This window comes from Xiphophorus hellerii, chromosome 18, assembly GCF_003331165.1.
Source record: "Xiphophorus hellerii strain 12219 chromosome 18, Xiphophorus_hellerii-4.1, whole genome shotgun sequence".
Taxonomy (NCBI): Eukaryota; Metazoa; Chordata; class Actinopteri; order Cyprinodontiformes; family Poeciliidae; genus Xiphophorus; species Xiphophorus hellerii.
In genome coordinates, this window is record NC_045689.1 from 23,782,192 (window position 1) to 23,926,370 (window position 144,179).

The 144,179-nt window shown below is 39.8% G+C and overlaps 3 protein-coding genes and 2 long non-coding RNA genes across 8 annotated transcripts; 2 read left to right on the plus strand and 3 right to left on the minus strand.

Moving 5' to 3' along the window:
- Window positions 1–747: 747 nt before the first annotated feature.
- Window positions 748–5,477, plus strand: LOC116737338 (uncharacterized). Its single transcript, XR_004342785.1, has 2 exons — window positions 748–4,887; window positions 5,060–5,477. It is a non-coding gene; the product is annotated as an uncharacterized LOC116737338 (long non-coding RNA).
- Window positions 5,478–12,568: 7,091 nt separating this feature from the next.
- Window positions 12,569–13,184, minus strand: LOC116707776 (uncharacterized). The gene is made up of 3 exons (XR_004336568.1): window positions 13,048–13,184; window positions 12,913–12,975; window positions 12,569–12,845 (listed from the first exon to the last, which is right to left on the minus strand). It is a non-coding gene; the product is annotated as an uncharacterized LOC116707776 (long non-coding RNA).
- Window positions 13,185–18,322: 5,138 nt separating this feature from the next.
- egln2 (egl-9 family hypoxia-inducible factor 2) lies at window positions 18,323–38,053 on the minus strand. The gene is made up of 6 exons (XM_032545327.1): window positions 37,728–38,053; window positions 34,436–35,836; window positions 22,802–22,921; window positions 22,469–22,605; window positions 20,662–20,729; window positions 18,323–20,582 (listed from the first exon to the last, which is right to left on the minus strand). Exons 2-6 carry the CDS (start codon window positions 35,633–35,635, stop codon window positions 20,530–20,532), a joined length of 1,578 nt encoding a protein of 525 aa, XP_032401218.1. The 5' UTR covers window positions 35,636–35,836; window positions 37,728–38,053; the 3' UTR covers window positions 18,323–20,529.
- Window positions 38,054–47,275: 9,222 nt separating this feature from the next.
- tmem160 (transmembrane protein 160) lies at window positions 47,276–52,650 on the plus strand. Its single transcript, XM_032546034.1, has 4 exons — window positions 47,276–47,615; window positions 47,717–47,741; window positions 49,898–49,990; window positions 51,412–52,650. The coding sequence occupies exons 1-4, from the start codon at window positions 47,385–47,387 to the stop codon at window positions 51,735–51,737; spliced, it is 675 nt and encodes a 224-aa protein (XP_032401925.1). The 5' UTR covers window positions 47,276–47,384; the 3' UTR covers window positions 51,738–52,650.
- Window positions 52,651–57,682: 5,032 nt separating this feature from the next.
- Window positions 57,683–114,480, minus strand: npas1 (neuronal PAS domain protein 1). 4 transcript variants are annotated; one of them, XM_032545850.1, is made up of 12 exons: window positions 113,754–114,480; window positions 102,676–102,845; window positions 98,690–98,928; window positions 84,162–84,229; window positions 81,468–81,557; window positions 69,293–69,467; window positions 69,039–69,151; window positions 66,746–66,942; window positions 66,386–66,492; window positions 66,094–66,241; window positions 63,618–63,730; window positions 57,683–62,357 (listed from the first exon to the last, which is right to left on the minus strand). In XM_032545850.1, exons 2-12 carry the CDS (start codon window positions 102,768–102,770, stop codon window positions 61,294–61,296), a joined length of 2,409 nt encoding a protein of 802 aa, XP_032401741.1. In that variant the 5' UTR covers window positions 102,771–102,845; window positions 113,754–114,480; the 3' UTR covers window positions 57,683–61,293. The 4 variants fall into 4 exon arrangements, with proteins under 4 accessions (XP_032401741.1, XP_032401743.1, XP_032401742.1 ...); XM_032545852.1 differs by having other exon boundaries at window positions 69,308–69,467; window positions 113,754–114,479; XM_032545851.1 differs by having other exon boundaries at window positions 69,039–69,154; window positions 69,308–69,467; window positions 113,754–114,479.
- Between the last annotated feature and the right edge of the window lie 29,699 nt (window positions 114,481–144,179).

A 144,179-nucleotide genomic window follows, 5' to 3' on the forward strand; every position in this document is an offset into this window, starting at 1 on the left:
ATTCAGCCTAGCTTATTGTGTTGCTTCATGGTCAAGAAACTTGGATGACATTCAACACTTCATCCACGGTTTTGCAAACTAAACTGCATTTTTATATATAATCTCATAATAGGTATACAATTTAGGTCATAGTTCTGTCTCTCCCATCCTACGAACAGGTCAGTAGGTCTTTGTATTAAGAATTATCAGTTAATTTTGTCTTTACTTCTCATAAATACAAAATTTTTTTTTAACAGTTCCATACATTATTTTAGAAATTTCCAAAGTTTTAACAGCCCCTGAACCTTTTCCCTCTTTTTTATGCCACATTAAGACAAGCTTTAACATATTTTGTTGGAACTCTCTGTGTGTTTAACCATCACAGTAGCGCGTTGATATCAAGATGTTAAAAGATAAATGATTTTTAAGCTTTTCACAAAGAAAAATCTGCAAAGTGTGACAAAGTGACTTTAGCCCTGATAACTGTAAACAAAATCCAGTGCAATTTATTTACTTCAACGTTCACTTAATTCGTGAACAGACTCATCTGAGTGCATTTTAACCCAAATATAGAATATATTTCCTGTGAAGGTTTCAGACATTTTGTTAAAGAGCTTCAATGAGTAAACATCAAGGCCTGAGAAGGTGAGACATGTGTCACATGAAAAAAACTCTTAGAGAGTTCAAAAGACAAGAGAAACGGGCAAAGACTCATTTTCCAGCAGAGAATCTGTTCACAGACCCTTTGCTTCTAATGTGACCAAGCTATTTTGAATGAAAAACAGATTTTAGATGTGCAAAGCTGGTACACGTATCCCATGGGGCAAACAGTCCACACACAAAAAATAATGTAATGAAATGCAGTGAGTGGTGGTGAGGAAGATGCTGAGCACCCAGGTTGGAATGAAGGAGTGATGATTTAATAATGAAAATACAAATACAAAAAATCCAGGCAGCACAGATTGAGCAGGAGACTTAAAGCTCAAATACTGGTAGCAACTGGTTACAAAATAACTGACAGCAGACAAGCCGTCAGACTAGACAGCCAGACAGATAAGACAAGGACCCGACTAGGAACAATGAATACAGGTGGGATTAAATACGCAGGGAGACAATCAGGAGAAACAAGGGACAGCTGGAGACAATCAAGGGGTGGACAGGACAACACGGAGACCTAATTAACTGAAAACAACACAAAAACCTAAATTAACACAGAGAAAAAAACCAAAACCTTACAAAAAAAATAGCAATTTCAGATTTTTATTGTAAATTGTATTCAAAATTGTGTTGGTCTGCCACGTAAAAGCCCTATAAAATGTATACAAGCAGGGGACTAATGTGAGAAAAGACAAAGGGGTACAAACGCTTCTGCAAGGCGCTTTATTGTTCAATTTGAAAGCAAATTAACAAACTTTAGTGAGAGCAGAAAACCTTCTTTTGTAATGTGTAACTAAGTCTTGTTGCATCCCGTTGCCATTTAACAGTCATCTATTCTTCACTCGAAAGCTGAAAGACAAACTCTGCAACTTCCTTTGGATAGTCTTGCATTGTTAAGGGTCCTTTTTTCCATTTGCTGCTCATAAGGCAGCTGTCTAACTTAGTTAAGGACACACCCTGCACATCCACATAAGGAATTTATTTATAGGGAAAGCATGTTTACGATGCACCATGTGTCAGAAAGCAGTTTTACAAACCCTGCATCCCCCCTCAGTTTTCTCCTCTCCTTGCTGAAAGAGTAATTGTACCTGGGAATGCCGACACATAAGTGATGTATTTAACCATACGTTTCATTGAGTTAGTAATTAATCTGCAGATTGTGTCAGCACTGGAACGTTCATATTCTGTTATTGCTCCTTTTTTGTCTTTCAGTCGACTCGCTCTCACGTTAACAGAGAGCAGCGAAGGAGCTCAGCAAATGGAAATCATTTCTCCTCCTCCGCCTCTCCGGAGGGGCTTTCGTAACAAGATCCCCCCTGCATGCTGTCGCTGCAGTGGGCAGAGAGTCGGTTACCTGCTAGAGGTCAAAGCTGAAAACACATTCACAGAAGCGCCGAGACCTTCGCCCTGCTGCATTGTGGAACAGAAACGGTCCACAAACACCACATTGATGACGTGCGTGTGTCGCGGCGTTGCGTGAGTTGTACAGTACGTGAAGGTTTGTGTCACTGTGTGGATCTGAATAAACAACCTACACGAGGCCGAGGTCAATCAATGCAGAGGGGAAAACAATCTGCTGGATGTTTTTTTTTTCTTTTCTTTTCTCTGTGCTCCATAGAGCTCAGTTCAACTGGAATGTGTTACATTACTCTCATCCTTATTCATATGGTGCTAATCACAGCAGGATATGAGGCATTGTTTTCCCAAATAATCTTTGGAAAAACATTTTTTTTAATGCTTCTTATTCACCTTTTGACACTCTTTTTGTTGAGCACTGATGAAAGTCCTTTTGCTCTTTCACCCACTGTATTTTTTCCTTCTTCTTCATTTGATTTATAGTCAGACCCAGAAAAGCACACAATGGGCAGAGTGTGGTTGCGTGTCTTGCACCACTACATCATCTCTAGCAGGACTTTACATGTGCAGCTGATTATAGTGCCCCATGGTGGCCTTGCGGATCCAGAGAGAATTTCCATAAAGAATAATTGATAAGATTTGGTAGTCGAATAGATGGTGGGGGAGACCATCGTAGCTTGAACCTTAAAATATTCAACATTTTAAGCTAATTTAATAGTATGAGCAGCCTGTACTTTATCTGGGGAAACATGTTACACGCCCTGTAGCTGGTTGTGAATGACTCGGCTGGTAATAGTCAGTTTCACTCATGTTCCCTCGTGGCTAGCCTCTCAAGCAAACATGATTTTTGCGTTTTAGCTTTAAATTTTAAAAGGAAAATGATCTTTTCAAAGATAATGTCAATGCATATTTCCACAAGGTTCAAAATGTGTTTCCAGAAAGATTTCAGAATCTGAAACGAGTTTAAGCCTCTAAACGTTATCACATTTTCTCTTTGCACACTGTTCTTCTCAACTGAGATAAAGTTAAGCTTTGAATGCTTAACTTAGTCTGTCATGACTAATTAATTGTTTTAGGACTATGCAGCCTGAATTAGTGTAAAATATATATATATATTCTAAAAATATTTAGTATCTTAACTTTATTCAAAATGCAATTTCTTCATAAGTAGTGTGAATGCAATTATCAAGCAAATCCTAATATGTCTTCTAGTCATTCTAATTGTGCTAATGAATGATGCAAAAATAGTAGAGTGGGATAAGTAAGCAGGAGGTAACGCAGTTGGCTAGTGGGCTTTATTTTAGCTGAGCAGTCAAATAAAAATGTACCTGCCACCAAACATCTACAGTATTTGACCAGTGCGTGGACTTTAGCCTTCAAGGTCTCAAAGGTCTAACATTGTGCAACATTCATTAGCTTCGTGCTTGCTTCAGGCTCCAGGATGAAAATGTGCTTCAGCTGTGTCGTCATTTAATACATGTGTTTATCCTCAGTAAATGAGCCAGATCTCCCAGCACATTTATCCAGTCCAGTCAGGCCGCTTTGTTGCAGTGGTCCTGCCACACCTCAGAGCATGAATGGTTATGCAAAGTCATCGGGCAGTCATATTAGATTGGTACAGCAAGTCACCTCAAGCGCCCAGATTCATGTCTGAGCTGCATGTCTTTGTCTTTTATTTCTCGCTCGTGTTTCAAGGGAAAGCTCTTCTAGCTAGATAGACCTTTGACCTGGCCTGTTGAATTTGAGATACGTGATCTTGTACCAAAAGGTTCACTAGCAGCTGAGGTAAAAGTAGCCAAGTAAGCGTCTGGGAGAGCAGGCAGCATGTAGACTAAAAATGCAAGCCAGAACACAATCTCCCCACAGGACATTTGCAGGGAACATTCGAGGCAGAGGCAGTATAAACCAGCCTGAACAAGTAAGGACTCTGGTTTGCTGAGATCAACACACCCTTCTTGCTAGGCTCCCAGCCCACTCTCTTCCCCTGCTCCTTTGCCCGCGCTCCTGTTTTGGCAGTCATGCGATACCGTACTGCATGAAGGCGATCAGAATCTCCTCTTTTCAGTGGTCCGCCCTCGCCCTGTCTTGATTTCGACATCCCGCTCTACTCTCGTACAGTAGATGTCTTAGTTTGAGGCTCGGTCAGTTGAACAAAGGACTAAAAGTGAAAAGTTATGACCATAAAGCTCCTTTTACTGTGTTTTTTGAAAAAGTGAAAAGAGAAAGGCATAGAACCACCATTTGGTATTATGCCAATGAGTCGATCTGAAGGGATTAAGCTTTTCATTTATTAACACTGACCACCTATTTTGCTGAGTCATCATAACTTGAATATTTGCTCTTCGAACTTGCCTTGCTCAGTTTGCACAGCCAAACATCTGCGTGTCAGGGAGTGGCATTTACATTTAATGACCGTAGAACCACGTGGATCTACATTTTCTGCTTCTTTTTCTTGTTCGCAAAGGGAATCGTGTCATAAGCTTTTGACATTTTGTTGCATTGCGACCAAAAGCCTCAGTGTGGCATACCAACACAATGTTGTGCATCCAATGGAAGGAAAGGAATACATTGTTTTTACCATTTTAAGAAATAAACATCTAAAAATGAGGCGTACATTTGAATTGAGCTACTGTAACTTGCTGAACAAACCTTTTCAGTGATTACATCTGCAACTCTTTTTGGGATATGTCGCAACAAGCTTTGCACACTTGGAGGTTGGGATTGTTTTTTCTATCATATTCTTCTCGTCAGGACTTTTGCTGCCTCTGACAAGGTTTTGTCCGTTTGCTGTTCTTCTGCGATGCCATGCTGCGTCTGCGTTTGGACACTGTAATGAAGGTCTTCATTACTTAGCTGGAAACACTTAAAACGTGGGTTGAATGATAAAAGAAACAGGTACAAACAGATTGGAGTATTTTATTGATTGTGTGTTTTTATGCAGTGGCATCTGGAGCAGATGGTGTCCTGTTAAAATAAAACAAACCAATGGATACAAGTATTGTGACTGTTTGAAATGCACTGAAATGTTTTGTGTAGATGTGGCTTACCTCTGTCTCTTCCTCTGCAGGGTGTTCAGGCTAAAAGAGTCCCCAGGGGCCCGAGCACCTTTTAAAGGTTCCGGAAGAGACCAATGCAGATGGAAGAGGGGGAGCAATAGAACGATGCATTTTAGAAGTTTAATGTTGGATTTTTATTTATAGAAATGTCTTTTTAGAAATTTAATGTCTGTTTAAAAATGAATAGTATTTGCTAATATTATTCTGAAGATTTGGTTGTTTTTGTCAAGTTTGTTTGTGTGTATGTATTTTGTCCTACCCTGTTTCTTGGTGGGTTTGTTAATTGGAGCAGCCATTGACTATAAAAGGCTGCATGTTGGCCACGTTGCAGGGTGGTTGCTGCTGAGACCCTTAGGCCATTGTAAGCAGGGTTGTCTGTGTGAACCTGTTAAATGTTGGTGAATAAACACCCAGTGGGTCTGCACCGTTTCTCTGCCTCAGGACTCCTACTTAATCCAGCCACTAAGGGCCTTTCTAACAGACACAAAAGTCTTGTCATGTCCCTTTCACAATTTTATTGTCTGTAGGTGACTAGCAAAAGCAGTGAAGAGCTGAGAAATAAATTCCCTACATTTAAAACTTTCTTTCATGACATGACGCCTCTGAACTGGGGCTACTGTGGTTCAGGTCTCACTGGTTCAGGCTGAAACTTATTGCTGCCATGGCAACTATTATATAATCCCCATCCACTGGGCGATCTTTTGTTAGCATGGAGGATGCGCTATGATGGTCTGTGTTGACACAACAATCATAAATTCTTTAGGTGTGTCGATTACATTCCTTTTGAAAATGCGTTTGACTCTGTTCTGTAGGAACAGGAGGTCAGATGAGACAGGCTTTACGTACAAATATCTCCTTCCTTCCGCCCCCTGGACTTTTAATAACTGGAATACTTTCTCATTCTCGTTCATTACCTTCGTAATCTACAAATATTTTTCTTCATGAAAATCTCCAGGGTCCCAGGCCTTCAATATTAACATTAGAAGTCCATGGACTCCGCTGGATTAGTCGGTTTAATGTGATCTCAGTAGCTGAAGGCTTTGAGAAAATTAAAACACGGGCAAAGTTCTGTGTGTTTGATCTGAAATAATGAATTTAGAGTTCAGAAGGACTAAACGGAGATTGTGAAAGACATGCGTCTTAATCTCATCTGTCTACACGTCCAGATTTGCGATGCACCTCTCTCCCTGCCCCTCCCGCTCCCCCGCGGTGTGCGGATCACATGCCTGCCTATAATCCCCTTACAGTAGCCGATAATGCCCGCTGTCCTGAGCTGCGTGTTGCAGCAGATTAAAGCATGGGATGGTTGGCAAAACCGTTCCTGCACTCACTGACACCCTCCACGGCCCAACTGTGTCCTGAAAACGGACTTCTTGCAGATCTCACTGCCTGCAGTGTGAATGATACTTGCTATAGTTTCTTGCCTTATTCCGGAACTTTGGTGTTTTTACCTTTGTCCAGATCAAACTCAGTTCTGATGTGTTTGGATTCAGTTATCTGCAGGAAGACCAATTTAGGTCAAAGCATCAGCTGATCCAATCTATCACCATGTGAAAGGCAATGGATTAGGATGTTCACCAACAACCGGGGAACCAAAAAAACTCCTTCATGAAAGTTAGGCCACTGCAGCACTAGTGACCACAATGAAAACCGTTGACATGGACTGAGAAAATTCATGCCCTGTACTTTCATTCACATTAACAAACCAAATGTCAGTTGTACTGTAGTATTGCAAAAAGTGGTTGAAATGACAGAAAACCATTTCTGAACTCTTCAACCTTACTTGAAGTAAAGAGTGAGATGGTTGAAACTTGGACAATCAATATTAGTTTACAATTGTTACTTTTTCGTGCAACTCTCGTGTTATAAATGTTCTGCAGCTGCTGCCATTTTCTCATCCACTCCTTTTTCTAGAGTTTCTCGCTCTTTTTCTGAGGCAGTGTTTTGGCATTCAGGGCTGTTGCTTTCCACTGTCACCACATGCATGCTCAGAATGAGAGATTGCTGGACAATGAGAGGCTTGATTCGATCAGCTCTTAAACAGAATCCTTATTTTAACAATTGGCGTAATAAACTGAACTTGACTGCATTATTATAACGACACTTGATTTGGAATGTGTGTAATCAGATTGACTGTGCGTAAAAGACAACATCAAATTGGCTACTGTATGTATAACATTTGATTCTGTCTGTTTTTGTAAAGTGCCTTTAGATGACATTTGTAGCAAATTATATAAACAGACTAAATTGACCTGATGTGAACTGGAAGCAATTGACTTTTGAACATTGCAAACTTTGATCTTATAATGGCCGATTTCTTTATGCAGAGCAGTCCCTGTACATATAAGCTTCAGTTGGATTAAAAATATAATGAAAAAGCTTCAATGTTTTTAGTTTTGCCAGACACTTATGATTTGGATATGCCTCAAATACCACTTTTGCAGGTTTTAGCATGCAGTTATACATCTGTCTGAGATGGCGCCCATTTTCATTTAGAACGAGTCTTCCGCGAAAGCTCGACTTTATTATTGCTCGGCTTCAAAAGCGCTCTTTTTGATGTGGCATGATTGTCCCACCGTTTCTGTAAAAGCCAGACCTGAAAGAATCCTGCCGTGGGGGTCCTAAGCAAACAGTGGCCAGGAGAATGGAGGTTCACGGAGCCCGGGGCAGCATCAGCAAGAGGTCAGAACGAGAGGTCAGACAGTCTAAAGCTCCCTCTGTGTCGGAGATGGCTCTGGGGTAGGTGCTCAGACACACCCCATCCCGTGAGAACAGCCCTTCTGCATAGCTCTCTGGAATGGGGAATTAGGTGTACATGTTGGCCCAAGTCAATATACACGCACACACACCTATGAACAGGGAATCATCAGTGCACAAGAAATACAGTAAAGACACATATTGCACAAATTTTCTTTTAAGAAATTCATACACTCAAGTAAATGGCTAATACGTCTAATTCCGTACAGAAATAGTTTACTTTGTGGGGTAGGTTTGCTGTCTTAATAAGAGACTGAATTACAGTTGACCACATTAGCTAAACATTAACGACCCATTCTGGTGAGGGCTGGTCAGGAGACCAGGTGGAGATTTGACCTGGGAAGCAAAAAATGTTTTCAGTGTTTATTGTGACAAAGATGAATAGATTTGATATTTTTAGTCACATCTTCATTATTTCCTTTGCGTTGAAGGAGCTCTGTTGCAGTGTTTAAGTTTTCCACCCTCCTTTGGAACTACAATAGCTCAGTTATCTAGAGAAAGGTGAAATGCTAACAATGCTTGGCTGGGTTGAAGGAAAACAATAACCCATAATGACATGTTTTTTCTGAAAGATGCAGTACATAGTGTCTCTGCAGACCAGAAAAGAGACCTTTTCTGCTAATTGCCACTTGTGACAACACATTAAAGCAAAAAACAACTCAAGACTAAAGGACTGTGAGAAAATCATTTTGAGAAAACCAGCTGCATCTTTATACAGAAGAAGACACTCAATCGCTCAAACTTAGCACACTGGAAGTGAAAAAAAATATTAATACATTTCTATGTTTTATTTTTAGAATTAAAGTTTGAAAATCATTATGGCAAAGACCTACTTTAAGTTTTAAGTCATTTTAGTATTTGGTTGTTTCTTAAATTCACAACCAAACACCTGTTTGTTCTGTTTAAGTATTGCAACAAGCTGCTGCTGGTAAGGAAGATATGGGACCACCATCTCCTCTCAAGATAATGTCGTTTATGTAACATTTTTAACTCATCCAGCATAGCACAACTGAAATTAGATTTGTTTGTATTTCATCTTCCTTTGTTATTATTTTTTTTTCACAAGATTTATGAGTGTATTTATAGGAATTTTTACCATTCTTCCTGAGGCTCATTTATGAGGTCAAACACTGATTCATTCTAAAGGTGTTACATCAGGTTGAGCTCAGGACTCGGTGCAGGCTAGGTCTTTCACACTAAACCTGCTCAACCTTGGATTTATAGTGTCAATAAATCCAACCTTTATCCAAGGTTGTGCAAGGTGCAACCTTTAGTGCAAGGTTGTGCACTAAATCCAAATGTGGATTTAGTGCACAACTAAATCCACAAATCAAAACACGTTTGATTTGCCAAATGGTGCACAAACTGATCCCAAAAAGTTTGAGACATAAAATTCTCCAAGTTGTCTTGATGCGATAATGTTAAAAAAAGAGCCCCTTTCACTGGAACTAAAGAGCCATACCCAATTTTTTAAAAAAAAGTAGTCCCACACCATTATCTTCACAGTACCAAACTTCAAACATTTGGAGTTCTCGAGCTAATGACCGCTGATCATGATTCAGCATCCTCTGAACCTGGCTGCAATTTATATAGCCTTGGATTTTGTGACAGCTGAAATTCCACTTTGTTTTAATACCAGTAGCAATTGAGGGTGGAAAGGAAATTTCACAATTCCCATTCCAGTAATCACTCCTGCCAGTACATACGCTTCTTTTTTAATCTTCCTGTTAGCTGTACTTCCTGTTTGGTCTCACTCCCAGTTTTACAGCTTCCTGCATCTCTGGTGGTTGATGTTTACCTTCTCGGCATTTAGATTTTTTGTTTTCAGTTTTACCGCAGTTCAATGCATATTTGTTGCACCTGTCTTTTCTTTCTGCCTACCTGCCCTCTTTATGCAAAGTGGTCTTCATGCACAATGAAAAGTTTACTTCAAATCCTTCCAGTTGTACACCAATAAAAAGATAGAGAGATATACAATTTAATTATGTCTTAATCAGCAACTAAGCCAATTGTTATCCAACTAAGGCCTGAGTGTGGTACACGACAAACAACAATAGGTTAGAATATTCATGAGGGCTCACTTCCTCTTCTGTTCTCATCACTGAAGCTATAATAGTTCTGTAATCTCATAATTTGCTGCTTTAGGTCATTTCCTTACCTTCTGAAGTCATTCAGAATCCTGAATGGGCAGAATATGGTAAAGGTTCAAATGATCTTACAGCCAGATATCAATTTTCCTGAGTAAGGGGATTCTTTCATGATAATCGTGTGTTTGATCACTCAGTACAAGTCAAAGTAGCAACATCTGAGACCTTAGAAACAGCCAAAAGTCAAAACCAAAAGGTAGCTTATTGAGGTCAAGAGATGAAACATGTCAACACCTAACGAAAACACGCTGTGCAGCAATCCTTCCTCTCTATGTTAGAAAGCAAGGAACTACTTTCATTTTTAGCTAATTGGCTTTGGTATGTTCAAACTTTGTGACTTAAAGGCATCATGTCGCCCGCTTCACATGTTCTGATGCAACAGCCTGGCCTTGTTTCATTTCTTAAATACACGCAACAATGAAGTAGAAAAAAAACCATTTGACATTGATATATGAGCAGAACATACTGACCATTTCATGGCTGTGAATTTGAAACAGGAAACTTTGTAAAAAAGTTAAGAGGTTGATTAGTTTTAGCATTGATACGCTCTAAATAAAACAAAATCACTTAAACCTTCCTACGTTTTAATTTAGATGTTTGGTGGTGGTGCTCTGAGCACATTTTGGAGATTTAAGAGGTGAGATTTTGTTTTAAAATTTTGAACAAGGAAAGAGTGGGTTGAAGAAAACACTGTCGGGCACAGAGGAACCATTACATAAACCCTTCTAAACAGGACCGAGGAGCATGTGAAGGACACACACTGACTAAACAAACAACCTCTCTTTGCACGCCCTGCCGAATGAACTGTAGGCAACAAAACTATTTATGGTAACCGTAATGGCTGTGATAAATTGCATCATTTTGTCCCGATACCAAAAATAAAATCCAAACCCCAGATGACAAGTTACATTCTTTTTTTCCTTTTTTTCAACCACATATGGAAACATGGAAACTGTAAGTAAACGCGTTAAAATCAGGTTAAATAACGATATTAGGATGGGTAAAAAAAAGGATGTTATGGATGTGGTGGAGATACAGGAGGTTAGGAAAGTACAGACTGTCCTGTCATTACATGAGTGCACATAGTTTTGGCGATATGTTTACATATCGTGTGTGTGTGTACTGAACAGGTTTGTCTTTCTTATGTCTCTGGGACTTTGTTCTGTTTATATTCATTGTGAGGATACAGAGGATTTTATGGACAGACATGTTTTCATTTGAAGTCAGATTAGACTTGTGTGGGAGTTATTGTGACACCACAGTTTCTCAAAATACATGCAGACCCTCAGCTGCGGGCTGCCTGTTACCCGGATGAAGCAGGCAAATGGCCTTTGAGAAAGCTGTTGTTTTCCTGCTTATTTGATGTTGTGTGCTGCCCTCTAGTTGTCACTGGTTTTAATAGAGGACAAAAATAAATAAATACATTGCTGTGTTAAGGACGTAAAACACTAGAAGATCTCCAACCTCGACGGTAAAATGGGAACATGTTGTGTTTACGCCGTCTAGAAAATTTGTCAGGAGATGCAAAATGTTTAAATTGATTTTTATTTATGCATTTATTTTGGGTGATAACTCAAGCAGATCAGGAATGTGATGGGCTGATATTGAATCAACGTGTATTTAACTATGACGGCATGTTTTGGTTAAGAGAAGACCTTATTTCCCTTCACAGATAAGAATATTTCTAAAGAAAAGTATGCATTTTCAGATTAATCAAATATTAACTCAATAGTAAAACTGACTGAACTTTTTCACATTTCGAGACGTTACAAGAAATTGCTTTTTGTTATGATTTTATATGACAGACAACACGTAAGAGCGCAAGATTGTAAAGTGGAATGAAAATAATGTTTTCCTCTATATTTTTTTTATGAATGGGAAGGTGATGAGTGTGTTTTTATTCAACTACCTTTTGCTTTGAAACACCTGAATAAAGTCTAGAGCAGCTAATTAGAAAAGTCATGTGATCAGCTCCCACCTGTAGAGAACTGATTTCAGCTTACAGCAGGATTTTGTTATACGGCGGCTCTTCCAACAAGATAATGACAACTGAAAACATTCAGGAAAAGTACGAGCAAAACATTGGATTGCTCTGAGCCCTGAATCCCGTGGACGGAGCTGAAACATCTGGAGAAAGCACCTTTCAAGCCCGAAACAACTGGAGCAGTTTGCCCTTGAGGAGTGGGCTCCTCCCAGAATGCCCTTCTGGGAGGAGCAGAAGTCTCACTTACAGAAATCGTTTGATTGCAGGGATTTCCTCTAAAAGGTTGCACAACAAAATATTTAGTTACAGGTAGCAACCTTTTTGTCCAGGCCCGTTTGTTTTTTAAAACGATTCTGTTGAGGGACAATACAAAAGCAATGTCTTATTGTCACTGTTATTTATTATCACTTTTGTCCGTCTAACTTTACAATTATGCATTGATTTTGAAAACAAAAACTACTGTTATAGCTAAAGCGTAATAATCAACAACAGGAATTAAGTTAATTATTGATATTTATTGTTGAGTACATGAAGGATTCCCCGCTAGCTTTATCCGTTATGGGGATCACACCAAACAGGATAGAAGAATTCAGGGAAGTGCCACAAAATAAACAAAAAAACACAGCAAACAAAATGAATGAAAAAGTTGTCAGCCTGCCCTCACAAGTACTACAAGCAGAAAAATGATCCTAACTGGGCGGACTAACAAAAAAGAAAAAAAAAACCCAAACGCTAAAAGGGACAGCAGGAGGCAGTGCAAAAACTGTGAAACTAAAACACAAAAATTGCTAAATGCGCATTAAATCATTTTAATCAAATCAACCTAGAACACACTAAAACACTGCCTACCTGCATTGCATAAATCAACACTTTCAAATCAAATCTTGGTGTATCCAATGTGGTGCAACCCTAGCAAATAGAACAATATATAAACACAATTCATTCGGCTTAAAAAGGCCAATGTATAAAAACCTACCTGCGGCGTCGAACACCCACGCCCAGGTAACGCTGCCAGCCGAACACCATCAACAATGCAGTCCTGTATAAAAACACCACATCAGCACAACTTACTTAAAAGAATCACTTTAAAACGATTTCCCCCCCAACCTACCACAGCCAGCAAACAGCGTGGGCCCAACACACAGCTGGTCTGACACACGGGAAATTGACACCTGGCCACCATCCTTCCAGCTTAACCTTTATGGAGGCACAGGCTGGAGAGAGTGCGACACCTAATGGTGCCACCTGTTACACTACGTTGTTTTTTTTTTCTCTTAGAGGTCTCATTCTGTTGTTTAAAAAAAAATCTTGTAGGTAGTTGAATACAACTGGAAAGTAAAACTAAAGGTGCCTATTGCAATCAAAATACACACATAGCTCCACTAGATGGCGGTATATGAACACCATAAGCTTGTGTTTCACACAGAGTTGTTTAAATTGCTTTCAGCTGCAAAAACTGAAGTGCATTTCATAAAATGTCCCGTTCAGTTTGTCTTTACAGTAAATACGTATTTTTCCGTGACGTAGGAATACCGTGACTCTTTCATATCAGAAGTTTCTTTATGATATCAAAATATCAGAAAGCTAATCTTTCTGAGGGTATGCTAGGAGTAACTGGGATGTTTTGCACTTACTGAACATTTCATCGTTTCAACAAATGTTAACAAAACCTGTCCGTTTCGTTAAGGAATGACAAAAATTGTAGAACATGTACTCTCAAAGCAAAATACCATAAAGTTACATATATTTAAAAAGTAAACATCGCCATATGCAACTCCCTCCATATTTCTTTTGTATTTTTAAGTACAGATTTGTAGTTTTTTTTTTTTTTTAAACTTTTTAACTTGACTCCTCACTGCACATGATAGCAGCATAGACCTGGGGTCCTTGTTTGTCATGGTTTGTCAGGTTGGGTTAAACTTTTTAGTTATTTTTCTAACTGTAGGCAGAAGTCAATCTTTCAGAGTATTTGATTTCTTTTGACTGGTTTTCTATTTATAAAGACCAGCACAACTTATGTTCTGGTCTCGACCAGCAGAAACTCACCTCCCTGCCATGTTATTTAATATGTTCAAGGAAAATAAGAGGTCATGGAATATTAATTAAAAGTTTGTAAATGCTCTGATCAATTTCAAAAGTAAAGCGCAATTTAAAAACAAATAATGGTCTGTTACATTTCTTTTGCAGGAATTGATTTTATTTGAAACTTGTAGCGACTATTTGTCTCAAACTCAAAATTCCAAAATCAAAAAACTCAAGACTTAAAAGTGATCAAAGCAAAGTGAATTAAACTCAAATAGTCACCTTATGCACCGGGGGTTCCTGGCTTACGCAGTTCAAAAAAGGGATCGAAACAGTCAAAATGCAGCTCTTTCGTTAGTTTATTTCAATTTCCAGATAAAAACAAGTTGCAGGCTTCACAGGATCCTCCTAGTTCTCCTGTTCTGATTCCTGCACCTGTTCTCTCACTGATTGACTGATGACTGACTGACAACTGACATAACTGGGACTGACTGATACTGGCACTGATAAAAAAAAAAAAACAACCATATGACCACCCACGTGCATATTGACCTAACTAAAACCTACCTATTTATACTGTGACACACCCACGTCCCAAACTGAAATTAATCAACTAATTAAATGAATTACTAACCAAAGAGCCTATTTGAAAATAACAAATTAAGCAAACATTCTAATTATAAATCAACTAGAAAATAAGCACATAAAAATGAACTAAATAATATAAATTCCAAGATTTAACTGAAAGTAGGTAAATAGCTCCTACAAAACTTTTCATCACATGCGACCAAGGTTACAATGTTGAACACGTCTTTCTTTTTGAGCTTTACTCTTTTAACGTTTTTTTTGTTTATTTGTTTGTTTAACTTAACCTTTCTAAATGCAACCCTGTATAGAAACCTAAACCTCAAAGTAAATAGCAGCAGACCAGATCTGAGGTCCCCAATGAAAGGTGCATGGTTACGCTTTGGGCCAAGCTTCAGGACTGAGGAAACAAGCTGAAAAACAGCAATCCAGTCTGTCAACATGCTTTGCCTTAGTGTATGTTTATCGTTTGTTCTTTTTTTTACTCAATGAATTAGAAATATTTCTGTGATTTCCTCCACCCAGTTCGGTTTGTTAGTGCATGCTTAACAGTCAATATAGGGCCAGACGATGTGTTTGTTGCTGAGTGTTCATGAACATTGTTTTCTGTTTGTTTTGATGAGTCATGTCTTGGCAGATACCGCCGCGATGATATGACGATGATAACAGAGAGGGTGAGAGTGATGCATGTGAAAACTAATCACTACGTGTGGCCTGCATTTGTTTTGTGTCTGCACCAAACCAAGTGAGCTGGGCATTTTGGGATCCTAAATTCCACAGTTTTGTTGTTTTTTTTTTGTTTGTTTTTTCTGTTAACCTCAGTCTGCATGAAGACAAATAAACAAGGAGAATGTGTTAAATATTTAAAGAATCATGAAGGGAAGTAGACAGTAACACTAGACAGTTAAATGCCCAAAGTTAGTCAGAAACTGAGATGGTAAAATTGTATTGATTCGTTGTGTTTGGGGGACAGTTCACAGTGCAGAGATGATCAATTTAGGTAGATGAAAAGAAAAACAACCATTAAAATTTCCTTTTAGGTCATGATTGGAAAAAAATTTTTAAAAATTCAGTCGGCAGCATTAAAGTCACTAAAAAACTTCCGTGTTGTTTTTTTTTAACACAAAGTAGCGATCATAAAAGATCATCCTGTTAACTAGCATCTACAGATGACACCATGTATTTGGATACACTGCATAAAAGAGAAGCAACTATTTCTTTTTCACTGACTGACATCAATAGGACTAAACGTTTCCAGCCTTGGGTCAGCTCTGACTACACTTTACACATTATGTCAAATTAGCTTTCTTGAAATGTTAATAAACACATGCATTTTTCAGATAGGAGCATCACTGAAGCAAAATGTATGGTCACAGTTGTCCAGCAGGATATTGGACTTCCGCAGTCATTTTCTGAAGCATACCAACTGGAATCCGAAGCTATGCAAGGAATGTATTGGCAATGTTCAGATTATCTAGTTTTTGGGCAAATTCCGGTCATTCTGGAGGTAAGGTCTGTTGCAAGAGTGTTCAGATCATTTCACCTTTCTACATTTCGGCACTCTTTAACTCACAGACATTAAATCTTTTATTGAGGTTTTATGTCCTAAAGCGACATAAGGTAGTGCAGAATTTAAAGTCAAAGGTTTAACATCTCCTTACAAAAACAGATCTAATCAAAGCATGGTCTTTCACATGTAGAATTTGAATTGATTGTCTTTGGATTTGATTGAATTGAACAGACTATGAGTGTAAATTGGATGTTTTTTTTTTGTTTGTTTTTTTTTAAATAACCTTTGCTTTGAATTTCAAAAGCAAATGGGGCCAAACGCAAAAGCATGCCCCATTTCCAATTTATATTTGTAAAAAAACAAAATTTAAAACCATCAATCCTTTCAATAAAAATAGCTTAAGGTTTTGGGTTGTAACACATGAAAATGTGTAAAATGCTTAAGGAAAAATGAGAACAGGAGAGCGGGGAGTTTCTTTGAGTTCAGAATACTTTCTCACATTGTGCCATCAAATACTCCCGATGAAATCTAATGGAAAAGCACATTTTTGACCACATATAGTCAGCTTTCATAGGCGATGTTGCATCAGGTGCACCCACCTCGGAAATATCACGCCACGGACTCTATTCCTGGCAAGCTATTAGTAACCATTTACCCCATGAGTCATCGGGGTAGATGTTTTATCAGCTGCTAAATATAACCTCCACGTATTGATGTGCTGCTACCAGAGACTGAGTTCTCAAGAAAACAAGAAAAATGACTTCATTTTAGGGAAATGGGTAAATAGACACGAAGATTTTATATTATAAATTTAAGCATCGTCTTTAGTTGTTCATGTTTTGACATGAGTTTTGTGTTATAAGTATCCAATCCTTTTAATTATTTCAGTTTGAATGAAGAAAAAAAAAAGTTGAAATCTTAATACATTTAGTTTTTTTATTTATTAAAAAGACATCTGATTTGCTAGTTCTAGCTAGTTCCAGTAGATGGCGGTAATGCACATCTAAACGTAGCAGAAGAAGAAGTAACGGTCCCTACTAGTTCATTCTGTACAAACCAAGCTTCAATCTATGGAAGCCCGTTTCCGCCACTCTGTAAAAAAAAAAAAAAAAAAAAAAATATCTCATTATAATGAGATAGTATCTCAAAATAATGAGATAGTATTATAATGAGATACTATCTCATTATAATGAGATAATTTTTTTTATTTTTTTTTTACAGAGTGGCGGAAACGGGCTTCCATATCAATCTTTTCCTATTCAGTTGTGATTTATACTGCTTAGGATTTACTAAGTGACAAAGTAACAAACATCTTACCTGCAACAGAAACTCTCAGTCGCTTAATTTAGTCATAGAGGCTGTAGCTAATGACGACTCAGCTAACCCAACTGTTCCCTCTAAGTCTGTGCTAAATTGATTAACAATAGAAAAAAAAATCTATAAAATAGCATACGCTACAAACCCACAACATTTTTTGTTATTTTTACACCGTTTTACCTTTACATCAGTAAGGCTCAGACATGTTTCACATGCTCCTTTCTCAGCATATGCTATACAAAAGGATCGCAGGTGAAGTACCAGCCATTACTTTTAGACTAAATACCAGCAAATGTGATGATGGCACAAATGTAAAATATTTAAGTCAACTGCTTGTTGTGTCCTTTACATTTTTGAGGTGAATTGAGAGCATCCTTGTTTGTTTGCTGACTGAAAATGAACAAATCTAAAAAAAATAATAATAATAAAAAAAATCTAACTTCCCCGCCTCAGAGTACAGACCGAAAACACACCAAAAAAATGCAGAACCAGGAGTTATGAAAATAAGTCCACATGAAAAAGTAAGTACTACTCCATCTTTATAAGGCCCATTTTCGAGGCGCATCTCAATGCAACAAGAGCATTATGGTTAAAAATGTATTCGTAAAACTTATTTTATGTACAAAAACCCTACAATACATAGTCAATTGTTGGTCAGTCTATTATTTATGCTAAAAGATTATTTTTACAAACTAAAAATGTTCATGTTTCCAGATAAATTTCACTAGTATTCTAACTATAGATGAAGTATCGGTATACCATGCAGGTGTCATAGCAACCTGTATTGGTAGCTATGACAATATTAGACGATTTGAGTATTTAATCTAAAATAAATTAACTTATTTTATTGTCTAAAAAACAGGCACATCAAACTTTTAAACTTGTTCGATTTCCCTCTTCTAGTAAATCAATAACAGCAGTTTAGGTAGAAAAAAAATAATCACGCTTTCAATTAAATACTTCAAAACAAGGCATAACATTTATTTAAACTCACTGTTTAAGTTTGTATTGCATTCGAATACCATATCATCCACAGCATTAAAAGGCATTAACCTAAATCTTTACACTATTTCTATCATTCACACATGGCTGACTGTGTTTAAACAATAAAGTGCTTTTAAATTTTTTTTTTCAAATAACCTTCTGTTCAACCAAGCAAACAAAACAACAAAAAAAACAAACACTGAGAAAATACCTGCGACTCCTCTCCGGGGTCAGTGGAAATCGACACACCAACATATACACTCTGAAATACTCAATCCCACATGTGAGCAGGCAAATATTTCACCCACGGTGTTTAGTTGTAAAAAAAACTAAAATAAAAAAAAAATCTGTGCTTTACACTCCAATTGTTTAGAGTTGTTTAGAGACCAACAGATTTTCAGTCATAAGATTATGAAAAAAAAACTTTGCTTAAGCCGCTGTCACGTTGTTCTTTTTCTGTGGGGGAATTTCTCGGGCGGATTTGTTCCACTCTGGTCCATCTTGGTAGGAACACACAGAAAGGCAACATTAACACACACAGCGGACTTGTTCAACCCCCCCCCCCCCCACCCCCCACCACCGCCATCTCGTTTGCCCTTAGCAGAACCGCCTGCCTCTTGTCTCAGGTGTGAGCTGTGTGCAGAGATCAACACGCTAATGAACAAATCCCCAAGATATATATTCACTGTGGATTCCTGGGCGTTATGTCGAGCTGCATTTTTGAGTCTGGATGAAAAAAAATTATTCTAAGCTACGAAAAGCAAAACGTCCTGTAAAAGTTTGTCTACTCGATGTGTTCTGTAGGTGCATCTCAATTAATTAGAAAAATCATCGAAAAGTTTTCTTTCAGTAATTCAATTCAAGAAGCAACATTCATCTTATACAGATTCCTTGCACACGATGGTGAATTTTTTTTAAGTATTTACCGTATTTCGGTTCATTTAGATGATTGTGGCGAAAGACAACTTGTAATTCAGCTTCTCAGAAAATGTAAATATAACATCACTTTTCAAAGCATATTTCTGGAAAGTTGAGTGGAAGGCAAAACTTTGGTAGAATCAGATGCACAAAAGACAAACTGCTGACTTGACAGACGTTATTCAGCAGCACTTTAAATAAAAAGTCACTTTAGCAGTAACTTTTTATTTAACGTCACTGCTAAAGAAGTTGGCTGTTCATACTGTGCTGTTTCAACTCATATAAAGTTGAGTGGAAGCAATTTTGCACAAGCATCAGGAAGAACTGTAGACTTGAGAGTACTGTGATGCTAAGGCCATTTAGAAGTCTGTATGCAGTATCCAACCATATTACTGAAAAGTTGAGTGGAAGGAAAAGGTTTCACAAGCAGCAGGGATAAGTGCAGCCTGGAGAGGGCTCTGAAGCAAAACCCTTCAAATTTAAAGCATGATTGTGTCTTCCAAAAATTTTCCAGAGGACTTCATGCTTCCATCTGCTGAAAACCTTACAAAGATTTGCATTCATTTTTTCAGCAGAACGTGGCCCTTGTCCACACCCAGAGAAGTAACAATGGATGATTCAATGACCGTAATCATCAAAACTGAAATAAATACATTAAGGAATCTGCGATGTGGGGTTCACGTTCTGAATAAAATTATTTTAATTGATTGAGATGCACTTGTCGAGAATAAAACTGCTGTCCTCATCTGAAATGTTGAGTCTGAAGCCAATATTCGGCCCTTGTTTCTTGTCGCACACACACACCGCCGAGAGATGAGGCCACCGTCACATACAAGTGAGATAAAGGAACTTAGGACTTTTCAATGCTCTTTCATTGATGTGTTAAAACATCACAAAATCGCTGAAAACTGAAGAAGCAGAAATGCAACGAAAAAACAACAGTCAGTCATTTTGTTTTGTAGTGGGGGCGCCTTCGAGATGTCAAAGTCTTTGTTTTTTTGTTTTTTTTTCCATCCAGTCTCATATCTTCTGAGCCCACCGTTGCCGTCCGAGCCAGTCCGCTGTGCTCCTGTTATTCCTGCCAGGTGTTTGATCAGCAGCCGGATCCTCACCCTGCGGCTCGCCGTGTGAATCAAGCAGCTGGACGCTTGCTGAAGGTTTCACCGCGCCTCCCATTGTGATCGTAGTGTCCGTCAGCGGTAGAGGAAGGCACATAATACTTTGAGGGTACTCTCTGGACACTTGGGAGAGATTTTTTTATGACCTGCTGTTCTGAGTGACAGGCACTTGAATGCCCTTCTGTCCTGTTGCTGTGAATAAATATTAAAAAAGTGAAATATTAGAAACTAGCAACATTATATCTCACCAAACTGATATGAGGAAGCTTACCCAGTTTGTACTTCTCTTTAGCCTCCGACCTCTCTTTGGCGTCAAAGTACCAGACTGTGATGGCATACCTGGTTATGAAATAAATGTATGTACAAATAAATGCTAAAACACATCGAGTTCACATTAAAACGTCATATTGGTTTATTTTGCCAAATTCATTATTGTATATTTTGAGACAATTATATTAAAAATCATAGTTTGTTTTAAGAAGGTTGTGTGGAGTAGTGTTCTGGAGTTAGTATCCAACCCTACATTAATAGAGAGCAATCACAGCATCATTTGTGTGTAAAATCAAACCAAAATTTTAATAAAAGAGCTAATCCTACCATGACTCAGAGCACGACCCATTTAAAGCAAATTATTACCATCTAAGAGCATTGGAAATTTTACAGGTAGAAAGCTTTACATAAGCCAAATGAAGACCTAATCAATACTTAATTTCCCTTTGACCTTTCATTTGAAATTTAGAATTGGAGTTATTGAAATATTGGGCAGTGAAGTGCTACATAACTTCATAGAAAGTCAAAATGACATCTAGTATTGTAGATTTCTTTTTCTTTTTTAATGCATGCAAAATGTATTTCCAGGAACTATTTTCTTCAACATGATTAGGATTCATTCATCCAACGAGAGAGAGCAAAATTTTCAGCAGACATCATTAGGGCTGCTTTATCCTTTTCATCTGTCAATCTCTGCCAATTATAAAAATGTTAGCTGCTTTTTGTAAACCTCAGAGTTAAGACACAGAGCTATATTATCTAGAATATAAGTACATTGGGAGATGGCTGTCTTTGTATTGCTAGTCATGCTAATTGCCAACGAAAGACGGAACAAACAGTGTGAAATACCAACTCTCTAATCATTTTCTTTTTGTTTCAAATATCAGTGAAATTATGTTTTGAAAAACCTCCAGACACGATGTGTTTGATAAACAATCTGGTCCAACTCACAAATATGATGTGAAGAAACAGTTTGCGTTCAGCACGTTGAAAACTTTTCTGTCCATTTCCCTTTACATGAACTTTATCTCAAAGCTGTCTTCTAAAGGCAAAATCCACTAAAACAACAAAAAACATGATAAAAACAGGAAAAAAAACCCCATTGTGAACATTGCTAAAAAGTTAATTAATTATCACAAGGACAACAATATTGGAGCGACCATCCTGGGAAAAGGATGTCTCAGGCAACGCAAGGTTCATTTCTACGGTTTCTCATCTCTCCTGTGGGGCTTTGTTGTTTATTCCTGTCTCTCATGTGTGTGCCTCTTCAGCACGAGTCCTGCCATCGAACCTTCCTCTCCTCTCCCTCCCACCGACCTCCTCAGGAAACATATACTTCCTGCCTCTGGCCCCACCTCGCCTCGCCTCCCCCCCCACAGCAGTCGAACCGGCAGAAAAAAGGGAAGGGGAGGTTTTCACGTGATCTCCAAGGACAAAACTAATTTATGCAACGATGTAAATAAACCCCCTGTTGACACTGGCGTGTTTATGCGCAGAGCGGGTCTATCGCATATCAGCATCAGCGCAAAGTAAACTTTGGTTGCCAATCCTAATCTCACAACACAATTATGAGGTTTATTTTACATCTGTCACATTTTGACAAATTGAAACTACAACAATTGATGGGTGACTGGCAAAACCGAGGAGCTCAGAGGGTCAACGACAGAAAACTGAGCTAAAAATTAAGTTTTTATTAATTTTTTAATTGAAATTAGTATTTACACAGCAGAATCAATATAAAACAATAAATTAACTTTTGTTTTTTTATTTGTGAGGATGCACAGTGTATTCCAGTGGCTGTTACTAACCGAGTGGCGTAAGATGGCTTCACTTCATGTGGGTTTCTGCGGTCAGACCAGAAGATGAGCAGCCGGTCAAACACAGGCTCGATATTGGCCACCACGTTTTTGCCCTCGGGATAGATCTGCAACAAACCTCCGTGTGTCTACAAAGACGAATGTGCACAGATTAGTCACATGTCTGCAGGGGACATGTGCAAGTCAAGAATATAAGATTTCAATTAAGTGAGAACATTTTTTTTTAGAATTGATCACATTTTAGCTAGGAAACCCGAGCAAAGAGGGAATTAACAGTTAGCGACTGAGAGTTTTTCAATTTTAAAAAGATAATAATCAAAGCACCTTAACATCCCAGTTCTTGTTAAGATAGTAGATGCATGTGAGGCAGCGTCCATCGCCGTTTGGGTTATCAACATGGCGGACGTATCCAGCCCCATTCCCTGGATAACAAGCAACCATGGCCTAAGACAAAAAAAAAAAATCAACAAAATTAATAATAAAATCTTATGCATTTTAGTACAATAACAACAGCTTTATCATCACATACAAACATGCCAAGAGTTTTAGCAAAATATGCAAAAGAAAAAGCCCTTATTAATCAATGCTGGACATGACAGGTTGACCAGAAAAATCAAAAATCCTTCATATTCCTGATCATTGACCCCACATGTACAACATGTTTAAACTGACAACATCACTCTTCGGTGTGGGAGTTGGTACCGAGGAAAAAGGATTTGGTAGTTAGCTATTTTCAGAGTCAGTAAGATTGTGAGGACTGAGAAAACACGAGATCTGAGTGGCCGTTCAAACAGTTTTCTTTGAAATGCCGATACATTTCTGAAGTTCATTTAGGCTGCAAGAGCGAGTGAGATTCATTTTTCAAATTGAAAAAAAAAAATCTCTACTTTTAGTAAAAAAAGAATTATATTTAAAAAAAACATATTCCTCAATTGTGAATATTTGACCACCTCAAAAACAATCATAATCTCCCTTTTTGTACATATGATTGTTCTTGTTCAATGTCAGTGTCAGATAAAGTTTAAGGAACCATGCATTTTACTGCAAGAACAGAAACTCAAAACACATCATAAGGTCTAGTTCTATGTGTGTTGAGTTAATTGTGCCATTAAATTTTTTTTAAGTATAAAAAGATAACTTGCTCACACAATGAATATTAACTCTGTTTTCATTTGCTTTTTATTCCTGAAGGAGTGCTCAATATCCCGGGTGAATATTTGAACTAAAGCCCGAGTCAAATACTGAAGGACAGGCGGCGTAGACGAACAGGTATCACCGATTAACTTCACTTCAATTAAATGATGCAGCTTCCTGACATAAAGGCGACACTCGACTCATCAGTCAGAGATGAGAGGTCGTCGCCTCTTCAAAGGTTTGGACGTTTATTTTTGGCCCGACACCGACGTTCCTCTTGCTGGTTGAAGCAGTGAAAACCTGCAGAGTTTAATGAGCTCTGGCTGCGGGCGTGAGTTGCTAATGAGGGCCGACAATGGGCGGCTAAGTAGAGCACAACCCAAACTCGCTTGGCTGTGAATGAGAGAAAGGCGACACACACACACCCTCACTAAAACGCCTCCGAAGCCATCACCTTTATTTGAGCGGCGGCAAAACAACGGGGACAAGTGCAACTGTCTTACCTAAAGGTTAAATCAATACCGCAGCGGTGCAGAACCGGCTAGTCATGACTGATGGCGTCTCAGTCAAGCTGAGGTGATGCACTGACTCCACGCTGTCCTGGGGAACATAATATTTCAGTCTCACTCTAGTTGTTCCAAGAACCCAGAGGCTTGTTTCAGTCTGAGGAAACAGCTTGCAAAGTATTTACTGAGGGCCTGAAACACGACCATGTTCCATTAGATCACACAGCCGTGGCACACACACCGCCGTCACTTAACTTAGAGTACATTTACAGACTCAAGTCTCGCGGTGACGCTTGTCTGGAATGCGCATCGACTCCAAACAGCTTTTCACGCAAGTCTCGGTTCCCTCCGGGTCCCAAGAGAAAGCGGTGCGACGGCCTCCCAACGCCGAGACGTCAAGCGGGGGAAATACCAGCGTGAGGCCATTGTTTGAGAGAATGCATACTGTTTCTGTAGATCGTTTCTGAGCTGGGAAAACGGCTGAATGAACCCTGACATATTTCTCATCTTGCAAAAATACCATTCGGGAAAGAGAGCATACGAGAGCACCGGTGGCGAACAGGTGTTTTTGTTTTTATTTTCATGCTTTCTCTGATGGGCAATGATTTGTATTTGCTCATTTGTAGCGACTTATAATAAGGAGAGATGGACGGATCAGAATTTTGAAGCTGATTCTTTATAACCACTGCTTATTCGTGCGAGGAGCAGATTATTGCCATCCAGAGTATGGATCCATGGCACCTGAAATACACATGAACATCTCAGTAAATTGAAGACGTGTTCTGATGAGGCTCGTTTGTCTTCTTCTGAGGTTGTGAAAATAACCTTTAAGCAGATATTAAATATACGATTAATTTACCCCCCCCCCCCCCCCCCGTACCTTTGTTAGGAAATTAGCTGTAAGCAGAAAATTGTCATAATTAACAGCAATATAGGCTTGAATACATAATATGCTTCACTTTGTGAAATTAAATTAAAAAAACAACTTCTCAATAAATTTGAATAGATTTGAAATGTACCTGTATCAGCATACCAAATTCAATTCAATTAAAATTCAAAAATATTTCACTGATCCCAAAGGGAAATTAAATAATAATACCAAAATTATATAATACAAAATATTGCATTCAAGGAGTACTTTACACTTATTTTGCAATGACTGTTTCAATTCAGTGTAGTCTAGTCTAAATCTACTTATCTGCGACAGGAAACCTCACATCGTTCTTGTGCGTATGTCACATTTCCCTAAAATGTAAATCATTCTAACCTTTTGTCTCTTTTCAGCCTCCTTCCTCTCTTTAGGAAACTGTAACTAATGTAATTTCGCCGCCTATTTGGACTTACAGTGTCAGTTAGTTGCTGCATTTGTCAACTTCCAGTTTATTATTTTTTTTAAGCAGTTTACTTAAAAATAATCTAAATGACCTACGTTACATCAGCGAGGAATCCAAGAACTTTGAATTCAAAGATGGAGGGCAGCACTTGTGTTGCTTTTGTAAATTATGTCAATTATGGCCATCTTAGAGTGACCCTTTGGGACTTTTGGCTAATGATAATGACATTATGAAGAGATGTTTAGAAATGGCTGTTCCTGTTTTTGCTGGCAGCTTACACAACAGTCACTGGAAAATGGTTTTAAATGCATTTTCTCTACAGATTGTGTATATTGCAGCATTTGTAATCAAACCACTGGTGCTTATAGATTAAAAATGCAGACAACATCAGAAGTTGTCTTTAAAAAAAAAAATTATTTATTGCAGCAAATACTGAAGAAATCTGCCAGCACACCCTCATACTGGCATTGCAACAGAAAGACAAGTAGTGGCAAGAAAATTAAGGGGTTTGACTTTAGACAGTGCTGCCACTTTCAAGTTCAGATATCACTTTTTGCCTCCGATCAACATACAAAACTGATACGGAGCCGCTATCAAGTAGGGAAACATGCCCTTCTGTGCAAACATGAACCCGTTCAGTTTGTGTGCTTCACAGAGATAATCAAAATCTACTGAAGATGTGCTGAGAAACCAGTTGGTGTCCAGAATTGGAGGATTTCGTGTTTTAGTTTGACAGACTTAACTGTCAAACTAAGTTTTTAAACTACCGTACGTGTTGTAGGTCGTAACTGAGTGAAGGAGACAGTGGGGTGTTTAAAAACCAAGTCAGGGGAAGCACAGAGAAGTAAGAAGCTATTTCAAATAAGAAAACCTTATTTTCTTATACAGGCTGTGAAAGAGTGAGAGAGAGCAAGACTTTTATCAGATACCAGGAAGCTTGTGGTTTATCCTTTCAGCTCTCAATCTCTGACTGTTAAAAGAAGGAATAAATGATCTGTTGTAATAGTTAGGAATTGTCTGATAATTGTACATTGTAACACTCTCTACCTGTTGACGCTTGATCTTTTTCTAAAATCTCGGCGTTAAGGTGAGAGCTACATTTAGTAACAGTGTTTTAGTACTGCTAGCTGCACTAATCACTGATTATAAGATGCTAAAAACAGAGTCAAGGTTGCAGCCATGTTGCCTTTGTTTTAAAATAGTAAATGGTTTCACGCCTAATATAAATAATTAATGACCACTTACGGCAGGAAGGCAAGAAAGAATTTGGAACGTCTTCCTTTATCTTCTGATAATATGTGCCTCAAATATCAGCCAGAAAATTCTGATTGGTGCATTTCTAAAATCTGCCAAAACTAATGACTGATGAACATTTTTTAAAAAGTTAGATTTTATTCTAACTACATAAAAAAGAATACAAATACTTAGAGTGTGTTTTGTTCTGTGGTAGATATGTTGGCACAATTGAGATTCTCTCAGTTTCTCTTTTTTTTTTTAACCAGACATATACTGAGAATGACTACAATCTATGTTTTGTTTAGCAAACAACAAAATAAGTGTGTATTTTTGGAGAACATGTACATTTAAGTCAGTCTATTTCTGCCAACAAATATTTAATTGCAAATGGAACAGCTGCAGTTCTGCTTAACAATAAATATACCACAGACAACTCAACCAAGCCCTTTACTGAATCTAAAACACACTGTAAGCATTAAAAAGGGAAGCTTTACGCACTTCGTTTTTTATCTCATCTTTTCTGTCAAATAACCATTCACAGAGCCTGAACTAGTGCATCCTGTCTGCCCTTAGCTGCTTCCTTTCTGACTTATGTCTGCTGAGAACTGTGCCCACGTCAAGTTTGAGCATATATTACCACCTGTCTGGCAGGTACAACCTTTTAACGCCAACACCAGACCTCCCGTCCGTTCACACGACAGGAAAAGGAAACAAAAAAACAAAAAAAAACAACACTAAATGCAGTGACGGCAAAGCAGGCAGAACCTGCTGTTCTGGAAGAGAGTGGCCAGGGGTGAGTGCTTATCCAGATAAGAGGAATGACGGTGGAGAGAGCCGTGAGGGGCTTGATGAGGCTGAACAAATACAGGCCTGAACTACGATTGCGTGAGAGAGGCTGAGCACCGATTGGGATAACTGAAAGCTTAAAACATTTCAGGGTGACTGCAGGCAGCCGTCCGTTTGGCATTTTTAACCTGCATCACGCTGCGTCTGATGGTCCACAAATGCTACTGTGGAAAGGTTGCGACACGTCGATGCATTAGGGCTGAATGCGTTGCACCACATGGTGACTCGTTATCTTTACAATCGCCGCTGTTGCCGTACTGTACAGCACCAAGTCGCTTTAAATCTCCTCTATCTGACCTTTCAAGTGCATCGTTATCATTTACTGTATGTTACGTACACAGCGCAATGAAGCAAAAAAAAAAGTGTCATAGGTGCAACTTAGCCACTATGTACTATTGCCTCTAAGGAGACTTTACCTGAGCTAAAGCAAAATCCTGGCAGAATAAGAGCTGTGTGTTCTACCTCTTAGAAGAAGTAACGTCCTTCATCAGCAGAATTGGGCACAAGTCAGTCAGCAGTATGAAGGGATATCGCGGTTTTAGTAGGAGACTTATTAAAAAATAAATACATGTTTTTGCACACTGTTCCAAAACTTCTAAGCCCATTTATGTGAAATGCCCGAGTGACCAGATTTTTCTCCAGCTGGAGCAAAGGTAAACATTTTTTACAATCTAAAGAGCCCTTCCTCTTTTGTTCAAACTAAACTGAATTCGTCTGGAGCTGCAAAACCTTGATGGTTATAATACTCCGCATATATCAGCATGACAAAGGCTTTCTCCAGGGAAAACTCATAAATGTTGCCTTATGTGTATTTAATTACTTAATTTAGATGAAAAGGAAGTAAGATATGAATTAAACAGCATGCCTGTGAAGCTCAGATTCTGTTTTAAATTGTCCTTTCAATTATAATCAACAAGACAGTGACTCCTCTAAAACAAGGGTCTTGGCTCACAGGGTTCCACAATTGTTGAGCTATGCTAATTTAGGAAAGTCGGAAAATATCAGTGTGATCACGGTACGTCACGGGATATTTTCTGTGAAATGTGTTGTGAAAGCAGTGAGACAAAATATGAAGGCAGAGGGATTTGTCACTGAGAACTGGAGAAGCACCAATCAGGCCTTTGCAGGGCTGGTACTGATTTCTGGTTCCCTTATAGGCATTTTCTACCAACACGGTTCGGAGCCTGCGCCAGCTCCCAAAGATGTTTTCAAGCCGTGTTTTCACATGTGAAAAGAAGCTGTGGTTCAACTTAGGCACCACAGAATAGCCGTTTTTTCTGCGTGAGCCGTAACGTCCCCCATGGACCGGTCAACAGCTGGAGAAAAAGGCCAGTCAACTGAGCAAAGAGACAATAAACAAGCATGGCAGAGAAGAATGGGCAGTGCCTGACATTAGTCTCTCTGTTATGTGCAGTAAGGGTGAACAGTGTACTGGTGTTTTCAGAAATTCTCAGTTGAAAAGTCTGAAGATTGGTAAATTAGAGGAAGATACGCAAACAGAGAACGTGGACATCTGAGCCACCTCCGCCATCTTGGTAATATTCTCTCTTGCCACGCTGTGTTACACTCGCAGTTGATAACAAATGCTTGGTTCCCCAAACCGGTGGGAACGGCCGTCGGTGTCGTCAACAAAACACCAAAGTTTGAAGGCAGCCAAACCGACCCAGCTCAAGAACGACGTATTTTGGTGAAAACGCGCAGTTTGACTTCTGATTTTGACCTTTTCTTTTTTCTCTTTCCTTTGGAATTAGACAAAAAAGAGGATTAAAAATGTTTGGGTGAATTCAATAAATATGAGAAGAATAAAATCAGATTTCTGACTTTTGAACAGGGCCAATTAAAAGACAAAAAAATCAGATTCCAATCATTTTCCGATTGTTGGGAGGTCTCTATTGAGAAATGATGTCTGACAAAGTCGGGTGGTAAAACGTTGAACACAACTGTCACAAATCAAATTTTACAAAGTAGTAAACTAATATAGCTGTGATGTGACACAAACAAAACATATGCCCTAAAATGTGAAATTTGGAGTCATAACCTGCTCCACAAATACAGAATTAAAGCCTTAGAGTCACTGCTGGAGAACGTCTGAAATTACTCAAGTTTAATCTGTTCAAAATCCCCTCCCCTCCAATTCTCAGGTTTACATCAGCTGAACTAACACCTGCCAGCTTCGTCTCTAAGGGGATCAGGCCTCACAAACACATCACCAGTCACACGTGCCATCATATTTTGACTTTGTCTGCATATTTATTAAGAGATAAACAGGAACCGGATTTCAATCAACATTGACACCGCTCTGTGGTTATCTTAGCACAAAGAGGTGAGAAAATGCAGTCTGCCCATGAGTCAGTGTCACTATGGCCACGGCGGCGCTCATTAAATATGTTTTATTTTGGATATTTAAAATACCTTCCGGTTTCAGTGCTAAGTGCTCTTTACAAAAAAATGTTTGTTGGTATTATAGAGGGCGAAATTGCGTTATTATTCCACCACAATCAATATATTACTTGAAAATGGCCTCAAAACATCATATAGTTTATCACAATAATTACTGGGACAGTTTATTGCCCAGCAAAATTTGTCATTGTGACAGGCCTGACTTCAACCCAGCAGAGAGAAAAATATATAAAAAGCTAATATATGTATAACATATACAGTAAGTTATCATGCAATCAACCTTCACTGTTACAACATCGTAGCTCAGGACGAGCAACTGATGTAAAACCTTTTACCAACTGGCATTATAAACTGAATTTGACTGCCCTGCATCATATTTCAAATAAAATGTTACTGTTAAATTAAATTAGAATTTTTTATTTATAATTGGTTTGATCTGATTTTAGATTTCATTATATGAATTGAACTCTAGAAGCACTTCTGGCACAACCGTGTTTTACAGCGTTCAACATGGAGGAGCGTATCTGTCCAATCCAGAAAAAAAGCCTATCGCCATCCGCACATCCAGAGAAACTGTGGCTGACAAAGCTAGCCATGATTATAGCATTTTCTTAAAGCTCTGTCCTTCTACTCTACAAATAATCGGTCTACCCACCCAAGCTCCAGCTAGCTTGCAGCTGTGTGGCTGCCCTGTGCAGCACGACTTCTAGCGAACCGGTTAAGCGTTAGAGAGGGGCCATCTATGTGCGCACTGCAGTAGCTGACATAATGCCGAAGCTTCCACTGCATCGCCTCCCCCCAATCCCTGGTCTCCTTGCTAAACTCTTGGCTCACTATTTCCCCTTTGCCTCTCACTTCTAGTCCATCCCCACCCACTGCTTGGAAAACGACTCAATGTGCCACGGTTTTCTACTCCATCATAACACAAGAGTTTGAGTTGCGTCACTGCCTTATCGGTAGATTGACCTTACAGTCAGTTACACGTATATGTTTACATCCCACGGTCCTGCCGACTAACAGATGAAAGGAAAGGGAAACGCAACTCGTTCCCTGGCAAGGCCGTATTCAGGCCACCGCTAGCCAGTCCATTTTTCCCTCCGTCTCTCTTTCATACACAACATACCGCTCCACTCTACTCTTTATGGGCCTGTTACCAAGGCAACGGCAGGCAAATATTTTGTGCGTGAAGCGAGCGGGGTTGATAAGATAGGGGAGGAAGAGAGTGAAGTAGATGGCAGAGTGAAGGAAATGGGAGGTCCCGAATAAAAAAAAGAAAAGAAGAAGACGGCTTGCTCGATGGAAAAGCTGCGGTGACCTTTTACTTAGCTGCACTCCAGCCAGATCCTCCTCCTCTCCTTTCCAACAACTTCCTGTCGTGTTCACGCCACCGCTGCACCTATCTCTGCGTTGTGTTGTGTTGTGTACTCGTCTGAAGCGCCAAGCTGGAACAGTTTGTACCACACACACCCCGTAACCTTATTAACAGACTAACGTTTTTATCAAGGGAATCCTTTGTTATTTCTGCCAACCAAGACAGAAGGAATACATTATGTTGAAAGCAGCTATGTGTACATAAACAACATAACGTACAGTGGAAATTTGTAATCCAAATTAACGAAGCCAGAGGCTAATGAAGCCGTATGAATCTCCATCATCTGCATAGTAAACACAGTTTTACCGAGTATGTCCATTTCAGTCAGGAAAGAATTTAAGTGCTTAAACTATCAAACGGTGAAGAAAATGTAAGACATTTTTCTTCTCCTTAGTCATAACAAAACTTACTGATATTAAGCCATACCAAAGATCTATAAAGTTACAGCTTCAAAGTCACAAAAACATTTTAGGTCATGCTGTTGCTGCAGTTTTAAGGCTTTCTAATGAGGTGCGAGAGAAAATGGCATCGCGACCATCAGAGTTTTTTTCAGCTTTATGGGGCACAGAAATAAAACGGCGCCGAAAGACGAGCTTTCGCTTCAATGTCGGATATATTTAGTGAAAACAAGAGAGCAAAATTCAGCTTTTCTCTATTAAATATGTCTGTATAGCTGCCAACTGCATGCTGGCTACCAAAGTTAATGTCTCAACAAGTCAACCTCCTCATTTCAACCCATTGCACCCTCAGTGTTTCCCTATGCAGACCAGAACCAGAAACGATTCTAACCCCAATTTTTCCCCACCATAAAGGAATGTGATACATAAAAAAATGTGTCATAGTTATTTGATAAAGTTTTGAATCAAAAGGAAAAATTTTAAGATTATTTCAATTTATTTGATTGTATTGAACCAAAAAAAATTTAAGAAGTTTTGATGATAAACTTAAATACTGTAAACCGAGGGAGTCGTTAGTTTTAATTCTAATTGGTTGATCGAAGCAGCCAATTAGAATTAAGGGACAAATAAAAAATTGCAAGAAAAAAACAAAAGTAAAAAATAAATGTTGCTAAATATAACTGAAATATATATTATTATAGCAGAAGCAGGAATAAATGCTACTTTTCTGTTTTAAGAAAAAGCAATAAGATCTTGTGCTTTTTGTGGCAAAGTTTTTGAGTAATCTTCTTCAAAAGGCTACCCACCATTTAGCAACTATAGCTATGACTCAGGTCCGAAAACAGCAAAGTCACTGCACTTCCAAGGAAGTAAAGGCCGCCAACTTGCCCTTCTCTCATGCTTATGTAAATAGCAGTGTGCATGTACTGAGGGCAAAGTCTGATGGTAAACATGGGATGAACAAGGTTATACCGTAGATCAAATACTTTAGAAGTACAGACAAGCGTAGGACAGGAAGGCCAGAAAGAAAACATACTTATCACTGTAGATAGGTGAAGAAATTACTTTGCTCCATACCTATTTCACTTCATTATCTTAAACATCTCATTTATAGCCCTGTTGATTAGGCAAAAGCTGTGGGAATGGGCCTTTGGCTGCATGCATTCAGGTGTCACCTTTTCCTAATTCCTCCCCAGGGAGCAGTAGTGCGCCTACTTGCCAGATCGCATGTGCCAGTACGTCTTCTGGATCCATTTCCTAATGGGACATAACAGTTTACATGGTTCACTGCCAGCAGAATAATCTAAGGCCAAGACTTGACATCAGCAGGTTTTGATCTTTCTGCCAGGCTTTTACGAAAACAATTTTGATTCGCATTGTCTGGAGGTGTTACAATGTGAATCCTGCCGAGACTGTGAGCGCCGCGCAGCTGGGAGCAGGCAAGTCTCTCACTTACAGCACGACAGTAGATCCCGGAAAACAATCGGCACTAAAAACTAAAGTTACAAGAGAGGCTGATGCGTGAGAAGAAAGACTGACTGAGATATTTCTAAAGGGGGTTTTCACTCGAGCTTTTTCATGCAGCTCACATGGAAAAGAAGATCAGATAAGGGGAAGGAAAATAAACAAGAACGTCTCCCTTCTACCATGCAAGCATCATGTTTGTGTGGTCAAAGTGATGGTAGAAAATGCTGTCAGAGATAAAGTGATGGCAGAGGAGATAGACTTTTTTTTTTTTTTACTTTCTTCTTCTAGGTAGCTGCAGAATGAAGACAAAAACAAGGGCAGTGACTTATCCGTCTCCATGTGCTGGAAAATCACATGGCTCACCCTGACACGCTACCTGTGGAGTAAGTGTGTTCGTTTGTGTGCGTAAGCCCACATGTCGGTGTTACAAACGCAGAGATAACGCGGAGCAGAAAAGGCGTCCAACCAATAAACAACAGCGTCAAAAGACGTCACGCAATCACTAGGGGTTATTTTGTTGCCAGTATTTATCCTGAGATGCAGGGGAATAATATTCACCCTGGATGTCTCTGGAACTGCCCTCGTCCAGGCCAGACTTGAGGGTTTGCTCAACCTCAGCAAGGTGAAACATTTCTGGCCATGAAAAACATGCCAGTTATGTCATGGAAACTAAAGAAAAGACCATAGTCTGACCAACATCAGGAAGAAGATAAATCAGAGATTGCTCTACATGTAATTGATCGCGGCGCAATGCCAAGACAAAATGAAAGCCTCCATACTTTCAGAATGAAGGTTCTGTACACATATATTTGAACAAATGTATGCACGTTCAAATTTACTTTATTTTGAAAAACCAACACCGCCTTATACTTTCTGTTTGGCTGTGAAGTTGGCTACAATGTGCCGTTCTGCTCTCAGGAGTGAAGGAAAACTAGAGATGGCAGTCCAACGTAGAGGGAGAGAAAAGGGAAAAGAAAGGTACCTAAAGAAGGTTAAGTTAAATGCATTTTTAGTTTGTATGCTGCATTTGATTGACAGTAATGTTGTTAATTAATATAGTTTGGCCTTCATGCGTAATGTTTCAGATACATTTAAAGGCTCCCTGATGATTATGATATGTAATCAGCAGTGTTGGGTAATTTCCCCCCCATCCAGTTTTCTTCCAAGATTTGTTTTTAGAAATCCTTTATTTATTTATTCTTTTAGAAATCCTGTGATTATTAAACTTGCTCCAGAGTCCACACCCTCCTAAACCCGTCTCTCACCTTAGTGCGTCCATTGATGACACAGTTCCCCAGCTGTCCATTGGCAGCGCTGTACAAGATGGCCTCATCAATGTGAGCCATCAGAGTCCCGATGCTTTGGCACTCTCGCTCCTGCCCCTTCACCCAGGCGATCTGGTCGCCTCGGATGTTCCGGGAGGGAATGTCCGCCTGGCTCACCAGCTGTCCGCCCCGGAACTTCCCACTCTGGTTCAGAGCCTCCACCTCCTTCAGGACACTGTCTCCCAGTTGCACGCCGAGGAAGTTATCCTTCACACAAATACCGTAGTACTTCATGCAGGGGATGATGTACTGCTTGGCGATGCGCTCCGCTGACCAGCCGGTCCCCGCAGGAGGCAGCAGGCCAGGGATGGAGGGCAGGCTTGGTACAGCTGCAGGATCTGGGGATGCAGTGTAATGTCCATTTCGCAAGTTAGCATTTTCAGGAGAGCAGTTTGGATGGTTGTGAGAGCTGCTGCTGTTGACGGTGTCTCTAAGCGGGGCGACTGCTCGGGCCACCCTGCGTGGTTCGGATGATTTGTTAGCAACAGTTCCATCAGCCAACTTCCGCCGCTTTAACTCTGACTCCCCTGCTCCACAATCTGGGTCTGCTGAGCATCCTAACCCTGGCGACCCCATGACATGGCCATTGAGGATTTCTGATCCACCGTCCCAATTCTCTCCATTCCTCCTCTTCTGCTGCTGCTGTGCCTGCCTGACTTTCAGGTCCTCGTTGATTCTCCTCGTTCCTAAAGAGCATATGTCATGAGCCGTTCTGTCCCCATCCTCTATCGTGAGGCCTCTACTGTTAAAAGTGCAGACGGAGCCACCCGTCTTTGCGCCCATCCCGTTCACTTGACCCGGGTAACTATGGGGCGTGTGGGCCAAAGCTTCAGCCTGGCTGGCCTCCACGGTGGCAGACGGAGACACCACCCCACCGTTGTAGAGCGGAACGCCGCTTTTGGACTGCTTTGTTGGGCTGGTGATGCCTGGGGAGTTTGTCTGCGAGGCCATGTCGGCGAGGAGCTCAGCAGCCGTCTGAGTCCCAGTGGGCCCGGCGCAGAAACCGTTCAGACCCATGTCTGCCTGGTATGAGCTGTAGATCTCTGTCTGCTGGCTTCTTCTCTCCTGCGACTCTGACAAGACTGTTGGTCCAAGGCGAGAGTTTGTCTTCAAGAGCTCCTTCAGCCCCAAACTCTCCATTTGATCTCGTCGTCTGCTGGGTGCACACGTACCTCACGTCCTCCCTTCATTTTCCAACTGAGCCGCTGCTTCCTCTTTCGGAGAGGAGCACTGCAAGTATCATGTCCCCAATCCTTGGTCCGCTCTGATTTCAGCAGTCACTCTGCAGCTCTGCGTTTGGTTCAGTGTGCCTTTTAAACATATTCAGGCAGCGTCGGAAATCTGTGGAGAGTAAAATGATACGTTTTTAGGTCTATATATAGGCATAGTGCAGACCATCTGCTATGGAGAGCACTAGTAAAACAAAACTCCAAGTTTCTGTGATGCAACATGTTGCTGTGTGGTATGAACTGTTTAAGGTGCCACAGTTCAAGACATCAATAAGGATTTAATTTCACATTTATAAATGTTTACATAATATCTATTTAGGACCTTAATTTTAATTTAAATAAAGATTTAATTACATTAACTGATTAAAAACATTCAACTAAAAATGTTAGCTTTTAAAACAAAAAAATTTATTGGTGTTGGGGTCTGTCAGATGAGCATTATTGACACCTTAAATTATTTCATGATGGACAGAATCACATAAAGTGTAAAATAAGGGATTCTAAATACATCCTGAAACAAAGTTTGACAATTATTTCAATTAACTTGTGTTTCTCATAACTTCAATTTTATTTAAATTTTAAATTCATAAAGGCTTATATTAGGCTTTATTTTAGATTACAAATTCAGTGCATCCGTAAGTTAAATACCTATTATATATTAAATTTGCACAAAACTGTAAATTCATACATTAAACAAATAAACATACTCATCATTTCAATTACTTAATACATCTATAAGCATAAATAATTTGCTATAATTATAAGCTATCATAATTAAGTATTATTGTATTTCGTTATTTATCTTTTATGGTTTATAATATGGATTTGTCATCTGTTTGATATATTAAAGTAAGAAAGCAGGGAATTGCTGCTATTGTTATTAATTGTAATACATCATTTGCAAAATGTAACAAATTTGCAACTATTTGAGTCGAATTGTCTTATTTAGGTTTTTCAAATATTTGTTAATAATGTATTTCAATCATCACCTGCATAGGAAGGTAAGTACAGTAAGCAAATTATTACAGTTGTACGTCAAAATAGATTTTCATGCAAAAGAAATAAAATAACTTAACAATACCAAAATTCAGAAATACAACAAAATAACAGAAATGTTTACATTTTTTAAAGCTACTGCAATAAATCTTTCAAAAATCTTAGGAGATTGTTCTACATTTGTTGTTGTTAGGGTGAAATTAAGTTAGCTCACTTATAATATCCCCTTTATTATATAATGTAAAATGTCATATTTTCACCATTAAAAAGTGCAAAAATACAAATTTTATGCCTTGAAACAAGGAGGCATTTTTTAAATGGAATATAGGGAAGATTTGAGTGGACAGTGCAGACAACAGCAAGTGGAGAGCAGAGGACGAGAGAAAAATAACTTATATGGGGTTAGGGATGGTGGCTGGTGGGTGTGGTCTCAGTAGGAGCCCAAATCGACATCTGCTCGGGACCCCAAACATTCTTGATTCGGCTCTGACAGTGAGCCATGGTGAGAAACCTTTACTGGTGCCACAAAAAGGCCTGTCTTCTTGGATGTCTTTTGATTTTATCTTAACAGTTTAAAAACAAAATGCCAAGCGTGGTAGTGGTGCATTACCATTACAAACGTACCTGTACAAGTCTTATTTTGTATATTAATCATAAAAAATATGGACTAGCAATTATACTTTGAATATACAATATCAGAATAAAAACGACAACAACTGGCACTATTGCTGTTTTCAAAAAGTACGCGTTTACGAATAAAATTTAAAACGATTTTCGATTACGCAACCATAAAAATAATTTATTTCGTCTTTGTCTGGTTGTAATCACCAACTTAACAGCTCCATACATGATAGTAGTAAATTTCACAGGATATCAAATGAATATTAAAAATATTGGGGGGGGGGGGGGTTATTAAAGAAGTATATTTTAAATTTTTAAACAGAGAGGTAATAACGTGAAAAAAAAAACATGTGAAATCTCTCGCTGGGAGAAAGCACAGTACTTACCTACATACGGCAGCCATACAGCAATGCAAATCCTCAGCGAGCCTACGTGACAGGCTGAGAGTACGCATGCTATTTCCGGGAGTGTCTCTGCTCTGCTCCGCGGTACGTCCCATCCGATTTTTTTCTCTTTTTTTTTTTTGCGTCGGTTATAAATAAGACCAGGTGGCGACGGGAGTCAAACGCCGCTCTGACACGCTAAACCGTGACCGGGAGGCGGAGGGGGATGCTCCGAGCTGGACAAGCTTCCCTTCGACAAGCACAACCAGCGCTCCCCGTTGTGTGGAGGAGCTCCCCGAGTTTCTGCCTCCCTCCCCCGTCCTCCTCGTACTCTTCCCCCCACCTCCTACCGCGGCTCTCTGTGTCTACTCCCGCCTGCCATTTGCATGCATACAAACCACGTGACCTGCATCTACCGCAGACGCTCAGTCGCACAGGCGTCATCCGCTATTGTTGTAGAGTGTAAAAAAGTAAGCTGCGGTTGCAAAAAAATAAAATAAAAAATAAATAATGACACATTGCGACAACTTGAAATGATGCATTAGAGCATTTTCTGAAATAATAGTGTTAAATAATAAACTCATCCCTAGAGTGAAAAAAACAGAGTTGGCTTTATGTTGATTGGGGAATAAATAAATAAATAAAAAGTCCAGATGTACAACTGTAAAGTCAGTGGCGGTTCCCGGGCAAGACCATACATTTACCCCATCTGCCTCTTGCCACCAAATAGATATTTCCCACAAGACCAGGTCAGACATAAGTAGCAGTATTACTTAGGAGAAACATTTCAGAGGCCATAATGTTTCTTTATGCTTGTTGCTCTTGGAGAGAGCTAGTCAGGGGCGTGACTACATATTTTTGAGGTGGATGCGAACATCTCACCGCCCCCCCCACATAAACTTGTACAAGTGAGCCAAAGAGTCGCTTCTGTTAGCCTGTGTCTGCAGGTCTGAGGCTTTTTGTTAGCATGTTTTCTATCATTCTTATAGCTTGGTAGGAAGCCTCATCCAAACTGGCAACCCACATTAATAACATGGTGAAATAATATTGACCACAAAACACTGTATTTATAAAAGATATCAACGTTTTTCCTACACAATCCTAACAAACGTTTTTAATGATCTCTTCACAATATTTATTTACTATTAATCTATTTGTACGATTTGTTCTTTAAATTGCCATCTATATTATTTTTCTGTCTCAGGAAATGATTGAGGGATTAAGAGTCTGATGTCTGGTTCTTTAGGTTCTGACGGGTCTGCGGTTCCTCTCCTGATCCATTCTGTCTGATATCAAACAACCCACTGAATGTCACCGACACATTTATTTTAATGCCCCTATTAAACTTCACTGTGATTGTTTAGCCAGTCTTCCCACCACCGTCTGTATTTTTGCCAGAGGTTTTATTTCTAAGGACGGTGTTTTATCGGGTGGACATTTTAAAACGACACTGGTTGATAGCAGCTCACTGCGGCTGCGTAGTGTCCGGCTCTAGGTAACCATGACAACAGCGTCAGTTCGTGGGGTCCTATTTAGGTCCCGCAACGACAATTTAGCTGACCCTAATATTTCCCGTGTTTTGTTTTGGTCATTATTATTACACTTATTGTTGAGATGTGTGTGATTGGTGTGTCTATCAGACATTATAGCAATACGGAATAAATCGAGTCCCGTAATGGACAACAACCGCCTGTCATTTTAGCCTAGCTTAAGCTAAGCATTTTAGCCTAGCTTAAGCTAGGCTAAAATTACATGTTTTAGCCTTTAACGTTTTCTGTTTTGTGCCCCGGAGTTTTTTCTGCGCCCCATCTTTAGCTCCCTGTTGTCGAGGCATTACTACAAATTTAAAAGAAAAAAAAAAACGCGCCTCAGCGGTTTCTCGAAGGGCCGCTGCCCGAGCTGCCTGTATGGGAGGGGGGCGCCTAGTCAGTGCTGTTCCTCTGTTATTGATCCTTTCATACACAAACAGCTGTTAAGTACATAAAATGCTGACTAGAAAAAATATTCCCCACATTGTTTTTGCGCCCCCTCTAGTGCAGCGCCCCTATGCGTTGCATACAGTGCATAGCCACCTTTTGCGCCACTGGAGGTAGTTTCTTGTCTAGCAAAAGCTAGCCTGGCTTTCACCTTTCATTCCTACAACTCAACTCAGTTCCAATCTGTCAGGGTTTTCTCCCATTGAAGTGGATTTTTTCAGTAGATTTTTCAATTGGGCCAATCAGGGAACAGAAGAAGAAGAAGTTGTGAAAGATGACATACATTTTCTGCGCAATTTAAGAATTGTAGTCTGCTGTAGTTTTAGCAATGGCAGCGGTGGAAGTGTCCAAAACAGCCAAAAAAACAACAAAAAAAACATTGATAACAAGATGAAGGCTTGAGTATCATTTGGAATGTGCCTTCTACTGCCTCCTTCTCTATCACCTATGCCTACTAAACATTTACAAATAAATTTAACCAATAAGTACTATTTTAAACCCGTTATTCAACTTCCACTCCTTTTCTTTTTCTTTTCTTGCATTGGCTGTGAAAATAATAGGCCTAAGTCACAGTCAGATATTTTAAAAATCTGTTCCATGATAGGGGCAAACGATTATTTAGACTAAATTTTAAACATCATACCCATACGGTTATATAATAACGTGATAGTTAGATATGTAGTCACTTTTCAGATATGAAAACTAAGACATGAAATGAGAAAATGTGAAAATAATTGGGAAAGAATTGTTAGCAAACATCAAAACGGATTTGTGCTTGAAGAAAAATGGGAATAATTATTTTTTTAAGTAGCTAAAATAGCAAGTTTTGAATTTCGAATGAAACTACAATTATTATTTAAATAATTTAAAATGGTGCGCTCTGCAACATAAGTTTCCTGCATTTGAATTTTTGACATTGTAATAATATAGTGATTTTAGACAATAATCTTAAAATAAAATAAAAATGTTACCATAAGTGCCATGACAATTTGTTTTCATCTAAGCCTATGTTTTGGCAGAGCCTGTTTAGGACATTGAATCCAAACAGTCTAATCTGAAAGTTATTTTTTTGAACTATTTTGTTAACTTTGTGTAATTTCTATTGTTGTGAATATCTGTAAATTTAAAGAACCAAATAGCAATAGATTATCTAAATAGTAACAAATCGCTTCTATCCTAAATAACCAAACAACACCACGTTTTGTTGTTTCACCCACAAAGCTGAACCTTCTCTGACCTCAGGGCTATAAATCTTTGCCTATAGACTGGCCATTTTCTTGTTCACTTCTAAATTTGCTTTGCTGGAGGAAATGAGGTAATGTGCTGCTATGCAGCCAGGCCAGGGGTTAGGGCCTGGGATTAATGCCTCACCCTGGAGGATTAGGGACACAGGGTGATGACACAGAACTAGCAAGCCCACATCTCACATCTCTCATTTCAATGTAACCTTAGGCTAAAAGCTTATTCAAGGTTCTGTTGTGGGTTCTACAATAGGAACACATGCAAGTATGGAAACACATAACTTTAATATGTAAATATCCTACAATACAGAAATGTTTATGACTCTAAAATCTTACATCTTTTCCCCTTTATCTGTCCTGGTCATTTATTCCCATATGACCTTTAACCCTGATTGGATGTGTCAGTAAAGTCATTTCCTCACGGTCTTTTGACCTGATCAACTAGACTTCAGTTTACTGATGGTCATGATTGCATGTGAAATCCCTAGGAGGAAATTCAAAGGATGTGCCACATGAATGTTTCAATTAAAATAGTTATTCACATAAACCTGATTGAAAAAGAAAACGATGCCTTCTGACTATTGCAGTTTTTGCTTTATCCATCATTTCAAAAACATTTGTCACACAATTTTTTTTAATCTTACCACACGTATTAGTGTCTCTAAAATGTAAACAATGTTTAAACCCAAACATAGGTATGAATGTGAAGAAATTAAGCACAAGTTGTGAAACATCACACTACCGCATCTATGATGGTTATGATCAACACCTGTTACTTATGTTGCATGTACAGTGGAATGAAAACTTCATTCAAAATCTACACAGTGTAGCAAGATGGTATATGTACCATAAACAAATGCATATCTACTTCTAGTCCCCCCATGTCGCATATCTTTGTACATAAAAAGGTGTTTTTAGACCAACATTCTAACAGAAAGTAAGAAAATTTGTACTCGGTCAGTTATTTGTTTTGACAGTGCTTCTTCACAGGACAGAACTCCCAGTTGGTGCCACATTTTTAAGAAAAGTACATTTGTGAATTTAGCAGCAGAGTTGAGAATGTGGAGAAGAAGCATATCCTGCTGTTGACTCTTGCTTTGAGCTTCTGGTGTCCTAGATGGAGATATTCAGGTGCATCTGTGAAAAGGACTCTGCTATTGCGCTCAGGTGTTGTTCAAAGCATGCCGGATTCAACAATCCGGCATGCTTTCATAAACAATCCTCGAAGATTTTGATCCACATTGACAAACTAACATCATGCTGCAGATCTGTCAATTTCATATCCAGGTCCATTGCATCCCAAAGCAGCTCTACTGGCTTGAGATCTGAAAACTAAATTGAACATTTTTGGTAATACACCATAAAATAGAATAAATTTTAGGTGACTGGGGCTGATTTCTCCTTGTTCCTCCTTTTCAGTTTGAAGTAAACCATACAAAAGGTTTCACGTTTACCATGAAAACAAAGAAACAGAGTTGACTTCAACTCTTTGCAAGAAAGGTAATTAGAGTATTTCTCCTCAGGTGCGCAATGACTCTAATCTTACCAAAATTGGCTACAAAGGATAGCATTTAAATCATCACAGTATGATGAATCTGCACATTTTAGTTTAAATCATAGACTTGTTTTTGTCTTTGCTGTTCAAACTCACAGCTGAAGGGTTTCTGTATCTTATGTTTTCTCCTACATATTATGTTGTTTTTAAGTTATTTAAGTGCCCAAAGGTCTGTATTATTATTATTATTATTATTATTATTATTATTATTATTATTGTTGTTGTTGTTTTCTTGATGACCTCGATTTCTGCGAGGTCATCACAGAAATCGATTTAGATCCACTAAAAAATGTGGGCAAAGGTGCAGAGCGCTAAATGTGTGACTCTAAAATCTTATTGAAAGCTTGCTGACGCTAACATGTGATGCATGTAATGGATATACACTTAAAAAGCCAGATATGACAGGAATGTTAGACTCTGGAAACATTTCACGACGCTGGCTAAAGGTAACTTTCATTATGGGCAGAGGAGTGAGCGCAGATAGTAAGTTTGTTTTTAAGCCCCGGGTCTTGTCGGAGCAAAACAACCCCAGCCTCTGGCTATTACTCTTAGCGAGATGCATTTATCTCAATAGCAGTGAGAGATGGATAATCAGTTATTGTTCGGATTTGATTGCAAGGAAGAGAAGCGAGTTTCTTCCTCTCCTGCCCGACGTGCTGAAACAGCACACACCGCCTTAACCAGAATTTAGTCTTGATTTCATTCCTGCAGAAAGAGACAGTTACACAATGAATCCAATAAATCTTTCTGAGACCCAAAGTCACATGAATATAATGAGTTTGAAAGTAAACGCTTTCGCCTGAAAACGATCAAAATGCCATCTTTCCACGATGTGCAACGTGTAATTTGTATTATTGTGCATTTGCAGAGCAACATGCTTTCTTGTTAAAGTGTAATCTTTCTGGCTTCATTAGCGTGAGTCAATCATTTATCTGCTGACTGGTCGACACTTGAATCTAACACTTGTTTGCTCCAGGGGCAGATAAATTGCATGCTCTTTGCCAAGGTCAGCGCTCCCTGTGCAGCTGGCTGGAATCCCCCAGACTGTGTATCGCAGACTAGTGCAGCCCTGCACGTATACACATCTCCTCCTCTGTCCCTCTCCCTATCTGTCTCTCCTGCTACTTCCTCCTTTTTGTTGATGCAACAAGACTTGAGCACAGATAACAAAGAGTTAACATAAGGTAGAGGCCTACAGCTGCTTTGCTTACTTTATTTTTTTCGCTGATTTTTCTCCATAGGTTAGCAGCACACGTTGTTAATCGAAATTTGGCTAAAACATCAAATGCCAATCCTTTTTCTAATTAATGTTTAAAATACGTCAATTAAATCAACACATCTAGATGACTTATTGTTTATTACTCCATGCAACTTTTAGCTTTGTCTTCTATTTATGGCAATTGGCAAACCTTAAAAACCATCCTACTTAGTGCGCAGATGATGAAGGTCAATTCAGAAGGGCCCCACTTTAAAAATAGATGGAAGCACTCGGGTGTCACGGACAGTTTGTTTTTATTTAGATAGCGAGGAAGCAAGGAAAACCTGACATCAGAGATACTAATGAGACAGTGTGCTTAGGAAAATGACATCGAACTGGATGACACATCCTGAAAACATATGCTGACCATGCATATGCTTTGCATGGTTTTCCACAGCACTGAGTGCGTGGAAAACCTACATGCGGACGTGGGGGACACAAGAGAAAACATCTTGTCGGATGAATCTAAAAGATTTGTGCCCTTTTCAAGGAACAAAAGTTACAGAATTTCAGATTTTCTTATAATCCGGTGCAAAATCGAGTGGCAGAGTATTCGTAGCCAGAAGACTGGTCTTACCTTGATTAGGCTTATTTTAAAATGAGCCACTGTGTTTCCATCAGTCCATTCTGGAATTATGCCACTCATGCAAGTTGGAGTTGCTCTCTTAATTCTGATTTGCTCTTTTTGTATGACTTTTGTCATAATCTTTTGGTTGGGACATTGCTTTTTTTGGACAATTACTCCTGGTTTTTGGAAGCTGAGTAGCTGGAACAATTTTTGCTGTTATGTTTTTAATTTCAGACAGTGGTTGTGATGCATATTTGCAACAACCAGGAGTATTTAGCAATACTCAAATAGTGCCTGACCTATGCCTCCCCTACCCCAGAGTTCTTGAAAAGAGGGCTTCCTGGATGCAAAGCAGGATCAAAGAGCAGGAGGAAGTTCAAATCATCCCTTCCACTGATCATATTGGGCAACTCCAACATCACTCTGCCCTGCTTTTTAACCAAATGGCCAGACAAAGATTTAAAAGCAAACGCAAATGGGGTGGATTAGCCATGCTTGCCAACGACTGATGTTGTCGTTCAAGACTTATTATGAAATATTGTCTCTACTGCCTGGATTTTGAGCTGTTAGCATGTCATGGCAGCAAAAATCTCTTCAGTCAGAGGCTTCTTCAGATTTGTTGCAAGACTGCTACTGGAGAGCCGTCCTGCCTATAGCATCAACATCCACAATGACTCTTTCAAGATACTTGGGTGATATGAGGTACAATAATATCCAGCTTCACTTTGAGATAAAGTGTTTTTGAATCGAATTGAATCAAAGTGATGTTCTAAGCCGGGGGCCTATGAACTGCTGTCCCAGAACCACATGTGTCAGGAATGAGTTGGTATAGATTGTAAACCCAACTTGGCATTTTGTCAAGAGTTTGTTCAAATACTTTTGAATACCTGATATTTAACAACACATAACTTTTGATATCAAATCAGAGCAAACTTTTTTTCCTTTTAGGTCAAATAGGATTAACAAATTATGTCTATTTGCTAAATGTTGGATTTTTATGAAATGACTATTTTTTATACTGCAGCAAAGAAGTGACATTTTTTTAATACCGATTCTAAATGGCCTTTATTGAATAAGGAAGACTATGTTTCTCTTTGAACAGTGTGGACAAATGTCTAGTTTCAACTTTAAGCTGAGCAGTTCCAGTGAAAACCATTCTAAGATTTACCCTTTGTGAATGTGTTTTGTTTTTTTTCCTAAGTATGGGTGTACACCTACATTCGTCTCCCATTGTGTTGGGAACTGTAGCGTGAGAGTGGACAGTGGGTCTGCTGCAATATTACATCAAACATTTGTCTTTAAAGACCATACAGCACACAGATTGTAAAAAAAAAAAAGCACACAGGAACACAAATACAATCTCCCAGCTGTGCGGCTCACTTTGCTCCTCACCCTGAAACAATCTGATGTGATGATAGGTGGAGTGTTTCTGAGTCCCAGTGGACCCGAGGAGACAAAAGAGGGTCCGGAAGAGGCTGCTCGCTCATCCTCGGCGAGTGCATGTCGAAGCACTGATCCTTCCGCAAACAACACGCACACAAATACACACAAAGGCACATTTTCACAGAGTGTGGAAACACTACTCAGTGAAGCTTCTTCATGATCTGAATTAAGTTTCTATATATATGTATACTTTAATTTTCTGAAAATCTTTAACGAGTCATTAAAGATCCTTGAATTTACGGCAGCGTATCAGTGTATAACGTGTGACATTAAATACATAGCAGATGTTATCCCTGGGCGTAAAGTGATACTACGGTAAATTTGATTTATTTATAAGTGACGTTTACTGGGTTCAGTTTGTAACTCACTTAACTAAACATTAACCCGAGTAAGTAGGTAGATATAAAAAAAAATCACACCCATTTTATTTAATATCTGTGGAATATTTACAGCAAAAAAAATAATTTTTAAAAAGTTATTATAGCTAGACATTTTTGCAAGTAAGTAAAATTGCTAATGTCAGATAACAACCAAGTACTTATAAAGTGTTTACAATTTTGACGATTTCATTTTATGCAGAGAGGAAATTGCTATTTATCATCTATCCATTAAAAATGAATGTATAACAGACTTTACATTGACTGGCCTGTTTTACCACTTGTGTTTTTATTAATAGCTTAATGGCAGTAAATGTTTCTGCAGTTCATAAAGTTATTTTGTTATTAAACAGAGCAATATTCTTGCATGATTAGTTTTTGTGACTTGTTTTAAAGGCCTGGGGAGGGCCACAATTCCTGCTCACACTATTAACAAAACAAATCGCAGTATGTAAATTGGAAAAGGGAAGTTTGTTTCTTTGAGTTGTTCATTCCGTCTGGCAGTCGTTTTGCACTGCAATCTCAGCAAAGAGCTGTGAGGGATGTCATTTGTTGTCATTTGTTTATTAATTAGTTGCAGTTTTATGACCGTTAAATTTGACTTTTATCACAGGCACAAGCAACAGAAATGACTGAACTAGTTTTAAGGTATAACCATTAACTCAGTGAAACTACTAATGTTTTCCTCTGTGTGATCTGGGCAGCAAAAAGGCCTCATGCTAACATCCAAGTTACATAAACATGACACTACATATAAATAGTGTTGGACGTCACAGTGGAGCTGAAAATGTGGAGGTAGATATAAATAGATGGTTACATTTGACTAGATCAGGGGTTAGGACTATGGAGGCTGACACAGGCTTGCTGGATAATGATGTTTCATTATCCTGTATTCTGGTGCCCTCGTGTGGCTTAACCGTGTTATTGCAATTTGTCCAGACATCGATTTCCCTCAATTCTGAGACCATGAAGATAAACATCAGCTCAAATTAAGGTAAAATATTAATTTGAAATATGTTTGGTCAAAAATAGCACTTAAATCGGACCTTCATGTGATACATTTAAGTTTTTCTCTAACATGTCAGCAGATGGCGCTGTGGCGATTCCTCACCACTCTCACCAGAAGTGATTCCGGGGTTGAGCGTGACCACGTGACAGTTCAAAGGGCATGCAGAGGTCGTGTTGTGCTTCTTCTTTCTTACATGTTTGTGTGTTTTTAAGCCAGCCGGTTCTGGTGATGTGATGGCTTTCCTGACTCTCTTCGTGAGAAGGCAGCTGCCGCAGGCCGTCAGCTACTTCGCCCGCGCAGTGGAGCTGGGCCGGCCCGGCTGCGGCGGAGCCCCGCTGCGGAGGCTGCATGGCTCGGCGCGGCAGCGGGTCGGGGAGAAGGGGCCGTGGGGCAAGAGCCAGCGGGGTCCGGAGCAGCCACTGCAGCAGTACCACCTCACAGACCTCGACAAGGCGGACGCTTTGGTAGGAAATGCTGAGTTTTAAATCTTATATTTAGATTCTTTTGCTGCCAGCTGCTGAAGACGAACTTCATTGTGTCGATATGTTGTGTTTATGTTTTGCAGATGCTAAGGAAGTCACATGAAACAGGTATCTCGTTCTACACCCACACGCTGTTGCAGAACTTGAGAGTTTTTCCCAGAAACAGCCTGTAGGAAAAATAATCAGACAGAATCCAGAAATGGCAGAGCTCTGAATTTTTTTTCTTTTTGCAGTTCTTCAAACATTTCATTCCAGTTCACAGTGTGACTCGCATTCAAACAACAGGAGGTCGAGTCTCCCTCTGATCTAAACCACCTGGCTTTTATAGCATTGGCTCCTACCAGGACTAATTAAGGGGCGGAGACAACATTTACATTTCCAGATAGAAAAAAACCCCATTTGTGCTAAACTATATTCCTAAAAAAATATATTTACAGAATTACTACTAAGCACTAAACAACTAAAACAAAAACAAGCTGGGCCCAAACAAAATCCAAAAAAACATCTCCCCTCCCTCTCAAACAATGGATTTTCCCAGTGAGGCTAATTGAAAACACCAGGTCCTCGTCAGCACTGCTAATGGGCCCGCTTCCATGGCAACACATGACCAGGTGACCTCAAAGAGAAGAGAGAATGATTAAAACAAAATGTTAAATAAAGCAAGTTACTTCCTCCAAACAAAAGCAATACATTTACCAGATAAATTAGAATATAGGAGGCACAAAAAACGCACCTGTTAGGGAGGGATAAATCCCTCACAGCCTAAGACAGATAAATCTGTGAAGCATTTTTCAGGTTATAGCTTTTAACGACGCAGTTCCAGTTAGAAGTTCACTTACACTTACCGGGTACACACATATTGCTTTCATTTAGGCCTTTTAATTTTCTGATTTATCAGTTCTTGTACCACGACTATTTGTATGGAACTCCTTTAGCAAAGTTGCTGAAACATGTTTATTGTTTTGTTGTCAAGAATGAGGTTTGGGTAAAATTCTGGCAAAATATTCTGACATCTGAGCACGCTGATTGACTGAATTGTTAGGGTTTGTTCAAACTGATGGGTTTCTGAGCGAATGACTGAGATGGTATATATCCAAAACCCATGTTGATGTGCATGTTGTCCTGTTGGAACACCCTACTGTGGCAAAATTCCCCCCAGCTAGCTGTTTTTTGTTTTCTTTTTACGTGAAACCGAATAATGTGGAGGTACTCGTTACTTCACCCACTTTAGTGAATTGGAAAACTGCCACTGGAGGCCAAATGTGCCTTCAGCATGATGCCACCACCACCTTGCTTGATAGTTGAAAACGTACTCCTACGTTTGAAAGCCTCACCTTGACCCCTCTGAACGTACATCTTGTCATTGTGTCCAAGTAGTCTGATCTCTGTGTGCTTTGATCATGAAAAGGTTCGCCAGAAAGCGTTCGGTGTGTCGGTGCGTTTTTCCTCTATCTCAGGATGGCAGTGCTGCTCAGATGTTTAAAACCTAGATACCTTCCAGTCTTTATTCTGTTTTCTGTTTGATTAAAAAAAATCTGAAATTTCCAAAGAATGCATTAATATGTATTAAATGTGGACCCTTTATTTTCCACGAGTTTGACAAAGATATTGACCAGTTTGGTTCTAAAAAAGAAAACAAAAAAAAGACTTATTTTTAGTTCTCCAGCCCCCGTAAAATTCAATATTTTTTAGGTAACCAGATTTATTAACAAAATGAAGAAAAAATGTTTAGGTAGAAATACTAGGACTGAACAATAAAACAGTTTTAAAAACAATAATATAGATTGAGCAGGCCCATCGTTTTGGAGTCACTAAGTGAAAGAACTCATAAATAGACACCAGTTAAAACAAACAGGACCATTTCTGTGTTATTTGACATCTAGACCTATGAACATTTAAATCTATTTATTGTTGAATAATTCTGTGTTATATGCATTAATCTAGGGCATGTTTACCTTGCCAAGAAATTCTAACAACAACCCCACTACTAGACCGGACTGATCAGAGTTTCATGTATGATTTATTGAACCTACAAATGATTAAATTTAAATCTGTAAAAAAAAAAAAAGAATAAAAAAAAAATTAAAATCAAAAATTTGTGTGTGTAGGAACTCTCTGTGTAAAACGTCAACGTTCTTCAGCTTTTCACTAACGTGTTTAAATGGTGGTCTTAGAACAGCCAGACCTACTTAGTCCTGGGTGTGTGAAAAGAGCAGACTGTGTGATGAACTGTCCGTCTGTAACGTCTCCTCATGGTTTCGCAGGGTTCCTGTCGTGGTTCAGGAACGGCTTGCTGGCGACTGGGATTGGAGTCATTGCTTTTGTCCAGAGCGAAGTGGGACGGGAAGCAGGATATGGTACGAGTTTTACTCAAGCTTAAATCGCAGAGTATTGAGGGAGTAGTAAAGAGAAGAAAAAGAAAAAGAAAAGCCTCTTTCCCCCCCTACAGCGGCTAAACTGAACCATCATGGCCGACCGTCCAAACAGTGAGATGGTGCTGGAAGTTTTAAACTCCCGTAACAGGAGGACATCCAGAGAAGAGACTTTGCGACCCTAATTAGAGGAAAATGCAAAAGCTAACGTGTTGTCTGGAGGCAATTTGTCCCGATTCTGCTCACTGTCCCAAAAAACAGGAGACATCAAGTAGAGCCTTACTACAAACTTAACAAAGTGTTTTTAAAAGACCAACACATTTGTCAGAGATTTAAAAATGGCTGGTAAAACATATGTATAGCCAAAGGTGACATATTTAACCCTCTAAATGACTGAAATTAGGCATAACTGTGACCACAAGACAGCGGCAAAGTGCTTCTGATGTATATGATGAAATCGCATCACAAGCTCTGGTTGTAGCTTATACATCCGCCATTTTGGCTGTGTGGTGCTTTTGTTTGAGTTTCATGACAGTATTCTGTAAGGCCGTAAAATGTTAATGTAAGGTGAAAACTGTTTGGAGAAGTGAAGGGCATTAAGGAAGGAAAAGTAGGAAGCACACAAAGAAGGACAGAAGGAAACAAAGCAGAAAGAAATCAGGGAAAGAAAGTAAGATAGGAGAGAAGAAAGGATCTAAAGAACACATATTTAGACGATGAGAAGGCTTTAAATACATTCATCCAGACCTGAATCAAATCCTTGACTTTTCCAGATTGTGTGGAAACCTTCGTATCTATTCCAGGAGTGGCAATAATTGTGTAGGGCGCTGTATTTATTGTACTTTGTCTTAAGTTAAAATACATAGCATATAAATGATTTACTTGTCATTGCATTAATTTCTATCTAATATATCAAACAGTCTATAAATCATGTTTGTAGAAATGGAAGGTTGCTGTAGTAATAAATTCTTCAAAACTAATAGATCTGACTGGTGTATTAAAAATAAATAATTCCCTTTGAAAATTGTTGCTAATGAGAAAAAAAGAGCTTTTCTGTCTCTGCTGTAAAATCAATGGTGTTCAGATGAAACATTGTGTCAGATATTTGATGCAGCAGCTGGAGTTTTCGGTCTTTATAATTTCTCAAGGATTTCTGACTTAAATCATCAGTAGTGAAACGGAGTCAAGGCCTCGTTTTTTTTTAGTATTAATCACTGATGTGCATTTCTGGGATTCAATATTACATGCAGATCTTTTATATATATATATTTAAATCATTCAACTGTTTTTGATTCCTCATCATCAGGTTCACTCAGGTTTCAAAAACAAACAAACAAAAAAAAAAAACCTTTGCAGACACTTCCTGCCTGACTGCAGTAACAGCATGCCGATGTGTTTCCACGCAGCCTTCTTCATCCTGGGAGGCGTCTGCGTGTCGTTTGGCGGCGCGTCCTACATTGGCAGCCTCTTCGCCTTGCGGAGGCTGATGCTGCTGTCGGTGCCAGCTCTGCTGCTCCAGGGCACCGTGGTGGGCAGCGTCGCCCTCTTCTGGCTCTGCGCCGTATCGCTGTACATCGGCCGCCTGGAGGTGGAGATCATCCACGACGACGAGGAGGGGGACGGCGGGGAGGATGAGGGAGAGTGCCGGGAGTGCCGCGAGAGGCGGGAGCAGCGAGGTCACAGAGGCAGTGAGGACAGTGAGGACAGTGGCAGCAAGGGCCAAAGCAAATAGCGATCTTCCAGGAATGCTCAGTGTGTGTGTGTGTGTGTGTGTTTTGTTATTTTTTCTTGATGCTCTGATTCAGGGTTTCTGTTATTTGTATGTTTGTGCAAAATGCATATGTGTTCATGTGCAGACTGTGAGCTTAAAAAAATGCAAACCTGTCATCTATTGTTGTAAAAAAATTATTCAGGTGAAGAAAAACTTTTAACTTTTTTTTTTAAAACAGTTTAAAGACGCTGGAAATTGTGGAAAATCTGTTTATTTCCTGAATAAACATGTTTTTTCTAAGAACTCTTTTAGTTCATCTGAAAATGTTCTTCTGTTTTTTATTTTTTATTCGATGCTTATGATTTACTTTTTGTGCCACAGTCTTCCTTGGAGACTGTTTGTTTTATCAACATGATCGGTAGAATCAAGGCTGACCTTTCACCTTAAGTCAGTTGTTTTGTCTCAAAAGCTTTTTTTTTTTTTTTAAATAATCAGAGAAAATGACACTGAGGGCTCAAGTTTTTTTTATTATTACTTTACCACTGCAACAGCACTTTTGTCAAGCTTTGTTTTTGTCACTATACTTCCTTAAAACTGTTTGGAAACAGGATATTTTTCACAATTCTGTGTTTATATATTTTGTTCTGTTTTCTTTTTAAATCATGTACAGTACCAAACTATATCCAAAAACTCTTTACAGTGAATCTTCTGTTTTCAGGTTATCTCTGTAAGTTCTGTTTTAATGGATGCAAGGCGTTGATGCTGGTAATTATATTGAATTTGTTCGTGGAAAGCGGGGGTTTACTATTGTTTACTTTTGTGCACCACAGTGCATGCAATAATAAAACCAGAGGAACTCTGTAGTGAGGCCCAGCATCGTTGTTTGATTTTGTTTTTTCTGATAATAAATCCCCAGTGGGATATTCACATTTGAGGTATCTGCTTTTGAAAGATGGTTGATTTCTTAGGTGATCAAAACCACACACTATAGCCGATCTCACATTTTGTAAACCTTAAAATCTAAGTTGTCAAATATAAACCCTGATGTTAGTATGTCCAGCCTGGTCTTTTATTCGCCTCTCTTGACCCCAGCTACTTAAACTTCTCTTTCTTGCAGTTGGAGATATTGCTCTAGCAAATACATAACTTTTTTATTTTAGCTAATGTAGCATTGAGCTACATTAGCTATGTATTCATAATACTATGAAATAATTTGTACAGCTGCTCTAAAACAGAAAAAGATAAAGATTGGTGTAAAGCTTTATATCAATCCATGCTCTATTCGCTACTCAAAACAGCAAAAAATAACTTTTAACTTTGTTGAATTACTGTTAGCTTAGCAGTAGCGGCAGCAAACTTTGGTTTTACTTGAAGTGTCTAATAAGTTAGCTTCTGAGTAGACTGTAAAACTGCATATTGCTGCTGAAATAAGAACCAGTGACACAAACGCTTTAAATTTTATACTGTTACTTTAGTCAGTGGAGTTAAAGATGAGCAGAAACTATGAAAAGACATAGCTAGCTTAACTGCTACATTGTCAAATAAGAAAATTATCTAAATTAATTACAGTGACGTATTTTGTGCCAAATTCATCTAATCATATATCTGAAATATTAAAGAACAGATATCCAATTGACCAAATATTTTTTTGGATTACACTTTTATATGTTTTTTTTTTTTCCCCCCACATCTTCTAAATTGATATTCCTCCTGATTTATTATTTTATTTTTTTTCCAATCCAGAAACCAGGCTGACAAAACTGATGGCAGATTAGTCTATTATCAAAACAATTATACTGCTTTATATTTAATTAGTATAATTATTTAATTAACCTTCTTGATCACTGCACTCACATTTTGCTGCAGGGAAGCGGAGTGAATGCATTAGCGTGGCCCTCCTCCCCAGCACCAGCTTAATCCAGCCATTAACTCCACCAACAGACTCCTCTAAGCCTTTTTAAGAGTCTCGAGCATTCAGTCATTTCATCTTCTGTTTATTCAGGTAACTGCTTTTCTCATCCTTAAAAATAGGTATTTCCGAAGGTATTAAGGGCTGTCTGAAAACCCCCGTCTCACAGCCAGTTGAAGATTGCTGCTAAAATTCCAGCTTTTCTTTCTTTCTTTCTTTTTTCTCGATTTAATTGCTTTTCTTTTTAGTTGTCCACCGTGAATCTAAATCAAACTTCTAAAAAGCCCACAACCTTAGCATGCTTAGGCAATTGCAATTTAAGAAAGGTTAAAGTCAGCTTTCCCATTTGGGAACAGCAGGCACATGATACGATGGATCTAAATATTATGCGCATCCTTACTAAAGTGACAATATTTAGGTTTAGACTTTGAATGGGCCATTGCAACACTTCCATTTTCCTTCGATGAAGCATTGATAGTCCAAAGCATGATCCTGCCGTTGCCATGTTCATATAGGAATATGTATTTTTTTTATTTGGAAGAGAAACTCCCCCTAAAAGAAAACAATACAACAGGGAATTATTGTTACACTTACATTAGTGATTCCTGCCAAACCTAAAAAAATCCATAACAATCATCTGACCATGTGCATCTAATCCGATGTCATACGACGTGACTGTGTAATTTAAACCATTTCAAGTGAGAATAAATGTTGGAATATCCTGATTTATTCCTCATCAGAAACAGTGTTTTCATCATATTTATATCATATTAGCTTTCACTGAAAATGAAAGCTTCGCCAAAGACGCTTAAACGTCTCGAGAAACGCTGTAAGATGCGGTTCTAAAAAGTTCTTTAAATCATTAGAAATAAAACATATTGAATTGCACACACTGCTTAAAATCAATGCATCATAAGGGGTTGTCGTGTTTTTTTTTCTTTCTTTTTGTTTTTTTTAATTTTGCAAATGAGGCTGAAGATAATGGGTAAATGCAGAGTCAGTAGATGCTCCTGCTGCAGTGGGACTCAAAAGATGTACAAACTGTGTTTTCTGTACATGCATAATTCTTATAATGAGCTCCTCATCTGCGCGCATGTATATGAGACGAAATGAGCAGAGTGTGGCTGTATGTAGGCGTGCGCGCCTGTGTGTGTATGTGTGTGTGTGTGTGGGAGAGTACTGGAGTTGGGCAGGGTGGGCTTTGTCTGTGATAACTATCTCTGACTGGGTTAGGGCAAAGGTTTGTGAAATCTCCCAGCCATCGACACACAGCGTTGCTGTTTAGACTCACCCCGCAAGCTCCCCGTCTTCCTCTCCTTTCCCTCACCTATTCCCACCTCTGCTAAGTGTTTTCAGTGTTGCTGGATTTCACATTCGAGGTCCGACTGAAGGCTCTGCTGTAGTGTGACCACCACCCCGATTCCTCTGCCGGCCTCTCCTCCTCAGATCCCTCCTCCATACCCTTTTCGCCCTGGACTTGTCTCTCCTCACGTCCGATCGTCCACCCCTCCTCCTCCTCTCCCTTCTGCGGCTGCATCTGACTGCACAGGTCTGTTTGGCATGCAGGAGGCTCCTGAGGCCTGGCGCGTCTAAAGGGCAGGGTGCCCAGAGGCAGGAGACGCGGCCTCACTGACAAACACCATCTATCCGAGACCCTGAACAGCCAAACACAGCCGGCCGTGAGTCCCGGCCTCACGCAATTTCCAAAACCCTCAATTTCACATTAACGGCCCCTCAGCCCTGAAAAGTTGGGTTCACCACCTTTGCTTTGTTTCAAAAAAGCAGCCGGCTCATCCGCTCTCAGGTGTTAAATATCATACACACGGATCAAAGGATCTGGCTTTAGATGGAGTGAAGTTTAAACTCATCTGAGGAGAGGCTGGTTGGGGGAAACGGTGACAAAGATGAAAACCTTACGAGTAATATATATATATATATATATATATATATATATATATATATATATATATATATAAAGAGGAAGAATGAAGGACAAGAAGTGTAACTCCCATGCAAGGCAGAAACTGTCTCCCCGCAATGCCTCGCTTTATTATTCCCTCTCATATTTTTACTTTTTCAAATGCATTTACATGTGCTGAGGTATTTCCCCCGGGAGCACGACTCTAATTCAGGGGGTAAGATAAGCCATCAAAGTTAGTGACAGAGAGGGCATACGGGTGACTCAATGACAGCCTGAGCTGAAGACGAGTCGGGGGGAAGGCTGTCATGACTTACGTTGGAGCGCGCGCACCCACACACGCACTGGTTTCAGTTGCACAAACCACACCTTTTCCTCACTTTATAAAGGCGCTATAAGACAAAGAGGAAAAGTTGTTTTGCAACCCCACACACACACACCCACACACACATACAGTGCATACACTTCTGCACGTACAATGGCATTTTCTCCCCAACAACTGCTCTTGTTTAGTATGCGCTTCCTTTGGTCTTGAGGAGGAATGATCCTCACTCTAATGAACTAGGGCCTGCCACTTGAATGTAAAACAGGATTTAACCCGTCTTCAATGTCAGAGCCCCTCCCTGGGGCTGCTTCAGACAACACACACATACGCATTCAGCAAGACGCATGCAAAAGCGTGCGCGCAGCCGCACGCGCACCCCTGCATACATTGCGACGCGTGCCTGCATATATAGTTTCTCATAAGTGAGACGCCTTTGTGTTCATTTCAAACCAATTTATGGCCGAGTGTATCCTGAACCCGGAGCTCTCGGGCGATGCCCCGCCGGGGGGTTGCTCCCACCTGCTCCACATGCTGCCCTTTTATTAAGGATTTATATTGTTTTGTCCACTTTAGGGAAATAAAAAGATTGTCCACTTGGTCTTTTGATAATACACGGACATGCATATTCAGTAACACAAATATTTTTCGTGTATACTTTTCTTTGCCCCGCCCCTCCTGTTTTGTTAGCATATGTTGTTTCTCACATTTTGCTAAATAACTAAACAACCTCAAAGGGGATTTTATCAACTCAACGTCAAGCATAACTGGAAATGTCAGGAAAATGATACATGGCTTTTTATAAATAGCAATGAGAAAAGTTTGGGGTGGATTTATGTTCAACCCCCCTTTACTCTGGTACCTTAAAATAAAATCTATTAAATAATCACCTTCAGAAGTCGGTTACTTAGTAAAGAGAGTTGGTGTGCCATTATAATCCGTATAAAAACTGTTGTTCTGTGAAGGCCTTTATGATAAACGTTACTCTGATGTTGAAAAGCAACAACTAATTGTTGCTTTTCTGTGAACTGAAAGCCAACGTCATCCGTTTCTCACAAACTATGTAGGAGATACAGCAAGCAGGTGAACTAAAAGGCTAACATTAAACTTTCTGGTATAAATTTAAATTGGTAAGCTTTACTAAGTTATAAAAGATGGCAGCATCATGCTTTGGGGATGTTATTCTGTAACAGAAACAAGATGTCTTCGACCTTAATCAAATTAAGAATTATTGGCAAGACCAGACTTCATAAATGCTCCAAGTTTGAACTGCTGTAAGAGGAAGATGTGGTAAAAAAAAAAAAAAGTCTCTAGATGCTGAAAGCAATAAGAAAAGCACCCTGAAATACTTGCAGCTGTAATTTTGAGAATAGTTGTTCTACAAAATATAGTGAAAACATGGTGAATGTCAGTGCACCCTAATTTATTTCTGATTTGTAATAGAAAAAATAAACAATTTAAAAACCATGGGAAAATTTTTTCCTGCTCTTCATAATTATAAAATGTGCATCATGTGTTTTTGTTTGCCTGCCAATATCAAATAAAAACATAATATGGTCAAGGTTGTTACTTAAAATGTAAAAAATTTGAAAGAAAATAAATATTTTAAGGGAGTGTAAATGTGCTTAAGAGCAGCATCTTACATTCTGTTAAATACTTCATAAAGATGTGTGTTGAAAAATGACAAATTTGCTAAATGCAAATATGAATGAGGAACAAGCATGCTTATCTTTAAAGTGTCTGCCGGGCTTTAATATATTTCAGACTCTAATTAGGTTGAAATATGCGGAGGAGTGAAGAAAATACGACAAAATCTATACTTGTGCTCCTCTACTGGAATATTTTATTGTTATCGTCATCTGCATCATTTTTTAAAATTTTTTGCTCTTTACATTTGTTCGTTTTCTTCGATGGGTGGCGGCCGACATATTCACAAACATGTGAGGAGGATAATGTTAGATTCACAGTGATGGACATAGGGGTTAGCTTTTTTTTTTTTCCTTCTTTCTTTTGTTTTTTTTGTTTTTTTAATGCGGCAACAACGAGAACAAAAGACTGAAACAAAAAGACAACCACTCACACACGCACATGCACCCCAACAAACACACACTCAGAACCGCATCCACACCCGCAGTTTTACACCGGTAAACATCCGAGAACAAGTGCGCTCCCACACTCGACATTTGTGACGGCTACAACATATGCGCGTATTGCACACAGCAGATTGGACGGTTTCTCCCTTCCCAAACATTGGACTGGGAACATCAGGTTTGTGTGTGAACTAAATCCTCAGCGGAGACTAAACTATAATCTCATTGTGAAGGCAAAAAAGAAAAAAAGCCCACAATATTATAAGCTTTTGACATTTTTTCCTGTGTTTTAGGTGCAAAAGACCTCATTCCAAAGTGCTAAGAAACAATTTTTAGTTCTTTTTTTAAATATAATTTATGGAGTACTTAATGCATTAAGTACTGGCTGCATTATTGCAGAGATTTTTTTTGTGAAAAATGTCAAACTTTAGGATTTTAACGTTGTCAAATTACATACCCTTCGATCTCAAGTGTCTCGTCCGGTACGAGCACAAATTGAAAAGTAGAAAATGCCTTTTTCTCGACCTTGAAAAGCATTTTAATTAGTATAAATCCAACTTTTTTTTTTGCACTTTGAGTCGCCCACAACATTTATTGGCCTCCTTGATAAAGATGTGTAAAGAGGCTTAAAATGAATTCATCTTTCATTGCAGAAATGAAAAACTTTGGAAATATATTTCCTTCCTTTAGCATCCTGCTAACTGTACATGGTGGCAAGATGAGCTCAGGGACTTTTCCAGCTTAGTTTTGTTTCAAGTCAACTTTTTAATCCTTGCTCTGACTGTGGAAAGGTTTAGGTGAGAAGCTTTTTTCCTCCCCATTTCCTGCTTTACTGAACATTCTCCTGTCTTTTCCCTTTTAGAAAGTAGCACAGAAAAATTGGGTCTCAATGTTGCATTGTAGGTACACCCCAGGAATAGATTATAGATTATTATTTTAAATGACTTACTCAGCATGGGCCAGTATGTAATTCTAATAGTTTTTAAATCACTTTGTTCTTTTTTAAACTTTCTTTTTCTATCTCGATGATCCAGCATTTACACGTCTTTTTATAGCATATCTACCTGATTAGCTCTTCTCTCTGGAGTTTTATTTAAATCTCCAGATCCCTTTCAGTAAAAGAAGAAAACTAACACTACGGCGTCATAATTTACTTAATAATTTACATAAATCCCTTTCACGTGTGGGTTGGTATGAGAATACATTAAACACTGATTAATTTCAGAGCTTTTATATGAAACAGAAAAGCAACAATTATGCCCAACCCTTTTAATTTTATGCAATCCACTGATACTTAAAATCTAGCAATGGTATCCTCAAAATTAATTTTTTACACCAATTTTGATACGTAAACTAAAGCAAATTGATAGAATAAACATCAACTAAATTTAATATTAGCATTCAAGTGCTATTTTAATCATTTTTTTCTCACTACGAAGCATTTATTCAACCTTTTTGTGACTCCAATTTCAGTTTTAATATTAGTCATGAGTGACGATCGTTTAGTTTACACAGAATGATGATTGTCCATTTTTCTCCACTTACATGTGTAAATACTCTTGTGTATTATTATATTTTATACTGCAACTTTCTTGGCATTCCATCTGAGCGATAATAACAGTAAGTACATCTTTCCTTACTTTGTGAATAATTGTGAACAGCTGAATTTGTCATCCCTGTAATGGTGAGTAAAGTGTAGCAGCCTACTTTCAGCCAGCTGAACAGCAGTGTGCGGCAACAGGAGCGTTCTTCTATTGAGTGTACCAAACCCATCAGTCACTTTGTGATCTTATAAATTTCGAAAAGGGGAGAACACACATTTTTGTTTGCTGCTTTTGTTACATTTATTTCAGGGGATCACTAATTGTGGGAAATGATTACTTCATAACGTCAGGCGTTTTGCTTTTAATACTCTCCGAATATTAGCATTCAAATTAAAAGTAGGTATTTATTGTGGCATTATGCTGCTGCAATAAAAGATGACTTCACATGCACATCTTTACCGGAGATGCTAATTAACGTTGAGAGCCCCGTTTCTCTACTTTAATTTAAAACCCTATACCGAGTTGACAGCTTTGTTTTATCGACCCCAAATGGTCATATTTTAATGACCACAAGGGTCTATTTATCGACCTGTCTTTTTTTTTTTAATGATTTTTTTTAACACAAATACCGCCGCCCCTCCCCCTTCAGTGCTCTGCAGTCAGTCTATATTATTAACGACCACTTCTGTTGTTTTTCTGTTTTAACAGGATCAAACATCCGAGTCACCAAGTGCATTGAGTTCACACCGGAACAAATTTCAGTAAGTGCTCATAAAAAACACAAGAGGTCCAGGTGACAAAAACATTTCTGTCCTGCACCACGTCCTCCTCTAAACATTCTCAAAAATATACTTTTAAAAAAAAAAAAAAAAAAAAAAAAAAAAAAGGAAAAGAAAAATGGATGACATTTCACATCCAATAAAACTACGTTAATTTGTCTGTTTGGAAACAAAGATCCTACATCAATGAATTAATGTTTTAAAAAAATAATAATAATGAAAAGAAAAGAAAAAAACGGTATGGCTTTCATACACAAACACACCCTCAGCTTCATAAAGAATATACTATAATTAACACTTAGTCAAACAAATTACCATCTTATATTCAAACAACAACTGTCTGCGATGCAATTTTTCACTCTTTATATAATACTGGAATGTCTGGGACCACGTTACTCACGGTTTTGTCCCAACACTGTGCTTTAAGTATGGCTGACTGATGAACACTCCTGTAATATCTTTCAGAGATCCGATATAAAACATCAAAAGGTCATCTCTACCTATATTAAGGGAAACCCAGTGGAAGAGATACTTTTATAATACTGCAATGATAAAAACATTTTACTCCAAATGTCTCCTTTCATCCCCCCATTGGCAAGAGTCCTCCTCCTACTGGTTTAACTGGAGTAAAAGTGACATGGATGTAAGCTGAGGGTCTTCGTGGTTTCGTTCGTAGCTATGTACAGTATGGCTTCTCCAAGTGGAAGAGACACAGAAAGCAACGCGGTCGTCTAGAGAAGGACAGAGCAGAGTTCTGTATTGTTGCGGAGATGAGACGTCTTTAGGGACAGCCAATCAAAAGTGTCCGTGTTCTGTTTTCTCTGAGAGCTGCTGTCACTGGTTCACCGTAGATTTTTGTATCGCATTCTTCAAGACTGCAGTTACTCAGCTCATTGTCCAATTAGTAACGTCCTTAGAGGCCATTTCTGTCTTTCATGCCCTTTTGCAGTGTCTCTCGGTCTGTCATGTCACTTCATTTTTGATTTTCTCCTCTCTCCTTCTCCCCTGGTGAGGTTCAGTCCTCCTCCGTGCCCGCGGCCCCCCTCAGTCCGTTCATACAGAAAGGCAGGCTGGAGGAGAAAGGGCTGTCAGACGGTGAGAAACCGCTGAAGGGTGGCAGCCCGGCCAGCCGCTGCAAGTGCGGGAAGAAGGTCGGCGGGGGTCCCTTGTGGTGGTCCGAGCGTAGCTGCAGGCTGTCGCCATGGCCCCCACCGTGGTGGTGGGAGGGCGGCAGCTCCGGTGGAGCGTAGCGGATGGTACTGGGAGCGTAGAGGCTCTGAGGGCCCTGCGGGCCGAGGGCGAGGGGGTGGAAGAGGACCCGTCCGGCCGCGCCACCCGCTAGTCTTTGGAGCAGCTCGAAGTCGGGGCCGTTTCCAGTGCCGCCGCCCGCGCCGCCGCGGCTCACTATCCCGGAGACGACCCTGTCCTCGCGGGGCTGTGGGGAGGACACGGACATGGCAGGAGATAGGGCGGGAGACGGAGGGGTGAACAGACCCTTCGGCGGTGCCTCGCTGCTGGACGAGGAATCCGGGATTGGGGTGGTGGGGCTGTCGCCGTTTAGGCTGCTGGACGGTGTGTGCGCGTGCGTCGGCTGGGGCTGTGAGGCGTGCGTGTGGGACCCCCAGCGCCCTCCGGTGGACAGGACCTCATGTTCAGTCTTGATGGTGGGACTTTGCGGCAGGGTGGACGGTGCCACCACGCTTTTCAGCTGCTGGATGACGGCCCGGCCGTTGTGCACCCGGCCCGCTCTGTCCCCTCCCGTCGGGGCGTCCCCTCCTCTGCCCTGTTTGCCCCCTCCCCCGCTGTCTTCCTGCTTCAGTCTGTCGCTGTCGCCCCCCTGCTCCCACTCCGTCTCTTCCTCCTCATCGCCTTCGCTTTCGAGGTCTGAGGAGGCTGACACCACTTCCTCCGTGTGTCGAAGTTCCTCCAGGCGACGCCGGCTCTCAGGAGGCGCTCCCTCGTGGTCGGACCTTAGCAGGCGCTTCCTCCTCTCCTCTGATTGGACGGCCGGGGCAGCAAATTTTTCTCTACCTTTGCTGTCAGGGTCACTCTTTCCGACTGTCTTCCCCGGTGGTTGACCTGAGCAGGAAAATAAATTTCGATGAAGAGAGTAGACACTGTTCCTCGCTAAAGTACTCACATCCAGCATCTGTCAGGCAACAACAACTGTGTATGTTTTCAGGATTTTATGCGACAAACCAAAATGTAAAGTAGTGCATAACAGCAAAGACTGAAGAAAAAAGACACATAGTTTTTATATATTTGCAAAGTATTCATCTGATATCAGATGAATACTTACTTCTAATTCTTAATACAGCTGCAGATCTTTCTTTGGACTTCTAGAAAAATATTTCATCTTTTCTTTATTGCAAAATAACCCAAGCTCATTCAGATTTGATGGGGAATCAAATCCTGCCACAGATTCACAGTCAGATTTATGTTCGGACTTTAACTGGGCTCTTCTAACAAATTAATCCACTTTCTGTACTTTTGTGTGTGGCTTTGGGATCATTGTCCTGCTGGAAAGTGAACCTTCCCTACAGAGTAAAGTGGGTTGAAGCTTCCATCAGATATGTCCAGAATTTCCCTGCACAAATCATTCCTGTCCCTGCTGAAGAAATAGATCCCCACATCATGACGCTGCCACTTCCATGTGCCAAGTGTTCCTTGCTTATTAAAGTGTTGAGCTCATCGTTCAAACTACTTTTGAGTACAACGCTCCTGAGAATGCTGCCAAAGGCCAACTTGAGAAACGCTATCATGCTGAAGGCGGAGTGTCAGAAAGAGCAGGAACTTCTTAAAGAGACAGAGGCCCGATTTCAAAAATGCTAAATTGCGAAGTCAAATGTTTGGCAGCATTTTTACAACAACTGAAGATAAGATAGTTCATTGATTGTGTGCTTTGAAATGCCTTGTTGCTGAAAATGTACTATATAAATAAAATTACCTTAAACGAATAAATAAAATGACCTATAGAATAGCACTATGTGCCTGGAAAATACATAATACCTTTGAAGAAGACATCGAGCACAATTTTCTTCTTCACATTATGTAAACAAACAAGGTGTGGCATCAGATTTTAGCAATTCCTGGATTCTGGATTTGATTTTTAGTGCTATAAGACGGAGGCTGAATACAAATGCATGCCGTCTTTTCAGACTTATTTCCTTCCCACGTCACAAATTTGTACTATTTTTTGCTTCTCTTTCACATAAAATTCCGTTAAAACTCCTTGACATTCGTGGCTGTAGCGTGACAAATAGCTAAAAGACTCACAAGTGTGAATACTTATGAAGGGAACTGGTATTTTCTACATGCATGACAAGTAATAAGCACTACCTCGGGCCTGCGGGGAGCCGTCGGTGGGGGACGAGCTGACTCGAAGTCTCTCCGCTCTTATGCTCTCCGGTAGCTGCAGCAGATCCAAGGGAGTGTCGGGCATCTCAGTTCGACTGGATGGAAAGAGAGGAGAGAGATAAACAAATGATCAACCACTTAAATCCACTTACGTAAAAAAAAAAAAAAAAAAAAAGCAGCAGCACTAGTTTGAGTGAATACTTAGAGACAGAAACAACATATAATCAGGCAAATAACAGCCTCCAATAGTCAAACTACCTCAGCTGCTTCTAACCTCTGCCTAACACACCTCTGGCCCCTTAAACAGTCCTTAATAAACAAACATACGCATTACCACACACACACACACACACACACACACACACACACACACACAAAAATGCACACTGGGTCCCATTTAGCAGCCCACCTATACAAAGTTAAGCTCCGACAAGGAGGGGAGGCTGTTCGAGAAGTTAATGAGCTCTTGTAATTACAACACTAATTAACTAAAACACCATTCAGACCTAAAATTCTGACATCCATTTGTACTAATTATATAGCTTTAGTCTAATTAGCATTGAAATTCAGCCTACTCCTCTTGTTTTTGTCTGACTGCTTAGTTGTAGAGCCAGCATTTAGCTACTCTGCATGCGTTTGTGTGTATGTATAAAATACATTAAGATATAACCAAGAGTAATACAACATTTAAAAGGTAATTTATATTTAAAAACAAGGTGAAGACATTTGAAATGTTGCGTTTCAGCCTAAAAGCTTTTCAATAGGATCATATCTGCTAATTCAGAGCAACAGAGCTGAATAACAAGAAGGCATTGTTATATTGCTGCATACTAATAATGTTGGATCACACCACAGAAACTATGAGGACTTTCAAACAGCTTACTAACTGATTCAAAGTAACTTTTAAAATAATCCTTTCTGTATTTTTTAAAATGTAACTTTTAAAAGAAGAAACAAGTGTGACAATGAAGAGAAAATGAGATTCCGATCTGTGGTTCCTTTGTGACAATCCCCCATACCTTAACTCTAAACATCCTCCAAAGTAATATACATTGCTTTTGTCATTCAGACAAGAATGAAGTAAACACAGTTTTCAAACGATGATTTGATTAATTCATTAGGTGGAAATCCAAAGCCACCAGGCCCCGTGTGAAAGTTAAAATGTCCCCCTTATTAAATGCCGAATTAGCTTTTTGCCTGATTACAATCAGACGTGAAGAATCCACAAATTACATTAAAAAAAACCCAGTCTGACAGCATAAAGTTGGCTAAAAGCTCTCAAAATGCAATGCAACATGCACCAATCTAAAGAAGATGGAACGATGAAGAACAGTGCCGATGACATGTATTGTTTTTTAGGAAGTGCTGCAAAACCTTTCCCAAGGTTTTGAGAATTCAGTAGCCCACAGTATCCATACATGGAGAAAACATGAAACAGTGATGAATCTTCTCTGGACAGAAATCACCAAAAATAGTAGCAAAACTGTGACAAAAGAAACAACATATAAAGAGTAGAGTTTAGACTGGGACAAAAAAAATCCAGCCTGACTCGGCCTGAGCCTGTAGGCATTGTGTCGGAACCTGATCCTATAAATTTAATTATAGGCCAGAGCCCCAAGTAGACATGACATATGATTTTAATTACATTTTAGTTTTTAGAGCATAGTCTTAGTAAGCAGTATAACTTCTCCTGTTTTTAAAATCTTCCTGCTCCATTTTGCTACTTGTTGTAGCCACAGGGTGAGTCAAGTGCAAATCATCTGAGATGTGTGATTGATAGGAGCAGAGCAGGGCGGAGCTGCGTGTGCATTGCACAATGCCCTACGCTTGTTACAGTCTAATGATCTTTGTTTATTCAACATGGTAAGCTGCCTACTCCTCTATATAGAATGCAACAAGTAGATTAACAAAATTTCATACTGTGCATTCTCGTTTAGTTTTCTCTGAGATGGATGTATTGCAACTCTACACTGGCTTGTGCTCACAATTAAACAATAATAAAAAGATTGATGTAAAGGGCTATCTCACATTTGCTAGAAAACATCTTCATAATTAACAAGACTTTTGGGAAAATATTCTGTGGACTGAAGAAACAAAAAGGAGAACTTGGAAAAAAAAACCCATAAATCTCTGGTTTCTCCAACACTTTGCCCTTTTTCTCTCTCTCTCTCTCTCTCTCTCTCCAGGTATCCTTAAAAATAATGAAAGCACTTATATTTCTAAGTCGTGCTTTATTTCAGCAGTTTGTGTTAAGGCTGTCAGAATTAACAAGCTCAAAAATAATACGCTTTGAAGTCAGTACTTTCTCAGTAACCTCCAAATCTCCACCAATAATCCCTGCATGTTTCATCACCTATTCCCCCCCCGGAAGGATTTCTGCACACAGGCATAATATTGTCCGCATATAACAACAGCTTTATTTGATAAGAGCCTGCGAATGTGCAGCTGCTGGACCGACCTCAGGACGTAGTTCACCCAGATGACATTGCGCTCATGGGGGGCTTTGTGATTGATGGAGACAGTGGCAGTGGACTGGATCCACAGGTAACCTCCTCTCCTCTGAAGCCAGCGGTAGTAGCCCGTCACCACCTGGCCTTTCCTCAGCACTAACGGTGAGAAAGCAGAGAAGTTGGTTAGTTCAGAAATGTGGCAGCAGAGGGCGCCTTGCACAACCAGACAATGCACACCTATCGCATCCCAATATCACTAGTGAGAAGCTGTCTGCATGTGAAAATGTGTGTGTGACTCACGGTCCTCGTGGCTCTGCCGGATATTTTCCAGATCCTCCACATGGACGAAATGATAACAGGTATGTCCCACCACTTCCGCTGGGGTCAGATCCATATACTCTGAGATCCTGTGGAGCAATGGATAAAAAAAACAAACAAAAAGAAAAAAGTAATTTGTCAACTAAACAGAAGCAGATGTATTTTCTAAAAACCACCAGCTGGCTGGGGATTCTGCCAGCCGCTCATGAAAAAACATGAATGTGGGCACACTCCAGAAAGAAAAAAAAAAAAAAAACTACATAAAACAAAAATTCACACATTGGACAAATGTGCGGTGGCACTTATTGTCCGCACAGAAATTATGATAATAAAATAAGCTACCTGTTTTCACAATATGTGACCTGCAAGTCCATGTTCACTCGGAAGACAAACATGTTGCTCTCCATGCGGACCTCGTTGAGCGTGGAGGGCGGGAGCGTGTGTGCGAGAGCCACCAAGCCCATCGGGCGATAGACTGAGCGCGTGGAACCCGGGACGAGCGCGGGGCGGCAGCGGATCCGACCGGTCACATGGATGACCTGACAAGCAGAGCGTGGTCCTTAAAAACAAAGCCAAGTAGGAGCACAAACTAACGCATCGATACATCTAAGTGGAGATCGAACCGAATAATTGGACAGGGTGAATGCTGTAAACAAAATACCAAAACAAAAATGGAGCTGGTTTGACATTACAGCTTCGGGAGCGGTGTACTCTGTGAGATGGGTTGGTTTAGTGTGTGATAAGGTCAGAGCCAGGAAACAAGACTGCTGTGAAACTCTGGGCAGCAAGAAACAAAACCTAGAGGTCCAACCAAAAATAGGTAAACATAATGTTCCTGTTTAGCAGTGGTGGAAATTAATCTGTGCTATGACCAAATAAACATTCTGTACAATATTTAAACATCAACAGTACCAGTTTTATCTGCTGCTTATGATTATAATTTGTATTGACTAAAGGTACCTTTTATTTAAATTAAACTTTTACGAGGTAAAATTTTATCAAAGTAACTGTACTTTTACTTGACAACACTATTTTTATACTCTTTCCATCTCTGCTGTTTATTCTCTGGATATAATGAGATTGCCTGAGGTAAAATGTTCATAGATTTTAGAACGTCAGAGTATCAAAAAATCTTTTGTGATAATGTACAGGATTATCTTACTGCTTCGATTTAAAACAGAAAAATGTTTTCCTAATTTTGTTAAGACAAAGTGACTTAATGATAATTATAGTTATAAGAAAAGTTGTCCATAACATTTGTTTGAATATTAATTAGTTGATTAAGGACCGTGTGGTCGACAACTAAACAGAAATGATGCTTATGACAGTGTAAACTACAAAGCGTGATGGGCAATGCTTTTTGGAATTTTTTACAACTTGGCTGTTTTTTCCACAAAGAAACATTTCCAAGAAGACAAATTTGAATTTCAAAGGGAGGGAAATCTGTAGTTGCCTTCTTTCCGCCAGCTGACCAGTTGTGTGCAGCAACAGGTAGGACAGAAGAATCTGTATTATATGGTGTGTGCTACTCATTTCACCCTATATTGTTTAGCATTAATTTTTATTGTGTCATAGCTGACTTTACTTTTGAAAGGATGTTTGGCACCAAGTTTGGGCACCAGCCTTCTGTAATTATCTCGTAGTTATAAAACGGTAGGACAAAAAAATGTCATCAGGAAGTCATCTTTTTCTTAATGAGGGGACACAATCTGTCATATTTCATAATACTCAAAAGGTCAAATGAAGATGAGAACCAAATAAATGGAACTAGTGTGTTCCACATTTTATCCGTAGAATATTTTTCCTGGGTTATTTTGTCACCCGAACAAAATAAATGCAACTAAGCTGAAAATAATAAACTATTAAGTTAAATTATGCGTACTGTGTGAGCATTTTATGACTGTCAATGGATTTTTTCACAATGCTTTGAGTAAGCTGGGTGTGAAATTATTGTAGGTACAAAACGCAATTAGGAAGGGACAAAATGGCAACTCATGGGTATAAATGAGAGCACACATTGGTGAGGGGGCAAAGTTACCCAGAGGCCTTTATGCTCAATATAGCTGATGAAAATGCTACGGGTGCTGAAAAAAAAAAAAAAAACAGTGCCAGAGATTGGCTCTGATCTGCAGGTTGAACAATGAAAAATCAAAATTCATTTCCTGAGTTATAGAAAGCATAAAAACTATGATTTCCTACTATTTTCAGTCTAAATTTAACCACATTGACCAACAGAATGTACTTTGATGCACATCAAGTTTGTTAAGAAAAGAGATAAAGTTTATGCAAAAATGTGGCTACTTGTAATTTAATCTTGAATACAATAATAATACATCTATCAAATAACCTGCAGCATTTGATTTTGTTTTTTACTTGTTATAATCCTTGAAAATATCAGAATTGTTTAAAAAAAAAAAAGAAGAAAAAACTGGCATTGGCAGACGGCAAATCAAACAAAATAAAAAATAAAACTGGAAATCTGTAACCAGTCAAGAAAATCCAGATTGTTCAAAAACTCTGGTAATAACAGCACTTCCTCTATTTCAGACAATAGGCATATCATGATCGGTGTGAAAGTGTAATCTCTACCTAATGTTAGTGAATGAATATTTTGAGATTATGGTGAACTCCTCACCTTGTATCCGGAGGATTTGACATGTAGGCCTCTTTTGGTGAGTGTGGACTTCATTCGGATGAAAAAGCCACGTTCTGGAGGATCATCAGCAGCAGAATGAGGACTGGAGGGACCTGCTGTCAAAGATCAAAATACCATTTTAATGACTGATAAGCAAAGTAAAAAATACCACTTCTATATTATGTGGCGAGAGACTTTGCCTAGGGAAATGGCAAAAATCAAAATTTAGCTCCTTATTACAGGACAAAAAGTACCAGGCTCAGGGGTACCGGCTAGTGAAGAGGTGGAGGCGGTGCTGGAGGCGCTGTCGGGGGCAATGTGGCAGCCGGCTTCGGCCCGCAGATGCGGTTTGATCCCCAGCCGCTCGGCCATCTCCACGTGGTCCGCTGGGTGGATGTAGTCGAACACGCTGCTGCCGGTCAGCTCCACCTGAACGGAGGCACAGCCACCCATCAGAGTCCAACGCTTAGAGCACAAACAGCAAAGCGTGTGCAGGTACAGCTCACACACATGGGTAGGGCAAAAAAAAAAAAATCAATATATGTTATGACAGGAAAATGAAAGCACCGCTCTGGGTTACTACTCAACAAGGAATGAGGAGGTTGTAAGACATCCCCCCACCCATCTTACACACACACACACACACCCACATAACACAATCCAGCCTCACAGGGCTATGTCACTACAGTGGTACACAAATAAAACCTGGAGAGATAAAAATCAATTGTATTTGTTGATTAAATACAGGTGAACTCCAACTATCTCAAAAGGTCACATTACTATTCTTCCTATTGTGTCTCTCCCTGCTCCTTCTTTCAGTTACAGTCTTCCCCAGCCGGCATAAAGAGTGGTGCAACAGCTCCATACGATGCTATCATCATAATACATCACAGTCGCATCTCTAATCATTTAAAGGTAATAATGGTGCTGCTGTTGCATGGCATCCATAAAAGCTGCACAATCTAAGACGCTGTGATTCCATCTGAAGGTGTATAAATGAGTGTGCAGGGGTGTGTGTGTGTGAGAGAGAGAGAGGAAGAGAGAGAGAGACGGAAACAATATCGGGGTGTAAAGGCCTTCTATTATGGTATGCAGCTTCTGTTACATCTGTGAACGTTTGTGTGTTTCCGCAACTTGTGTGTCTGTGTGGCAAAACCATTCCATCTGATAAAACCCACGGCCACAGCAGCCTCACACCCTTGTCTGTAGGACACAACCATTTATTACCGGATTAGAGCCATTTACTGCAGGCTTTATGGGAGCTTCAGCTGGTCCTCAAGGACATCACAGCCAGGGAAGAGCGGAAGAAGAGTAAAGAAGGAGGGAGTGGAGCAATGAGGGTGAAGGAGGCCGAGAAGGAAACCCCATCAGAGAGAGCGGGGATGGAAGAAAAGGGCTGGATAAAAAAACAAAAAACAAATAGAAGAGCTGCCAAAGGTCCCATGGAACTTCACAGAACCCAATCTATGAATTTGTGTTTTTGTGGAAAATAGTGCGACTGTGTCTAAATCTAAATATGGAGGCTAAAAGGGTGACAATGCTGAAGTTGGTTAAAACATATGTTTTCATTAGGGGAAATTTATCACCTGCATGACTACAAGAGCATCAACACAGATTCTGCTTCTTTTCTCTCTAAAGGGACATCTGCAATCACACACTGTTTAGACTAAGAGTAACTGGATCTAACTTCTGCAAGAAGGAAGAGAAGTCTCTGGTAGACGATACGACCAGAATCTTTTATAAAATCAAAAGAATAAGTTCAGTTCCCTGTCACAGATGTGGAGATAGAGAACATAAATTGGTCTAAAACTGTTGCCAATAGGACTTTTTTATGGAGAAGCTCCATGTATGGAACCTTGCAAAGGCGTTCATATTTTATCCTATTGCAACTACAAACTTCCTAACAGACCAATACAAAGGGGAAGAAAATATACTCATGGGTTTTAAGTACTTTAACAAATGACATCTGGATATGTGCAGTTTGCTTTCTCGTCCCCAGATTCTGTAGCTTCAAGTGCCACCCTTCACTCCATTCCTTCATTTACTGCTGCAAGTCTTCTGGTTAAACATTCCCCATTCCTCTGGGCAAAATATCCTTAGATCAGTCAGATTGGATTGATGAGGTCTGTGAACATGCTTTTTGAAGTCTTGACAGATTTTTATTTTTAAAAGTTTCCGTGGTACTATTAGCCTTTATTTGCAGTATTTGGACAGACAGGGAGAGAAACAAAAGGAATGAAAGTTTTTGCCAGTTTTTAACCTGATAAAGGTTGAAAACTTCATCAAGTTGGAAATCTCATAATGAGATTTAAGTCTGGACCTTAGATAGTTATGTTACATTGTGACAGAGCGTCCATGAGGAAGGGTGAAAATCTGTGTTGGTCTGAAGTCTGTTGTTGCCTCTAAAAGGTTTTCTTTCCAAGATTGCCTTCAATTTAGCGCCATCCGTCTTCCAATCAACTCCAACCAGTTTCCCTGCATAGTTTCCCACGCTGAAGGAAAGCATTCCCTCAGCATGATGGTCATGTGTGATGTTTTCCCCCCATACATCTCCTTAAATGCACGCATACCTTTTCCCCCCCGTGTTCCTCTGTCTTTACGATTCTGTTTGTTCTATAATGCTGTGACAGATCTCTGAGATCGTCACGAAACCGCAGGATTTCTACAGAGATCAATAATAAATTACACACAGGTGGCGGGAAAATTGTGGTTGCAATCAACAAAATGTTAAAATGTTCATGAAACATTAATACTTCTGCAAGCCACTGAACATCCACACCTTGCTTTTTCTGGAAGACGTAATAAAAGCAGGATGTAATTTAATAACTCAAAGTGATAAGATTACCTGTTTATATTTGTTGCTGTTGGACTGCATACTGATTTCAATTTGTTTATTTCCACTGTCTATGCTTACACATGTAGAACAGATATTAGCATAAATCATTATGGCTACCTGGGTAGTCTTATCCGACATCCTCAGCAGACTTTAAATAAAACACTCACTTTCCCTTAGCACACTGACGGCATCATGCTGCATCTTCAACATGTTCTCCTCTGGCATTTCCACTAGTGACAAGACATGCATACAACATGGAGAATATTTTCCTTTTTACTGTCTAACAGACAAAAGCACAAAATATTTGTTTCTCAGAGGTTTCATCTGTTTTTGTGATCTTGTTTTATAGGTTTTTTTCTTTCTTTTTTTTTTTTTTTAACTGCAAAAATGAGTCATTTCAGACTTTTAGCCTCAGTTTACATGAAAATGTTTTAATCAAAGCAGATTCACTGGTTATTTATTGCTTAAGTGAACTATTCAGTGGATATACATTTATTGAATCGTATGGTGTGTCAATTAAGCTATAGGGTCACAAATATTGAGAGAGCTAGTAAGAAAGTGGGAGTGAAGGATACAGACCTCACACAGTGATCTTATGTGGACTTTGACTAGGTCAATCTAAAACATGAATATGTTGATCTTTAGCTTTAGCTGTACCTATAGTATAAAATCTTGTACAGCCTCAAAAAGGACTTTTTCCCCCCAGGATTGCTCTGTATTTATTTCCCCTTAACTCCAACTCTGTCCCACTTGAAGAAAAGCCATTCCGCATCATGATGCTGCTACCACCGTGTGTCACTGTGGAGATGATGTGTTCAGAATGATGAGTGGTGTTAATTTCCCATTTTGCCAACTGGTCAAATTATCAGTTGATCTTCTACTGTCAAAGCACCTTCTTCCACATGTTTTGATGTCCCCTACAAGCTTACAAGCTGCAAGAAAAAGTATTTTCTTGCAACTTTATTTTAAACGTTAGATTTGTAGAGTGTGTGACTAAAGTATGTCTTGTCATCAGATTCCTCCATTTGATTCAATGGATCTCTGTAGTATCTACAGGGTTACCACGGCCCATTTGGCTACTTCTCTGGTTAATGGCCTTGTTATCTAGTTTTTTAATATTAGTTTGTATGTAAGTTCCCGGAAGATGCTCAAAGACTTTTCTTTATAAACCAATGCTGGTTAAACTTCTCCACAACTCTCTGACCTTTCTAGTGTGCTCCTTGACCTTCACAAGGCTCTTCTTATCTACACAGGGGTTAAATTACACACTGGTGTGTTTTAATTACTAACTAGGTGACTTCTGAGAGCAACATGATTGCATTTATTTAGGGTACAAATAAAACACATTGGACTTTGTGGTTCTAGCAGAACAAAATGTGAAAATGTTTCTGAAGGTGAACACCTTTACAGGGTACTGTAGTAGCCTTTTTGAGATTAGCATCACATCAGTACCTTAGTGTAAACTCTGCACATGAACATTTCAACAAACCCAACTGATAACTTGTTCCTTCCTGCTGGCTTGCATGCTACTTTCACACATGTAGTACAGATATTAGCATAAATCATTATGACTGTCTGGGTAGTCACATCCGGTATCCTCACAGGGCTTTAAATAAAACACTCCTTTTTCCTCAGCATACTGTTTGCATCATGTTGGGGCTTCTGCACGCTATTCTCTGGCGCCCCTCAAGTATTTCCAGCTGTGATGGTGCATCTCACAGGGAGAATATTGTCTTTACTGTGACAGACAAAACCGCTTTTAATATTCCAGAGAGTTTCAACAGACATTTAAGGGTGGTTCAAGAAACAGGATTATCAATGTAGTAATCCTATTTTATCTCATTTAACAAAAAGGATGGGTTTTTTTCTTCTTTTTTACTTTCATATTATAGTTCCTATGCCGTAAAGTTAGCACTTTATTTTCAACACTATGCATGTAATATTAAACTATTTGATTAGTGTTTTTAAAAAAACTTTAGCTTCTTTGAAAATAGATGTTCTTCTAAAATTCATTGCAGTTTTGAAAACCCCCAGAAAAAGATGATGAGTCTTGTCCATTTTGCAAATGGCAAAACATTCAGTGTAAGCAAAAACAGAATATGCAGAGTAATGCACATTAGAAAAAAGCAGCTTGAAATACCAATACAACCTTCTGAGCATTGATTGAGAAAAATAAGTTATGTCCGCCTTCATAAATAAAAAAAAAATTGGCTTTAAGTTCACATTTGTTTACAGACAGAGTAATAAATGTCGCAGGACTTGGAATAAAGATACATCTAAAAAAAATATAGTTATTGTAAAAAAATTTAATATTTTTGTTACATTTTAGAGAGTGAAACTTATACATGTAGATTGTTAAAAAGTTAAATATTGGAAGCTAATGGTGTCACAACCAAATTAACTAATCAACTGAATAAATATGCAAGGGTCTCACAGTCTGGATCAGTAAGCTGTACAATCATGAGGAGGGTTGCAGAATTGACAGATATCAAGTCATTGACATTTTTTTTTACATTGTTATGATATAAAAAAACTTCAAACTGCCTTGTTGCTGAATTGTGCTATACAAATAAACTTGATTGGTTGATTGATTGAAGGCTAAGCCACAAAATATCATTGCTAAAAAAGCTATCTATCGATTTATCACATTTGTACAGTGATAAATCCAAGCATTTTCATAGGAAATTCAGTGGAAGGAAAAAGTGCACCAGATTACCAGGGTTAATCGCATTTCTGTTAATACACTTGGATACAGGACTCTGTGAACAACCAGCTTCTTCAGCAATGACCTTTTGTGGCTTACCCTCTTGTTAGTGAATGGAGTCGATGACTGACGTCTGGACATCTGTCCAGAGGAGAGAAATGTTGCACTTTTACACAAAATAATTTTTTTTACAAGTTTCACCTTTTGAAATGAGCAAGAAAAAATGTTTAACCTTATTTTAGATGTACCTGTACTGCCACAAAAGATTGATTTAATTTATTTTCCTTTTGAAATTGGTTAACTGTGATGTTACTGTGATAAACAGAAAGAAGACAGCTTTTGTAGACAATAGATGTCCTTCTAGGTCTGCCTCCCCTTTTCATTTGTACAATAAAAAGTTCTATTCTGTTATTCTGTTCTATGACTTTAAACATTTCTCCTTTCTTCAGAAGAGGCTTCTGCAGCTCTGATTATGGTTTGAAAGTTTCAGTCTAATGAGTCGTTTTTAGGACAATCACGCTAATGGTGAGTGGAAAAACATCTTAAGGAAACAAGGAAATAACTCTAAAACTAAAAACATTTGGCTGACTTTCTTTTTTTGCGTATCAGTGAATTAAGTAAGTTGCCTTCACATTTAGCTGTACAATGTGCATTTTTGGGTCTTTAGTGGACAAAATTCTGCATTTCATTGTTCAGACATTGTTGTCTAAATTGAATGTATCCATTTTGCTCCTTCATTAGAGAATTTAGATTATCTAAATAAGAGAAAGTTTGAAGTGAGTTTGGTTCCAGGCTCTGCTGCCTTCAGAATGTAGATAATATTCTACATGCTAAAAATGTAAATGAAATAAATATTTTCTACATGTTAACATCGTTACAATAAAGTGTTTATTTTTTCTGATTCCTTTTCTCCTCAGTGTGTATACAAACTTTAATTATTTTTCTGCGACAACTCTTTTTTGTTCTGAGATTAAGTTTATTTGTTCTCCTCCTGTTTCATCTCCATTTAATGCTTTTATATCAGCATTAATGCTTTAAAACAATTATTGTGTGGTCTCTCCTTGGATTAAGCTCAGGTTGAGCTTTTTTAAATTTTTCTTTTAATTAAATCAAGATCTATTCCGATTCAAAGACAAATTTAACAAACCCTGAGTCCGAATGGACAAACAATATGAAAGAGGCAGAGTTTCCCCGCCTTGTGGCATTGGAAAACAAGGTAGCGAGACAAACAGGTCCTTATGGGCTTTACTGGGGCTTAAGACCTATCCGAATAATATCACTCCATCACAGGCAGGAGGGAGGGATTGAAAAACGATCAAGCAGAAATTAGAAGATGAGAAAAAGACGGTGCAATCGAGAGGATGAGTCGGGCTCAGACACGAAAACAGGTATGGGATGGAGAGCGAGAGAGACACGAGGAGACGCCGAGATCATTCAAATTTGTGTGAGTGTGTGTGTGCGTGTGTGTGTGGGTGTGTGTGTGTGTGTGCGTGCAAGCACGCGGGTGGGACGTGTATGCGAGCCCACAGCACGCATACGCCTCTGTTTCGCTGCGTATGTGACCAGACTGTCTGTTTTTTTTTCTGTCATTGTGTGTGTGTGTCTGTCAGAACATCTGTGTGTGAGTGTGTGTGTGCAGACTGAAATCCACGTGCATGTATGTATGGTGGTGTGGAGGGGCATGGAGCAAGGTGGGGGGAGGAGGAGAGACATGATATAAATAATAGCAGGGGGCTTTAATATGTATGAGGCATCCGGGCAGTGGTCCACAACACACTAGAAGCCTTCACTGACTGATGGGAGAGGGAAGAAGTAGGGAGGGGGTTGTTGGGGGAGGGGGGGCTGCATACTAACCATTCGCAGATCAATTCTCTCCTCCCTCCATCTCCCATTCTTCCTCCTTTCTCTTTAGCCTATTTATCCTTTTTTCCCCCTTCCACTGGACAGTATTCTTACTTCTCCATCCTTTTTTTGCCTCCTGTCTCCTCCTCCTGTTTCATCCTCATTTTTTGTCCCACTGTGAGATGTTATATGAGGATTGCTGGGGAATAAAACAAATAAATAAATACCTGTAGAGGCACCGGGGGGTGGTGGAGGAGGGGGGTGGTGAGACGGGGCTGTGCCCTTGGTCAAGGTGCCTGACCTAAGCTAAGTCGGCTAAGCAACCCCACTGTCAGGGGAGCGGCCCGGGGTGTAAGCCGGGGCAGAGGGGTCAGGCGGAAGGGGTGGGGAGGGAAAAGGGGGACGCGAGACGCAGAGCGGGAGGGTCGATCCACGGGGGCTACATGCCCTCTAAAACAAACCACCAGTTCTACTTTTCCACTCAGAGCCTCGTTTGTTTGTCTGTCCTTCCCCTTTCCCCGGCGACCGCCTTCCACTCGCCAACAAAGCATACCAAAATGGTTTTGTCCTTTCCCTCCTACCCTCAATTCTTTCTCCCTTTCTTTTCTGTATATATGGGGTTTTTTCCGTCTTCGTTGTTCGCGCCCGTTAACACACGACACGCTCCCTCTGGCGCGTTCCCTCGCACCCTCTTTCTCCGATCATAAACCTCCTGCTATCTCCGCCCGCTCACGTCTTTTTAGGCAGGTAGTTGTGGCGTTGTGTGTTCAAGGTTTCGAATGTAATCTTCGATCATAAATAATTTCATTAGAATGCTGATGGCTTAGGCCCTGTTTGAGTAGATGTGATGGGTTAGGCCATCTGCTCAGCTGATAAGAACAGCTCTGTTTTATTAGCGTCTCCACAGAAGTCTCGGCTGCCTTGTTTACCTAGGCAATCCCAGGGCGAATTTCATTCCTACTGCACGTTTAAGCTCTATTTACACACTCACTGTCTCACTTTTTTCCTCCCTTATTCCCTCGCTTTATTTTCTCTCTGTCTGTTAATTGTCTGTCTGGCTCTCTCTTTTTCTTTCTTTCTTTCTTTATTTCTTCCCTCCTGTCACTGGTCCACCTGTTAGTCCGTCATCTTTCTGGTCTAACATTGTTAATGTTTTTACAAGAGAGCATGCAGATGTTTGTTTTAACATCTGTTTGAAAAGGTTAAAAAGGTTCCGCAGCAGGTTTAAATAACCTAAACATTGTTTAAAAGAACGCACAGTGTAACCATCTTTTCCTCACTTTAAATCTGACTAAAAGTTTGTTAGGATTTCAGAGTAAATACAGAAAGATTTTTTTATGCCTGTCCTCAAATGTAGATGCTTACCTAAACCATGATTAGTATTCTTATAAGCTTAGATGATGATGATATTATGACTTTGTAGGCTTCTAAGAGGTTAGTTTATTGAATTTTTAATATTTGAATTTATTTGATTTATTTTAAGGCACTTATAAGGAGATAAAAGGAGTCTGGTCATCCTTCAGTACATTTTTCTTTTACATTGATCGTATTATTCATCAAATTATTACATCAAAGTATAAACAGCATGAAAATGTTTGCCCATCAGGCTCTTCTGGTAGAAAAGACAGGTTCTGTATAAGAGGGATGAAAGTGTTTTCAGATCTAAAATGTGAGCAACAACCCAAAACAAAAACTAAAGATCTTTTAAAGATGGCTATGTGTTTCAATGTGTGAAACGTTTATGATATTGGCAATATGGCATGGCATAAGCACAGAGAGTAAAAAAACACAAAAACAATACCTGTTAGTCTTAACTTAAAATGATTTATTTTATTGATTAATTGTATTTCATACTTGTCCAGTCAAGAATATTTGGCCAAACAACGCACTGAGATAGTGTCCAACATTTGAGCAAAAACCCCAGATTTCTATTCTGAGCAAAATTAAAGGACTGATTCACTGTTTTTAGGAGATCAGGACGACATTTGATGACTTTTAGTATAAAGCATAAATATTCAGACAGGCCAAAAGTTAACTAGATTAGATTTACACAATATATTGAATCACAATATCATGGCAATATTGTGTGCCATATTGCACTTACAAAGGACTGTCTGCAGTAAATATTTGTTATTTGACATATTTTAACCATTTGTAAAACTTCTGCTTGCTAGTAACATATTCGGCCTGTCAGAAAGACAGTCAGTGACCTCATGGCTCAAACTTGATTTATGTTTTCAGAGGCCGAACAGCTGAAGCTCACAAAATGCAATTTGGGTTTCGTTAAACAAATTTAAATTGTGAAAAGTCCAAGAATTACCTCCAATCTATATATTCATTAAAAACGTCAGCGTGATACTATTTTCACTATTGTGATAATAGTATCACAATTAAATGTTTTGTTGATGTTTAAAACAGTCCTAAAATGGATTCATTCTGAGATATATGAAAAGTTTAGATCAAATTGTGAAACACAGAAAGCATTTATTTTCTTTGTTTAGCACCAAGAGGATCTAAAGCAGGCTTGAAAACCTAAATATAAAGATATTGCATTGTATTTTTTCCACAGTAGGCAGACAGGAAGAAGGGTGAGGAGAGGGGGGAAGACATGCGGCAAAGGTCGTCAGGACCGGGAGTCGAACCCGAGACGTCCGCGTCGAGGACTAAGGCCTCCAAACGTGGGGCGTGCTAATCCCCTGCGCCACCACAGCACGCCCCACTGGAACACATATTTGAACAGTGAACCTGGGGTTTGGTGAGGGAAGCATTCATACAGGAACTGCCTTGGACCAGGATGCACATTAGTGCATAGAGGCCTGCCTTCTAAAACCAAATGATTGCAATACAAAGTTAGCCCCATCCCAGAAAACACTTGAACTGTCTGCCTTGGCTTAAGTATTAAGTAAGTTTTGCCTGCATCTCCTGTAGGTCATAAAGGCTTTACTGTAGCGTCACAACAGACAAAAGAAAGATTAACGCTGATCAATTGCTTTTCATTGTGAAGTTGCCATGTGAATGTTAAACTCTGGAATAGGACAGAGTTAGGGTTTAGACTCCAACATTATTCTTTTTATTGCCATCAATAACACTAAATCACTGCAAGTTTTCATGTAAAAATACACTCAATTACTCTTGTAATTGTACTTTTCTTTCCCCTCCTTTCTCGTGCTGTACCCATCCCTCTTCATCTTCCTCTTATCACACCTCCTCTCCTTTCCTACCACTCTCTTTCTCTCGCTTGCTGTCTCTATCTATCTTCCCATCCCCCTTGGTGTTTTTCCCCCCTCCCTACAATCAATGTGGCTTTTAAGATGCCTATCGATTTGTTCCCCTAGACAGGCCCAGCGCACTGGGGCGACACTTTGATTGCTGGGCCAGTAATTACTGTTATTATTTATGCATCTGGGCAAAATGGCAGGACTTAACATTCACAGTACAAGAGGCCACAGGCAATCAACAGAGGTGAACACCTGGAGCAGTTGGGAGGGAGTAAAAGAAGGAGCGCCACCCCGGGAATGAGCTCGAGTCAGAGGTGCTCACACAAACACCCACACACACACACACACTCCTGGGGACGCAACATAAAAGCAAAAGAGGTAGAATATAGGGAAAGGTGTGAAAATTAAATAAAATATGCAGTACAGGTACGTACAGAGAAAAGAGAAGGTAAACAGCTTGATTGGCCCTGACTTATGACCAGACGGTCAGAACCTAAAACAATCTTTTTCATATCACTTAGCGCACCATGCTAACACTAACAGGTCACACTAAAACAACACTCTTAAAGGTGACATCTCAATATTAACAATGGAGTAAAAAAAAAAGATACTTTCAGTATAAGTTTGGTGTTGCATAAACAAGTTAGGTGGCAAACCGCTCGCTGAACAATATATTTGCAAAGCATGTTTTGAAAAACAAACTTCTGACTATTGTATTGCCCACCATATTGATAAAAGAGATGTTATATTGAACAGCTTTTTTTGATAATTTAAATCAAACATGTAATCCCGGAGAACAAGCTTGAATGCCTTTGAGCACGCCACTTTTACTTCAGTAAATAAATACGTAAGTGTATTTTTAAAAACTCTACATTTTGAGTCACTTTCTCTTTTTTTAATCACAAGCTAACATTCTTAGATAAATCCCATTGCTCTCATTTAATGTGTGAGGGACAACGGTAGTGGTGCAGCTGCTGAATCCAGGAGCAAAATAGTCTCACCTTCAAAATAAAACCAGGGTTTTCTGAATTAAAGCTGGTAATGTGAATTCGCATGAAGAATTAACACATAATGCGTGTTTGATGTGCAGTTTTTATGCAGGTCAGTGAAGGACATCTGAAGGGCACCGAAGTGACCCACAGAACCAGGTCCAGTAACGTTCTCTTGGCAGCACGCTTGCATGCAGAGTGAGATTTCAGTGACGCTAGCTGCATGAACTGCACTAATCATTGTTGTTTATGTCTGTTTTTAAATATGAACACCTCTCTTACACACAGTGTGACGATGCCGATGCTCTAATGTAAATGATTAACAGTTATTTATTGCAGGGAGGCTTGAAAGAGATACTTTAAAAGAAGAAAAAAACAGATAAAGTAACTATAATAAAAAAAGAAGAAGGACGTATGATCATTGTCATTTAAAGTTGTGATTTTCATGGGTTGGACCACACTTCAATTTTTTTTTTACATGAGGCTAATGAACTGCAGTCACAGCAGAAAGTAGCTCATGCATTCAGCACATGTGTGAATGAAACATCAATAGCAACAGCAAAATGTTTACAGAAATGTAAGCAATAACATAGGTAGAGGTCGAGGGGTCGTTGTATATTTGTTCTCTCAAGTTGGGTGAGCTCTCTCTGAAAATCTCTTTTCTTATGCCGTAGTTCTTGAAGAATAAGGGAAATAGCTAACATCACTATTGGGAGGTGAAGATTGACAAAAAATTGAGGTTGGAAAACTGAGATTTTGATAGGTACATCTGTGGTACAAGACCGCGTGTGGGGGTGTGCGTGTGTTGGTGTGTGTGAGAGGAGGATGAGGTAACCTTACCTGTGAGAGCCCCAGGTAGATGGAAACTGTCTCTGAGATGTAGAGGAAGCGTCCCTCCTGACTGACCACAAAGACAAAGCCATCCAGAGACTGCACACGAAACACACACGCATCCACACACACACAGACATAAAAAGGTAAACAGAAACAAGACAGACAAATTAGAGCAATTAGCATGTATCGAACAAATTGCAAGGAGCTAGAGAACAAACAACACGTCACCCTTCGGCCTCTTCTCTCAATTTACAATTGCACACACACACACACCCCTTTATGCAACTGCACACAACAGCTGCGAGCAAGACCTGCATTATCAAACAAAGTTACACGCACGCCCACACACACATATATAAACAAATTTAGAACAGAGAAACTGAGCTTATAGACCAGGGCTGTTTCAATCAGCTGTAATAAAGTCAGAGACAAAGCTTCATCCTTGATCTCCAGCCACAAACACACACACACCCACGCACACGCCCGCACACACACCTAAGCCCAAAGCAGACACAGACAGAACCAGAGTCATTATAGGCTGTCGTGACTCTAATGAGAAGTGAAAGGTATACAGCCAGCCCATTAGAGGTTACTGCTTCAGAGAATAATATTAATCGTCATAACAGGCATCCAGGAATGAGAAGACGCAGCCTCACAGACGCACACAACAGACCTGGGCCACTTGGAGATGGGAGGAAAAAAAAAAAGATTGCTTGTTTTGGCGGCCCAAGCGCTTAAAGTGGCAGTGGTAATTTATGCACAACTGACACATCCAGTATGCAAATGACTGGCCAGGGTGTGGGGCGTCATGTGTCGCAGCGAGGAGAAACCAGCCGTCTGAATGTCGGAGAACTAAAGTGCAATTATCAAGCTATTATGGGAGGGAGGACGGCAGGGAGGAGGAAAGAGAGAAGAGGGGAAAAAAAATCATACAGTTTTTCTGGAGCGTTAATTTGATTTCTATCAGCACCGTTCCCTGAGCCTCTTTAAAATGCCAGAGGAGGGGAGACACATGCGATCTTTCTTTGTTTTAACACGGCCTCCTCACTTCTAAATTCCCAATTTCAGTTCTTTATCTGTTCCCACTTATTTCCTCTACCCCTCCTTCCCCCAAACGCCCTCCGAGTCCAAAGCAAAAAGCTGCAGGACCACCTTCTTTGCACTTCCTCTGAGTCTTTGTACATTCTGCATTTCATCACTCCTGCAACTCCCCCTGCCCCAAAATGCCCCTCAGGCTCCATTCATCAGTCGATCCAATAGAGAGGCAGACAACAACAGTGTCCGAGTGCCTGAGCTTTATCAGATGTTTGCGTCTGTGTATACAAATTCACTTGGGAGTCTGCCTGGAAATATTAAATTGAGGAACACACTAAAACCTGCCATTTAAATAAACTCCACTTCGGTGCCTTGCAAATTTTTGTCACGTTTTAACTACAAACCTGCATGTATTTTAGTGGGATTTTAGGTGAGAAACCAACAAAACGTAATGCAGAACTGTAAAGGGGAAGACATATTTCATGGTGAAAAAAAAAAAAAAAATCAGAAAAGTGTAGCATGTGTTATAAAATAGATAAATAGAACCACCGTTCTCTGCTGTTACACCAGTTTTTCTTCTGGAGTTTGTCTCCACCAGCTTTGCACATCTGAAGAATGAAACTTTTGCTTATTCATCTTTGCAGGTGGGTTAAGCTCAGTCCTTTTGGATGGAGAGCATCATTCAACATTACATTTCGAGTTTTGACACGGATGATCTGTGAATTCTACTCTGACCTTTGAATGGGTCACGCTAGCATAAAACTGCTTTGATCTAAAACACGCGTTTTCACATGTGGATGTGTGTTTTTGTATTTTTCAAGACCTCTAACAGGTTTCCTTCAGGGATTTTCTTGAATTTAGCTCCATTCATCTTCCATCAACTCTGACCAGCTTCCACCAAGCATCTCCACAGCATGATGCTGCCACCAACTGAGCTGTAGACCGCTACAACTCCTCCAGAGTTACCAAAACAGCTGAAGCTCTGTTGGACTGGATGAACAGAGTGGCTGATTCACCAATAAATTTTCTCTTTGCCCAGGCTGTTGTTTTGTTTAGGTTTATTTATTTGTAGGTTTGCCTCTGTGCCATGTTTTCTGTTTTCAGTTCCCTGTGAGACGTTTAAAATATTGTTATTGTTATAACAACCCAGCCCTGTTTTAAACCTCTTTATTACATGTCTGCTGTCTTCCTTGAGCTTTATTCTCATTGTTCACTCATTCAGTCTTTTAGAGTCTTTGTATTTATACTGGCACTAAATCACACAAGTCCTTACTGTTTATTAACTAGGCCACAGGCAGTAGATTACGCTGGAAGATCTATAACAGCATCACAGTAATGGGGAAATCTTTACAGATTGTTATGTTTAACCATATGTATTTATTTGTCCCTCCACTTCACAAACATATGTGATGGTTTATGTTTGTTTGTCTCAAACAATTTCAATAAATTCAATAAATCTGTGAATGTAGCACCAAAATAAAACTTAGGAAGGTTCAAATACTGTACTTTAGGTACTGTAAATTGTGCAATATAGGGACTCTAAGATAAATATTTTTAAAAAATATGGACTAAGTGATTTCTGTTTTTCTTTTTTATTTTATGTACCATGACATTTTGATGGCTACAGTTGAAACAAAAATGATTTGACTTTGTTTTGCTTGTTACCTGCAGGAGGTGAGCCCCAAGGTGCTGCTCAAACATATCAGTGGCCAGAGAATGGGATGATCGTCTAACTGCAAAAGAAAAAGACAAACATGTATCAATGTAAATGTTGACATTTTGACTATGAAGAAGAGATTTTTTGCTAATATTCTATGTTCAGCTGCGTTTTCACTGTTGTGCAAGATGAAACAAATCCCAGCTTTACTTAATAAAGTAAAAGAAATAATCTAGATTTAAATTACAATGAATAAATTACAATCTACCACATTGTCATTTGGCTATCGTTTGCATTCTTAACATGAACTATTACACTGTAGTAAAATAAACAGGGATGTTCAGAGTGCTGCCTTTAATGAGCTGACAGCTGTAGCTGCACTATAGTGTTTGTCCTACAATCCAGAAACCTCCCGACTCTTGAGTCATTTCAGCCTGTTCAGTTTTGATCCTGGGAACACAAAGTAACCTATGTGACTACAGGAAGTCCAAAGGCTTCAAAGACTTTAATACTTGGATATATTTACTTCAACGTCTGGATTTAGCTATAAGAATAACTTCATACTCACTTTAATGTTTATTCTGTTGTAAATTAGAAAACCAGAGAGATTTGCAAATTGTTGTCTGATAGCAAGATGAAACACAAACAAAACCCCATGTATTTTGTGCCCCAAACATTGCTGGTTTAAAAATATGAAACACAGACATAGAGCAATATCAAAGAGGTAAGTTGGCTGAATATGCTTGTACACATCATGTTGTTTAATGAACCAGGGCTGGAAAATGATTTTTTTTTTAATGATGACCGTTTTATATCTGTCTTGTTTTTGTAGTATATGAAGATGCACAACTTTGAGCAAATCACTTCATCGGCATCACCATTTGTTCCTGAAGCATACGGATTGTGGTCTCTAACAAAATTAACCTTCCTGAAAGTTTTTGTACATGTCAACATATAACAACTGTGCAGCACTGCTTTAAAAGTGCAAAAATATTACAGCAATTTGCTACACAATAAAAACCCTCTCTCTGCGCTGATGGAGATTCACTCACACCTGCATGCTTGACGCTTGAAGTGGCAAACACTTATACACCGATACATAGGTTGGTGAATGAATGTGTGCGCAGTAGTCAGTGTAACCGGGTGAATGTGGCTTTACTGTGATTAGTTAGTGTGAAGCTAGCTACCTACACTGCACCTCTGAACTCTGGCATGACCATCTACATAACAGCTGCCCACTGGATATGTTCTCTTTTCCAACCATTCCTTCTTAGACACCAGCTCATCTGAAGAGATGATGCTGTGTGAAAATCCTGGACAATCAGCAGTATTTAAAAATACTCTGTCCAGGCTGTCAAGCACCAACAACCACCTTACATTCAAAGTCACTTAATTCTCCTTTCGTCCTTATTTTTATGCTCACTTTGAACTTCAGCAAAGTCGTCTTCACCACGTAGATTGTGGATCGGGTTGCATTCAAGCAATTGAATATGTGACCAGTCAGTGTATAAATATCATGTACAAAATACATGTTAATGATAAGAATTGGTTCACAAATGCCTGAGAATCATTTTGTCATGTTTGGACTATTGTAAACAGTATTTTAAAACTTGTTGCTGAAAGATAAAAACATTGGCAAGTTTCTGTTCTATCGCATAAAGCAAGTGATGGGTAACTTTATTGAGTCAATAAACTTTATTGAGTCAATAAAGTTCCGCAATTTCTAAACTTCTTTTATAATCGTCACAAACTCTTGTGAACTTCTGATCAAACAGCAGAAAATCCAACAACTACTTTCATTCCCTGTCTTTTGCCAGAGATCCATTAGCCGTTATGATCACAAATTTAGTCTAAGCGTCTGAAAAGCTGTGAATAAAACCAAGTTCAAACCACATGATTCCACTGCAGAGACTGTTTCATGTATTCTGTTAAAATATCAGTAAAACCAAAAAGACTAGAACTGTGATTTAATGCCTTAACCTAACTGAATATTTCATAAATAACTCTCAAGTCAGACTTGGTTTATTTTCTTAGTTGTTTTCTGGAAATCTGAATAGTGATATTTTTAAAATTTCCCAGCATAATCTCTAGTTGGTCTTCTGTCAGAACGCATGAAATCCTTGTGAATTCGCTAGACGTTAGACATGATGTACGTATGTGTAAAAGCAAATAAAAAACAAACATGCATTTATTTTTATGTCCAAGCAAATAAATCTTAACTTAAAGTTTTCTCTTACAGATGAATGTAAGAATTGGTTCACCTGTAATTGTAAAAACCTGCAATTTGTAAAAAATAATTTCCATCTGATTAGAGAGGAATCAACCCTGGAAAAAATGTGCCAAACGTGGTATGTGAGGCACATCACTCGATCTCTGCCAGACACACACACACATATATAGTGTCTGCATCACAACTCTTAATGCATCCCAAATACAAGCTATCAGAGCTGCTTCAGTGCCAAAGTGGTGCTGTTTACCAAGGCAATAACAATACAAATAGAGTTGGAGGTGGTTAGGTGGAGGAGTTGGGGGGATAGGTGCAAAAAGAGCAGTGAGAGGGGAGGGAAAATGAGAAAACACTAAATAAGGCGAGAGTGATCACTTTCTCCAAAGCAGGGAAGGCTGTGGTGACGTGGAAGATTAATTTAGCAATCAGGCATCTTTATTGTTTTATGTCAGAAAGAGTGTGTGGCAGGAAGACCGTGTGTGTGAGCACCTGCGGGGGTGCACACACACACTCACATGGTGGGAACCATATGTGAAAACTAATCTCACTCCAACAGGGATGCTTTAGAACACAACATTCCCTACGTAGCAGAGACAAACTGTGAATGTGAGAGTGCATATGATTGTGTAGGCGTGAGTCGGCGTGTGTGTGTGTTGGTGTATGTATGCATGGCTTTAAGGATCATCGGATAACTATGCGTGTGTGTGTGTGTGTGGGTTTGTGTGTTGCTGCAAGGCTGAGAGAAATCAATAAGCGTTATAACAGGAAAATGAAAGCACTGCTCTGGGTTACAACTGAACACAGAGGGAGACTCAGAACACATAAACACACACAGATATGCAGGAGAAACACACAACCACACACACACATTTCAGGAATACACACAGCACGATCTGCGATTAAACAACACAAATAGTCCCCTACACTCACACACACGCCAACTCTCTCTCACACACATAAATACAGAGTTGCTGGACAAAGCCACTGTGGCATTGTGAGATTGGGGTCCCCTCTGTGTAACAGAGTGTGAATATAAATAAGGCAAGTCCATTCAGGCCTGTGAAAGGGGGTCTGGGTGCTGGGACCCTTCAGCCTAGTCAGTTGCTTCACGGACATAGAGGGGGTGTTTGGAGGAGCCCATCGAGCTTCTCCTCCCCTCCTGTCCGGCTCCCATCTGGGGCCGAGCTGGAGCTGCAGCGCTGGGTTACTCGTGACTATATAAGAATAGATTCAAAACAATGCATCACACAGACGCACACTTCCTGATCTGAGTTGGTGCATAAAATACTTGGAATGAGCGAGTGTGTCGACTTTGAGGCCACAGATCCCTGAAGGGGTGAAGGTGATGCTGGGTGATCAGTTGCGCTGAGTAGCATCAGCGGGGAGAAGGAAACGTTGGAAGTGACAAGAGGCCGGCAGGGCTGACAGATGAGTTACACCCATACACACACACACACGCACGCCTGCGGACAAATACACAGAGGACCATTTATTACAGACTGCCATGGCACAATAGGGCTGGCCAGGAAACCAAAACACTGGACCTGGTGTGTGTGTTCTTACACACATGTGTGAACTCACAGCAGTGTTGGTATCTCACCCCGAGAACAAAGATCCTTCTGTAGTGGTGCTGTGAACCTATACGTCTGTGCGCAGGGGATTTGTACGAGACTCTGTGTATTCTTACATATAAACCCCTGATAGAGTCTCCTTCCCCCAATAAAAACTTCCGCACTAAAGAGTGTTGGCTGTCATTAGCGCAACCTGATAGTGCTAAATTATGGTGCGTTCACTGATATAAAAAATATTTGCACTTTGAGGTTCTGACTGTCATCACTCAGGTCGGTTCAAGCTGAAAATCAGAGGAGTTCAGTTGCCAGGTGAACAGAGTTGCAGGCGGGTATGAACTGATCCATGTTTCATACAAAATATTCCTCAGCAGACATATTCTTTTCATTCCCGAAAAGCCAGATAAAAATGTGAAAAAGTACAAAATGGTCAAACGGTAAAAGACCAACTCCAGCTTGTTTTTTTATAATTATATTTTTTGTTATGTTTTCCACCTGTTTGTATTCTCAATTAATGCATAGATAGTACTTATAGTATTTATTGATCCGTTTTCTTATCTCCTCGCATTAGGTCAGGAGCAAAGACATGCTTGGTTGTTTACACTGTATTTTATCATAGAGCTAAAAGTCAATGAAAAATGTCTGACCTTGAACTCAAATATCAAAACAGCAGAAAGTAAAATTGAGAAAAACCCAATACATGAAGAAAATATGTAGTCTAAGTCTTTAGTAAGTTAAACTTTTCTTTATTGTTTGCATGCCACCAACATGTTGAGTAGAACCCTTGAACATGAACCCATTTGAACGGATGTATTACTGAGTTATGGGATCCTTTTCATGAGAAGTTTGAATAAGCTGATTTTTTATTCTTGAACTCTAAAATATAGTCTTAGAGCACAACTGTGAACAAACAATCAAACTCAGATGCAGACCAAACAAGCTAGCTCTGTTCTTCCTAAAAACGTAGGTCTCTGGTGCAGTTTGAACGCATACGTGAACGCTAAGCGGACCAGAGACCGCTCCAAAACCAAGAAGCGGACTATAACGCCGGATATACTGCGTAAATGCAACCAAGAAATGCATGAGTTCAGCACTAGCGGGAGAAATGGCTCCTGGTCTAATATCAAAGCCAAAAGAAAAATCCTACAACCACTGAAATCTCACGCCACTTCATTTTTGTTTACATTTTGTGAAGAAGGAAGTTGAGCTCAGTGTCTTCTTCAGATGTTTTCTTGCCGTTTCCTTCAGTGGTTCTTGATCCAGCACCACCTCAGACGAGGGGGTGTGCTTCAAAGGGTTTGGTCTGTTTGAGTGCAGTGTGAAAGCGAACCGTACCAGCTGGAAATATCGCAAATGTTGCAATTTTGGCCCCCTATCAAAACAAGTCTACCAAGTTATCCGGTGAGGAAACAACCTTAGCCTACTTTCATTAAGCAGGTCATGATACTCAACTTAAATTTTCTGCTGAGATCTGATTTTTGGCATAGCCACTTATACTACAAATTAAATGTGACTTCAATAAGACTTCTGTGTGAAAAGTTATGGCCACGTTTATCATTGTCTAGGAATAAAATTAGCCCAAACTCAAACAGATAAGTTGAATTTACCAGTAAAACTACTAATCTAAACAATCTTTTTGAAAGTTTGTTATGTGGATACTGTTCAGGCCTCTACTGTCATTTACCGTAGAGGAAATGTTCAATAATTTCAGTAACTCGTTCAATAAGTGAAACACGTTATATATTGTAGATTAAGTACATACAGACTGATTCTTTCAAGACTCTATTTTTGTTAATTATGATAATTTTCCACTCACAGCAGATGAAAACACATTATTTAAGATTATAGACTACTACATAAGATCACAGAAAAATATATTCAATACCAAAATGTGGGCTTAATAAAAGCCCACATTTAAAGTTTGTTATTTTTGATGGGTACTTTTAATGCTCCAAAGAGTTTTGCATGTGTGTATATGTGGATTCTCTTCAGGTACTGGATGAGAATCTTATCTCATCAACCAATGACAAAGGTTAGACATTCTCCCACAGCGAAGCTCCCACTTTTATTCAGGGTTCACCTGATGTCTTAAGAACAGCTATTGTCCAACTCTGTCCAAGCAATCAACGGAATTGGTATAATACTCAAATTACTTTAAGAAATTAGAATGTACTGTAAATCATAATAAATGTCTTAAGGTGGCTCCCTTTTATACGTTTTATACTTCTGGCTATGTAAATCTACAGGAAACACCTTTGTGTGCAGACCTGGACGTAGACCGGCGAGTACAGCTGAGATCTTTGATCGTTCTGTCACACTCCCCTTTCATTAGCTCCCCAGGACTCGGCTCTGAGGTTTAATTTCATTGTGGGAATAGGAGACAGAAAGGGTCGGGGTGTGATTGGACACGTTAATTATAGTCTGACTCGCAGGTCAATTCACGGGGTCTCTCCGGTGCTCCACGAGAAGAAGATTTGAATGACTGAATGAGAAATTTGAAGGATTTTCATTAGATCGCTGTCTAATACATAATTTAGTCCCAGTTAAGTCCACGAGGATCGGCAGCACATGCTCCTGAACACACACTCGACGAACGTGAACACATGTACACACTTTTTTTTTTTCCTCCTGTCGTAGCGTAAACCTTTTTCAACCAGGTTAGGAAGTTACTACTGGAACAAAGCATATACCAAACACTGATCTAATCTTTCATTTTCTCTCCGTCTCCTTACTCGTCTTTTTCTCCCAAGACGAATAGTTCTGATCACATGTCTCGCTGTTTACCACAACCCAAATGTGACGTTCCAGGCCGACTGACGGAGTGAGTGAGAGAAAGTGACCCTAATCGTGGCGTATTTCTCTGGCACAATTATCTTCTCACTCCGCCATCCATTCCTCCCTCCTTCCCCTCTATCTCTTGGTCCCTTCTCAATCACTCCCTCGCTCCGTTTGCGGTCGAACATAATTTGAGTGCAATTAACTTCCCTTAAAAGCCCCGGCTGCTTTAAACACTGTGAATTAGGGGGGAGGCAGACGCAGGGACATCTTGAAGAGGTTGGGGGAGACGCAGGGAGGTAAGAGGAGACAGCATGAAAGTCAATGTCGTCAGTGTAGGCAACAGAGAGGTGTGTTTGACCTCACTGGTGGAGACAGTAAAGCACTTCAGCCGGCCCTGTTGCTGCCAGTGAGTTGTCACTGTACTGTACCTTGTAAAGACGAGGGGATTCTCCAGCTGCTGCGCTGTTGTTTTCTTTTTCTGCTTCATTTAAGCTGTACAAACTGTGAAAACCTGTGCTTCACTCTCGAGTTTTCACCAAGTTGTCCATCTACGGATATCATTGAATGTCTTTATTTACCCAGCATCAATGCATTGGTATAAGCATTTATGGGTCAGATAATGTAAAAACTATTTTACACACAAATTTGCACAATATTAAGGCTGAAACGATACAAGCAATCGTGATTTATCGATTGTAGAAATAATTGTCAAGGAATTTAGTAATTGATTGTTACCAGGAGTGTACAAACTCAAAAAGGCCATTTGGACGGCACGATCAGAGCAGTAATTAAGTCAAAACTGCATAAAAAACAAATACATAGATTTTGCAATTAAAACAAAAAATCTTTATCTGTAAATATGTTCAACCCAAAACTCCTCAAATGGCCTCTTTTTAATCCTCACTTGATTTAAATTCTATTAATTAAAACATGTCCTATTAAGTACCTTTTGCTATTCATTAATTAATCCAAAAACTAATCAACATATTAGTAAGCAGTTTTTTGTTACCTCCAGATACATCCTTTGCTAAAGGAAACACTAAAGGACACTTCAAGAATGCTATATTATTACATTTTTTATTTTAATTAAATTATTTGCTCATTTGCATCTGTGAGTGCCTTTCTAGTAAAAAATGGCATAAGTGGCCAATTTTTTTTATCCTACAAATCGATTAATCGTCAGAATAATCAATTACTAAAATAATCGACTATTAGTTGCAGACTAACATAAGTATATATTTTTCAATCACCACATTTGGGTGATTTGCACTGCATCACATCTGTTTCTAGTTCATCATTTCTGTTTTTATATGTTAGTAACACTTTTATGACTCAATAGAAAAGAGTTTCTGTTTATGAGTTTCGGTATAAATCATTTAGCGAGCAAACAAATTAACCACCACAATTCTTGTTTTTTTTTAATGTGATTCAGCTTCTAAACCTCACATGTCATCTTTTATAACCATGTTTGAATGCTTAAATGTCTAACTTGTTTAAAAGAAGAAAAAAGTAAACTGAATGAGTTGCAACACTGTCACCTTGTACATCTGGTGTCAAAACAAGTTATCCAGTTTTACTTTTATTCATCTCTATCTTTTTTTATTCTGTGGGTGGTTCTTTATTTCAGCCCGATTTGGGCTTATTATGCAACTTATTATGAATCCATTCTCTTAAAAATGTTATGTGGGTAAAGTAAAAGGGACAAATGGTCCTAAAAGTATAATTATCTTCTTTTAATTTTCATGGGAAGGTTCTTAATGAGACATGTCACACAGATGGAAACATGTAGCCTGAAGCTGAAGTTTGATTTCTCTAAAGAATTTTTACTTTTAATTGAAGATTTCAATCCAACGGCAAATTATTTCATCATGCACACAAACACACACCAAATGCACACTAAACTGCTTCAAATTATGCAGTTATATATATTTAAGTCATATTCAAATCAACATTTATCCAATAAGCTGTTTTAAACTATTAAAATTGCTGGAAAACTTAAACCGTTTCATTTACTGTATAAGAAAATGCAAAACTTCTGTTCCCATTCCACAGCAGTAGATTCAGTTTCACTTCAGTATACTTACATTGGGAAAGTCAACAACAAATGAATTTCAAGGCACTTTTGAGAACCAACAGATCTGATTAATAAATGGAAATATATCATTTGTATAGTCACTTAGACATATTCACTTTTCAACTAGAACTGCTAGAAGGTTTCCAAACCATTTTAAGGAAGTTTTTTTTTTTTTTTCTTGAGATTTTGCCTTCACTTTCTCCTACGTCAGAAGTTCACATCAGGATTTGGCAGAAATGCCTTTAAGCCATTTGATGTGGTTCAAATGTTTTGGGAACCTTTCTATAAACCTCTCACAATAAATTGTGAATTATTGTTATTTGTCAACAATAATTAATTATTATTAATTGTTAGTTATTACTTAGTCAGTCCTCCAAATTTAACAGCGGCCATCAAGGCCAAACAGAGAAATTTTGATTTCGTCAGATCACAGGACACTTCTCCAGAAATTACGCTCTTTGAGCACATTTACAAACTCCAAACTGGCTTTTTATGTTGCTTTTGGAGTAATGAAATCTCCCTTTCTGATTCAGCTCACATCAGTTTCACTGTGGATAATGAAACTCTCTTACCAGCTTCAAGCAAATCTCTGCACTGGTTTGTTTTTGTTGTAGGGCTGAAGAACATATTTTGAACCAAAACACATTAATCCCTTGGACTAAATCCCGATTTTCTTCCTGAACATGATAATGGTGTGACATCCTCAAGCTGTTTATTGTTTGAACTGATGAACTTTGCACCTTCAGGTACCTGGACATTGTGTCCCAGGATTAAAACATCTGGAGATCGTTAATTGTCTTTCAGACATCTTGGATGATTTTTTACGATTTCTCCGTGACATCACAATGGGAAGCAGTATGTTTAAGATGCTTTCCTTCAGATACACCACGAAATGTACCAAATTAACTTATAACCATAGAAAGTCATTACAATATTATCAAATTGTTTAAATACAGTAATCTTAGTCCATGAAACTTACTGAATTTGAAGAAATTATTTACAAATATCTTATAAACCATTTTTCTTTCCAGATTGTTCCTCTTTTAGAAAACATTTTCTGAACATAAAGTCAAAGGGGAAATGGATGAAAATGAAACTTTAATTTTAATCTTAGATCTCTGTAGGAACCACTAATGGGTTATTGACGCTGATGCTTTTCTGTGCTCTCAATAACCCCAGAAATATTAGAAAAGGTTTTGGTTGAAATAAATCTGGCTTACGTTAGAATGGGACATTTATAAAAAGCAGGAAATAGAGGAAAAGTGTCCCCCAAAGCAAAATTTATTCAATAAAGTGTTATTGAAATATAAATGATTTCAACAAGTCCTTGAATGTACACGCAGACATGCACACCCAGTCACAACTACACACACACACAACAGGAATGTACATCAAGGGTCATTTTACTTTTCCTGCCTTTAGCCTTTCCTTTTTGTTTACTCCTTCCATACTCTGCTTCTCCTCCATCTTTCTTCCTCCATCGCTCTCTCAATCTCTCCTTCTGTCTTTCCTCTCTGTGAAGGTCATGCAATTGATTTTCCTCTGTCTATTCATTTTTCAAGACTGGCTTTGAAACGTGGGAAGCAGACAAAAGCCACTCTGGCCCCTCCTCTCCTGCCCACTCCATCCCTCTTCTCTCCTCCAGCCTTCCACCTTACTTCCCTCTCCGCTGGCCCTCGTCCATCCAGAATCCATCCGAAAGGGAATGTGGAGGAATGCGGCCCCCCTCCCGCACCACCTCCATTCTCACAATCCCCACCACCGCCCTCCGCCCCTCTTTCCTCCAGCCTCTTTCTGTCTTTATTCCCTCCACATTTGTCCCTTCTCCTCCTCTCCGGCCTCGCTTCCCTTTCAGCCACATCTCCGACCACATTCCACTAACGGAATTAAAGTCATGCATCACACTTAAAACCCTGCCAATGCATCCTGGGTAGACTTGTTGGAACTGATGTCCAAATTAGCTTTCCATTTTTAGTGCTGACCTCATGGCACGGCAGCCTGCTTGAAATACTACTTAAACATTAAAAAAACATATTTCAGATATCAGATCCTGGCCGCGTAGACAGTGGATGTTAGAGAAACTCAGAGTGGGAATCTTGTTTGCAGAAGTTCTCTTATAACCACTAACTTTCATGTGGTAGATGCAATACCAGCTATTTACTCTAAAAAAAAATTTCAACTTTGTTTAAGGAGTTTCTTTGTCATTTCGCCTTTTTTGAACAGCAGTTTATGAACAAAGACATAGTGCAGAGTCCTGAGGCTACAGCTAAAGTGTGCTGCATATGGAAATAAAGCAAACAGATATAGATATGGTCTCACTTTATGTCCATTAGGTGAAAAACATACTGTAAAATATTATAAACAAGTAGTAAATTTCCCTCTTGGTAACAGAATAAGGGCTTTTAAAAAATACCTTGCCTGTGTCTAGAACGCTTACATACAAAACGACGGCTGCTTTGTCTTTAGCAAGTGACGTTGTCTGACGTACTGTCCTTGATTTGAAAACATCCAACTTAGTGATAAAGTTCCTAAAATAAATTGTATTTTTGCTCGCATTCAAATGTATTAAATGGATCTATATGTGTTACATTTTATTTAAAACTTTTTTTGCAGGGACATGTTATTAATGCCACTTATTGATGTTACCATGTGATTATGTTGAAAATATACACACACAAAAAAATCAAGAAAAATATATTTTTTCCCAAGCAGTTCTGACTCGATTCAGAGTTCATCATCTTCAAAGTAAATACTGACACACTTGCACACTTATTTCTAACCGACTCTCACTGCATTGCCATTTTATGCACAATAGCAGCACAGAGATATGCAGAGCAGTGGGCAACTTGGTTCTAATTGCCTTGCCCAGGGATACAGAGACATATGGCAGAGGAGGAAGCTGGAATCAGACCATCAACTTTGTGATTGTAAGACAACGATTCTTCCCACAGCCACAGTCCCACAGTATTTTATTATTTATATCTTGAGATGTCAAAGAGGTAAATGACACCTGGGGCACAACACTCACAAACCCACAAACTCACAAAACATACTTACAATGCCGGCAAAAGCTAACAAGAATACCCGTTATGGCATAGCAATGATTATTAACATCAAAATAAAATGAGCTTGTTAGGGCTCTGTCACATAAATACTTGTGATAGAGATTGTTCAATGGCACAATGACAGGATTTATCCCTGATTTTTGAAAGATTATGAGACTCATTAGTTTATGTTCATATATACTGTATATATTTATTTTAAAGTAGAATATCAATGCAACAGTGGGTTGGTTTGTCCTTCAGCAAGGACAAGTCCAGAAAGTTTGCAAAGCATATTTAAAAAAAATAGTAACTTTACACAAAGGGCCATACAAATATAGGATAAATAAAAAACTAACTTAAGAAATTAAAGATAAAATGGTCACAACAGATGAGGTTTGTAGCAGCAGCCACTTTCTGCTCTATTGCCCATTAACTGGGTGTAGATGAAGTGGACTGCGGTCCAAGAACCTGATTAGTCTTAATTCTAATCTGAGGTGCTTTCTAGAAAACTGCACTATGTGGAAAACTGCCTCAGGCATGTCTGGTCAAACGTCCGACGAGCAAAGGAGAAGCACAAATTAAGAACATTTACTCTTTTACATTTGAGCAGAAAAATGTTTTCTTTTTCAAAACGTTAGTGCAGATATAGTGAATTCATCAGCTTTGTATTTTGTACATACTTGTTTTGTACATAGATTAATATAAGAATTAATTGAATTCTGTTAAAAATCTGTGTTTTCTACAAGCTGCGCCAGGATGTGAAGCTCTACTGTGCTGGTTGTTATTGTTCTACCTACTTTACTCAAAAAATTGCAGTACATATTGTTGTACGACATCCTACATGCCTCTACAAAAAAGTCTTAAACTAACATGGATAGCGTTTGTTCAAATAGTCCAATTAATTTTGATCAGGCGAGGACGCACACTCAAACACACACAAACACACATTTCTAATTGTATTGTAGCTACATTGTTTCCCCTCAGTAATGGTAGCAATTAAATGGGCTGTATAATTACACTGTCCTCGTTATGTAGTTAATTTCTGTAATTACAATTTGCACCAATCGTATCCTCCCTTTCTGTGTGTCATCTGCTTCCCTCTTTTTTTCCCTCTTTCAAACACACAACCCATAAATTAGATTGATACTCGTGCACTGCTTTGAAAAGTATGCATTTTCATTTGCACATGTGGTGCTCTTAAAGCCATGTGAAGGAGCATGTTTGTGCGCTTTTATACATCCAAGGTAATTAAAATGACTAAACTGAATAAATGACCAGCTGACCAAGAGAGAGAGATTCAAGCCAAAGAAAACATACTCAAAAGGGTTTGCATTCTTTGTTAGCACAATTATCTCTGTTTTATTATTTTAGGAAAGAGATTGTGCAAAATTTCACAATTATGGAAGCAAAATTAACAACTGCTCACTGATAAATTAATTTATTCATCTCATTAAAAAATGCTTGCAAATGAATTTAGTTTCTTTGGTTGGAACTAAAGAGAATCCATCCAAGGTCCAAAGTCTCCACAGGTTACCCATCTGCAAGGCCAGACTGCTGTTTTCATTATTGCTCTGCTTCTTACTAATTTAATTCTGATGAGAAAGTTCTTGCAAGGAACTTAGCAAAAAATAAGCAATCAGATTTGATTACAGCGAGTTCACAACAGTCACAAACAAATTAACAAACAGATTTTCACTAATTCAGTATGGTAAAATAGAAACGGTAAAAGTCTAGATTCGATCCCAAGCATCTTCTGAGGGGGTCCAGTCAAAACATGTTTAAATGATCAGTACCAGGAATCTTTGACCTCTTCTGTGAACAGAGGAGTTTCCTTCCTAACAGCAAGAGTTGCAGCAACACGGTTGCTGGTTGGAGCTGCATGTTTTGGACTGCTTCTCTGGCTTACACACAAGCAAAAGCCACTTTGACCTTTTTATTGCCTTGGCTGCGAAGTCCATCACATCAACTTTGACTCATTTTTATCCCTACACAAAGAATACATTAAATCTGTAACAAAGGAATATGACTGCATGTTTTGTTCTTGAGTTTGAGTTTTCTGGGTCAGGGGTCTGCAACTCCAGCCTTTGCATGCCGGCAGTTTTGTTTCCGTCAGATTGTCATGCAAACTTTTCAAATGTCACAAAAAAGAACAAAAAAAGGAAAAAGGAAAATAAGAATAAGTCATCTTTCCATTTACTGGTTTGGAGCGAATCAGCCAGGTTGAGCAGAGCATAAATTTGTCAGAGGTTGAAGATACGGTTAGGTGTAATGAGCAAGATGCAGAAGTTGTAAACTAGCATGAATCACACATCTCAGAAAAATGGGGAGTGTTCATTTAGAAAACACTATATGACATTTCTCACAGTTTTGTGTCTCTATGGGGCACAAACCCATCAGTGGACGGTTTAGTTTGCTACATCAGGACTTAATCAGCATATGTGCTTCCATTTTCCCTTTTGGACATGACCTTTTTATGAAAAAGCCAAAAACCACCTCAAGCAGCCATAAAAATATTTTAGCAAAATTGAGGAAGATATTTAAAATTTTGCCAGTACCATCAACTGTTCCTGAAATGTACATAAAATAAACATTGATGGAAACACATAGTGTCCTGTAACTTTTCCTGCTCTAACCATGAATCAAATGGCTGAACTGCAGCATGTCAGCAAGCTTTGCAAAGGTCCTGGTCATTAACCATTCATTTGATTCAGTTGTGTTGGAGACACATCCAAAAGTTGCTGGATAGTGGCGCTTGATGAACTAATAAATCCTTTCAGTTTCAAAACTTGCAACTGTAACACGACTGAGCCTGGGATTAATCTAGGTTTCTTGGTTTCTAACTTACCTTTGTTGCAGTTGTTGTCTCCCTCCAGCAGAGGGCTCCATGGTGGGTCTCCTTGACTTGCAAAGGTGCGCATGTGTAGATAGCTGATAGTCAGCCGAATGACTGACGCTTTGTCGAGCTGACTCGTGATGGCCCCTGGCAAAGGCAGCATCTTAGCCAGCTCAAAGAACTCAAAGTTCTCCTTCCCCCGTCGAGAACGAGCTGCATTGCGAGATTTCTCTTTACGCAGGTTCTGGAGACTGAGAAATAAACACAAGTGTATTACAAGTAGATTGAGTAAGAGACTAAAGAAAACTTAATGGACAAATAAATGCATGAAGAGGAAAAAAAAACATAAAAATTTATAAACTGATGTTCAAAATCTGAGCAACTAGCGTGAATATCTCTTTTTGGCCATTTATATGGTTTTCCAACCACATGGTTTGAGTTTTAGATCTGGTAGCATGAGGCTTTTCAACTTGCAGTCCATTATTTTGCATAACAGTTTGGTTTCATTGTACACAAAAGCTGATAAGTGTGGTATGCATTTTGTCAGGCTCTCAAAGTCAATAATTTACAGAGCTCCTTTTTTCTGCAAATACAGCTGCAAGTGTTTAGCGATATGTCTACACCAGCTGTGCACATACTGTAGCGAGACTGAAATTATTACCAATTCTTCTTTGTAAAATAGCCTAAGCTCAGTAAATTGTATGCAGAGTATCTGTGAACAAGTCTTCCTGCAGAATCCCACTTGGTTTTAGGTCAGGACTTTGGGCAGCCATTCTAACACACACATTTACTTTCATCTGTCGTGCGTCTAGGGTTGTTCTCCAGCAGAAAAATGAACTTCAACCTCGATCTGTTTGACCACTTTCAAAGGCTTTCTTCAAGAACTGTCTTGCATTTAGCTTCCCATTAGCTCTGGCTGGCCTCTGTGTCCCTGATGAAGAAAAGCATCCCTCCAGGATAATCTTTCACCAACAGGGTGGGTTGTATAGTGCTTTACATGTAATCTGGAGAAGTTAAAAACACCTTCCACCTGTTTGCAGATTCATATAAAGATTATGGGAGTTGTTTTTATTTTTGGATGATGGACTTAACAATAGCCTAGTAATGACCAACCCTCCTGTACTACACTTTGCTTCGTCCAGAGGGTCTAGGCTCTCGGCTGTTGAGAAATGATTGCTTCCTCGTGGCGTGGACTGTGTTGAGGTTTTAAATTTTACCCAGTCACTAATGTTTGCCTGTGACGTATGTAATGCGCTTGAGGCCAAGAAGCTTACTGCTAATGTAAATTCAATATCCACTGAACGGCTTTGTTCACACCTTCCACTGCTATTGCAAAACTACAGTAGGACTACAATTCTAAAACAACGCAGAAAATGTTTTTCATTTGAGTCAGATGTGCTATAAATTGACAATCAAGTCACAATGATCAGAAAACAAAGAGGTACTGTATGAAATGAAATTTTAGTTCAGAGTCATTATGGATTAGATATTGTGATATCAAAACTGGATTTGTGAAAGCTACAATTTAACTGATAAACTGACAAAAGAAGGATGAACTTTTACTTTGCTGTCTTTGTCAAAGATTGACTAACTTTTGGTGCTGGGCGGCTCAGCTGACAGCATGTGTGCACCATGTTGAGGGGCTGTAGTCCTGGACGGGGGTGTCCTGTTTGATTCCTGGTCTCGGCCCATTGGCTGCATGTCTTACCCTTCTCTCTCTTGTCTATGAAGTGTTCAATACAATCTACTGAAGTCTAAAAAAGTGAGTCATTTGGTGGAAAGCGATTTGTTCATCTTTGTGAAATGGCTTTTATTCTAATCTCTGTGCGGATATTTTTTAGTCAGTCTTTGATTTCTATTTCTATTGAAGCTGTGAGTTACCTTGTACAGAATTTATTTTAAACTTCGTAGGTTTTCAGTAACAAAACATAGCAAAAACTGAAAATGTTGTTTCTTTGCAGGATTTTTTTTTCCTGATGTCTTCCAGTCTGTGTCAGTGTTTATTTAGAGCAGTTTTTTCATGGCACATAATGTGTGTTATGGATCATTCAACAACACTTCCAGCCTGGTTGTACAGTATTCATTTTAAACCTGAAATAGTTGCCTGCAATGAGAGTTTTAGCTAACAAAACACATCAGATTTTGATGTCAACTCTTATCAATCAACATTAGTTGTAAAAAACTTTTGAAAAATCTTAAAAAGTTTTCCAATGTTTTGGTTTAGTACTGGCACAAGTTTGATGAATGAATGAATCAGTGTGACAAATGTCCACATTTGTACTAAACAAAATATAATTAAGACAAAGAGTTTTATTGGATTCAGCTGCTGCAGAGAAACAATCACCTGAAGACGAGCCTGATAATTACAAACTCTCCTCTTCTTTTATCCACTCAACCAGAGTCCTAATAATACTATTTGCTCTAAAATCCATATGTGAACCTGTGCACACAATTTCTCCCCTGCCTATCGCTCCTTTCCCTTCCCTCCCTCCCTCCGTCTAAATCCTCTGCCTCTCCCTCATCTGGTCCCGGGCTAGTGAGCTGTAGCTGTGATTGAGGGATCAATAGTGGAGGGAGGGGCAGAGTGACAGAGAGCGGGGGGTTGGGCGGAGGGAGCTGGGCCTCAGGTACCCTGTCTCTGTGATTGGGTATTGACTCTCCTCAATGGGGCCTGAGTGGTGGAATTATGTTGTCACAGCCACTTCACAATTTGTGTCAGTGCAGCGCTGGAATAAAGTGTTTGTGTGTACACGGGTGTGATATTCTCTTTTGAGTCTATGGGGTTTTCGCGCCGAGATTTCCAGCGTGCGTGTGCAATAAAAAGTGTGTTAAATTTGTGTGTGCAGATATGGTTATATCTTAATCAGGTGGCACAGCTGCTGTATTTTTCGCCCCCATAACAAGTGAAATCGGTGTGTCTCCCTGCAGTGTGTGTGGACTCATGCTGCCAGCCCGTGTAACATCTCATTATTATACTGCCTCGACCCCAGCCACCGAGAACAATCAATACGCACACATTGATTCTGCTTAGTTTTTATATCCGCCTGTAAATGACTGCCCATTAATAATTCCTGCCAAATTTACTTAATCTCCTTTAAGGGGAAGGTGCAGGGGGTCCCGTGTCTGACAGGACTGGCAGGTGAGCACCGGCGCAGGTGAAATGTAGCGCTGAGCAGAACAGACTTACGTCTTCTGTATTGTGTTTCACTGAAGGGGAACTCTTTATCAGGCTGTCAGTATGTGCAAGGGTGTCAACCCATGGATTTCACCTTGTGGAGATTAATTCATGGGCATGCTCCCAGGCTTATATTGGTCTGTGTGGGTGTGTATGCGTATGTGTGTGTGTTAGCATTTCTCATCTTGCAAAGCCCATTTGTCCAACAAATACTTACATTGTGAGGTGCTGTTTTTGGGTTGGGGGTTAGGTCTATGACAAATTAAGTTTAGGTGATCTTTAGAGTTAGGCATGTACTTGTAATTGTTAGGTTTGGGGCTTGGGCCAGGGTTGGGCTACAGAAATTAATTAAAAATTAGTGGAAGTCAATGCAAAGTCCTTCACTGCAAAAACACAAACTCTGACTGAGTACTTTTGGTCCAGTTTCTGGTGGACAAATAGCTTAAAACACTTAAAATAAGACAAAACTAACTTACAAGTATCTTTTCAGCAAAATATAGGAGCTTGTTTTTAGTCAATAATTCCTTAATGAAGATGAAAAAGTACTAGTTATGAGCCAGTGGAACAAATAATAAGTAAAATAATTTGCCAGTTGAACTGGTACTTTTTCATATATATTAAAAAAATATTGACTTAAAACAAGTACCCATAAACCTTCTGAAAAGGTACTTCTAAATTAGTTATGCCTTATTTCAAATCTACAACGATAATTGCACTAGAAACTAAAACACTTGGTAAGATCTTATGCTTTTGCAGAGAGTGAAGATAGAAATATATAGATAGATATACTACGTGTGTGTGAGTGTGGGTTGGAGGGTCTTACCAGGGTAGTGTAGGAGGTTTGGCGAGAAGTCCTTGAAGGAAATCCCACTCCACACTCACACATTTCCCCTCGCTGACAAACGGCATGCTCGCCATGCTTGCTCCAATCCAGCGCCTGGCGCTGCTCCTTAACGAAGGCTGCGGTCGGTTCGGATTGCGACAGACTCAGACCTGGAAATTCACGAGAAACGGGTAAAGTGTAAGAAGTAAATTAACCAGGTGGCCTTGGTCCAGTCATCAATATTTGCCATAAAATCCTCATGATCTACTTAAAGTTTATGAGCAGAGAGCACACATTCGAGTTTGAGTATCTGAAATTTATTACGTACTGTAAGCTTTTGTGTTTTTGTCTAAAAATGTGTCTGATATTTTTGTATAGTACTCCAAAGTATTATCAATTCAGGGAAGAACTGACACTTACTTGGATCTTTTGGCATGTTACTAATAACAAAAACATACATTTTGTCCTAATTTTTATTGCTGAGTCTATAGAAAATACCCAAAATAACAGTTTGACAGACGTGGAGGTTGGATTTTTGCACCTACAAGGTGATTCCCGAAGGACTCTTTGCTGGAAACTTGGCATACAGTAGATGGATGAAGTGAAGGGCCAGGTGCATGTCTTAGGTCCTGTCTCAGGTCTTCACTATATTTTTTCCCTGCTATTCCTTAGGGAAATCTCTTTAAAATACAGTTCGTCTGCTGGAGACAGTCTTTTCTAGGCCTGATGTTTTTCCCTTTTTCTTTTCTTTTGGTTATTTTTCCTGGACGTTATTGCAAGATCTCCCAAGATTCGTCATGTTTGCAGTAATTATTTTAAAGGGGACCTATTATGCAAAATTTTTATTTTTGTATATTCTTGTACTTTCATTTGGGTCTTTACTGCTTCTAGAAAGACTCATAGCACCAAACAGGATCTGAGAAATGTTAGCAAACAATGGTAAACAACATGTCTTGTACAGTGAATAGACCTATCTTAATTTGTTCACAGAAACATAGTAAGTTTTCTTTAAGATGTTCAAGAACTTGACTGAACATCTATACATTTAAACAAACATAAAGGTTGAAACACTGTCAGACGGCCTGTGCAACAAATGACATAACAAAAAAGAGAACTTTGTCTTTACTTTTGTAAATATTCTATTGAAATACACATATTTTCGGTTTTTCTCAAAAAGCACCGTGGCTACATCTACGTGAAGCGATACATTCTTTATGTATGCATGCTTGTGACTTATCAACTAATAAACATCTGAAGGTTATGGGCAGCTGGTTGACAAAACGTATTACAGTTGTGATGCATCAATAAATTGATCTGTGATTAGAGATGGGTTTTACTCTCATCAGTTCTAGCTGTTGTTCTGGAAGTGGAATAATAAAATAAACATATATTTTCCACATTTTTATCAAATGCAATTGGAAAACTAATCCATACTTTATTTGGTCTGTGTTTGGATCTTCATGCAGAATGTTTTGAATTTCATAAACATCAGATAAAGGGCATGGTCATATGATGGAAATGATAGATGGGGCTAATCTTGGAGAAGAAAGAGAACGAGAGACAAAAAGAGAGAGAAAGAAGTGTAATGGTTGCACATTGCATCAACTATAAACGACGTTCCTGTCTATAGTTAAGAAAACTTATCTCTACACTAGGATGCTACCACCACCACGTTTCCCATCATTATGGTGCATTCAGGGTAAAGTGTAGTGTTGGTTTTCTGCTACACATAGCATTTTGCATGTAGGCCAAAACACTCTTATCTGACCAGAGCACCTTCTTCCATGTGTTTGCCGTTTTTCCTGGCTTATGACAAAGTGAAAATTGGACTTATTGTCTTTCTTTCAACAATAGATTTTGTCTTCAACCCTTTTCCAGAGTTTTAATTGTAAAAAAAAAAACAGCCAACAAAGCATAATTTTCCTCCCACTTCACATTTACGCACTACTTTGTGTTGATTTATCAACTCTAAAGTAAAATAGAATACGTATACATTTCCAAAGTGACAAAAGCGTTCACAAATACGCATAGAATGACCTCACTAAATGCCCCATTCACAGAGAAAAAGTTTGCAAACTAGTGACTGTGGTTTCAACCAAATATCTCTACGGACAAAACACATTGTCCACTTCCTCTATTTGCTGTATTGTGCCAACGTTCAAAACTCCTGTCATAGAATCTGCCAGTTTTCTCTGTGGTCTTCAAACACTGCTCTTCTCCTCAACAGTTTGCCTCCCCTCTGTGCTGTGTTGACATTTAAAGGGCTGCTGTGGCCCCCAGCACCTCGGTGTCATGCCCTTGGGCCTCACATGCCCCCTTTCTCTCTCTCTGCCTCTCCATATCTATCTCCCTCTTCCTTCAGGCTGGATGGATCAGCACAATCACGTCAGTAGAGCTTTGCCAGGGCAAAGGAAAATGGATTATGTCTCGAGTTCGAGCATGGCTATGCTGACCTCGGCTAAGAGGGGTCAGCAGAAGCCGGGCAGGTTTGGCAGATATCATTTCACAAATCTGACCTTAAACAGCCAACATTAAATGCAAGCGAGAAATCTTCTTGGACAGATTTCAAAGGCAGACAAGTCAATAATCAGTTTCACAAAGAAAGACAGAGATCGGGTCATCTTTCATTGTTTTATTCTGTCTTTAAGCAGCTAAAGCGAAGAGCAGGAAAGTAGGATGTCTATTTCTAACGTGATCCGAGGTCAGCCATGTAAAAGCTGGCCTTTGTGGGCACAGATGTTGTATGGATTCACATAAATATTTAAAAACTTCAGCGTATGAACGACATACAGTAACAGAGCTTAATCCACAAAATACAGAGAGAAGTTGACTACCTGAGCGAGATAGTCAGTTTTTCCTGACTTTAGTTTGGTTATTTTACAATGAAGAGACTTGCTGTTCATTTACAATCTGGCTGAAAAAGTTGCATAATAAACCTGGATCTCTGTGGCACACGACTACATATAAGAAAAAAAGAAATGGCAACATGTGAGATAACAGAGAAAATTCTGGAGTTCATTTGGGTGGCACACCCCTCCACCACTTGTTGCTGCGCACTGGCACTCAGCTGGCAAGAACAACAATCTTACACTTTTAGCTCCTCGCAAGAAAGAAAGAATTAGTTGTTTGCAAATGTTTCTGGCTCCACCACCAATCACTCCAACTGGCTGGTGAAGTGACTGCAGGCTGACTACCACAGCAGATAGCTCAACCAATTAACCAGCTAATTATAGCTACGTTACTCTGTGAAGAGCAGAATCACAAAAAAAATATGGAAATGACGAGTAAATTAAGCTGATCAGTATTCTACATTTTTGCTTTTTTTGTAAATAATATGAAGCTGTTAATTTCAAAAATAGAAATAAAGTCTCATAATGGCTCGCACAAGGTTGTAATTTAAACTTTAGCAATTAATCCAAGTTTTGAAAATCGTGATAAGTTCTGCAAAATAATCGCAATATTCTTTAGACATTTTTAAAGTTGAATAATAAATGATTGGTGTTTGTGCTGTTTCTCTTTGAAATTACATTTAGTATCTTGTAAAAAATATATAAAATTTAATCATGTCAGGTTCAGAACCGAGGTATATTAAGGTTTTAAAAAGTCGACTTAAATGCCTTTCAATGAGTTGAAAAAAGGAGAGCCAGACCGACCAGATGAAGTTTTCCACAACTTTGTGGAGTTCACAGTGAGGAAGCGCTCTCCCTCATCTGCTGCTGGGTCCTGCCAGTGCTTCAATATTCCCTCGCTTACAAGAAAAACAAAATTTTGCTGTCTGGACAAAAATGTGACAATGATAAAACAGAGATAGGCATGGTCTGGGGACTAAAGCAGTGAAACCAATCACTCCTATTAGAACAACGCTGTTTTAGCAAACGGACTCGGCTATACAGGCAGATACCTCAATTAACATTTTGGCATACTTGCAAAGCTTTAGAAAATAAAATTAAATGTTCTGCACAATAAACACTGGAAATTAACTACTAAATTTATTTGGTGTTTGATACTACATTTTTGGTTTGTTCTAAGGCATAAAAAGTACTATAAACCAATGCTATTGTACAGAAACAATTTCACAATGGTCTATGTCATGTTGGTACAACTGTTTGACAAACGTGGTTAATTTTCCAGCCTGATGTTAAGCCCCTTTTAAAGTATTCCCACTGCCATCATATTCATTCACCTACAGCGGACCTATATATTTTAATCCCATAAGTGGAAAGCCGACAGATCTCTTCCTTGGGAATCTGGGAGAGTCGACAGGGTCAAGCGGAGGGCAGTGCACCTCTGTCTAACAACTTCACCTTTGCCACCTTTTCTGCCTCACCTGGATAAATGCTCTTCATGCCAAATTAGGCTGTGTGGGGCTGGACGGAGGGATCAAAAGGAGACACAGACAGGAAACCGTTTTCACAGCCTCACGCTCACACACACATACGCAGCCAGCCTCCAGCCCATACCTGTGTGTTTATCTCTTAATTGACCCTATCTGTGCTTATCTAATCTGCCCTCCCCATCTTTCTGTCTCAAACTATCTCTGCATCTCTCACTGAGTCTGCTTCTATCTGAGCGGACACAGGGCCGTAATGGACAGGAGCCTCCACAGTAATTATTCAATCAGCCTCATAACCTTGTCGCAGGTTGGGCGGCCCATTAATGCACTCGCTCAAATGGACCCCGCCACATTGACTGCTAATGCTCGGGCTAGCCGTTGCAGCACAACAGGCTGAATGTCAGACATGTCATTCAGCTAGACGGAGTGTGAAACCCCCCCAATCGAGCCAGGCTGCTTTATTCTGCCGCTGCGCAGCGGGAAACATATAGGACAAGCAAGGTGCGATTCCTGTAAGCACCAGGAGTAAAAAAAATATACTGTGTTCACAGCTGTGGAGATCAACTACCATCAAGTGTGACCGCAGGTGCTCGAAATGTGTTGCTGCTGTACTATATACTCGTTAGTGTTGCGTATGTGTGTATATGTGAGGGTGCCTTTGAGACCCCCACCCTATAAAGTCATGCTCTCTTGGCAATGTGTCAACAGCAACAGAGAGGAGGGCACCGCGAGCGAATGTTCGTTCGCAAGCAGCTCTTTGCTACCCGCTTGGCTCCAGCTCTGTTTATTTTCAGCGGGGACGTTTAATTAGGGCCTCCAGCTGTCAGAGGTTCGTTAGCGCGCCCCTCCTCTTCCCCAAGCTGCCCCTCCCCGTAGGGAGTCAGGAGTTAAGGCAAATGAACACATTTAAGTCAAACAGCACGCCGACAGACAACAGCCCCGCCGCCTTGCCACCAGCTCCCCTAGGTAGGGGCATGGTTGTTTTATGCCTCATCTCCACAACCCCTGGGGCCCAATACTGAGTCTGGCCAAGACTGCGAATGCAGAGGCACAGGAGCTCTCATTGCCCACTAGAGATTACATGCACACTGCAGTCATGCGAAGGTGAAGAGTAGAAACAAGTCTGAGCAAGCCAATAGTTTGCAGAAAATAACAAGGATTTCGTTTCTGAAGGTTTCTGCTTTTAATTTTTTGTCAAAATTCTGCAGAATTATTCATCAAAAATATTCTATTCAACTTTTTTTTATCCATTTATCGCATGCTGTATAGGTATGGGTGATATGAACTTCAATTTTCTTTTCAAAACAGTGGGTAATTGTGGTTGATTTTGTGGTACTTTTTCTTTGTTTCTGTACCAGCATAAATAAACAAAATAGCATTGTTCAAATTCTCATCATTATAGAAACATTTCATTGTTAAGGATCTGCAGACAGCTCTCCCCTAGTTCTCTGAAGCCCATTCCTCTTTAATTACATCAAACGTAAAAGGTAAAAACGGCACACACATGCAACAGCAGTGTGAGATATTCCCTTGAATAATTTCTTATCAAATACAGAGCGCTCAATATCATGGAAGATGTTGAAAACATGGTTGGCTGTAACATGAGCAGAATATTTGATGTACTTAGTTTTCTATCTTTGCCTTTCATGTTGTTGAGTGCTTGTAAATGAGTGTCTGGAGCGTCCGGGGAGATGAAGTTTGGTATTCTGGTTGGAGGGCTTGAAAACTACTTATCATGCATTACGGCCGCGGTTGGACCTGAGGATTTGGAAGTCAAAACACTTTTTAATGTACAATTTTTCAGCCGCTGATCAATCGACAGCTGCTGGACATGAAGATCTACCCCCCTTCCACCTTCCCTCCCGCTATTCCGACTCGCTCGGCATTCCGCTTCCGTAGTGAAGCTTCGGCTGCTCTTGACCTTGACAGTACTGGTTGATTCCCAACCCAAGGTTCTCTTCAACTCTCAGGGGCCCCGGCGTCCGCCACCCCCTCCCCAGAAGAACGTCTCACACTCCCATCATCTACAATCCGCATCCCCGCCCCACCATCCTTCGCCCTCAACCCCTCCCCCTTCTTTTTTGCTCCTCCGCGGCCCTTGCTTGGGTCATTAATTATCTAATGGAATCAATACGCCGTTAGATTTGACCAGCGTGACCCCGCCCGCCCCCAGGTATCTCTGCAGTGATGAGCAAAGGAGGAGCTGCTCTGGGCTGGGTGTGAAGGAATGATGATAACAGCCAGCACAAGGAGCAGCATCCCTAAAACTGAAGGAGCGCAAAATAAAGAGATCAGCAAATAAATAAATGATTAAAGAGGGATAGAGGGGTGGACGGAGAGCACACAGGGGATGGGGGAAGCATAAGGAGAAAAAAGAAACACAGGAAAGGAAATGATGAACAGATGAGGACGCTGGCAAATAAGTAGAGAGAAAGATATTTGCTAATGTTCGCCTTCTGTAATCAATATCTATTCCCGCCTCTTCTTTTATTACGGGGAGCTTTGGTGTGCGTCTTTGATGTTCGCTCCTCACAGGCGTGCGGCAACACCGAATGTCATAATTATCGTCCTCTACAGCCCAGGACACACATAAGAAATCCCCAGCTGTACCTGCACACATAAACTACAAGGCCGAAACTATAAGTGTGCAGAATAGCTTTTTTGTCTTAATCTCAAAAAATGCCTCACATGTTTCAAAACTTAAAAAGAGGTGGACTAAAAGAGGGCGAACTTTGTCTCACGATGGATGTTTTCAGGGAAATAAGAGTTGTACAGTTATTAATAATTGTATGACTATATTTCATGAGTCATACTGTTTGTTTACAGTCCTTTCAGCGGGTAAAAGAGAAACTAACAGTGACAAAAGTTTTCTTTGGTGGCATAAAGGAATGGAGTGCTGCCTTTCCCCCCACCTATTGCCATACACTGCCAGTCAGCTGGCTGCAAAAACTTCTAAACATTCAACTTACAAAAAAAAAGAATTAGGCTGTTTGTCAATATTTCATGATTAAGGTTTTGATACAGTTAACAGGGATTCTGCAGGTTTTACCAACTCAAATTTAAGACTTTTTAAAACTACTATGAATGAAATTTAAGACCTGCATTTCCACAGAAATGTACAAATTTCATCCAGCCAACTGGAGATAAATTTGCACTTAACCACTACAGACACAAAAAATCTAACTAGCTAGCAAAGGTATGTTAGCAATGAGTTACCAGTAACCTCAAGTCAAAGAAAGCAATAAAGATGTACAGTATGTGTGCAATTCAAACATTTGCATGACAGAAAAGCCCTGTGAGAAAAAAAAAAATACATATAGAAAATATGAGACTGAATTGTTCTGCCAAGATAAAATTTAAGATCTGTAATTAACATATTAAAGGCAAAGTTTTTTAGGAGCTTAATTTTAGATAGAGGAATTTAAGACGTTTTAAGGATGTGCACACACTGGTGAAATTTTATGAGGAGCTGCTCAGTTAAATATTTCATCATGAGTTCAAGTAGCGTCTAAGAGCTCTTTTGGATAGGACTGATAAAAAAACAACTAATTTTCAAAATCTTTTTTTGTCTGGGCAACAAAAATTATGAGGTCTGGCCGAACTTACTCAGCCATAAAAGAAAATATCCATGGACGTCCAGTGTGTGGAGCTTGTCATGACAAGTGACAATAAAGAGAGGTCAAGAACATTTTAGAGCTTCTATAAAAGCAAACAAACATGGAAAAAATAAGAAAGTTAACAGAAAAGTCTCCTTTCTGACTGTGGAGGAGTCAGCCGAATGGATTCAACCCTCTATCCAGGGCAGTAGATTGTAAATCCACTCTTGCAAGACTTCACTATATCAGCGCTGACCTCTAAATAACCACAGGCCAAAGAACGCCACACAAGGCCACTAACTCAGGAGTAAAAGTACACACTGTGAAGAAGCACACATGCTTAAGCGAACATGCTGATGAGAGTGGTAAACATGTCAGAAAGCCTGATGATAGTTGCACAAGCTGTGTGGGTGTTCACTTCTCGAAAGCAAAACTGTCTTTGAAAGAAAAGTGTTTGAAACTTGTTGCTTTGTTTGAATATTTTAATTTCTGTTTTAAGCTGCGGAATCACGGAAATGTCGAAAACTCAAACAAGCCGCAAAACTGATATTAGACTTTAAAGGGGGAATCTGCATGCCTTTACATTTCCTGTAATCTCCAAATGCATGCGTGTGTTTGAGCGTGCACAGATCCCTTCAGGCGTCTGTGTGAATGACAGCGGGGGTTATGTAAGGAGCCACAGCGGGGCCGGAGTGGACAGTCCAACCGGAGATCAGGTCAGCAGAGTGTGACACTAAACACATCTCCCTGACACCGCGCTGACACCCTCTGTCACAGACCCACACACTGTCTGTCAGCGCTCTTCACACATATACACACACACAAACACGCACACACACACAATCTCTTGCACGGCAAGAGCAAAGAAGTGTGCGAGCGACTGTCTGTCAACACACTGACCACCTCAGAGTGTGTGTTTCTAAGAGAGCAGCAGAGAGAGGAGAAAATATCAAGAGATAAAAGAAACAGAAGGAGAGCAGGAGACAGGGTGTTTACCTGCCGAGCTGAAGACGGCGATTATAAGTCACAAAAAGCGAGCATTTGAAAAATTAGGCCAGAAAAGAAAGAAACAAGCTTACAAATGGCATTAAATCCCATTTCGTCTCCTAACGGCCGCAGCAGGTAACCGTTGAAGACCAATTACCACAAACAAAAAAAGTTACTTTTCTAAAACAGCTACAATCTTCCATCATACCCCTTCACTTCTTCTTGTTAAAGTCCTTTTAATGGAATGCCAGAAAAAGTGGGTGCAGAACAGTCCTGTCCCTCCTTCACCTGATGCTGCACACTGCTGATCAGCTGGCTAAAAGATTACTTTTACACATTTCTCTTGCTTACAAAAATAACAGTCATGATATTGAAACTAAAGGAGTACAATCCATCATTCTGGATAATGTCCTGGATAGCATTATTATACCAAAGATCAAAAATAAAGCAGCAGGAACACATCATGTCAAACATCCTGGTTTTTCCAATTTTGTACTGTCAGGCCTTGGTATTTTTATTCAAGGGCATCATCCCATGTGATTCTCATACGCCATGCGTAGTCAGGATATATTTTATCTTTCGCGAGCTTAACCCGAGTTCACTTCTTCTGCCTTTGGCACAAACCTGCATCTCCTTAAATACAAAAAAAAAAGCTAAGGAAATAAACTTGTGTCTGGCTCTCATAAAAAGGGCCTAAGAGAGGTCGCAAGCAAAACATCCTGCACATGCAGTTTCTGAAACGGATGGAGAGGCTCAGCGGCTCAGGAGGCTGGGGTATAAACCGTACCATGCAATGATTTGCTTTGGACTCTGGCTCCTTTTGGAGCCAATCTGTGCTCAAGCAATTACAATCCTTAAAGTGGAAACATTCACAGTGTAATGAATCTTAAAGTACATATTTCTTCAACGGGGTTAGGTACTGAAAAAAAAAAAAAAAGGATACTTGTTCTGAAATTCCTTTTTATGTCTCCAAACATTTTTGACACCTCATCCACATACATCTGAGCGAGTTTATGTTGTGGGGGAATGTATCTGCAAAGCACCTGCATCCTCAGCAGGTGTGGATGCAAATGAACTTGTCGGCGGTGCTTGAAACAGAGCACAATTTACACAAAACCCACCACATAAATTTTCGGATGGGCGTGCACATATTTACATTTAGATCGACGCATAGGCTTAAACAGAATCGGATTGAAAACGTTACCTAAATGTAATCGAGTTTGACTTTTGCTTCACTTATCAAAGAGAAATAATATTTAAAAAGACATAGAGAGGGGCGGGGGAAAAAAATGAAAACATGGGTTTCCTATGTGAGGGTTTGATGCTGTTATTTACTTTACAGCAGCAGTGAAATGCTGCCTGTTTGTCACAGTCATTCTGCCAATTTGGACCACCTGCTGCAAAACACCCCGAAGGCAGCGAATGCTACCGAGCCAGTAAGCTGTGACCAATTCAGCCTCTGCAGGTGGAGACGGGCACACATGCCGTTCACTCTGAGCCTTCCTATCTCCAAACAGCAGACGCATTCAAACAAGCACGGCGAACATAAACGTACGCGATTATTTGGCTTATCTGAACAGCAATGAATTTGGTTTGCTAGTTTAAACTGATGAAACACACAAAGAAGTTTATGTAAAAAAAATAGAAATAAAAATAGAGAGTAAAGAAAGAAAAATGGATGTTGTGCCTCCAAGGGACGACAATTTGGTTAAATTTTATCAAATGGTGCATTAATGTTAACTTATTAGTTTATATTTACATGCTTTTTTCTGGTTACATGTGTACATAATAAGTCCCATCCTCTCACTCAGTTATATGGAAAGAATATTAAACTTTTTAACATTAAGGTCATAGTTGTTAAAATTTCTACAATTTATTCACAAAATCCATCAAAAAGTTTTGTGCTCACAAGTTTTTCTCATTTGAGAAGAAAAAAGAACTTTGTTGATGCCTGAAAGTTTTCACAAACCTTTATCTAGTTGCATAAAGCAACAAATCAGTAGATCAAAACACATTTCTGACTGAAACTGAAAGTTTAAGGATGAGAATAACTTTGCAAGTGTGTGTCCAACTGTGCGCATCCGGCAACGGTGTGCGCACACCCGCACGCCTGCATGCGTGTGTGTGTGGACTGTAAGTTGTTAGATCCATTATCTACTCACCTGACGGGCATTTCCAGTCCGCGTGCGGTTGATCTGATCCACTTTGTTGTCTTCCTCTTTCTCCTCCTCCTCCCCCTCCTCCTTTCCTCTAAGGTGCCCCCTTCTCTGCCCTGGCAGTGCCCACCCCACCGCCGACACCACCACCTCCTCCTCCTCCTCCTCCAGCAGCAGAAGCAGCAGCGCCCCAAGCTTAGACACAGCAAACAGACGCGGTGTGTGTGAGCCAAAGGGGGGCCGGCTGGGACAGTCAGGAAGGGGTGGGCACCGTCAATCCCCTCACTTTCACAAAAGCCGTGGCCGCGCAGCCGGACGCATCCTGTTGCAAGAGTGTGTGCCTGTGACAGCGGAGGAAGGAGACTGTGTGGAGGCGTGTGTGTGTGTGTGTGACGAGCTGATGCGGCTCTCCCCGGCTCTCGGAATCACTTCACTAACACTCTGCTCCGCTGCGTCTTGGAGATGGACTCGGATTAGGACACAGCCAGTGTGAGAATCTCTTTCTCTCTGTCTAACTCCCTCCCACCCTGCCTTCTTCCAGCCGGCGCGCTCCCTCCCACCCTTCCTCTCCGCCGCTCACTCATTCACTCTCCTCGCTGAGCTTCTTTCTTTTCATTTCCTCTTGGGAAAGCCGTGCACACCAGTTGTCTCTGCCTTCAGCTGCTCCCTGCCTCCCTCCCTCTCAGTCACTAGTAAATATAAAAGGCATGCTTGTACAGCCCCTCGCCTCGGCTTCCCTCTGACTCTCCCTCCCTAACTCTCTGTGTCTCATGCTTTCGTTTACCCCCACCTCCACGAGCTCTCCCCCTCTCCTTTTCCCCTTTCTCAGTTTCTTTCTCACTGTCAAAGCTGCCTTTCAAATGCTGATTAGCAGCAAAAAAAAAAGAGAGAGAGAGAGACACACACAAGGAAGGAGAGAGGATGCCTGAAACAAGTGGGAGATTCCATCACATTCAAACAGATTGCACAATGTGACTGGCGTTCTGTAAACACTTGTTTTTGTCACTGTAGGGGGGCTTCCACACTGACTGGACACTTGCTAGAGCATCAAAATGAATTACAAGGACATTTTACTCTGAAAATTTAAGATTCCCTCTCTTGGAAACTTATCTGTATCCAACATTTCAATCAAACATCAAAAAGATTCTGAATTAAAATGACTTTATTTTATTTCAACATTTTCCAATGTCAAAATCTTCTCATCTAAAACTTTTTCTTAGGGTCTGCTATCGGTTTTGACCACTTTAAAATTCAAGACATGAGGATGATTCATTTGTTTTCTGATTTTTGATCCCTGTTTCAGTTCAAAATTTACGTGAACAAAAAAAAAAAAAAAAAATCAATCAAAGTAACAAGTACCAATAACAGTGCAAGTTATATCCAAATACACTGACTTTAAAAATGTTCATAGGTTCTTCACATTTTTCCACATCTTATCACAAAACTACAGTCAAAACTAAATGATTTGCATTTTTTAGGTAGGGAACGGTTCAAATACAAATCTGAAAAAGTATGCCAGGCTTATGAGACAAAAATTAAACATTTTAGAGGAAATTGCTACGTGTGAAAGAAAACTGACACTGCACTGTACCCTCAACACAACATCCCCACTGTGAAACATGGTGGTGGCAGCATCATGATGTGGGAATGCCTTGAGGGGAAGATGAATAGAAATAAATCTCAAAAGAAAATTGGTCAGGGCTGCAAAAGCCTTAGGACTGAGACAGAGATTAGTAACACATGAAGATATAAAAATATCTTCATGTGTTACAGTGGCGCAGTCGAATGTGAAGCAAGACTTGAAACTACATGTACACTTTCCATCCAATCTGACTGAAGTTAAATGAATCATGTATATTTTTTCTTACACTTAATTATGTTCTACTTTGTGTTGTTCTATCACATAAAGTGAAAACAAAATACTTCAGAGTTTACAGCTAATCACTGTGAAAATGTTCAATGGGAATTTTGCAGGGCTCTGTATATTTTATTTTAGTATTAAACCCATTTATTGAAAGTATAAGTAATTTTGTTACGTACCATCTTCAGGGACAGATAGGTAGCATCCCTGTCAAACTGTTTCATTATGTGGCCAACTTTTTAACTGCTGTTGATTGGTTCTGCTGTTTGTAATTCACCGTGCTCCTCCACTGCCAATCACATTAATGCCCATAGCTCTGAGCAATCTGTGTCCGCAAAGTCTGCGACCAGCCAATCATGCCCAGACAGGGGACTGTGGCCAAAATGGATATTCATGTGGTCAGACAAGAACACTGTTCAGAGCCGAACTAACTTAGGTTACCAGAAATGAGAAATTATAAAATGTCATGTCTGAGCGAACCTGCACAGCCTGCAGAGCACACCATTGCCAGGTGGAATGCGAGTTTAACAGAAACGTTCAAAAAGTAATCAACTTTAACAAGTAGGGGGAAAAAAACAACTTAAGATCAGTCCTTTAAATAGCTGAATTATTCATTACATTCAAATAGCATTTGGGATCTCTTTAGCCAAAACGAATCTCAGTCTTATGGTACACAGCTAGAAAAGTTTCTAGTGAATAAATGTACAGAAAGCAATGAAGCAAACAAATTGTTTATGCATTTTCACATAATGCAACTTTATAGCACAATCAAGTATCTATGTTACCTTCAGTTGCTATAAAAATGCTGAACATTAAACATGACTTAAAATAAATTAGATTTTGTGATTTAAGGCCTTGGTACTGGTGTTAAATTACACCTACACTTTCCGACACGCCGTCTTCAGAACGTCATCACAACAATGCTTCCCATTATGCTGTTTAAAACAGTTCTCAGGAGCATTGGAGTAGTTTGCATGATAAGCTCAGCAGATGTGCAGTTTCACATTTTGATGTTATCTCATGTACTAATAGGACGCAACCAAGGGCATTCAATAACATTTTCATGGTCAAAGAGAATCCTTTTTTGTGAAATTTGAAGCAAGAACAGCATTGCCCTGCTAATCTACTGTGAAGATGTTCTGATATCCATTGATTAAACTGAAGCACATTACACACACACATATATATATATATTTTTTTTTATTAGGACATACATTTCAATTAGGTAAGATATAAAAACTTATCAGCAAATTTGGTCCTTATTTGGTTGATGATTTGTGTGTTTCTGACAGCAAAATTACCTCCTCAGTTGGGGGTTTAATCCCTTTTCTATGATTTAAAGAGGTCATAAAAGTCTGAATTAGATTAATTAGTTTGAATACTTGTGAGACGTAAAGAAATGATTGTCTTTTAGTTCTTAATTTTTTTTAAAACAAAAAGGTATTCCTTTTTTGATTGCTTTCCAATACAGGTTGCATGCAGCTGAGAATCAGATTTGTTTGGGAAAAAAACACTTTACTTTTGTCTCATGTTTTTTGTCTTTTAATTCATCTGTTTTAATAGACAGTAAAAGTCATTTCTTCCTGTTTGTGAGTGTAGCTGTTAAGTCAATGGACAGATAAGGTAATTTAGGTTATAGATGGAGTAATGGTTTTGACAAGTTATGAGGCTGATCGAGTTTTGAACAGTAATTTAAAGTAGCAGATGTCTGCTACATCGTGGACAAGATGACATTTTCCTTCCCTCTGACACGAGTAAAGGAGTGACTGAAGTGTGCATTTTGTCCACCAGCCACCAGAGGGATTGCAATTGAGAGGCTCTCACTGAGAGGGCCTGCACCTGCCATTCAGGCACATAATCCAGCAGTCGCTTTTTACTGGTATAATGCTGAATTTGAAGGTTTAGAAAAAGAATCTGCAATCAAACAGATTTATAATGGGAAAAAAAATTTGATTAAAAAGAAAAAACACTGAACACACCATTAGTGTATGGTGAAACGTGAGCAAAACTGAGTTTTCCTTTTAGGTATCTCTGGCTTCTGGAAACAACAAAATGGTTTTACTCCTGTTAACGAGGTGATTCAATTTATGGCGTAGCTTTTTAAGATGAAATGACTTCTGCTGGAGACCCTTCAGGAGCTGCAGCCTTCCCACTTTAAATTGGTTTTAAAGGCGCTCTGGTTGTGCATGAACTTAAATAAATGCGCTTTGGTATTTTCCACACCCAAAAGTATGAAATGTAACGCATGGACGAGATCAAGGATGCACACACATGCTGGCTTATACGTGAACAAATAATCACACTCAGAGACTCACTCAAGTACTCTCTCCCTCCCTCCATCCCCCCTCTCCTCTATTCGTTCCCCTTGCCCTCAAACACTACTCAGAATATTGATACATCACCCCCTCCTCCTTTCTCTCTCCTGTCTCCGTCTCTCTCTCCCTCCATCACTCACTTTCTCTACTGAATACTGATAGGCTGTCTACTTCGTGGTCTGAGTTTCAAATCTCTCCCTCCCTCTTTGCTCCCTGTGACGCTACACTCGCTATACACACACAAAAAAAGCCCCAGCAACATAAAGGAAGAAATAGCAGAAGTTAATGCACTGAGGTAGACATAAATTCACTTAAGTACCATTTCAGATTATGTCAAGCTAAAAATGGGCTTAACATTGTGGAAAAGAGGGAATGGGGGGCGGGGGAGAGGGGGTGACAGAGTAGGGAGGAGGAAAAGTCTTGCCAGCGGAAACTGGCCGAAGTGCTTGTAGCGCTGTGGTGAACTGGCAGCCAGCGACAAAAAGAGAAACGATGTGTGAAAAGTGGAGGCAAATGAAGACACAGTCACTGTTTTTTTTTCCTTTTCTTTTTTTTTTTTTGGTCCAATTTCCACCCTCCCGCCCCATTGTTAGCCATTGCCACGGACGGGGGTGGGGTTGGGGGTAAGAAGGAAGTGAATGAGGTTGTCAAAGAATCCCAGTGAGCCCCCTTTACTTTACACACACTGAATAAACCCTGCAATGTTTGAGAGCAGGAGTGAGCGGAAACGAGAGAAACACAGGCAAAAACGCCTCACTTTCCTCACACAGATGGAAAGGTGGCAGGGCCTTTTTTTGTTGTTTGTGTGTTTAAGTGTGAGTAAGTGTGTGTGACTATAGTCTCTTTGGAGGAGGCTTTCTGGCTACAATAGAAGTGCAGCACGTCTGAGACGCTGGGAGAGGGAGTGTGTGATTTTGTCCTCCAAGTCTTCCCCAGGCGTCCTTGAAGGAGACTTACGGAGAATATTTGACTCCGTGTGTGCTTCTTTGTGGGTGTGCGGGTGTGTGTGTGTGTGTGTGTGAGACATTGTTTGAGCTCTCGCAGGCTCAGTTCAGTACCCGAGGCTTGCCTCGCGGAGCTGTACTACAGGTGTTCCCTTCACAAGCCACGGCGCTCCTCAAGTAACAAAAAACCACAGAGCTGGAAAAAAAAAAATCACCCAGCTTAATGAATAAGTAATGTAATTAAATCCAATGGTTAGATAAAATCATGAGTCAGTTTATTTCTGCGTGTGTGTGTTTGTGTGCATACACACTCTCCTGAAGTTGCTCGTAACTGTCTGTTGCAGTCAGCAGGATAGTCACACCCATGTCTGACCTTGTTTCTCCGCCTGTCTACACATGCTGTCGACTGTGGTCAGTCCGATGTCGTGACAGGACGCTGGCGGAAGAAGAAATATCCTCATCCTTAAGCAGCACGTGTATTTTAGGGCCGCAAAACCTATAGAAATTCAAAGTATAACTCATAATTGACCTTACCATTGTTTGTCAAAGCAGATGAGCTGCCTGCTACAAAACGTGGTTCATCGCGAGATACAAGCTTCTGGCAGCGCTTCTGAGGAGTCACATTAGTGGCATTTCTAACATGCAGAATAGCGTTACTGTCAACAGTCCAGATATTCAAGGTGCTCTACCCTCAAGGACACCTGGTGCAGTTACTGAAGCCCTGGATCGGTTACATCAGGTTTGCGTAAGACCACACCTAATTTGCAAATGTCTGCTCTTAAGAAATCTATTCAGAAGGTTGAATAAGTTTGAGACTGCTTAAATCATGGAACATAAGGCTTATCTGGATTTGAACACCGTCCCTGAAATATTCGTTATAACTATTTGAAATCTTGTGCAATTTATCACAAACCCCTTGTAGCAGCCAATAACAGCAGGTAACATAATGTCAGCCATTTTACACGTAATAAAGCCTGTAAATAATAACATACCAAGAATGTAATAAAACTTTTTTTACTTTTAAACAGATGTTTCGCTACTTACTGCAGTAAGACATCACAGACATCAAAGCCATACGGTAGAGTTGTTTTGTGATGACTCAGGGCAACTTTGCTGCTTAAGGATCTGGACAACTTGCAGCAACTGATGGAAACATGAATTTTGTTCTGTAGCAGAAAATCCTGATGGAGTCATGATTTCAGGAATTTTTTTGACCCGCATGCGGAATAAAAGTTGGAAGCACTTCTTAAAAGGTAAAAGGGTTTATTTACAGAGCAAAACAAAAATGTCCAAATGACAAAGAGACTGGGATTCTATTGCTTTCAGCATTGTCTGGAGGGGAAGACAGAAGCAATTAGAAATGGTAATGTTATGAAGGGGATGCAGAACTTTGGATGAGTGGTATGGTCTTACACTTCAACAGTGAGACTTTGGTGCAGTGAAGGAAAGTGGCTGAAGTGGGTTGATAGGTGTGTGATTCTTTTCTTTCCTGAACAGTGTATGTCAGAGAGCAGGCAGGTGGAAGATAGCTGAAGGAAGCGAATGTGAGGAGAACAATCGAGGAACACAAAGTATCCAGAGGAAATCCAGAGAGAGGTAAGGCTTGGAGGACTGGACCCAGTGAGGTGCAGAAACCACCAAAATTAAACCTGAGAAGCACCGAGAGCAAGAGACAAGTTCAGGAATGAAGTAGATGTAAATTCAATAAAACTCTCAAGAGAGTATGCCCAGGAGTTTGGCTTGACTCATCCCGTGATAGCTAAGACTAATGTTATGAGGTAAGTGATGTGACAGCCTTAAACTGGGTGTTTGTGCTCTAAAATGCTCCAATGGGTCTGAATTCCAGCAACTCTGCAAGGAAGGGCAGGCCACATTTCCTCCCTAGTTATGTTAAAGACTGATTGACAGTGATCACAAATGCCTGATGCCTTTCTTAAAAGAAAATCTAAAACTAGATGCTTAGCTACTTACTGCATCAAGACATTAAAGGATCCATTGGCCTTTAGCATAGGAGATGGCTGTGCAACAACAGTTTGAGAGTTGAAAGAGTGCACCTCTTAGCCACCAAAAACAGTGCTATCTGTTCCAAACCCTACCGTATGAAACAAGTCTTATGCAAAGTCTTGGCATCAAGGCAAAGAGAAACACATGGCTGACAGACGGAGCGTACCTCACAGTTCATGCACCAGTCGCAACAGAAATGCAGAGCGAGAGATCAACAGCCGGACCTGCATGCATTTGAAGTTAAGTTCACTCTGAGATCACAGGGGACGACTATTTACTCAAAGACAAAAACGCTGAGGATTTATAGGAGCCGTTTAGGCACAAGTCACTGCATAAAGGGGGAAAGCATCTGGCAGTTTTATGTTCAAGACTGATTCAATTTATAATGTGTCCTCTGACCCACCGCATCTTGTGTGGGAAGTAAACACAATGAAAATTCCAGATTTTTTATAGTTAAAACCAACAGTGTTTGTGCAGTGAATGAAAATTAAGTTGCTCTGTTAAATATAGAAAGACATCACGTCTACATGGGAAGCATAGTGCTGTGAAATAGTATTTGCTTCCTGACAAATTTCTTCAGTTTTGTTTTTTTTTGTCAGTCTTAAATGTTATCCACAACTGGAGAAAACATGGAACAGTGGTGAACCTTCCCAAGAGTGACTGTCTATTACAATTACCCCAAAAGTGCATTGAGGACACATCTGGATGGTCACAGTCAGTCCTACATCTGAAACCAAGATGGCCTCACTTTATTTAGTTAAGGTTAGTGCTCTTTAAAAAGTACACAAAGGCCCATATCACATTTGAGAAAAAAATAAAACATTAAGGTGATTCCCAAGACTTTTCAGGAAATATTCAATGGATCAATAAGACAATAGTGAACATTTTTTTGGAAAGTACACACCAAGTTACATGAAGCCTGAAGCTAAAACCTGAGGTGAGAAAAATACAAATTTTGTTCTACACGAGAAAATCCTAAAAGAGAAAATCCTTCAATAGCTTATAATCTTAAGCTCAAATGCACACGACAATGAACATAGGCACTGCAGTAACTCCACTGCTGAAAAAATCTATTTTAAAGTGCCATATACACGTCTGGACTTAAATCCAGCTGTGATGCTGTGACATGTCCTTAAACTGGGTATTTGTGCTAGAAATTCCTCAAATGGGACTGAATTCCAGCAATTATGAAAGGAAGAGCAGGCCAAAATTCCTCCACAGTCCTGGAAAAGACCAACAGAGAGCGATCACAAATGCCTGGTGCGAGTTTTCTTTTGCCAAGATAGGCACAAGAGTGGCAATTGCTTTTTGCATAGGGCCCAATTGGGGTGGATTGCTTATTTTCTCTTAATAAATTAAAGCATCATTTGAAAACTGCTTTTTGTATTTACCCGGACTAGAACCCATTGAAAAACATCAGCAAAACTGTAGGAGAATACAGCAAATTAACATAAATAGTTCACAACTGGGAAGGTTAATTGAATAGGAGTCAGAAGCAAAAAAACAACAAAAAAAAAACAGACCATCTGAGAGTCCAGAGGCAAAATTACAGATTAAAGTTGATCTCTGTTTGATGTGCCTCTGAGCCAGCAACACAAGCATACAAAGAGCCGAACTGGCATCAGCATGTGAACAGAGAGGAGTGGGGTCCCAAGCAATTCCAACCAGCACAGCTGTTGTCTTTTTATTGCCTTCTCAACACAGGGTTGCTGTGTATAAGCACACACCGATGCGGTAATGAGTCGCCTTTATGCAGCCTGTGTGTATTGCTGAGGGCGAAGGGCTGCAACTTCATAAGGACGTCATTTTTGAAGCAGCTTTGGTCAACATATATGGAGCTTTCTTAAAGACTCCACGGGTAAATAGTTCAAGAGGTTAAAAGAATGAAATAAAGAAATAATCAAAATTGCTACGCAAAAGGAAATGCTGAAAACCAGCGCCGGATGCTTGATTTCCAGGCCTCTGGGTGGCAGGACATAAAAAATCTCTCCACAGGCTCGAACACACCTGCTATTGAACCGTTGCCATTAAACGGGAAGCGACATTGGGAGGGTTTAAGACGATGCAGATGCACCAAATACTGAAAGTACTGCAACAGTAGATTTAAAAAACAACAAGCTAACTTTGGGGGATGATGGTGTGTTGTAGAAATGTGGGATTTAAACAGAGGTGGGCAGAGTAGCCAAAACTCGCCCTCAATTAAAAGTAGCACAACTTCAACACATATTTACTCAAGTAAAAGTAAAAAATGGTTTCCAAGAAAAAAGCAGCTTCTTAAAGACTGAGTAACTTTTGCCAGGACAATTAATTTGATATTTAAAAATGACTTAAATAGATAAAAATATAAAATTCAGTGCAACATCTGGCATTTAAAGGATTTAATTAAAAAAAAAAAAAAAAAAAAAAAAATATATATATATATATATATATATATATATATATATATATATATATAAATAATGAGTACAAAATAAATCCGAGGCAAAATAAACATTTTTTTTTTTTAACACAAATCAGGTACTTGCAGTAGGTTAAAACAGCGTAAAGTACTTTGAGGAACAATATATACGCTGCACTATATACACTTGATCTTCGAATGACAAAGCAGGCTAAGAAACAACATAAGAACAATGAAGCTTTCCTTAAAAATGAGAAGTGTAGGGCATGCCGTGGTGGCGTAGGGGATAGCGCGACCCACGTTTTTAGGCCTCGAGTCCTCGTCGCGGGTTCGACTCCCGGACCCGACGATATTTGCCGCATGTCTTCCTCCCTCTTCTTCCCCCTTTCCTGTCAGCCTACTTTCATATAAGGGACACTAGAGCCCACAAAAACCCCCTGGAGGGGTAAAAAAAAAAAAAATGTCAACAAAAAAATGTGTGTCTCTGTTTGTTTGCTGCATTTTCAGCTAAAACATGTTTGCTTCTTCATAAGTGAAATTACTTGAAGTCAGTAGAGTCGCCAGAAATTTTACTCGATTGAAGTACAATAATATTACATAAGTAAAAAATTAAAATGTACGGTTCAGTAAAACTACTCCTTGAAGTTCTTTTTTTTTTTTTTCAAAATGTTACTCAAGTAAATGTAACTATCCAGCTCCAGATTGAAGGATTAATATTTTTCAAAATAGCATGGTCTCCTGAATATCCAAACATTCAAAGACTCTTACCTAAAGTAGATATGTGCGAAGCTTTTTAAATTCTTGAGCAGGGAAAGCTGATGGGAAGCTGGATGGAGATAAATGCAAAGCAATGCAGGAGTTTGAACTCTAACCTTTTCATGCAGTAGAACATACAACCATAGTTCCAAAGAGGCGCTTTTGTTCTCAATTACATGCTTTTGTTGGTGTACCACCAAAGAGTCCAATAAAATGCATTGAGCTTTTTGGCTGTAATGTGACTCAAGGTAATGAGCTATGAATATTTTTGCAAGACGCCTTAATCAGGAGGGTTTTTTTTGATAACTAGTCCATGTTGGTTGCAGTAAATTTCTGTCTGTTCTGCTTATGAAGACCCGAGCACTGCTGTTGAAAAGCATTTGTTGGACCTAAAAGACATTATCAACTTGCATTTTCTGCATCCACCCCTACAGTGGCTCACATGAACGATAAGCATAAAAGGTTGTTTAAAGATAACTGGCAGGGGTGGCAGATAATATTCCAAAATCTATCAGACAATAACTCTTTGAGGGCATGTTGCTATTATGGAGCCATTTCCCCTTTTGTTGAGTGTGCTCCTCCATATTTCATTGAGATGCATATCTGTCTCTCACACTGTCTGCCTGCGCTGCTATTCTCCATTCAACAGTGACCCATTGCTCCCTGCCATACAATCCCTCACCTTTCTGGGCTTAAAAGTAATTACCACTTTAATTTGCTGTCCGCTTTTGTGCCTCAGTGTATCTGACTGGAGTGCTGGCAACATGCGTGGGTCCTTGTATGCATAGTGGAGATAATAATGTGAACGCCTTCGCATAATTAATTGCGGCTAATTAACTAATTGCTAATTTATTAACCAGAAATAAACATACAGACCTGGATTCTTGCATGTCGAATGTGATTATTTGCTCCATGTCTTTGTTCTTATCTGAATGTGTCTGGATGAGAAGAAAAAAAACAAAAAAAAACTAGAGCACAATAATTTGTGACATTTCTAATGTGAAAAATGTTAATTTTCTCATTAAAGGAATAATTAATCACCATTTGCAGCTCCAAAACACAAACTGGTATCTGCAGGTATTAATGGTGCGCTGAAAAGCTTGCTGTGTGCATGCAAATAGGTGAATTTTTGTTTTAAATATAAATGAAACAAAGTGGACATGTGTGTTTTTGTGCTTTTAATTTACGTGTGTGTGTTTATGGTTTCTCTCCCATTGGCCCAATTACTCCAGAACCGAAAGCTCACAGCTCCCCATCTCTCTGCTAAAATCCCTCACCCCTTTCACCTCACGGTCCCAGCGGTGGACCGTACAAACAGCCCCCTCTCCCCGCGCCTCCCCAGCAGCTCTGTGCACTGCCAGATTGTCCATCACAATCGCCCCGACCCCTCTCCAGGACCTCCGCTGTTCCTTCTGCTGCCCTCATCTTCAAACGTCCTCCTCAATTATCACCATCGCTTCCACTTTGTCCCTCCTCTGCAGTGATCTTGTCGTTCCCCTCCTTCATTTACCCCTTTGACTTTTTTTTTCGCCCTCACCCTTACCTTCGCCTCTAACATCTGCCCCTCTACCCCACCTCCTCTTTTTCCCCTTTTTTTTTTCAAACCCATTCTTCCCCCCTCTGCCCTCCTCAGTCCCAGGTGAGCTGACGACACAAGGAGAGCAAAAACACACCGCGAATATTAATGGTTTGGGCTGAATATTAATAAACTGTGCATCTTAATGATGTATTAAAAGAGAGAGAGAGAGAGAGAGAGAAAAAAAAAAACAAAGAGCCACCTCCAGGACTATACTGCCTTGATACACACATACTTTTGCAGAAATGCACACATCCACAGAGCTGGACTATCTGTCCTGCACTGTGTAGATTAGTTAAAACAGGGCCTTATCCGCCAACCTGCTGTTTAAATGCTGAACGTCACGTCCAAGACAAATGTGTTGTCTGTTTTTTTTCCTCCTGGTAAATGAAGACTCCTCTTCTTTCCCACGTCCTTCTCCTCTATCTCCTCCTGTTGCTTTCTTCATTTTCTTTTTATCTCCCTCTACTCGTTTAGTTCTCGTTGCCCCATTTCACCCTCCCTCACTCTATCACTTTAGATTACCCCCTTCTCTCCCATTACCTCCCCCCTTCTCCTCTCCCAGCCTCACCTACTCGATATTCCAGCCTTGTTCTCCTGCAGTCTCCAACACAACTTTCTGACCCACTTCCTCTCTCCTCCCTGGCCCCCTGATCAAAGCCTGCAGGACGGCATCGCCTTGGGCAGAGAAGAGGGAGAGCGCGGGAAGGTGGTGGGGGTGGAGGGGAGGGATGAAGGGATCTGAGCTGAGAGAAGAGAGGAAGAGATGGATAGAGAAAGGATAGAGCGGCATGAGAGAGAGGGGAACAGAGAGATCACAAGGACAGGAAGAGGAGCCAGGTGCCCTCTCAGCCCAAGGACAAAAGCTCTTCCTCGCTGATCTCTCTCGATGCGAGTTCTGTCAGCGGCGTCATTCCCGGTCATGTACGATATGTGTGACAACCAAACTGACGTTAAGGTGGCGTGATAAGAAATAAAATATATTTTCTCCTGCAACTGGAAAACAAGCCTTTGTCATAAGTGATGGGCATTAAAATTCAGCAGTATGTTGAATAAATCACACCCTTAGATTACATGTTGTCCCATCCTGTTAACTTTAGGCGTTGTGTTCCAGCACAGCCGAAAGTGGGAGAGCTGGGTCTCAGCAGATGCGGTCGTTTAGTTGTATTTTCTTCAAACAAGTGTGTTGAAATACCTCTACTTGAACAGTTTTTTAATTTTTTTTTTTAGAAACCCAATTTATTTATAAACTAGTCACACCTCACAGTGCCTTGCCAAGTATTTCTAACTCTTAATTTTATTTCCACACTGTAATGTCTAAAAACTACAATGTCTTTTTCTTTGAAGTTCATGTATAGATAAACACAAAGTAGATGATGGCTATGAAATGGGAGGCAGAAAAAGGCTTTAAAAATGTTTAAAAGTAAAAATCTGAAAAGTGTGGTGTGGAGTCTCCATGTCTTCTGCTGTATTGTCTCAAACAATTTTACACTTCTATACATCTTATTCCTGGGAGGCTTACCGGGGAAATGATTATGGGTCTTACTTCCGGCGCCCACCGGAAGTAGCAGTATTTCATTGTAATTTGTAGGGTTTTTTGCTAGTCTATATTCATGATAGAAGTTACATCTCTCTTTTCAGTTATTGTACAATATTTAGTAAAACTTGTTTACGGACACTCCATCTGCTATCAGAGTCGCTCCCCGTCTAGTCACGGGGAGCGACAGGAACACGATCGTTAACTTTTGTAACGGAATGACCGTGAATTAGCAGCGCTGCTAGCAGCTCGTTCCTCTGAAGAGCTGACAGTAATAAAGAAGAGAAAAGCAGAGAAGCTAGTCAGAGTTCTGAGCTGCCGTTCTGCGCTGACAGTGTAAAACACCAGAACTACAAAATATTAGCTTGGTGTGAGATGAATTTTACTTTTCGTTTGTATTTAAAAAAATAAAGTTTGTGATCTGAGTCTTTATCATTATGTTTGGGCCAGGGAAATTTTTTATAAGACATAAAATTAAAAAATGGGTTCATTTAGTCCATCACAATCAGAATCTCGAGGTTCTCCGTTGCCGAGTGTCGCTGCAAATCAACGGAGAAATGACCGCAGCTGTTGCGCTCCAGACCGCAATACGGAGAATCTCCCAACTAGAACCGAACCGAATCACACATTAACCTGTTATAGAGAGCAACTTGCCACTGGAAAGCGTCTGCCCTTGTGGACCTCGGGTAACTGTTGTGCTGTTCGTGGCTGTACTCCAATAATCAGACAATCAGTTTAATTTGTGGCAGCAACAGGTGTGTCTTGACCGTGCTCAGGAATAAAATGGATAGTTTTCATCGCCTTCCGACAGATAAGGAAACAAAAAAAATTTGGCTAAAAATTCAAAACTTGAAGAGAGAACCCAAAATGCTTTATGTGTGCTCGTTTTATTGTGTGGATAAAAAGCCAACGGAAGAAACCCCGCATCGTTATCTGAAGCAACTGAGTCAATGAAGTATCTAAATATGGTAGTGCGGGTTACTTGCGTCCCCTTCTCCAAGTCGCCATCCCTCTCCCGCAATAGCGGTAAAACAATATTGCCACATTTAAGCTCTTACAGCTGGTGATCCCACATATTTTATAGCCTAAAGCCTCTGTGGAAAGCCAGTTAGCGAGTTGCTAACATGTAAACAAATGGCAGTTCCGGTTTGCGGCGTAAGTCGTGCCCATGAATCACACAAAGCCTCATGGGGGCTAGGAATAAGGTGGATAGACTGAAATTGTTGCCACGCCGTCTTTGCTAAATAATGATCAGTTTTCAAGTCTTACTGCAGATTCTCAACTGGATTCAGGTCGGGGCCATTTTTTGTTGTTATTTTTTCAGAAAGAATAGCAGAGAATAAAAATATACAAAGCAAGTAGAAATCATAAAAACAGGTTACATGATATAATGTTATTCTGACCTTTACACCATGAGTGAGTGGGTAAAATGTGTAAACCTCAGCTAGTAAAAAGGTTTCCTTTGATAGGGTAATTCTAACACATGGATATACTTGATCAAAACCATTCCAGTGTGATTGTGTGTAGAGTCATCGCCCGGCTGGAGGGTGAACTTCAGTATATGTTTGAGGTCTTTTGTTTCCTCCAACAGGTTCTTCCAGTATCATCATGTATTTAATTTGTTCCCATCCACTCCGACTTCCTTCCCTGTGCCCGTTAATGAAAAGCGTCCCCCATAGCACGCCGCTGCAGATATGTGTTCAGGATCGTGTGTGTTACATGTCACACATTTTTCTTGCATAAAGATAATATTTGTGGAGTGCAGTTGTCCTGCAAACACATTCTTCCACCTGAGCTGTAGGTCAGTGTTGGTTCTCTACATAAACCAGGAGCCCTTCGCCATTTCTCTGATTACTTCCCTCTAGTGATGGTGAGATGAAGCCTCATGAGGCATTGAACCACTTGAGCCAACTGGTTCGAGAAAGGGTTCATTTCTTGAAGCTTCATGTGCACACAAAACCACCTACTGGCCAGGTGTATAATCACAGCCAGCTGTATCTTAACACGTGTGATGCATTGAATTTTTGTCTATTATGGCTCTTGGGAATGACTTCACAAAAGGTGTAGGACGAAATCATTTGTCTACATAAATTACGTATACACATATGTGTATAATAAAATATTGTTTGAATGTATTCTCTGTGTGTAATTATTCCCAAAATAGTAGTGTCATGTGATATGGGCTTATCAAATCGAAATGTTCCCACATAGGGGAAATCCTCCTCTTTCTCGCCGGCTCCATCCTACTCCTATCCTGTCCTCGCGCTCCTAAATCTCCTATCTATCCATCTCTCTCCTAAACTCTCCAAACACCAAACTAACTGTCTCAAACTAAATAATCACTATCCAAACTCTGCTATCCAAACTATCAAAACTCTATCCACTCTCTCAACTGACCGCAACTCGCCTACAACAACCCACATTTTGAATGGAGCCTGTGGGGTTTCTAAAGCTGTCAAACCCCGCGCCAAACTCTGAGCCACTTCCCGAAGCAGTCACGTGGTACAGCCGGGCAGCGAGGCTTCGGACGTCATCGTTTTCGGCTCCTCCCCTAAATGAAGCAAGCTTCGATACGCGCTTTACAGAAACGCCCCCTCCATTACTCGACACACGCCTCGAAGCCTCGGCACATCACGTAACATCACTACTTCCCTCCTCTCCTCTCTTTATGGCAGGGGTGACAAACTCCAGTCCTCAAAGGCCGGTGTCCTGCAACTTTTAGATGTGCCTCTGCTGCACCACACCTGAATAGAATAATTAGGTCATTAGCAAGGCTCTAGAGAACTAATCTACACAAGGAGGAGGTAATTACGCCATTACATTCCAGTGTTTTGTACCTGTGACACATCTAAAAACTGCAGGACAGCGGCCCTTGAGGACTGGAGTTTGACACCTGTGCTCTAGGGGTTTAGGTCGAAGACATTCTATGAAACTTTACATCTGACCTGCCTGCTGTGTTTCTTTGTCATTAATGACGGTATCCACTAACAAAACTTCTGAGAGCTTTACAGATGTGTTCCTTCTCTGAATAAATAAAACACAGGTAGATTATTTTTAAATAGATGAGAGTGATTGGTTATGCAAGAATGTATGTAGCTAAATACAAAACATGCCACACTTTTTAGATCTTTATGTTGTAGAAAAATTTTAAATCCACATGTTCTTTTCCTTCCACTTCATAATTATGCCGCACATTGTGCTGGCCTGTCTCATAAAACGCCAACAAAATTCACTGTAATGTTGGGTTGTAGCTGTACAATACCTAAAGCAAGTTCAATTACGATGCATGCCTTTGCAAAGAACTGTAAGCAAATTGTTTAACAGAAATAATTTTTTTCAATTTCCAGGCTCTTTCTTTATCGAGTCATTTTTCATTTCTGGATTTCGAGATGTAAGGTCCGACCATCCCAGCGGCCGTGTCGTCCGGGCAGCAGGGGCACGCGGGAAGGATGAAGGAACACCAGCCCATTTGTACCCAGAGCGAGGTGGCGTGTACTTTAACATTCCCTGCGCATCCTGACAAAGAGCACTAATTATAAATAAATTAGGGACACGACACGGTGTGCCACTTGGGGAGGGGGCAGTCAGCGCAGTAACAGAATAGAGAGGCTGATAGAGAGAAGAGGAAGCGTGAAAGAAATAGGGGAGAAGGCAGGGGAAAAAAAGAAGCAGACAGGAGAGATTCGGCAATGACATGGAGGAGCAAGCAGGAGAAGAAAGAAGATAAGAAAATAGAGAAATGGAGCAAGGGGAGGCCTAGGGATATAGAAGGAGAGGAGCTGAGTGTAAACGAGTGTGTATACAAGGCCTGAATCCTCCCAAAAAATATAGCTTCGGAATACATCTGCTGCCAAAAAGCTGATGAGATTCCCACTCGATGACAGAGCTGGTGCAATATATTTGAGCAGAGATAGAAAACGGTGGCAGGAAAATTAACAACTGAGACAAAATGGAGGATAGAAGTGTCTTATAAGAAGATCTGAAAAGAAATGATCTTAAAAGAAAGCGCAACATGGAAAAACAGAGTTTCTCCTAAGCTGTTAGGAATCAATTCAGGGTTTTTCCTGGAAAAAAAAAAAAAAAGAAGAATTCAAATCCGATTAAAAATATATGACACAATAATCATAAAGTGGTGATATCCGGGAGAATCTTCCACACACTAGTAGTCAACGCTCCCTACCTGCCACTCAGGCTTATCTGAGATGACTTGTCAACCAAGTAAGTGTGCACCAAGAGACGGAGCTTCATATGTGTGCGTGTGGAGAGGAAAGAGTGATCCGTTTCTGTCTCCTGGTGCCGACGAGCACGCTTTCGTGTCTTCGCTAGCGCACGTAGAGTCCCGTCTGCATCTGTTTGTTGCGTCAGGCTCAGGGCGCACAAACGTGTAGCAGAAGCAAACCCTTGCTGCTATCTAAATGGATCGCAGCTCAGGAGTGTGCAGCGATTTCTCAGAGGCTGACATGTGCACGCAGACAGACAGACAAACAAGCAGTTGGATTGCGTGTTTTTGCCATTCAAGGTTGTGTCAGGGCTACCTGAAGCTCTGGAGCAATGAGCGTTGCGGCAACCAGGAAGAATAGTCGTTGTCTTTACCCGCTGGCATTTCTGCATTTGATGCTCCTATATAATGGAGGAGAGGCCTGACTGGACTTTAAAGTCAGGAGACATTTATCAACTCAGAACAAGTGCTTTTTTTTTTGTCTCGCTTTGGCCGAGGCTTTGAGTCTGAGGTCAGGAGTCGGCCCACTCTGACACAGACAGAGTGAGGTCGGCTGATTGACCCGCAGTTGGCATCTGATGCAACTGAGCTACAAACAGGCTCAATGTCGGGGCAAAGGCTGGAGGGGAGCAGGGGAGAGGCCAGATAATAAAATTCTGATTCTGTTAAACATACACTCATATTCGCACGCAGCTGATCTCCGGAATCGTAGGGGTGTTTTTTTTTTTTTTTTTAAATCAGCCGACGAGAATACCCCCAATTTACAGAACAGTACAAAGTGCAAATAACATGAAAGAGTCGGGGTCTCCATTATCAAAGTCTATGCAGTCTCTAAACTTTTCTGCACAGAGGAGATTTAAGAAGAAGAAAGGTACAGAAGGGCGGGAAGACAAGAGAGGAGCAGCTTGTTGCATTAGCATTCCGCCAGCAGAGAGGCTGTCTGTTTGCCTCTGGCAGCAGCCGAGAAGAGGGGGACACTCTCTGCATCCTCACACAGCTCGTCTATCTCTCCCTCTGTCACTGTCTATCTCTCCCTCTGTCTGTCTCCGCCTGTCTCGCTCTCTCCGACGCCTCTCCCCAAGTCTGTATGTTACATTTCTAACTCCACGCCGCTCCTCGCCTGTCACTGTTTCTTCTCCTTTCTGAACAATTTCCTCCGCAATCTTCTCGTATCTCTCTATCGCTCCGTCTCCCGCCTGTCATCTTTCTGTTTATCTTTCTCTCCCCACTAATTTCTATTTTGCCCCCTTTCTGTTCACCTTTGTTTCCCATGTGTCTACAATTCTGCCCGTCTAGAAATTAGGTTATCACAGCCAATTCAGGCCCACCGGTTAAACTGATGGAAGGTTTGGAGTCACGGAGTCAAAAGCCTGATTCAAATCAATCAGTTGCAAGTAAAGAATGTTGTATGAGTCAAGAAATAACTTTAAATAGAAACAAAATCCTCAGATTAATACAAAATGTTTCTGTGTAAACACAGATAATCTTAACTGGCTATTAGTGTTTTTTATAGTCATACAGTAAACAAGCTTTCTGCACTTGCTTCCTAACAATTCTGTTTACTTTTATGTCTCTTAAATACAAAAATGTAACCTTTTAAAACCCCTTTAAATTTCTACATGGTATTTTTGTTTAGTATTTGAAATCGACTGAACCATTGTCCTACAGATAACTTCCACGTTTAGACTTCCTAAATGAAAATGTTCAAATTGATCTCCTCACATTTGGGCCATTTTGAAAATTAGAACACCAAATTAAGAACAAGCAATATTTCTATTTATTGTGTGGACTTTGTACAGACTTTGTGTCTCATCTGTTATTGAATGTTGTTATATCAGGACATAATGTGTCACTTTTTGAGACATTTTAGCCTGTTTCATGTTGTCAGAAAAGTTTATTTAACAAAAACTATGTCTAACAAGTGAGCAACTATGTTTTTTACATTGGTCCAGATTGTTCTGGATATCTGTGTCTCGCATCCAATCTCACATCCTACAGAAACTTAGGGTGACCAAATAATATAATTTGCTTATGTTTAGGCTGCAAGAGGAAATCAGAGTAACTGCAGAAAATCCATCCAATGAAATGTTGTCTTCATACAGAGAGACCTCACAAATTTAAACCTCTGTGCTCCTCTATACGTCTGAGAAGTAAACAATACTTAACTTTAACCAGCTTAGTTTAACATGAGAAAAAAAGCAATGAGACAGCCGAGCTTAACATTGGATCCGTCTAAAATCACTTTTGTCATGCAAAAAGAAACATACATTACACATTCATCAACTTCGGGTCAATTACTTAAGTTAGTAATTGCAAAAGTGGGGCACTTCCTGGTGCAGAAATGAGAACTGCAAATAGTTTAAGTCTAAAGAGAGCCAGACTGCTTCAAGTAAGCTTTTTTCCTCCTCTTTTTAAAATCGGTACCATGATTCAAAATAGTCTCTTTCCATTTCATCCAAACGTCAACTCCATAGCTGTTACTGTAACTCTTGTCCTTGTTTTGCGGGTTAAGTCCCTACCCAACACATTTGAATAAAATCCCTAAAATTACCTGTTTAATATTGCCGCTTTAACTTTTTACTGATTGATTTAATTCTCAATATTTTATAAAAAGTATTACTTTTTTTCTATATTGCTGAAATTCATAAATCTTGAAATCTCAATTTCATACAAAATCATTTACATTCACAAATAAATACAGTATTACTGGAAATCTAAGCGAAACAATAAAACTTGAATGTGATTTGGCGCACAATGTTTCTAACATTGTGCGGGAACACACATCATATCATCTCGCAACTCTGTGATTTTTGCAGTAAGTTACAGGGGCCTAAGTTTTGCTACGCAAGTCTATATTACAGTTAAGCTTTTGCACTCTCTCCTCATGGTAATTTCAATACACCTTGACCGTTCCCTGCATGCAGATGCATAAAAAGGCAACTCTCTAAATCGTATCATATTCATTCTCAATTATTCATTGAATGTATTAAAGGTTGCATTTTTGCATCAATTATTAATCCTAATTCATGCTGTAAATGAATAGAGGAAGGGAAATGCAGGCGCACAGCAAACCTCTAACTTTTATCTGAGTGGAAAGAAAAGATGTTCATTCTCTGCCTTATCTTTACTGGAAGATGACAGAGAGTGGACAAATGTACTGTGCAGTCCATAAGTAATCAGACAGTGACTACATTGGTTTGGATCTGTTCTGTAAATTGGATTTTAAATGAGGTCCAAGTGTTGACCTTCAGCTCTGAGCTTTCAAGGGTGTTTGAAATAAACAGGGTGTAATTTTAAGAAATGTTTTGTTTTCAGATAACCTTAGTGTTCTATAATTGTTTTCCCCAGTGCTTCCCTTCTGTTTGGCTGAGTTTTACATTTAGCAGATCATTTTGAGCTCAATCTACTTAGCTTTCCTTTTACCCCTGTATTAATTTAGTGTCATTCTGTGTCCTGGTTCTTTACGCTAAGCTGCAGCCAGTTACTTGCTCCTTATTAGGTAATGATGGCCCCTTCTTAAATGCCTCATACCGGCTCTTTGCCGGATCCAACTTTGTTCAAGAGGAAGAGGGATTGCTGCAAAGTCAGTGACTCAATGCACTTCCTTTAAAAATCAAGGTCTTAGAATCTGGAGGAAGTATGGACAGCCTGAATGAATTTAACTGTTTGATATTCAGTGATGAGTTTTCACTGTCAGTGATGATTTGGTGGATCAGGTCATTTGCTGGTATTGGTATGGCGTTTTATGAAGTCCAAAGCCATCCACAAGGTGCACACCTGGCAAAGCGACACTGCTAAAAAAGTAATATGTGAAAATGAGAAGACACAGAGATAGGAAAAATAGAAGCTGGCAGAGTGGAGCACCAAGAACAATCTTGAGCTGGACACATCGAAGACCAGAAGATTGGTCACTGATTTCAGAAGGGGACCGGGCTTTACTGACCATTTGTGGGGCATGTGAGGTGAGAATGCTTCCTTCAAGTTCCTGGGGACACATATAACAGAGGACCTCCCCTGGATGACCAATACAACAGAGTTGGTGAAAAATGGCCTGGCAGAGGCACAGCACTTCCTCTGGGTGCTGTGGAGGAACCATCTAGGAGAGAAACTGCTGGGCTTCTTTTCACTGATCACTGTTTCACCGTGTGGTTGCTGCTTGTTCAGCAGCTGACAGGAAGACTCTGCAGAGAGTAACTGGGACTGCAGAGAAGATCATCAGCTGCCCAGAGCTCTGCACATCTGCACAGACACCTCCCACCCTGGCCAGCTGCTTTGGAACCTATTACCATCAGGGAAGAGGCTCGGGTCTCTGAGAAGCAGAACTAACCGTCTGAAGCACAGTTTTTACCCTTAGGCCATCAGAACACCGAATACGGCACCCGCTGCTATTGGAATACCTAAGTGTGTTCTTTTTAATCACTTATTAAATATTAAAATGGCCTGCTTATATTAATTTGTTGAGCTCCCAGTACTACTCCATAAACAGAAAGGTGACAAAAAGCAATAATGTTGTGTGTAACAAACACATTTACTTAAAAAACAGTTTCTAAATTCAGCAGATACTATATAATTTGCTTTAGATTACAACCCCTGATAAAAAAAAAAAGATTAAAAAGATCTATTATTTTTTACAACAAAGTATAGGGCCATGCTAAGAAAAAGCAATAATCAAATTACAAGACTAAAGTCATAATATTGCGAGAATAAAGTCATGGTAGATCTCGTACGAGAATAAACTCGTATGAGAATAAAGTGAAACTAATACGAAAATAAAATCATATGATTACCACAACAACTATTTTTGTAATATTACGAGTTTATTCTTGTCATACTATGACTTTATTCTCATATTATTTTGACTTTATTCTAGTAGGAGTTTATTCTTACAATATCTTAACTTTATTCACTTAATTTTTTGACTTTATTCTCATAATTTTATTACTTTGCTGTCACAATTTTGCTTTACTTTTTTTTCTTAGCATGGCCCTAACACTCCATAGTAGTTTTTAAAAAAAAAAGCTTATTTCAAATTTAAGTCACTGCTTTTGAATGAAGTTAATTTAATTCTTGATTTTTATAAACGTCTTCATCATTGTGTCACAGTTATTTAACAATAAAGACTAAAGAGCGAATCGTTGGTAGAGCAGGACGTTTAGCAAAGGCAGTGCAGCAGAGGAACCAGTGAAGAAGAAATGAAAACCACTGAGGTTATGTATTAAGAGAAAAGTGGAGAAGGACGTTGGCTCGAGGTGAGCTGATCAGGGGATTAGGAACAGCTGTGGAGGAGAGCAAACACAGAGGGAACTAAACTAGACACAAAGGAAAGTACAATCCAAGGGGTAAATGAGTAACACTGATATAAGAGAATAAACTAAGGATTGAACTAATACGGCCACATCTTTCTAGCAATAATGAACATAGAGAAATAAAATGATCACAGTAAGATCTTTAAAGCAATAATAAAAAAATAAACTCAAGACATAATCAAAACAAACACAAATGAAAATCAACACCAGGATCATACCTGTCATGAGTGATTCTAACGTTAAACAGTGACTATCAATGTGTTTTATTAATGTTTTTTAGATTACCTTATTATAACAACACAATAATCCACATGTTAGGTTATTTTAACTGAAAAACATTTACTGGGCCTTTTGTGGCTTAATTAAAAACATTTAAATTGGGTTCAACCATTTTGTTTAAAATGTGTATAAATACACACACAAGGAAAACTTACCATGGTATAGTTTTCCTTTTCTTTTCTGTGATGTTCTGTTGAATTTGTAAACAGAAAGAGAGAAAAGCAGAGTCGGTGTCTGTTTGCAAACACTCCCCGTCGCCAACGCTCTAAACCAAAGGGAAACACCAAAAACTATAGTAATTACAAGAAGATAATTGAACTTCTTCAATTAAAAAACAAACTGCAAAAATGTGGTTTTAATTATCTTTTTTCTCCTTCTGTCTCTCAATGTGTATGTATGTAGACTTGCATTTATAATAATTGTTGTAATTGTCAGACGGTTTATATATTATGAATGTAAACACTTAAATTAAACTTGAAAGCAGGTTTTAATCAGATCATAATTGTTCTTATTTAGAATCCACTTTGCTCAATCAAGTATGTTTAATTTAGCCCTTCTCAATCCAGACATCAGAAGGTGCTTTACATTAAAAGCAAGGAAGAGACGTGTAAAAAAAAAAAGAAAAAAAAAAGCAAGTTGCCAAAACAGTGCCGTTTCAAAGGGAGAGCTCACCCATATGAATTGAGCTATAAAAAGAGGAAAAGCGCTTTTTGTCTCTACCGTCTGTCTTCTCTACCATGAAAGAAGTGAAACGTTTAAGGAGTCAAACTATTGTCAGCAGTTTCCACCTGCATGTGTGAGATGCAACATCCTGTGAAAGCCTGATGCAGTTTACTTTCTTCCAGGAAAAAACACAAACTCTCGAATTGCTATCAAACACACCAAAGCAACAAAGTGAATAAAACTGTTGACAAACGGGAAAAAAAAAAAAAAATCTAAATAAATCACCATATCAATCCAATGAGTACGTCCCTAAATACCCTGATGAGTGCTTGGCTTTATCAAATTTAATTAGATTGTTAATGATTATCCTCCAAAACTGTAATAAAAGAAAAAAAGACATGGTCCTGGAGCTGAGGTGGAGCCACAACAAAGCTCTACTGTAGCTTCAAAGGAAGCAAATGCATTCAAACAAATTAATAGTCCATTAAATAAAGGCAAACCTCAGCCAGCTGATAGAGCCTTAAAAGCATGTTAGCATTAGAGCAGCTTAGACAACCATTTATCTAGCAGTGAAGCGTTTTAACAGTAAGAAACTAGAGAATGACTTAGCAGCATCATGTTATAATTTCTGCTGGTGGTCTTTATCCCCACAGTGCTGTGAGGGATGATCCAACCTAACCTGGGCATGATCAATTCTTTTGCTTTCCCCCGTTTCTTTTTGTTGTTTTTTTCCAACATTGTCACTGAAATTCATTCTTCTCATTTAAAAGGTACTGCATCTCCCTTGTCTCAATTAATCTCACTTTCTCCCTCCATTCGCCCTTCCTGCTTTTCCTTCTCCTTGCTTCCTTGCATCCATCTTGTTCCTGGCCGCCCTCCCCCCCCCTGCTTTCCCCTCAGGTCCCGGCCCTCACTATGGTATTCCCAAAGTCATCTGCAATCAGACATCTTCAATGGATTAATTACACCGTCCTCACACAGCTTGATTGAGCATGTAACACCGACACCCCACCTCCTCGGACCCAGACACTCCCTGCTCACGTCCACCCACTTCAAGGCCCCGGCTTCTTTCTTGGTGCCATCTTTTCATCTTTCACCTCTGTTATTCAGATTCCATCTGTTGCTCTAAATTCTTTAACACTTAATACAGGAAATAAAGGTGTAACAATTCTGTTATTTAAAAATGTAACTTTTTTAATGGATTCTTTCATCAAAAAACTGATTCTTGAAACTGCTATTTTCTTTTTGATATATTTCATATGCCAGACTTCGCTGAGCAAAAATATTTGGCATTGTAAAAAAAGAAAAAAGAAAAAAAACTGTATAGTAAAACAGATTTTAGGACTATACCTTCATTTACATTTTTCCAGAGAATGTGTTGAATATACACTCTTGTGAAAAATATTTGCTTCATTGCCTGTGTTTCAGTTTTTTGTCACATTTAAATGTTTCAAATTGTCAAGCTAATTTTGCAATCAATCATACTGAGGGTAAATACATCAGGGAATATTTAAATGATGATTTCATTTATAACAGGAAAACTGATAATCAAATCAAACTGGCCTACTGTGGAAAAAGTTACAAAACGTTTTGCTAAATGATGAATTAAACACATTTTATAGATGAGTTCAATTTCACCAGATGTGTGGAACTATCTAAATAGCACCAGTTTGACAACATGAAGTAGGCTGAGAATGCTCAAAAGGCAACACATCCTGCCCGTTTTAAAAAGAAAATCAGAACAGATGAGACACAAAGACATCTCTGTGGGGAAAGGGTTACAATGTCATTTCTAATGCTGTTTTTCTAACAAATCACAGCAAGATGGAGCAAACAGAACAGTGGTGAACCTTCCCAGGATTGCCTGGCCTAACTTGCCGCAGTTAAAGTCAAGGTTCATGGTTCAACATCAAGAAAAATATTCAAAGTACTGAGATAAGTGTGAACAATCTGGTCACACATTTTCATTTAAAACAACTGGACAGATGGACCATCATTTCATGACCTTGAGCTCACATATCCTGATCAAAATAGTTTTCTTCTTTCTCATACAGACAAGTCTTAGTTCAGGCATTTATGTTTTCCAGTCTTTATTTTGTAACATATAATAAAAATTAAACCTAGTAAATCCTGTAACTAATCAAAAGTAGGACTTGGAAATCTATGAAAATACTGCTTCTTAGAAGGTGTATGAGGCCAACTTTCATGATAAATGAATTTGGCATCGGCTACATGTGGTACTTCAATCCTACTACACACGGCAGAGGACAAGTATAGGATTTGATGTAGTGGGTTCTTTAGCAAAGTACTAGCTTTGCTAAAGAGCTAGAGTTCTGAGAAATTTTCTCATTGCAACAGCAATCCTTGATTGTAAATGGCTCCTCCGTGAGCTTTCATGAGTACTTAGTGGAAACAGCAAGCTGAACTAAACAAAATGGATGCATGCAGTCACTTGTGAGAAATCTAGGTTTAAAGATAAACAAGTACAAATATCCAGCCCCATGCAAAACCCACAAACACTGGTCAGTAATGCCAAGTGGACTTTAATCTGCAGATTGTTCATTAGCTTCCACAAGAAGGATCAGAGGGAAAATTAAGCAAACTTCTCCAGAGGATGAGTCTTCACTGCAGGCCGATCATTACTTATTTTCAGCCAAGAAGCGCACACGCTGTCTCCTTTTCACTCCTCCCTCCCAACACACACAACAACCCTCATGCATCAATCAAAGATCCCAGACCATAACCCCAAATGCAGAGAGCTGCTTAGAGTCATTCTAAAAATCATGATGGATGACAACTTCCCAAAGCAATCCCTCTGCGTGCCAGCATCATTTAACTAAAGGCAGCAGTCTGCCCCAGCCAATACGGCTCCCCTGCCTCTCCGGCCTGAGAGTGTCGGACTTCTCCTGACTCTGACACATTAAAGAATGGTCCAAATGAAACATATGAAGGCTGCTGGAGAAGAATTTCCTTTACCAAAGTTTCTGATCATGATTCTTTCCCTCCACCGCTCCCATCCCTTCCTCCCAGTGCTCTACAGAGAATGAGAGAGGAGGTTAAGTTGACCTCAGGCGCCGGCGCTTTGGAGCAGCTTACCCTGGAGTGTGAGATGACAAAACATTTAGTCCGATCTCACTTTGCAGCTCACTGACAGCCCGAAACAAAAGAATGGCCTCAGAGGAATTTAAAAATCATTGAATGAATGTCAATTAATTTCACGGGACGGAGTTGAATTTATTAGAATATAAAACAATCTTTCTTGAAAGCAAAGGGGAATTGATGTCCAAGGCCTTCAAACAGAGAGAGCAGGAAGACAGAGAGACGACAAAATGAAAGAAAGACGGTTGATGCGGGTGTGTGTGTGTGTGGGTGCAGGAGGATGAGTGAGTGAGTGAGTGAGCTCAGCGGTTGTGTTGCACGCTTGGCTGGCAGGGTGTGTGTAAAGTAATTAACATGATAGCCTCCCTCTCAGCCTGATAGCCTGTTCCCTGCAGCGAGGTCGTTTCAGCAGACACCTGAGCTGCGTCTCAGACACAGCCCTGCAACGCATCGCTAATGCAAACACAAACACGAGGCGTGTTCAACTCACATATGTCTGGTACCGACAAGTGCAGGGAAGGCGCAGGTATCAGTAGAAATGACACGGTACACGTATGCCTGTCAGCGACGTGTTGGGGGAAAGCTGACAAACGTTTTGTGGAGGAAAAACTGACATTTATTAATTCGACCTGACAATCATATAGACACAATGTAAATGACGTGTTTAGGAATCAGAAGAAAAGAATAAAATATAATGAAGTCAGGCAGTGTACTGCTGCGCTGCTGGGTTATGGATGATTTAAAGAAATGTCCAGCGAGAGAATTTCAGATGTACATGGCTCCTAAAATAGTTTACAAGTAATAATTTGAAAGTGGGTTGTTTGCTTGCGTTCAGTCCGCATTACCCTGACACCCCTAAAAAAAATCTACAGCAACCATCTTCGTTAAGAATCTAAGTTAGTAAACAGAGCCCACCTGTGTTTAATTTAATCTCAATATAAATATATCTGTTCTGTGAAGGCCTTTGAGGCTATAAGAGAACATTAGTAAACAAACAGTAAAACAGAGACCAAAAAACACATCGGCTAGGTCAGGGATATAGTAATGGAGAAATTTATAGCAGGGTTAGGAATAAAACTTATGGAGCACTGCTCAATTCATGCTCCAAAACAAGAAAGAGTAGTTGAACTTTACTGAATAATGGCAAGAAGAAAGATACTTTTGAAAAGAAAAATCATAAGAAGTCTCTTCCATAGAGCAAACAAGGACAACTGAGCTCTGATTGAAATAGATCACAATGAAACTTTTGGCCTACATTTAAAATACACTGAGACAAAAACAAAAAAAAATAAAATCCTTGCAAAGGTGAACCATGGTGGTGGCAGAATCATGCCGCGGGAATATTTGTGTTTTACAAGGACAGGAAAAACAGTCTGCGTTAACGGAGAGATTGATGGATGGAGCCAAATACAAAGTGATCTTGGAAGAAAACCTATTTAACACCACAAAAAACTTGAGATGTGAGCAGAGCTTCATCTTCAAGCAAGAACACAACCCTAAACACTCAGTCAGAGCTACAATAGGCTGGTTTAGATCAAAGCATATTCATGTGTTAGAGTGACCCTGTTAATGTTGGGACTTAAATCTAATTGAAAATCTGTAGCCAGATTTGAAAATTGGGTTTCTATACTGTACATTCTCCATGCAGTGTTTTGGAACGTAAACTAGCCTGCAAAGAATAATCTTGAAACTTAGTAGAGACATACAATAAAAGACCTGCAGCAGTAATTATATGCAGTTTGAAGTTGTACGGTGATATAATGTGAAAAATGCAGAGTATGACTGTTTCTACAAAGACGATGTACAAGGCAGAATGCAAACTTTCCGCATATTGTGGTCAGTACGCACATTTTGATCCTGCAAAGTAAAAGTAAGACAAAGCGGCAGACAAGATAACCTCCTTTGCTGAAGTAATGAGACCACTGGTGACCGACACAATGCTGACAATATCCCTCCGTTCCCTTGCCTACAATCCATTGTTTGCCTCCTCTTCATCCCTCATAACCCCTGGACCTCCACTCCGTCCCTCTAATCCTAAAACTGCGGCTTGGCACAGACCCCCAAACGCCACCTTTTCAGCCCCACACAGCCCTCATTTGCTGAAGGATTAGAGCGAGGGCACCAAGGTCAAAGTTGGCCCACCACCTGGGAGTCTAGCAAAAAGAAGAAGAAAAAAAAAAAGACTTAGAAATACACACCATCACACAGCCATTAGCATTGTGTGAAGGTAGGATGCAGCTTTGGTATCAGAACAGAATTATGTATTCACACACTGTATGTGCGTAGACAGGACCCGAACCCCCAGACACCTACTGGAACAGAGACACAAATTTGCATGAGCATGTGCAGAACTAAATAAATTGACCTTAACGCTCGAACTGAAAGTATACAAAAACATGAATGTGTGGTTTTAAAAACAATACCGGAGGAAAAAAGAAAAAGGGTCAAAAACTGTTTCAGGGGAGAGGGAGGTTGCTGATAACACAAGGCACACACACCTTCGAAAAGGAGTCAAAGTAGGAAAGAAAGTTAGCAGGAGAAGAATAGTGATTGTCAGCGAGAGAAGAAACATCACTCTGAAAACTTCTAAAGGAGACCCTGCTCTGGGTTTTAAATGCTCTCGTCCCTCCATCACTCCCTCTCTCTTCCCACTTTGCTCTCATCCCTTTCATGAATTAAAAGCACGGCTGGTCTGCTGGGGAAAGCATAGTTAATTCTGATCAGATCTCCTCCGCCCCTCCACGCCACCCTCTTACCATCTCCCACCCTCGTCCTCCCCCCCTCCCTGGGCGACGGTTGCAGTGCAGCCTGACAGACAGAGATGGGATCTGACAGTAAACAGGCGCGCGGATGCCCGGCGCGTGATTGACACGTAGGCAGGTCGGAGGGGGCCCGCCTCCCTCCTAATCCTGCCCTGTCAGCTCTAATTGGGGAGGTGGGGCTCTATGTCACCAAGGTGACTGATTGACAGGACCCCAGCTTTGCATAGATATGAGGGAAAGGTGGAGAAGTTCACGCATGGCATAACACTGTTAACACTGCTATACTGCTAATAGAGATGTGTGTGTGTGTGTGTTTCTGGAGATGTGTGGCTGCTTAGGGCTTATGCACATTCACAAACACCTAGCTGCAGGTGAACACGCTCGAGAACATGGCCGAGCACTCAAATAAACCCACAACAATAACAGAGAGCAAAATTGACATGCATGCGAGATGTCTTAACGCAGAGCGCATCTGCAAACACACCCAATCACTCGACGTGCTATGATGAAGAGCAGGGGTTGTAAACACTACAAGTGCAGAGATTTGGGATGCATAACAGAGCAGTGCAAAGGTCTTCGCAGGGATTAGACACCTAACACAGGTGCAGAACTCTGCACCTTTTGGATATGCATGTACAGCATATACTGTCATGGTAAATGCAACATTCCTGTGAGTAGAATATAAGCAGATCACTCGTAGCATCATGACGGCA

What these genes read in the sequence shown, in the direction of transcription:
- egln2 (XM_032545327.1), bottom strand. Translation starts at nt 35,635, where the DNA reads ATGGAGAGTTTGGGGCTGAAGGAGCTCTTGAAGACAAACTCTCGCCTT. An exon ending in TCATCAATGGACGCACTAAG is followed by an intron (nt 22,922 to 34,435) that starts GTGAGAGACGGG and finishes TTTTTGTCTTAG; the next exon opens with GCCATGGTTGCTTGTTATCC. An exon ending in ACAAGAACTGGGATGTTAAG is followed by an intron (nt 22,606 to 22,801) that starts GTGCTTTGATTA and finishes TCGTCTTTGTAG; the next exon opens with ACACACGGAGGTTTGTTGCA.
- tmem160 (XM_032546034.1), top strand. Translation starts at nt 47,385, where the DNA reads ATGGCTTTCCTGACTCTCTTCGTGAGAAGGCAGCTGCCGCAGGCCGTC. An exon ending in AAGGAAGTCACATGAAACAG is followed by an intron (nt 47,742 to 49,897) that starts GTATCTCGTTCT and finishes ATGGTTTCGCAG; the next exon opens with GGTTCCTGTCGTGGTTCAGG. An exon ending in GGGACGGGAAGCAGGATATG is followed by an intron (nt 49,991 to 51,411) that starts GTACGAGTTTTA and finishes GTTTCCACGCAG; the next exon opens with CCTTCTTCATCCTGGGAGGC.
- npas1 (XM_032545849.1), bottom strand. Translation starts at nt 102,770, where the DNA reads ATGGCGAGCATGCCGTTTGTCAGCGAGGGGAAATGTGTGAGTGTGGAG. An exon ending in AGACAACAACTGCAACAAAG is followed by an intron (nt 84,230 to 98,689) that starts GTAAGTTAGAAA and finishes TTTCTTTTGCAG; the next exon opens with TTAGACGATCATCCCATTCT. An exon ending in CCGGCAGAGCCACGAGGACC is followed by an intron (nt 66,242 to 66,385) that starts GTGAGTCACACA and finishes TCTCACCGTTAG; the next exon opens with TGCTGAGGAAAGGCCAGGTG.